Here is a 144,179-nt window from a genome sequence, read left to right on the forward strand (position 1 = left end):
TACTAATATCACAATATCAACCTTAACAGATTTGGGTAAGCTATTACTTTGAACACAAAAAAGAATTTCTCAAGATGGATTATTGTAATTTGATCAAATTCTTAATTACTGATCAGCCTTTAACTCATCCTATCTAATCTAGACAGAGGACGTTGCGGGACTTTGGAAATTCCTTCCTCTAGAAATTAACAACAAAGGGAAAAGACTTGTGCGTGGTCGTTTGAATCTAATGCCTTTATTTATACATTGTCTTTTACATTAGCGTTGAAAATGAAATTAACATGAGGGTATCATACTTCACGATAACGTCACCTTTTCGCATAACAAAGCACTTACAGTCACGTGATCGTTGACTAGAATCCATTTCAAAAAGTTTTAGATACACAAACACTGCCATTGTGTCCTGTGTCAGGACAATCAGGTATGGACTGCAATTCTTTAGGTACAGTGCTCCTAAGATCTTAAACTCTTTGCCAAATGAAGCTAGGGATCTTACCACCTTAAATCACTTTATAAGTTTTATTTCCACTTGGCATGGCCCCACACGTAACTGTAAATCACGCAAATCTTAGGTCCAGTGTACGTAGCTTTATATGTTACTTCTGCTCTTTTTATTTATGCATCTTTTATGTGGTGTTTTTGCATGGCTCAGAAAATCTTTCTTTTTCTAGTTTATTTTCTTAGTGAATTCTGCTTGCAGTAAAATTTTAAATATTTATATTATCAATTTACTACCATTATTGATTTTAATCATATTCAAATTATGTTCATTAAATTCTTATTACTATTCATCCGGGTTTTTTTTTTAATTTAAAACAGTTTGTGCTTTTTGCATTATTTGCAACAAAAATTGCGAATTTGTTTGAATTTTACTGCTGATTTTTATATACAGCCACTCTTGCTTGTAGTATTTATTTCATCCTCTAAATCTTATGCCTTTGTATCTGTATATTCTTGCATGAAATGTTTTTATTTTATTTGTATTCTTTTGTTAATCTGTGATATGTCTGTGTATATGTGTACATGCATGCTATGTGTCTAAGTTGTTAACATGTGATATGTCTGTGTTTATATGTACATGCATGCTATGTGTCTTTTGTCTTTGATATATGATTGTGATACATGTAGTCAGTTAAAAAGCTCTACAGAGCCTGTGTTGACTTGTAAATTATATACAAGATTTACTTACTTCTGACGTTGTGCAATACAACTTTAAAGATGTGATCATCATTCCAGTTTTTGTAATTATGGACTATAATTAGCTTCAGTTTTTGTAATTATGGACTATAATTAGCTTCAAGTTGACCAGTCGTGGTTACTCAGCGGTTAGAGCGTTGACTTCGGGACCGGGAGGTCGTGAGTTCGAGCCCCGCTCGTACCTTGGCCGTGTCAAACCTGTGACGTAAAACTAGGTTATGGCTACTCTTTCGTAAACGCTCAGCAATTAAAAGAGCCTTTACACGAAAAGGAACCCGCCTCTGCTACGGTCCTGGACGTTATGGTTATAGATTTGTTGGTAACGTCTCGTTACATGAGTTAAAAGTTTTCGAAGGGACGTAAAACAAACACGTGTATTAAAGCGCACAGATCTGTACAGAATACTCGCAGTGATTGCTGTGATGCGTCACTGCTAGGAACTTTATTTCACGATGCACACAGATCTGTACAGAATACACGCAGTGATGCGCCACTGCTAGGAACTTTATTTCACGATGCACACAGATCTGTACAGAATACACGCAGTGATTGCTGTGATGCGCCACTGCTAGAAACTTTCACGATGCACACAGATCTGTACAGAATACACACAGTGATTGCTGTGATGCGCCACTGCTTAGAACTTTATTTCACGATGCACACATATCTGTACAGAATACACGCAGTGATTGCTGTGATGCGCCACTGCTAGGAACTTTATTTCACGATGCACACAGATCTGTACAGAATACACGCAGTGATTGCTGTGATGCGCCACTGCTAGGAACTTTATTTCACGATGCACATAGATCTGTACAGAATACACACAGTGATTGCTGTGATGCGCCACTGCTAGGAACTTTATTTCACGATGTTATGAATTCATTACCATAAAGAATCCCATTATAACGTGCAGTATTTCGAAAAAATATTTTCTATACTGAGATCACCCTTTGTGGTTTCGAAGACACATTTAGGTATAGTTGTGCCTGGTTTCCCTTGTGTACAAATCATCAAGGACAGAACAATTGTCTTCACTCCTAGAGACGAATGGATACATTGAACGTAGCTGATGGATTTTCAATTACAAAGTAAGCACACTAGATTTTATCTAGTCTTTGAATTCGCAAAAGTAGAATAATGTGAATGTTACAATTATGATCAAATCCCACACGAAGTGGGTTTTTAAAAGTATTGTACAAAATACACTGTACACGATTATCATAAAGTATGCCGACTTAATGTAATATTGTCAGTATCATTTGCTTTCTACCACTCTTACTTTCAACAAAAGAGTAGAGGTATTCTGTGAGAGATAGATACTAAATATTGTAAACCTACTTTTCTTGGAAATGGAAAACGCTTTATTTGCGAACAATTTCATATGTAACGTGCAATATGATTGGCTGAGAAGTATACTTATTTTTTTTCAATAACATAATCATTATGACTATAATAACGTTTAACGTTCTTGCTTAAAATTAATCCTAAAAACGTAATTACAAACTGTATTTTTCAAGCGATAAATCCTATCATAGGAATGAATGTTATAGTAAAGCATGTTATTAGTATATATTACTTGGTGCATGTCACACTTTTTGCAAATTGTTTCCCACCTTATGAATTTATTTATAGAATAACTGCTTCGCGCCGCTTATTCGCGACAGCGGAGTATACGCAATTTCCGGGGCTATTTCGCACACGAACTGCAGCTGAATTACAGTATATGAATAGTATGATCACATCGTATGAATACATAAGTCAGCAACACACGAGGAAATACTCATGGAGTACAGTGATACAATTTACGTGAATGAGACAAGGAAGAACTGGGTAAAACAGTATATTTTTTTCATTAATGCCAGAGTATTGTGTTGTAGACAACTTTGCACAAGCAGGGCCGTAAGTAGGGTTCTAAATCAGGGGAGGCAGGGGATTGGGGGCCGCCGATTGACTTTACGACTGAAAATGACACTTTTTAAATCCCAATTTATCATGTTTGTGTTTCATTTGTACTATGTAAAGAATCGTAATATGGTGTCAAAGACAAAGGTGCTTGTCTTCATTTTAAACATATATCCTATAATATAACATTTATATAATTTTATTTTCTTTTTTGCCAAAAAATCAGACGAGGCAGTTGCCTCGTCTGCCTCATCGGCAGTTACGGCCCTGACAAGGCTGATACTACTGTACAACTCGCATCAGCTTTGTACTAAGATTAGTATAGTGTCCGTGATAAATATGCATTAGAACTAGTGTTAATAAAATGTTCAAGATAGACATTGAGTAGTGTTCATGCCTTTAAAGTAAAACCGCTTCTTTTTCTAATGGAAAAATCCGGTAAGGAATGCGATGATTACTAACAACAGAACAGCATTAACGTTGAGAAGAGCTTTGGATTTCTGGCCCTGGTGAAGAAATTGTCGGCGCTTCTCCACAAGAAATTCTTCAATTTGATGGACGTCGGTGTGTCCGAAGAGGACGGTCAGGACCTTCTGGCAAATAGTCCTGTCCTCTGCTCCGTCGACATTCGTATCTTAAAGAAATGGATAATTATGTGAAATAACTTCAGAGCGATTCAAAGTAGTTGTAATAGTGTCAAGTATTCTATACAGTAAGCGTTTGATTCCATGTTTTTCTTAAAAAAAAAAAAAACCCACACACACATTGATCTAGCTTGGTATAAAACGTTTTATCATGTTATCTGGGTGTGTTTGAAACATGTATTATTCTGTTATTTAGTAAAAAATGCCAATACTTGTACTGTACGTTTATTATAATTCTTCAAACTTCTGAATATTACTTTATCGAGAGGATTGTAATGAAAAAAGCTAAGCGCCAAGGAATGTTTTTCATATAGACCCCATTCGTTTTCAAATTTTAGAATTAAGACTGGTGCACTCTATTTGCTTGGGGATTTTGATATCCTTGGATTTACATTGAATTGAAACTAAGAGAGAGAGAGAGAGATATATATATATATAGAGAGAGAACTTTGCATACCTTGACTGGAATTCCTTTCATTTGCCTCGAATTGTGGCTCAGACTGAACATCCTCGTTTACCTCCCCTGGTTTTTCCCGCCCATATCGGGTCCACCATGTGACTCCTTTAAGCTGAGAAAGATATTGAAGTATTAAGTTTAACCTTTATTCCGTCTGATCATTTGATCAGTCTTCTTGAATACCGTAACATTTCCATTCACCATTCATTGTAGTATTTCAAGAAAGACAAACAGGATAGTCTACTAACAGTCATTTACTAATTAGAAGTCAATTATCCATTTTCCCATCCCGTGGGGACCCGGGTTAGAATAGGTCCTCAGTACCCCTTGCTTGTCGTAGAAGGCGACTAAATGGGGCCGTCCTTCGGATGAGACCGCAAAAACCGAGGCCCCGTGTCACAGCAGGTGTGGCACGATAAGGATCCCTCCCTGCTCAAAGGCCATAAGCGCCGAACATCGGCCGTTTTGCAGCCCTCCGCCGGCAGTAGTGACGTCTCCATATGAGTGAAATATTCTCGAGAGGGACGTTAAACAATATTCAATCAATCCATTTTTAGCTCACCTGAGCTGAAAGCTCAAATGAGCTTTTCTGATCGCTTTTTGTCCGTCGTCTGTCATGCTGTCCGTCTGTCTGTCTGTGTGTCCGTCTGTCTGTTAAACATTTACATTTTCAACTTCTTCTCCAAAACCACTGTGCCAATTTTAACCAATGTTGGCACAAATCATCCTTGGGTGAAGGGGATTCAAAATTGTTCAAATGAGGGCCAACCCCCCTTATCCAAGGGGAGATAATAGCAAATCAGTAAAAATTCACTGAAATTTTTTAAAAATCTTCTTCTCCAGAAACAGTAATCCAATTTCATTCAAACTTAATGCAAATCATCCTTAGTTGAAGGGAATTCAAAATTGCACAAATTAAGGGCCAGGTTCTCTTCAAAGGGGAGATAATCACAAAAGTGTAAAAATAGGGTGGGGTCATTTAAAAATCTTTTTCTCATGAACCACTGTACTAGTATAGTTGAAATTTACGTGGAAGTTTGCTGACATAATGGAGATTCAAGTTTGTTCATATCATGGCCCCCAGGGGTCGGATGGCGCCACAATAGGGGAAACCATATTTTATATTTATTTATATAGGAAAAATCTTTTAAAATCTTCTTCTCAAGAACCATTGAGTCAGAAGAGTTCAAATTTACATGGAAGCTTCCTGACATAATGCAGATTCAAGTTTGTTCATATCATGGCCCCCGGGGGTCGGGTGGAGCCACACTAGGGTAAACCATATTTTATACGTGTGTATATGGGAAAAATCTTTAAAAATCTTCATCTCAAGAACCATTGAGCCAGAAGAGTTCAAATTTACATGAAAGCTTTATGACATAGTGCAGATTCCGATTTGTTCATATCATAGCCCCCAGGGGTCGGGTGGGGCCACACTAGGGGAAACCATATTTTATATGTGTGTATATAGGAAAAATCTTTAAAAATCTTCTTCTCAAGAACCATTGAGCCAGAAGAGTTCAAATTTACATGAAAGCTTTATGACATAGTGCAGATTCCAATTTGTTCATATCATAGCCCCCAGGGGTCGGGTGGGGCCACACTAAGTGAAATCATATTTTATATGTATTTATATAGGAAAAAACTTTTAAAATCTTCTTCTCAAGAACCATTGAGCCAGATGAGTTCAAATTTACATGGAAGCTTCCTGACATAATGGAGATTCAAGTTGTTCATATCATAGCCCCCAGGGGTCAGGTGGGGCCACAATAGGGGAAACCATATTTTATATGTGTTTATATAGGAAAAATCTTTTACAATCTTCTTCTCAAGAACCATTGAGCCAGAAGAGTTCAACTTTACATGGAAGCTTCCTGACACAATGCAGATTCAAGTTTGTTCATATCATGGCCCCTGGGGGTCGGGTGGGGCCACACTAGGGGAAACCACATTTTATATGTATTTATATAGAAAAAATCTTCTTCTCAAAAACCATTGAGCCAGAAGAGTTCAAATTTGCATCGAAGTTTCCTGACATAGTTCAGATTCAAGTTTGAAGCTTTATGACATAGTTCAAATTCAAGTTTGTTGAAATCATGGCCCCCGGGGTGTCAGGTTTTGCCACAATAAGGGAAACCGTATTTCATATGTGTAAATATATGATAAATTTTTAAAAATCTTCTTCTCAAGAACTAGTGTGCCAAAAAAGTTGATATATACAAAATAAAGTTAGTTAAATCATGAAATGGGGATACAGAGCGGGGGGGGGGGGGGGGGAAACCCATTTAATTTACATGGAAGCTTTCTGATATAGAGCACAATAAAGTTTGTGAAAATGATGGCCATAAAAGTGTGGCCACAATAGGCAAACCATATTTACATGTCTTTGAATAGAAAATAATCTTTAAAATTTAATTTTTGTATCAAGAACCACTGGGCCACAAAGTTTGATCTTGATTTTGAGAAAAAATATCAGTTACGTACATGTATACATGGTACAAATGTAAGACGAACTTCTTTGGATATTTCGAAAGATATGGTTCTTTTGTGAAAAATGGACATTTTCTCGTGAAAATATCTAAGAGATTATATCTTTCAGGGTGTACTTTAATAAGTCCCTTTACTTGACTGACGCTAAAATGACACGAAAAAATCTAGAAGTGACAATAACGCCTAATAAAATTTTATTCTGATGTGTTAGCAAATAGCAATCAGCCTTCTCTACCACAAACATGTGATCTGACGCATGGATATGTTACAATAAGAAATATCCAAGATATATATCTTTTGTAAAGCGACGAATCTACTTTGAAATGTACAGAAACAAGAGACTCCGGACCCTAACGATTATCCGAGTATCTCAAAACGGAACTCTTAAATTACAAGTTTTGTACGTTGATGGTGCAACATTCATGTTACATATTTACAAATAATACATTTCCGATGTTTTTGCTTATGATATCTATACAAATAGTAACGATAGCCATTTCCTCGTAAATGCGTTGCAGATGTACACAAAGCGCGAATGAATCTTGGTAAATATAGTACGTCTATTTCAACAGCTGGGGATTAGTAGAACGTAAATATCAGAAATAAATTTCATTTTTGGAATTGTGCTTCGTGAAGCACGCCGGTGTGAATCGTCCCAGTCCATACCCTCAGACTATATATTTTCTTAAGATTATGCTTAGGTATATAAGTTGGGTCAGTCACATGGGAGGTCGCATCATTCTACCGCTCATTGGAACAATACCTAGTAGGTATCTGTAAATGTAGTTTGAAGGCGTGTATACTATGCAGTATTGTCTATTTATGTCGCTGATTATGAAAGGTGTGTTATACTATTGTGTTATATGTGGATGTGAATAAAATGATAATAAATGAATTTTCTAGCTAGCAGCATTTCTGTGTACGTTTCATGTTATCATTAAAAGTATAATTGTTTTATATTTGGACGAACGAAGCGGGGTATAATTAAAAAAAATAAAATTTATACATTTCCTTAGATAATTTGAAACATTTTACTACAGAGAATCATATTAATGAGTGATATACCTCGTCCAGGCTTCGCGGAGAAGTAAACATGCTAACTGCTACAATGATGCTGGCTGTTATGAAGAGAAGCATCACGCCGAAATACAGGTAATTCATCTTGGCCAGAATTGCCGGTCTTTGATCCAATTCTCCGCAAGATGGCGTTGGATAGACGAATTCTAGCACGAGACGTATACCTCCTATGATGTTTGCAATGATGAGTCCAAAAAATGCTGCCTATAATACAGTAGAATATTTTTAATTTGATGAGGCTATACATATGGATAAATAAGAAATTTAACCAATTCTGAGTCGCTCTGGAGATCAAACCCTCAAAGGCCGAAAAAAAGTTTAACTTGATTTAGAAAAATAAAAGTTCAAAGATTTAGATCCAACTCACTACAAATGCCAATTTATTTTGAGTCTAAAACTATATCTATATAAATCAACAAACATGCCACCAAAACAGTCACAGGTATCATTTCAAAAATGAGACTCACGGGTTCCGTTGTCTTGGTCCAGAAAATGGAGAATAGAAAAATAACTCCTAGGGGCGCAGCGATGTAACCCTCCACCGCCGTCATGTATGTGAAGAGCTTCCCTCCAGAGGAAGATTTAATGATAGGGACCCAGAGAATACTCACACCACACATGAACACCACAAACAGTCTAAAACCAAAATCACACGCTATCAAGCAACAATGCATACATGTACAGGCTGGTACCACACACAATCAACAGAAGTAGATACAAAGAAATTATATATCAATCATTATTAACGAACCTTTATTAATTAAAGATAGTGGATTCCCCATATATATCTATATTCATCTTTTTACCTATCTATTTTATTTTTTTCTTTTATTTCCAAGATGCGATGTATATTATAGAATTTTGTGTATTACGTTGAAAAGATTATGTACTAAAAATCCATTAATGGCACTCGGTATTCAAATTATGAAATATAATTGTGAATTAGGTTGTCCAGAATTCCTAAATCCATGAAGGACAGTGAATGCTAAAGATATAATTAGATCGTAAAGGTCATATAGTGATTATTGTTGTATTCCCTTATACCCACCCGCCTTCTTACATCCTTAGCTAATTAAAGCCGAGTTTTCATATCTATATTGAAAAGTCAATAAATTGGATCTTACGATTGCCTCCAATATTCATATGCAATTTACTGAAATTGATGTATTTTGTACCTCATGATGGATTTACATTGTGATAAAACCCCTTATCACCTTCATATGTAACGTAGTGACCCCTAAAACAATAAGGATCTTTCTCGGCTTTTAGTGTATGAAATATCAATAGTTAATTCAATATCAATGATGCCTATGTCCAGCACAGAAAACAAATGTATTAAAAGATTTTACAGTTGGTAAAGTGAAACCAGTAAAATCTCCGACTTCGTTGGCATGAGGATAATAAATCTTATTTGAAAATTGGTGAAATTTGGTATAGAAAATATGTTTACTAATTAAGGACATTTGGATGCGTGGATTTGGCTTAATTTGGTTGTAAAAAGTAAGAATATAAAATTCCTAAAAATAAGAGACTTGTAAAATGTCTATAATGTTAAAAAATTGAGTTATATTTCTTCTCCCTATATAACTGTATATTTCCCCCACTGTTTGGATTTAAATTTTAAAAAAATATGAGAATAACTTGCATTCTATACCGTAAATTGTATTCATTTAACTTATATAAACATAAATTTAGTTTTCATCATTTTATTTTATAAATAAGTTTGCAGCGGTGTCGTTAATTGCTGCACGTAGAAAATATACACATTGTATCAACACGGACAAAGTTTCACCTTCCCACAACGAGAAGCTCCCTCTGAGAGGCCTCTTTTCTAATCCTTCTCCAGATGTCCATGGTGAAAATTGTGCTGGAACTATTGAATATGGAGGTCAGAGAACTCATAACGGCGGAAAACATCACCACCATCAATAGTCCCCGTAATCCTAAAAAATATACCCAGAATGCATATGAGACTTCCGTGACTGAACATCTGCGCCATCTTTCGGATACTTTATGGTTTTCCTTTGCAACAGTACCACACAAGTGATGCTTGTCATAGTGAATTAACGAAACTATTGCATCACCTACCGTAAGGTAATAGTTCGAGCACCAGTTTAGGATAGGCAATGTTAGAGCATCCCACAGGATTATCACACACTTTCTGACAGATAGATGGCTCTGTGCACGCTACTTCATCTACCCATACAAAAAATGAAAAATATATACAAGAAGAAATTGCAAAGCGATCTTTTTTACGCTGTATTTTACAATAATTTATTCACATGTTGGTAGGATTTTAAGCATATGGACGGATATACAAGTATATATGAGAGTATGCATTTCTCTCTCTCTAGTCTCTCTCTCCCCCTCTCTCTCTGTGTGTACAACTTTTTAAAACCTGTAACAAGAATATGCCTCTTGATGCCTCAACACAAACAACTTACCCGGATACAGGACTCGGCTGATCATCCCTGGGAATATCAGTAAGAACAGCGGGAGGAGCTTTAAATATCCCGTCAGAATGGAGCCCCCCTTGGCGTGGGAAAGGTTTTTGGCAGCAAGGGACCTCTGTACTATCATCTGTTAGATGAATAAAAAAGATGCAACGAGTAATATTAAAACAAAGCAGTCATTAAATACCAAAATATCCATACATGTACAATTCAAGATTCTAAAATCAGGTATTATTTTGTTTGATTTTTATGTTTTAGCGAGCGTTTTACTATGTCCTTCGGAAAAGGTTGAATGATAACGAGAAAGATGCACACACCTGGTCGCAAGACCAATACCAGAAAGCACCGATAGTTGACATGATCACGATGGCGGGCCAGGGATAGTCGCTGTCCACGGGGTCCAGAAACAGATGGAAAGCGTCTGCCTTTGGTAAACCGCACGAGGTGTTTTCATTACGAACAGAAGGAACGGCATTCATATACATAGCCTGAAGGTTTGAATACCCACCAACCTCGTGAAAACCTGGAAGGTACCAAGCATTTTCCCGACTGATCATATTTTCAAGGTTGTCAATAAGGACGAGTCCTCTTTAGTTAAAATTTTCTAAAATAACAGTATGCCAATATGCAAGTTTTATGTACATGTTGTGGGATCCAAGTCTAATGTTTGAGATTGAATTCTTCAGGAAGCTTAAGATACATGTAGATACATTTCTAATGAATAAAGGAAAAATGATTTTTAATTCGTGATGATCGTGCCAACCGTACCGAAGCACGAACCTCCTTAAAGTGAAAATGTTGACGCTCCTTAAGGCGGAAATGTTGAAAAATTCACTTTTCTCATGATTTCTAAATTCAATGTTTGTGGATGTTTCTATGGAGGAGAGGTAAATACGGATTTATAGCCTGTAAAACATGTGAATTATCATAGACTCACTATACGCAGTGACAATGACTGCTCCGATCATCATAACGGAAGTCTGGAACGTGTCAGTGTACATCACAGCCGTTAATCCACCTGAAAATACACAGCAGGTAAAGTCATTATGATGGGTGTTCGGACATAGGGCACTTACGATTGTGGGGATGCGGGTGTTCGGATATCGATCTGGGGTAGAGAAAAACAAAACACACTTAATCAGTTCTCGATGCTGAACAGATGATACATGTACTAGGTGAATTTGATCATCAAATTTCGGCAAACGTGCCCTGTGGAGGGAGATTCACTGGACGCTAGTCTACTTTCAGAACCTTGTGGATTGTTGTATTGACTGCACTGTCATTCACTGGACGCTAGTCTACTTTCAGAACCTTGTGGATTGTTGTATTGACTGCACTGTCATTCACTGGACGCTAGTCTACTTTCAGAACCTTGTGGATTGTTGTATTGACTGCACTGTCATTCACTGGACGCTAGTCTACTTTCAGAACCTTGTGGATTGTTGTATTGACTGCACTGTCATGTTGTATATCATTTTGAATTTACCGTCTGGCAGTCAATACGGAATTTACGCGTCAAATTGTAAACTTTGTTTTACCGTCACCCAATTAAAATAAAATTAAAAATTTAAAAACAAGAAAGTACGATGGTTGTGGGATATGGAGCATAGGCTGCAATATCTTATACCGTGTAAGTAGAATTTTTAGCGAGGATTTAATTTTGGCATTATTAACGACAATGTTGAGGTCACTAAAAATTGAATATCGCTAATATTTATTCCATATCGGAGGTAATAGATAGCTTTCTTGGAATTATTAATTCGCTAAAATTAGCTCTCGCTAAATATATACACTCATAAATGAACAAATTGCAAAATTTGCGTCTCGGTAAAATACCAGTTATACGGTCATTCTCGCTCTAAAAGAAAAGTACAAGGTTGATTTTGTTACCTAACACTGTGAAGATGCAGGTAATGACGAGAAGAGCGATGATGGAGGCATACATGTCCCAGCCCAAAGCCATCTGTATGAACAAAGATCCGGAAAAGATGCTCACCTGTTAATTGAAATCAAAGCAATTAAGTATATAGGGAGATATGGTGATGTTTCTTCAAAGTTACACATTAAAGTCACTGGTTTAGACTAAATGCAACATTTTGAAACCATTAAAGGGAAAGACAACCCTAACCACATTGTTGCTTTTATGAATAAAGTATTACTTACTGATATCGTAAATGACAGTCTTTAACAATAAAAACCCTTGCTTAACGATTAAATCAATATCAATTTATCAAATATTTTAATTTACTCGCCGCTAAGACAACAGATTAGGCAGACGGTACACATTTTTTCGTACAAATGTATCAAACCTCAGCTTGTCATCATGCAAATGATGAATCCACAGTTTACATAGTCTTAAATTTCCTTTTCAGATGACTTGGTTGGGTCAGGAATTTCGAATAACCTATTTATTCGTAAAATTTACATATCACATGCATATCTTAGAATCTCATCAAACCGGATCAGACGGTGTGACGTATAAAATTATTGATTTTTGGGATCTTGAATACAAAAGAGTTCCACATCATGGCAGCCTCTATAGATGGCGGAAGTTTCAATTTTTAACCTTTTCAAATTTGTACTGAAGCTTATCTAGGCCGTATATCAACAGAATAGTATGGCAATTTTTTTATCATATAATTAATCCTATCATTTATCATGTCATTTTTTTTTTTTGGATTGCCTTCCCCTTTAAACATGCAATCAATAAACAATCTCCAATTTGTGACATTATAAAAACATACAAGGTATTACAATATCTAATGGATATCGTGTTAAACGTTTGATTCTGAAAACAACAGTTACAAAGCTTACTTAGTAATGTGTGCTACATTGTAAGTATGTACTGTGACAAAGATTACAGTAATGTGTGCTACATTGTAAGTATGTACTGTGACAAAGATTACAGTAATGTGTGCTACATTGTAAGTATGTACTGTGACAAAGATTACAGTAATGTGTGCTACATTGTAAGTATGTACTGTGACAAAGATTACAGTAATGTGTGCTACATTGTAAGTATGTACTGTGACAAAGATTACAGTAATGTGTGCTACATTGTAAGTATGTACTGTGACAAAGATTACAGTAATGTGTACTACATTGTAAGTATGTACTGTGACAATGTTTACAGTAATGTGTGCTACATTGTAAGTATGTACTGTGACAAAGATTACAGTAATGTGTGCTACATTGTAAGTATGTACTGTGACAAAGATTACAGTAATGTGTGCTACATTGTAAGTATGTACTGTGACAAAGATTACAGTAATGTGTGCTACATTGTAAGTATGTACTGTGACAATGTTTACAGTAATGTGTGCTACATTGTAAGTATGTACTGTGACAAAGATTACAGTAATGTGTGCTACATTGTAAGTATGTACTGTGACAAAGATTACAGTAATGTGTGCTACATTGTAAGTATGTACTGTGATAAAGATTACAGTAATGTGTGCTACATTGTCAGTATGTACTGTGACAAAGATAACAGTAATGTGTGCTACATTGTAAGTATGTACTGTGATAAAGATTACAGTAATGTGTGCTACATTGTAAGTATGTACTGTGACAAAGATAACAGTAATGTGTGCTACATTGTAAGTATGTACTGTGACAAAGATTACAGTAATGTGTGCTACATTGTAAGTATGTACTGTGACAAAGATTACAGTAATGTGTGCTACATTGTAAGTATGTACTGTGACAAAGATTACAGTAATGTGTGCTACATTGTAAGTATGTACTGTGACAAAGATTACAGTAATGTGTGCTACATTGTAAGTATGTACTGTGACAAAGATTACAGTAATGTGTGCTACATTGTAAGTATGTACTGTGACAAAGATTACAGTAATGTGTGCTACATTGTAAGTATGTACTGTGACAAAGATTACAGTAATGTGTGCTACATTGTAAGTATGTACTGTGACAAAGATTACAGTAATGTGTGCTACATTGTAAGTATGTACTGTGACAAAGATTACAGTAATGTGTACTACATTGTAAGTATGTACTGTGACAAAGATTACAATAATGTGTGCTACATTGTAAGTATGTACTGTGACAAAGATTACAGTAATTGACAGCTACAAATCACGTGACTGGTTTTCGCCTATTACGGAAGTAGTCAGCAATATGGTGTACTAACCACAAGTTTGGAGAGAATGTAGAGCACGAGAGCCAAACAGCTGAGGTAGACTCTGATCCGACCCCGCCCATGTCTCCGATGGAGGTACTCCGGTAACGTGAAAACCTGTTAAAACCGGATACAGACTCGATAAAATTCTGCTCCGTTTTATCATCAGTGTCATACATTGTATATATACATGATGGATTGGAGAACAATCTGCAAAACTGTAATCTGAATAAGTTCTTACCCCAGCTGAAATATACACCGGAAGGAACACCCAGGAACATGCCAAAATCTCGAAAATGACCTAGAACATCCGATAGCGAGGTTTTATTAAACATATGCTTTCTTGTCTCGTTTTGTATGGAGATGATTGTTCCTTATTCATATTCTGTTTAAAGTACTTACAAACCATTCGTAGAGTACCAACACTATTCCGGATGAAGCCCCAGCCCCGGCCAGACCCACGAAGTGTTCACTGCCAATGTTACTGGAGAATACGGACGCCCCAACCTGTGAAAAAAATCCTTCCTGATATAAAATACAACAAATTCTTTCTGTTTAGTTAGCTGTCGCAATGTTTACTTGATGTAAACATAAAATATGCCATGTCGCAGAAGCAATGAAGACAGAGCCGCGCATATCCCAATCTCTAATGAGAAATCAGTATATATCACATATTGTTTTGGAGGGGGTATTTTCAATTGCTTATCTTTAAAACTATTTCAAAGGATTTTTCGATGTACCCCTTAATCTCAAAATGCTTTATACCGACAAGCCATCACTTGATCAGCTGCATAGCCTTAAGGTTCAATCATTGCATGGTATGCTAATTAATTTAGTAGTGATCTATCATCACCGTGTGAAATCTAGATTTAGTGTGTCCTTGAACTTGAAACAGTTTTATGAAAAACATCAACTTACGGCAAACCACGGCATGGAGCGGCCTGCCAAGAAATAGTTGTTTACATTCCCTCGGTTTGGTCTGCACAAGGTCTACACGAAATATAGGAAGAACTCTTTATTACAGCAAGTTAATGTCATGAAAAAAGTGAACATATCATGATTTTAAAAATACTCATTTTTTTTTTTTGTAAAAATCTTAATACATGCATATACGTACACCTTGATGACAATCAAAATTTAGGTTCATTGCGTATAAGGTTCACTTACCCAGATTCCGATTCCAAGGATTAAACAGAAGTAAACGGCGACGACCAGAATATCCCCCCAATGATCCAAGCCTTTCGTCGACATATTGGGCGATAGCAGTTGTCCTGCTTACGCTTTCTGGCGCTGTAACCCCCGACTCCACGGTTTAATACCTTTATCATGGCGTCTGTGATAAGCCAGGGACACTGGAATATTATCAGCACAATTAGACTTGTTTTAATGCGTTGGGATTTTTTTTTTTGGGGGGGGGTAATGACCTTTTGATTTAGTTGTACATATGTTTAGATATAAATTCTTATGAAGTTTTAATTTTGGCCTAAACATTTTCATGCATTTCAATTACAAGCTGTTTTACAACAGCAATACAGACTATTGTAAATGGACTCCGATTCCATAGTGAGAAAGATTGTGTTAGTCAAATGCTTGACACGAGGTTTCAAACACAAGATATAAGAGCTAAAACGTGTGTAGATTAAGTTGTTTTGTTTTCCTCACCATTTGTATACTCCATTTTCATACATCTTATAGATGTTTCCCTTTTCCATCAGTAGCAAATCAGAACTATGGACCTAAATTGCATACATCCTTTTCAATCATTTTTAAAATTAATGAGAAATAGATATTGCTTTTTAAATTTTGATTTATATTTTGAAATGTTTTAAATGCTCACGACACTGAGATAAGAGGCCTGTAGAATGGGGGTAAGGGTTTGAGGGGTGATTTTTCCTACAGGTAACCAGGTGTAGATTGTTTTCTTCGATATTGTATACATTATTTCCCCCCCTGTTATCTTAGTTATTTCTGGCGCTTGTTGGAGGCATACATGTAAATGGCATGGGGATAATCATATCCAAACTGGCGTTATTTATTCGATTCCGCCCAAACAAATGTATACACACAAAAGAGAGAAGTAAGACAGGGGGCGGGGTAGATAGGAGTGGGGCGGGGTAGATAGAACGAGTGGGGCGGGGTAGATAGAAGTGGGACGGGGAGGGGTAGATAGAAGGAGTGGGCGGGGGAGAGGTAGATAGAAGTGGGGCGGGGGAGAAGTAGATAGAAGGAGTGGGGCGGGGGAGAGGTAGATAGAAGGAGTGGGACGGGGGAGAGGTAGATAGAAGGAGTGGGGCAGGGGAGGGGTAGATAGAAGGAGTGGGCGGGGGAGAGGTAGATAGAAGTGGGGCGGGGGAGAAGTAGATAGAAGGAGTGGGGCGAGGGAGGGGTAGATAGAAGGAGTGGGGCGGGGAGGGGTAGATAGAAGGAGTGGGGCGCGAGGGGTAGATAGAAGGAGTGGGGCCGGGAGGGGTAGATAGAAGGAGTGGGGCGGGGAGGGGTAGATAGAAGGAGTGGGGCGGGGAGAGGTAGATAGAAGGAGTGGGGTGGGGGAGGGGTAGATAGAAGGAGTGGGGCTGGGGAGGGGTAGATAGAAGAAGTGGGGCGGGGGAGGGGTAGATAGAAGGAGTGGGACGGGGAGAGATAGATAGAAGGAGGGGACGGGGTAGATAGAAGGGTGGGAGGGCAGACAGGAGTGTGGTTGGGAGAGGGACAGAGGAGGGGGTAGATGAACCCTTCTATCTACCCCCACTACCCGTTATTTATGTTAAATCTGTTTAGCTTAATTCAAAATCGTGTGATTCTAAAAGTGATGTAGATTAAAATTCTTGGGATGCATATTCAAAATTAAAAACTCTGAATTCATGCAAAGGTGATTTATATCTTAGAACTTGATAGTTACATCATATTCTGTAATCTTTGGAAATCTGAGATTTGAATACATCACAATTTTCGCACATTGCAAGTTTTGAAAACCATGGGATGGAGTTGAGTATCAAGATATGCTGCTGTTACACTTATAAGCATGTAAGGGAAATCTCCTGTAAAATAGAAACACCTAAGTTATGCATATGCATAAAGAATATTTAAGTTAGGAATATGTATAAGAAAATTTTTAAAGTTAGAAATATGCATAAGGAAATATTTAAGTTAGGAATATGCATACGAGTAATTTGTGTAAAAGCAAATATGAAAAGTTATGACGGGTGAGCTGATTGATAAAAAAAAACCCACACCAAAACTAAAAAACAAACCAACTTCAAGACTTTTCAAATTCATCGTTTATTGTTGCAGTTTGCCACACACAAACTGGCTGCTCTCCATTTATACCATAAGACTGTCGCTCTGCATGAACCACTTGTCATTGTGTGACATCTGGCATTCATTAAAGATGGACGGTGCTGGCAGATGTGTTCGTTTGTGATTTCAGGATTAAATCACCACTCCTTGTAATTGGAGAAATGGTAACGTAATAACTTGATGCAACTAATTTTGTTAAAAACGATTTCAGAAAATAATCACAGATGCATGTAGATATTATAGTACAATGTTCGTTAGCACTCAAGGTGTTGCCCTTATCACTAATTTAACACATTTACGTACTTTTGGAAACTGAATGATATGGCCGCAGTTAAATTGTCCTCGAAAACCCACTCTCATTTATATCACAGTTCCACACATTTCTTTTAATGCTAGATCATTTTAGGGGGGAAAACATTTGTGAGGACATTGGGCGCAACAACAGTTACACCCGTAAATATCATATTATCTCTACAAAATATTAATTGTCTCCACAAAATACTAAACCATTCATAAGAAATCATGATTACGTCTTTATTATTAGATCATGTCTACACGTTTGAGAAATATTGTCCGTTTTAAATCATTATCCCAGAATTCATGTTTCCTGTTTAGGTTTATTCAACTATGTCACGTGACCTGTCGTGTAGTAGAGATGTAAACAAGATAGTGCGTTAGGTTCCCAAATGTAAACAATGCCTGAAATTACGTAATAATTGGGAGGTACAGAAACAGTTTACGCCCACTACTTTAAAATATGAAAATGGTTGTAATGAGTTGAGTATAACATTTAAATAACTCCCAAAATTTACAATCCACAAACATTGTTCCTACAAGAGGGTGTAAAAAAAAACAACCTATGAACATACAAATTATCAAGCGCTCAATGTGGATTTAGGACAAGTAGATTGGAATAATGAATTATCTAATTCTGAAAATATCAATCAAATATATTCCAACTTCGTGAATACTGTAAATGATAATTGTATTGATAAGCATATTCCATAGAAAACTATTACCATCAGACCAAGAGATAAAATATTCATGAATGGTACTATGCACAAAGTAATGAGAAACGAAATAGGATTCACCAGAAAGCTAAACATACTCACAACCCTCAACATAGGCAGTGTCATAGGCAGCTTAGCGATAGGGTTATTGAAAGAAATTCCTGTGATAACTATGATAAAAATACCTTCATTGATAAATCCAGTCCTCCTGGGAAATGGTGGAGGATTGTGAAATCAATCTCAAAACTCAACAAAAACTTTGAACCACTACCACGATTAAAATCTAAAAGTACTCTAATTTCCCACCTAGCTGAGAAAGCATCAGTATTAGATAAATACTTTGCCCAAGTTTCCTCCATTACCAATGAACCATATACCCCTCTCATGGACCTGGTCCTCCTTTCTTTATTAATCAAAATCTAACTGATTTTCTCATCACAGAAAGTGAGGTATATGATCAATTAGAAATAACTAATAATAGTAAACCACCTGATCCTGATTGCATATCTCCTAGAGTACTGAAAGGGAATTGTCTATTTCTATGCATAAACCTCTAACAAAATAATTCAACACATCTCTAAGACCACGAAAGCTATCAGACCTATGGAAATTAGCACAGATCACACCGATTTTTAAAAATAAAAATAGTGCTCAAGAAGTATCTAACTATAGACAAATCTCCCTAACAAGTGTCCTGTGTAAAATAATGAATAAATACTATTTAAACATTAACATGATTTCATGAGTGATCATGATATAATTTGCAAATATCAGTCTGGTTTCCAACCTGGAGACTCAACTGTCAAACAACTTGTTGAAATATATAATGCTATTATATCCACTCTTTGCAAAGGCAAAGATGTACAATCCATTTTTGTGACATACATTGTATCTAAGGCGTTTGATAAAGTCTGGCATAAAGATGTTTTATCTAATTTACAAAATTATGTCATTAGTGGAACCGTCTTAGCTTGGTTTGAAAATGTTTGGACGGATAGACTACAAAAAGTTGTAATAGACGATTTTACATTTTTCCCCTGAAGTAATAGATGCAGGTGTTCCTCAGGGGTCGGTATTGGTAGTTTTCCTATTTTTATTGTACATTAATGATATCTGTGATGATTTATCTAATAACATAATAAGACTTTTTGCTGATGAAATTTCCTTATATGCTGCCATAGATAATGATGTAGCAAGTGGGAAACAATCACCTACGAATGCTTTAGAGCGTATTGATAAATGGTCTAAGAAATGGCTTGTGGAATTCAATCCCGACAAAACTGCCACTACGAATGCTTTAGAGCGTATTGATAAATGGTCTAAGAAATGGCTTGTGGAATTCAATCCCGACAAAACTGCCACTACGAATGCTTTAGAGCGTATTGATAAATGGTCTAAGAAATGGCTTGTGGAATTCAATCCCGACAAAACTGCCACTACGAATGCTTTAGAGCGTATTGATAAATGGTCTAAGAAATGGCTTGTGGAATTCAATCCCGACAAAACTGCCACTACGAATGCTTTAGAGCGTATTGATAAATGGTCTAAGAAATGGCTTGTGGAATTCAATCCCGACAAAACTGCCACTACGAATGCTTTAGAGCGTATTGATAAATGGTCTAAGAAATGGCTTGTGGAATTCAATCCCGACAAAACTGCCACTACGAATGCTTTAGAGCGTATTGATAAATGGTCTAAGAAATGGCTTGTGGAATTCAATCCCGACAAAACTGCCACTACGAATGCTTTAGAGCGTATTGATAAATGGTCTAAGAAATGGCTTGTGGAATTCAATCCCGACAAAACTGCCACTATTGATTTTTCTAGGAAAAAAAATTGTACCCTCATATAAAATTTGGAGAAAATGGGTCACCATTTCAACAGGTCAAATTTCATACTCTCTTAGGTCTGGAATTTGCACTATATGGACATTACATATACATTCAATTCATGATAAAGTTACTGAAAGATTAAACATTCTTCGTACGCTTAAGTATAAGATAAATCGTAAAACACTTATCAAAATATATTTTTAACTCATTAGACCTATTCTTGAATATTCTGATATTGTCTGGGACAACTGCTCTTAAAGAAACTGTTTAAAAAGATATTCAAGTTGAAGCAGCAAGAATAATCACTGGATCAAGTTATAATTCCCTACGTTCAAATTTGGAATACATTGTATTTTGTTGGAAAATAGTTATCTGTGTTCACAAACAATAAATTGATTACAGTCGTATGATAAAACAAAATTTTCCCGATAAAAGCAATATCTAAAGTTAGAATTAATGTTTGGATTATTGCCAGTTAAAACAGATGGTAATGAAAAACGGTCTAGAATTTACTATGGAGTCAGTATAATTCACGGGGTTGTCTAGAATTTACTATGAGTCAGTATAATTCACGGGAGATGTTTAGAATTTACTATGGAGTCAGTATAATTCACGGGGTTGTCTAGAATTTACTATGGAGTCAGTATAACTCACGGGGTTGTCTAGAATTTACTATGGAGTCAGTATAACTCGTGGGGGTTGTCTAGAATTTACTATGGAGTCAGTATAATTCACGGGGTTGTCTAGAATTTACTATGGAGTCAGTATAACTCGTGGGGGTTGTCTAGAATTTACTATGAGTCAGTATAACTCACGGGGTTGTCTAGAATTTACTATGAGTCAGTATAATTCATGGGGTTGTCTAGAATTTACTATGGAGTCAGTATAACTCACGGGGTTGTCTAGAATTTACTATGGAGTCAGTATAACTCGTGGGGGTTGTCTAGAATTTACTATGAGTCAGTATAATTCACGGGGTTGTCTAGAATTTACTATGGAGTCAGTATAATTCACGGGGTTGTCTAGAATTTACTATGGAGTCAGTATAACTCACGGGGTTGTCTAGAATTTACTATGGAGTCAGTATAACTCACGGGGTTGTCTAGAATTTACTATGAGTCAGTATAATTCACGGGGTTGTCTAGAATTTACTATCGAGTCAGTATAACTCACGGGGTTGTCTAGAATTTACTATGGAGTCAGTATAATTCACGGGGTTGTCTAGAATTTACTATGGAGTCAGTATAACTCGTGGGGGTTGTCTAGAATTTACTATGAGTCAGTATAACTCACGGGGTTGTCTAGAATTTACTATGAGTCAGTATAATTCATGGGGTTGTCTAGAATTTACTATGGAGTCAGTATAACTCACGGGGTTGTCTAGAATTTACTATGGAGTCAGTATAACTCGTGGGGGTTGTCTAGAATTTACTATGAGTCAGTATAATTCACGGGGTTGTCTAGAATTTACTATGGAGTCAGTATAACTCGTGGGGGTTGTCTAGAATTTACTATGAGTCAGTATAACTCACGGGGTTGTCTAGAATTTACTATGAGTCAGTATAATTCATGGGGTTGTCTAGAATTTACTATGGAGTCAGTATAACTCACGGGGTTGTCTAGAATTTACTATGGAGTCAGTATAACTCGTGGGGGTTGTCTAGAATTTACTATGAGTCAGTATAATTCACGGGGTTGTCTAGAATTTACTATGGAGTCAGTATAATTCACGGGGTTGTCTAGAATTTACTATGGAGTCAGTATAACTCACGGGGTTGTCTAGAATTTACTATGGAGTTAGTATAACTCACGGGGTTGTCTAGAATTTACTATGAGTCAGTATAATTCACGGGGTTGTCTAGAATTTACTATCGAGTCAGTATAACTCACGGGGTTGTCTAGAATTTACTATGGAGTCAGTATAATTCACGGGGTTGTCTAGAATTTACTATGGAGTCAGTATAACTCACGGGGTTGTCTAGAATTTCCTATGGAGTCAGTATAACTCACGGGGTTGTCTAGAATTTACCATGAGTCAGTATAATTCACGGGGTTGTCTAGAATTTACTATGGAGTCAGTATAACTCACGGGGTTGTCTAGAATTTACTATGAGTCAGTATAATTCACGGGGTTGTCTAGAATTTACTATGAGTCAGTATAATTCACGGGGTTGTCTAGAATTTACTATGGAGTCAGTATAATTCACGGGGTTGTCTAGAATTTACTATGGAGTCAGTAGAACTCACGGAAGATGTCTAGAATTTACTATGGAGTCAGTATAACTCGTGGGGGTTGTCTAGAATTTACTATGGAGTCAGTATAATTCACGGGGTTGTCTAGAATTTACTATGGAGTTAGTATAATTCACGGGGTTGTCTAGAATTTACTATGGAGTCAGTATAATTCACGGGGTTGTCTAGAATTTACTATGGAGTCAGTATAACTCACGGGGTTGTCTAGAATTTACTATGGAGTCAGTATAACTCACGGGGTTGTCTAGAATTTCCTATGGAGTCAGTATAATTCACGGGGTTGTCTAGAATTTACTATGGAGTCAGTATAACTCGTGGGGGTTGTCTAGAATTTACTATGAGTCAGTATAACTCACGGGGTTGTCTAGAATTTACTATGGAGTCAGTATAACTCGTGGGGGTTGTCTAGAATTTACTATGAGTCAGTAGAACTTACGGGGGATGTCTAGCATTTACCGTTGAGGCAGTATTAATCTTGGAGGATCCCTGGGCTTTATTATACATGTAGAATCAGTATTATCTATAAGAGTTAAATTCAACTTTCACGTGTAGTGTGCCGTGAAATATGCATTACTTTGATTAATGAATTGTCATCGAGGATAACAGCAGTCAGTTATGAATATGTACATGAATAGGTTTTGTTCGCGGCTATAATTTTAGTTTTACTTCCACCTGCGCTTTAAATAGCAGAACTTGCGTGTACCCGATAGTATAAAAATCCTCGAAAAATATACTACAAAGAATGGGAGTGAGTTCACTGAACTCTGCCTAATCAGATCACTGGACTTCATCCAACCACTGCACTGAACTCCGACCAATCAGATCATTGAAATCCCCCCAACCAATGCACTGAAATCCGACCAATCAGATCATTGAAATCCCCCCAACCAATGCACCGAAATCAGATCAATCAGATCATTTAAATCCACCCAACCAGTGCACTGAACTCCGACCAATCAGTTCACTTGGAAATGAAAATGGTAGCAACAGCTTAACAACCAATCCCGAAAATGAATAATTTCGCGATATTCTAATACATTCTTTATTGTGTTGGCCAGGGTTCCGTAGTGATCGAGGTAGAGGAGCCTAAGAAGGACCGTGCCGCCTTGCCTTATTGCCTCGCCTGTCTAGCCGCTTGGATCGGGTGCCTTTGCCTTTGTCCCGAGTCTCTGTTGCCATGTTGCTGTGCATGCCTGGTGAGTAAGAATGCTTTGGTACTTACGTTCAGTCAGGATTAGAGTTGAAATATGATTAATCAAAATATGATAGGAGGTCAATACAGAGATGATAAGAGTTCAATACATAGTCGATGATATTTTCCAGAGCCTCTGTACCTACAATATAAGATTGAAGCCATCTCCAACTTGATTATAAAATATTACATGAGTAATGTATTTTTATAGTACTATGCATTTCGCCATGAAAATTAATCAGGGATATTAGTGTTGGGCTACAGAATTTATCTGTCATCAGATGAAATAATAAACATGTTGTCCCCGGTAGCGTTTATTTAAAATATATGGTTTTTTTTTTAATTTACAGGCGGACCGAGCCGAACGCATTGGTGATGGTCGTTACAAGATATGTACGATGCTGTCCATAGTTTTCAGTGTGATAATCATCATCGCTGGAGTGCTGGCCTGGATTTTATTTTTCATCCATATCTTCCCATTATTCTACAGAGCGTTTTGGTGGCATTGACACCCGCCTGTTCTATAGTTAGACGTAACACCTCGCCACCACCAAATCCCAGTAGCAAATTGCCGCCTACCATCTCTTTTTCCCATTTACTGACCAGGAAAATCAAATAGATGATCACCCAAGGACTTCAGAATAATCCCTGTCACACGTGACTCAGATGATCACCTTACAGGGGAGATAATAGGTTTCCTATCCGATTTAACCATATAATTATATGAATTTCAAAATTCCTATCGGGATTTTTCTAATTCCTTCAGGAAATTAACTTCTTATGTGAAATTAAGTTTCCTACGTCGGAGAAATAAACTTTATGAATGTAGAATTTCAAAATTTTAAAATATGAATTGGTTTCCTCCCATATTTACCCGAAAGAGAAATTCATATATTTTTTTAATCTAATAAACTTTATGGGCTGGTGGTCTTCCGTTTAGCATAATAGCGATGTCATGGTGGGGTCGATTTTGCCAGTAATATTTTGACAGAATAAATTACATGTTCATCTTGACTATATTTAATGAATGCGTGTAGTTATTAATTTGTTTTAAAAGTAGGTGTGCAAAGTGTGACTTTCATACTTAAAAAAAACCCCAAAAACCCCAAAACAACCGCCAGTTTTTGCAACTAACTTGTGCAAGATGTTTTTAAGGACTCACTCCTTTCCGGCTCTGTCCCTCTCATTGTAACTGTTGAAGAATGTTTCTTGCAGAATATTTTGGTACTGGTACAGATGTATGTGTAATATTACAAGTTCATGAAAAACTATAGATTGTTGCTCTGTTTGCTTCTTGGTAAACTAGGGGTAATGAAGAATACTGGGGGGGGGGGGGGGGTTGCTTCATTTGATGTTTCTGTTAACAATAAGGTAAAAATTTTGTGTCGAAATCATCCATGATTTTTTCCACTGATGACCACCTTATTTGACTAAATAGTTTCTTCCAAGCTAAGTTCACTTATTCTGAATCTGACGATCATCTGTTTTGGGATGGAAATAAAGTAGACATTCAAATTATGGGTGTTTAATGTTTTGTTCAAGAGTTTATGTGACAATCCTTTAAATAAACATAACTCCCCTAAGTGAGGAAATATTTGATATGAAGCACAGGAAAATGCCCATTTCGATTCCCAGTGACCATGTAGCGTGTGAGAGCGCGGCGAGAATTCCACGGTTATCGAAAAAAAAGGTTTAGACTTGCTTAGATGGTTGAACGGTTTTAGCATGGTTATACGCTGCTAGGAGATTTGGTTCCACGTGTCGTGAGTACAACGCCGGGTAGGAGCAGAAATGGGTATCCAGATATAGGGAATTTTTCTGTGCTCTATAGAAATATTTCTTCACTTAGGGCAGTTATGTTCATTAAAGAGTTCATCGCAATAATAAAAAAAATATTTCAAATGCAGTGTATTGCGTGTAAAACGTTGCTATATTCGATAATCTTGTGATGTATGTTCAATAGCTTGTGATGTATGTTCAATATATTGTGATGTATGTTCAATATCTTGTGATGTATGTTCAATATCTTGTGATGTATGTTCGATAATCTTGTGATGTATGTTCTATATCTTGTGATGTTTTGTGATGTATGTTCAATATCTTGTGATGTAAGTTCAATATCTTGTGATGTATGTTCAATATCTTGTGATGTATGTTCTATATCTTGTGATGTTTTGTGATGTATGTTCAATATCTTGTGATGTATGTTCAATATCTTGTGATGTATGTTCAATATCTTGTGATGTATGTTCTATATCTTGTGATGTATGTTCAATATCTTGTGATGTTTTGTGATGTATGTTCAATATCTTGTGATGTATGTTCAATAATCTTGTGATGTATGTTCAATATATTGTGATGTATGTTCAATATCTTGTGATGTATGTTCAATATCTTGTGATGTATGTTCAATATCTTGTGATGTATGTTCGATATCTTGTGATGCTTTGTGATGTATGTTCAATATCTTGTGATGTATGTTCAATATCTTGTGATGTATGTTCAATAATCTTGTGATGTATGTTGAATTATGGGCTGTGTGTATCTTGTATCCTCCTCCTCATGGGCCTGTATACACTGCACTTCCGCCAAAGTTCGTTTGTACATGCAGGCACTGTGGAATAGAGCATTCCCACCAACTATACTTATAATAAAGATTGCGATGGGGTCATCAGAAAGAATTGGTTGAAAATGAAACTTTTTCCATAGCCAGTTGGTAGTAAGGCACATAATGTTTCTTGTCTCTACGAAGGCAGGAAGAGCTGCGACTTTTCCCCGACTTTAATTCATCTCTGTTTTCCACGTGTTGTCTGAATATCCATGTTTATGTAATACCTGTTTAATCAACAGAAACGTGTTGCTCTGACCCCAACAGTAAGACAGACAACATTTAATATGTCTCTGGTAAGACAGACAACATTACTTGTGTGAATTGTCATTTATTGTGATGACAATGTAAAAAGGGGAGATCACCCAGAATGACATACGTTGGTACTAATTAAAATTGTGTAGTGATCTCCCCTGATATAAAGCAAATTAATGTAAAAAATAAAAATGACACTGTAAAGAGAGGAGATCTCCCAGAAATATAACATACATTGTTACTAATTAAAGCTGCCTAATGGTCTCCCCTGATATAAAACAAAATACTGTAAAAATTAAAAACAGAGAACAAAGTGTAAAACATATATACAATACAACCCAAGAGTTGGCGTTCAAAAACAAAATACTCACAAAAAGCAAGCAAAAAAAAAAAAACAAAAACAAAAAACCAACAAACAAACGAAAAAACAAAACCGCCAACCAAAGTGGACAAGCCAAGCATGGGTAGTCGACCAAAAAGGGGGCCGAGTATAATACAGATCCCGAGATGACTAGTTATCAATATAAAACTCAAAAATAAAAATAACAACATATATAATACATCTGCATTGTGTTAATGCATGTCAACCAGGAGCCAGTACGTGTTGTCTGAATCCAGTTTTTTTTCTTGAAGTGAAAATAGAAAAGTTACATATCTAAGATATTTACTTCAATGTATTATTGAACTTTTCTTTCCTTTTATCCATATACTACAAATTTCGTACCTTGCAATTCAATTCATTTATGAAACTCTATGCTTCTTTATTAAATGAAACCTCTGATGATAAGCGCGCACTTCTTGCACTTTGTATTACGACAGTTCCGAGTTCCCCAACAGTTATTTCCCTTTATCGAACTCTTCCGTAAATTATGACGTAAAATATGATAACAGTGGGTACATTTGCTAATTACTATCGTTGTATTATTTTTAAAGATAATATCCAGAGTTTCTGAGACCATCCTATCTCAGGGCAACTTTAGTGAGTTTATGAATATTGGATAACAAAATGGCTCAAACAAATATTGTTAATTGCCATCTTTCTTTAATAAAAGGGTCACTCATGTAGAAGAGGAAACGAATAATGATTTAATAGCCAATTTGATGATCTTATTCAAACAAATTATGCTTGATATGGCCAGAATATGCATACCAGTGATTGATATAAACAAAAGTTACGCTTTCATTACATTAATCGTACGTAATCGTTATGTACAATGCCAGTCTAAGATATAATGTATACATTGTGTACCCACCATACGTCATAAAATGCGAAAGAGTTCGACAAAGGGAAATAACTTTTGGGTAACTCGGAACTTGCGTTGTAATCGCGGTCGTACATTATCCGTTATGCGGTATTTGGTAGTGCCTCTGTGTGTGGAGACGCAGAGTACTATGGGTAGTATAAAGAGTTGAATTTCTGCAATTAGAGTCCATTGGGTTATAATATAATAAAATGAAATTTACAGTGTTATACATATTTTGTAATCAATTAAAAGTAATTCACAGCATGCAGAGGAGAAAATACGTTTAAATATGGAAACCGATTGGTTGAATGACTTACATCATGTTCCAAAACTCTGAACTTACACCATTTTGAAATCATGCTACAGCGTAGAAAAATACGTAACATTGAATATTCCAAAACCAATAAGATCAACTATGGCCATGTTAAGATGTGGAATCCTGCCCTTACGGATCGAAACGGGTCGACAGTCGAAGATAAAATATGTTCTATGTGTGACCTAAATCAAATTGAGTCTGAAAAACACTTTCTACTAGTGTGTCCCTTTTATAAAGAACAAAGAAAAACTCTATATAATGAAATTGGACTTAATGTAAATTTAAATCAAATGGATGACTCTGCGTTTACTAAAATTTTTTGCAATTTCCCAAGACAAACTGCAAAATTTATCTATAATTCTTATAACATCAGACAAAAATACTTAAGGAAAGTTACATAACTCAATTATCTATGATAGAAATATACATCCAAATGACTATATGCGCAGCCATCACTGAATATGTTAAATAGTTTAAAGTGACATATAGGTCCACTAGAGGTGGGATCAGCCCAGGAGAAGTGAGAATCTACTGTTGACCACTCACACCCGCTGTGAGGCCGATAAGACTGGGTTGCATACTTTAAGCTGAATACACATAACACGGTTTCTTCATTAATCGGTACAGTTTGCAGGGCCGTAAATTACATGGAGGCGGAGGAGGCAGCTGCCTCCTCCAACTTTTGAGCCAAAAAAAAATTCAATTTAAAGTTCATTAGAATTTATGTTGTTTCCAATAACTAAGAACATGATACCTCCCTTAAAAAGCATTCCAAATCTTTCTTTTAGAATGAGTTAGTCAAGTAACATCTTAGAAGGCCCTAGAATCAAGGATTTTGCACGAAACGTGTTCAGTGTGCACAAAATGTGCTCAGCGTCTGGGGGCCTGGGCCCCAGACCCCCGCCTAATTTCCTGCCTCCTCCAAATTGAAGGTTAATTTACGGCCCTGGTTTGGTAGTTTACAGCAAATACTACAATTATTAAATAGAACTCTTAATGATAAAGATAGAGCTGAGAAAAATTCACTTATTGTTGATTAACGATCTCAACATTATGCTATTCTATTCCTGTTTAATTAATTAATTTAACTCAATGTTTATTTCTATTTATGAGATCAAAACTTTTTGTCTGTTTATTATAAGGAAAATAATCATAAATTGACTTTATTAAACTGTTATACTGTAGAGGGATATAACTCTCGTCTATTCCACCCCAGCTCTGAAAAGCGCTGTACATTGTCTCTGATGTTCTTCGGATGAGTTGGATATATTATAACTTTCTTTCATAACATTTCGTTTTCACAATAACTATACATTTCATTTATGGTTGGTTGATTTCTTCAAGGTGACATTGAATCAAGGGTACAACGTTTATTTTTAGATTCGTTGCCACACTTCAGGTGATATAGAAATGTCGATTTAACTGACACTGTCGGTAAGTGAGTTTATGAAGTCTTTTACAGTTGGTGACAAGATATGTGTATTTCATAATATGTTTGTACTCTGATGGAATTTTTCTACTCGCATAACATCGATAGTTTTCATATAGAAAAAAATATTTTTGATATTTCTTTTTTTACTCTTTAGGATTTCTGAAATGTTGATAAACTTTGTAAACATCCTGAGAAAGGTGTACATATAATATGGAGATCTAGTCATTTGTGAATTTTTTGATAACTACCTGAACTCTTTGTCACATAATCTATAGTTTATCATATACTGTTTATATATAATATATTTCAATGCCAAGTTGATCAATAAAATGTTTCAGACACCAAGTAGTTCTTAATTCTAAATTATGAAATATCGGGAAGAAATTGTCAGATACATACATGTACAATGAGAAATTACACCAGTACTATTTGCATTTCGAATCTTTCAAGTTTTTCTCTAGTGTTTCAGTGAAATCGGAAACCCATAGTAGGACCAAAACAATTATGATCCTTTAAACATTTTCTCAAATTCTTTCCAAGTCGTTAAACATAATATAATATACAATTATGGACTGTTTAGCAGGGAGACATCACAAATTATCAGGTTTTAGTAGGTTTATCACCTGAGGGTGCCTGTGCGCCCGAGGGTGATAACCCTACTCAGACCTGATAATTTGTGATGTCTCCCTGCTAAGCAGTCCATAATAGTTTTATTATCCTGAAGAATCTGAACGTTAAAAAAAACTATCACACAATTATTGACTTGTACCATGTATCTTTTTTTATTATTTAAAACGTTAACAGATTCGTAATAACTTTCTCTGCAGAAAATTCTGATAACTTTTCAATAGTTTTCGAGGGGTGAAATCAATGTTACCCTAAACTACATATATTATTTTGTTTACACTCAATGTCATACATTTATTAGATATAATATAATATATGTTAACGAAAGCCAAACATTGAGGTTTGAGAACGTTAAGGTAATTCCCCATACCACGTCAAATAACGTTAGAAACGTTATTCACGAACGTTATTATATACTTTCAATTTCATCTCTTCTTTTTTCTTTAAAAGTTTGCGGGCATATATCACACGATATATGCCCGGAAACATTCCGGCCCGCAAACATTACGTCACAATCAAATTTCTACGCCGTTAATTTTCAAATTTTTCGTGTTTTTCATCTTTTACTCAGTTAAACCGATAAAGTTATTGTTAAAAATAAAATTATTGTTAGTTTCTAAATGAAATTGAAAGTATATAATAAAAAGGTTATAGACTTTGTATGGGAAATATGACGACCTCGTTTTTTGTCGCGAACGGACCTCGCAAGCTCGGTCCGTCTACGCGACAAAAAACTCGGTCGTCATATTTTCCCATACAAAGTCTATAACCTATAATTATAACACATTCAACGAACCCGATGGCATTTTGGTGAATTTTGTAGACCGTATTAGGACTGATTGTTTGAAAGCAAATAGCAAAAATTTAGAATTAAAAAACAACATACATTGTACGAATTGCAATAATACAAACAAGCCGGTTTTATACAAGATAACGCTCGGGAGAGAAAATGCTTATAGTTATATACATCGCGAAGTCGTAAACTCTCCATACACATTGCGTTGTGACACACAGTCGTTTAGTAATTCCCGTGAGATTTCTGCATATATTACAGATTATGATGTTAAATCGTGTTGCCAATTTTCATTGTATCTATTGTAGGCCATTTCTTTTGTGTGATTTCTGATAGTTAATGACGGGTAGAAATATCGAATCTCCTATTCAACAAAATGCAAATTTTTGTGTGCTGCATGTACTGATAGTCATATATTTTTGTTATGTTTTCCTTATAATTTATTTAAACCTGAAAGAATACGATCGATGTCGTCAAGATCTAAATAGAATATATGCATAATCTAAAGCTATACTTATAGGTTATAGACTTTGTATGGGAAAATATGACGACCGAGTTTTTTGGCGCGTAGACGGACCGAGCTTGCGAGGTCCGTTCGTGACAAAAAACGAGGTCGTCATATTTCCCATACAAAGTCTATAACCTGTTTATTATATACTTTCAATTTCATTTAGAAACTAACAATAATTTTATTTTTAACAATAACTTTATCGGTTTAACTGAGTAAAAGATGAAAAACACGAAAAATTTGAAAATTAACGGCGTAGAAATTTGATTGTGACGTAATGTTTGCGGGCCGGAATGTTTCCGGGCATATATCGTATGATATATGCCCGCAAACTTTTAAAGAAAAAAGAAGAGATGAAATTGAAAGTATATAATAATGACATTGTATCCCCCTCCCTCCCCTCGCAATTCTTTAAATATTTATTTACACGACAAAAATCGCTTTTGGGGCCCTCCGAATCCATAATAAATGTGCATATACATGAACATGTATGTGCATATCTCCGTTGTGTCTAATGATTTCAGGGTGTTCAATTTAGATCAGACGCTGACAGATTTATCACATATGTGTAGGACCTATCTCTATGTCTAGGTGTCGTACGTTTGTGCTCTTGTTCATACAGTATAGATCATGGGTGTTGTAATGTAATTTTCTTTTTCTGGCTGAACATGATCTTTACTGATGTTTTGATTAAAACGTCTCGGAATGTACGCGATAGTTTCATGTCGTTAAGACTCGCATCGCATGGCTGTGTCGTATTGTTAAAAACTACCAGAAAATAAAAATTATTAAAATATTCGAATTTCCCAAAATTTGTAACTTGAGCATAGGTTAGCATTCTCTGAATGAGCGTTAAAATGTACAACTCATTCTGATCTACATAATTTTGTTCCAACTAGATCTGGCGACATAATTTTATTTTTTCATCTATTGTGACGTCATGTCAGTGTTCATGTGACGTAGACTATGGATTTAGTAAGCTCCATAGTAGCCTTAGTACGTAAGTCCTCGAGCTCGCGCTTCATACTTCACCGCATATCGTAACGCAAACTCCCCGTCGAGGCCTCATTACGTCACCTACGAATATACCTCTCCTATGTGACGCAACACAATATACAGATTTGTATATTGTGAGTCCGCGATTATCACGCAGGCAAATGACACTAAAGAAGTAGTTCGCAGTTAAAAGTTTGAAGATATTGATATTAAGAGCATTAATATAAAAGTATGGATTTTATTTTAAACATAAAATGATCAAAAGATCATTAAAAAGTAGGGAGACTCTGTTCAAATTATTGTGTAAAGTAATGAACTTGATGTTTACGTTCTTGTTTTGAAAGTTGTTTACGTTTGACGTTATGTTTTTTCGTCATTCTACAGTGACGTCACAGTATACGCGGCCTAAGAAGTCAATATTAAGATGTGGTATGGGGAATTACCTTGAGAAAGCTTTCAATTGTGAAGTCACAGTAGAATGCCGCAAAAACGTAACGTCAAGCGTAAACATTTCGCAACGTATTTCTAGACAAAAACGTAAACATGAAGTGAAATGCAAAATTGCATTAGAATGGAAATATATTTCTTCTCGATTGTTATTTGCGACCGTTAATGTTGACGCTGAAGTTTATGATTAACGATCCCGCATATTTTCAATTATATTTAATAGGGCTTTCTGCTTGTGCCATTAGAAGTTATCTTCTAAAGGGAAACAACACAGTTGTCACCCTGCACGTGAGGGAGACATCACGAATTGTCTCCCTCCACGTGACCAGTCCTCGACCAATGAAATTGACTGTATTACTCTGAAGGATAATAATAAAGATTTGGAGGGAAGTGGATAATAATCAATATGTTAAGTGCATGTTAGGTACACTGAATAGTTGCAGATCTGTAGCTCTCCGAGAAAATATTGGGACAGGCCCAGAGAGCTACAGATCTGCAGCTACACTTTAAATCACTTCACTTTTCAAGTAAAATTTTCATATCATAAGATCCAAGTTTAAATCAAAATATGGTGGTTATAGATATTTAGACAAGAAGCCATCAGTTGCAGGTACGTAGAATCGGGCCTTCCTCTCCCTCCCCACATTTTTGAAAACGTTCATATTACGTTATTGTTGCAAGTAAAGTTAGCTATTTTTACATGCAAAGTAAGACACATTGGGTGACTGTTTCCTTTCTTTGTATACGAACCCCCTCCCCAACCCACAATATAAGATTTGGAAGTTTGAGCAAAATAGTAAATAGATATGTTCCTTTATTCATTTTATCGAATTTTAATTTGTGTTTTATTTGTTTGTCAAGAATTAGAGCAACACGCATGAAAATAACTTCTCCTCTTGCCCCCTCCCACCCTAAACACATAAAAACGATGATACGTGCTTGATTGTTACAAAAGCAATACTACATGCCTGATTGTTGCAAAACCGATGCTACTTGCCTCAATTGTACTTTAGTTTGATGGGGTCCAGTGGCAAGAAAATAGTTGAATGCAATCGAACTACATCTACTGCAACAAATTGATATCAGATTGAACATAAGTGGTGAAATATATGGTAAATACCTATGAATTTAATGTACAAACGTGCATGCATTTTTAGGAATAAAGATGAAGCATTATGCTTAAGCATATAGAGTGCGCTCTATCAATGTCCGATCATATACACATGACAGCTAGTGTTTAATTCAGAAAATAAGAGTCATCGGCATTTCATTATATCTATCATTTATATATTTCCTGTTTATTGATAAACTTCCATCCTTCATCTAACCAAACAGAGGATATGCAAGTTCAGGAGATACTTTCATTTTGTGAAAATTTCAAGTTTGTTATTTACACCCTGTGATTAATGTAATCAATGAATGAATCAACCTATTTCGCTACTGAGAATATTAATATTTCCCCTGTTTTTTCATTTTCTCTGATTTCATGTTCCTTGTTAGATTATGGATATAATGTGTCAATAAAGCAGACGATGCACTACAATGTACGTTCATTTTGGCCGTCACATTTCAGATCGTGTATTATTTCGTATTGGCTGATCTTGCGGATAATAAGTGGTAAATCATATGGAAATGGCTCCCAATGTTTATAACCATGACAAAATAGAAAAAAGATTATATCGCATTTTTATTAAGAACAAGCACTTGTTAGCCGTTTGCATTTACATGTATTCCAACTACCATGCTTCACTGACTGCGACATGTGGGGAGAGGGAGGCAATACACTGTACAATAAGACCAACAATCTAATTATCAGTTATTCTTCCTATTGTATATTTTTTTTAATTGGATCATTTCCTAAGTCCAGGCAACGAACTGAGAAAAATGAGAGTTTGTTTATAACTTGGCTTGTTAGAAATTGATTGACTAATAAATTTCAATATAATATGCATTGGTTCAATTTGTTGGAAGTCTGTTCTCAGTTGATGGTCATGGAGCCTGTTGCTTAACGCTAGAATATTTATAGTAATTGAGCATTCCATTCAGAGCTTATGTTCAGAGAAAAGATATACATTTATAGGCATAGTACAATGATGCTTTAAAATTCTCTTTTTGAGGCACAAACGAAGCAAAGAAGAGGAAGGCATGCTGCTGGGTTCAAAAGATCGAGAGGTACAGAGTATAGTAGTGGTGTAGTTGTAACCTTGTAAGATACGGATGACTGATTAGAAACAATTATAACATTGTAAGATACGGATGACTGATTAGAAACAATTATAACATTGTAAGATATGGAGGACTTAATAGGAACAATTTTAAAATTGTAGGATATGGATGACTGATTAGGAACAATTTTAACATTGTAGGATATGGAGGACTTAATAGGAACAATTTTAACATTGTAGGATATGGATGACTGATTAGAAACAATTATAATATTGTAAGATATGGAGGACTTAATAGGAACAATTTTAACATTGTAGGATATGGATGACTGATTAGGAACAATTTTAACATTGTACGATATGGAGGACTTAATAGGAACAATTTTAACATTGTAGGATATGGATGACTGATTAGAAACAATTATAACATTGTAAGATATGGAGGACCTAATAGGAACAATTGTAACATTGTAGGATATGGATGACTGATTAGGAACAATTGCAACATAGTAAGATATGGATGACAGATTAGAAACAATTGTAACATTGTAAGATATGGAGGACTTAATAGGAACAATTGTAACATTGTAGGATATGGATGACTGATTAGAAACAATTATAACATTGTAAGATATGGAGGACTTAATAGGAACAATTGTAACATTGTAGGATATGGATGACTGTTTAGGAACAATTTTAACATTGTAGGATATGGATGACTTAATAGGAACAATTTTAACATTGTAGTATATGGATGCCTGATTAGAAACAATTATAACATTGTAAGATATGGAGGACTTAATAGGAACAATTTTAACATTGTAGGATATGGATGACTGATTAGGAACAATTTTAACATTGTAGGATATGGATGACTGATTAGGAACAATTGTAACATAGTAAGATATGGATTACAGATTAGAAACAATTGTAACATTGTAAGATATGGATGCCTGATTAGGAAAAATTATAAAATTGTAAAGTATGGATGATTGATTAGAAACAAGTGTAACATTGTAAGATATGGATAACAGATTAGAAACAAGTGTAACATTGTAAGATATGGATGACAGATTAGAAACAAGTGTAACATTGTAAGATATGGATGACAGATTAAGAACAAGTGTAACATTGTAAGATATGGATGACAGATTAGGAACAAGTGTAACATTGTAAGATATGGATGACAGATTAGGAACAAGTGTAACATTGTAAGATATGGATGACAGATTAAGAACAAGTGTAACATTGTAAGATATAGATGACAGATTAAGAACAAGTGTAACATTGTGAGATATAGATGACAGATTAAGAACAAGTGTAACATTGTAAGATATAGATGACAGATTAAGAACAAGTGTAACATTGTAAGATATAGATGACAGATTAGGAACAAGTGTAACATTGTAAGATATGGATGACAGATTAGGAACAAGTGTAACATTGTAAGATATGGATGACAGATTAGGAACAAGTGTAACATTGTAAGATATGGATGACAGATTAAGAACAAGTGTAACATTGTAAGATATAGATGACAGATTAGGGACAAGTGTAACATTGTAAGATATAGATGACTGATTAGGAACAAGTGCAACATTGTAAGATATGGATGAATGATTAGGAACAAGTGTAACATTGTAAGATATGGATGACAGATTAGGAACAAGTGTAACATTGTTGGATATGGATTACTGATTAGGGACAAGTGTAACATTGTAAGATATGGATGACTGATTAGGAAAAAGTTTAACATTGTAAGATATGGATGACAGATTAGGAATAATTATAACATTTTAAGATATGGGTGACAGATTAGGAACAAGTGTAACATTGTTGGATATGGATTACTGATTAGGGACAAGTGTAACATTGTAAGATGTGGATGACTAATTAGGAACAAGTGTAACATTGTAAGATATGGATGACAGATTAGGAATAATTATAACATTTTAAGATATGGATGACAGATTAGGAACAAGTGCATCATTGTTGGATATGGATTACTGATTAGGGAGAAGTGTAACATTGTTGGATATGGATGACAGATTAGGAACAAGTGTAACATTGTAAAATATGGGTGACAGATTAAGAACAAGTGTAACATTGTAAGATATGGATGACAGATTAGGAACAAGTGTAACATTGTAAGATATGGATGACAGATTAGGAACAAGTGTAACATTGTAAGATATGGATGACAGATTAGGAACAAGTGTAACATTGTAAGATATGGATGACAGATTAGAAACAAGTGTAACATTGTAAGATATGGATGACAGAATAAGAACAAGTGTAACATTGTAAGATATAGATGACAGATTAGGGACAAGTGTAACATTGTAAGATATGGATGACAGATTAGGAACAAGTGTAACATTGTAAGATATGGATGACAGATTAGGAACAAGTGTAACATTGTAAGATATGGATGACAGATTAGGAACAAGTGTAACATTGTAAGATATGGATGACAGATTAGGAACAAGTGTAACATTGTAAGATATGGATGACAGATTAGGAACAAGTGTAACATTGTAAGATATGGATGACAGATTAGAAACAAGTGTAACATTGTAAGATATGGATGACAGAATAAGAACAAGTGTAACATTGTAAGATATAGATGACAGATTAGGAACAAGTGTAGCATTGTTGGATATGGATTACTGATTAGGAACAAGTGTAACATTGTAAGATATGGATGACAGATTAGGAACAAGTGTAACATTGTTGGATATGGATTACTGATTAGGGACAAGTGTAACATTGTAAGATATGGATGACTGATTAGGAAAAAGTTTAACATTGTAAGATATGGATGATAGATTAGGAATAATTATAACATTTTAAGATATGGGTGACAGATTAGGAACAAGTGTAACATTGTTAGATATGGATTACTGATTAGGGACAAGTGTAACATTGTAAGATGTGGATGACTAATTAGGAACAAGTGTAACATTGTAAGATATGGATGACAGATTAGGAATAATTATAACATTTTAAGATATGGATGACAGATTAGGAACAAGTGCATCATTGTTGGATATGGATTACTGATTAGGGAGAAGTGTAACATTGTTGGATATGGATGACAGATTAGGAACAAGTGTAACATTGTAAAATATGGGTGACAGATTAAGAACAAGTGTAACATTGTAAGATATGGATGACAGATTAGGGACAAGTGTAACATTGTAAGATATGGATGACAGATTAGGGACAAGTGTAACATTGTAAGATATGGGTGACAGATTAGGAACAAGTGTAACATTGTTGGATATGGATTACTGATTAGGGACAAGTGTAACATTGTAAGATATGGATGACAGATTAGGAATAATTATAACGTTTTAAGATATGGGTGACAGATTAGGAACAAGTGTAACATTGTAAGATATAGATGACAGATTAGGGACAAGTGTAACATTGTAAGATATAGATGACAGATTAGGAACAAGTGTATCATTGTTGCATATGGATTACTGATTAGGGACAAGTGTAACATTGTTGGATATGGATGACAGATTAGGAACAAGTGTAACATTGTAAGATATTTATACAAATCGTATTGTAGGCGATATCTCTGCATTATACAATTAATACATGTATCGTTGCCGATATCAATGTAATAAAATAACATTTACACTTTTCATATGATATATATGTATTACGATCTTTCGGATTGGCTGAGATCCAATAAACTAGAATAGAATGTTATATTCACATCCACAGGCCTCTGAGGTGAATATAACATTTGATTCTTTTCAACATTGACCCAAAAATAAATTGGAAATTCTCAAATTCATACGATTGGTTATTATTTTGGTAGTCCGATGAAAACTCGCGTCTCTAATAACTTTAAACTGGGTCTTGCACTCTAGTTTTTAACAAAGATGGCCGACCAGGTATCGCTTTGTAAGCACTAACAGTTTGAATGTTTTAATTTTTCAATCAAATAGTAAAACAATTTTTCTCTGTCAATACGATGCTTTAGCTACCCTTAAACATACTGACCTAAAACTGTCTATAACTGTATAGTGTAGTGGAAAAATGTATATATTATGAATATTTGTTAAGTCGTATTGCATATATCTAATTGGTAAGTCGTATTGTAGGCGATATCTATACAGGTCGTTTGTAGGCGATATGTATACAGGTCATATTGCAGGCGATATCTATACAGGTCGTATTGCAGGCGACATCTATACAGGTCGTTTGTAGGCGATATCTATACAGGTCGTTTGTAGGCGATATCTATACAGGTCGTTTGTAGGCGATATGTATACAGGTCGTATTGCAGGCGACATCTATACAGGTCGTATTGCAGGCGATATTTATACAAGTTGTATTGTAGGCGATATTTATACAAGTTGTATTGTAGGCGATATTTATACAAGTTGTATTGTAGGCGATATTTATACAGGTCGTATTGTATGCGATATTTTACAGGTCGTATTGTAGGCGATATTTATACAGGTCGTATTGTAGGCGATATTTATACAAGTCGTATTGTAGGCGATATATATACAAGTCATACTGTAGGCGATATTTATACAAGTCATACTGTAGGCGATATTTATACATTGTAGTGTAGGCGATATTTTTGCTATAATAAAGGTCGTATTGTAGGCGATATTTATACAGGTCGTATTGTATGCGATATTTATACAAGTCGTATTGTAGGCGATATATATACAAGTCATACTGTAGGCGATATTTATACAAGTCATACTGTAGGCGATATTTATACATTGTAGTGTAGGCGATATTTTTGCTATAATAAAGGTTGTATTGTAGGCGATGTTGCCGATCGTTATGGAGAGAGAGAAGGAGAGTCAGTCTAACCTCCTCTACTGTCTATCCTGTCTGTCCTTCTGGGTCTCCGGCTGGATCCCCGGCCTCGTCGCGTACGTCATGGCTTATCAGGTACTCAATTATATTTAGAAACAGTTTGCCTCTCTGTACATCAGATCAGGAAAAGTAGTAATCATGGTCGAATTACAGGAAAAGGAAATGTAGACGTAGATCCATTATGTGAAGTCCTTTTATAGATTTTGCCAGGGTATATTTCAACAATATATCAATAATATGAGAATATGCGCATCTAAAACAAAAACTTGTGCATCTGTACATGTCATATTGTTCAAACAAGCACAACAACCTCATCTTTTAAAGTGATCGAAAAACTAGCGTTGCTGTCTTTCTGTAACAGAAAAGGCAATCAAATGTAAAACGGTGTTGCTTCAATCTTAAAATCAGATCCTATGATCCGCTCACATAGATAGTTACACTAGTGTGGGTGGTGCTTACAGGTTTGATAGGAAAAAAAACAACTCCTGTTGCGGGTCGTAGACAAGGGGTTTATTCGGCAGAATATATATTCAAATAATTGTTAAACCCTGTAACAATTGTATAACAACAATCAATCAAATGTATAAGTCATAAAATACAATATTTACTATTACTTACTAATTGATATGTAATTAATGTTAGCAATATTTACATACTTCAAGGGAGATAACTGTTTACAAAATGTGCTATATATGCAATATCAAATACACAAATGCATCTCCCAATATTTACTCCTATCTTATTACTTTGATATGAGATATACTGAAACTTAAAAAAACCTCAAACATTAATAGGTATAGGCCAATATATACAATGGTGAACTGTTCACGTGACAGACAAAAGTCCACAGTTCAAACCATGGCTAATATTTAGAACACATCATAGTGAGACACATAATGAAAATACTTGATCTATTTACAATTTATAGTTAGAATAAGTAACCCCCCCTCTCTCTCACTATACTTTTATTCAAGCTGAAATGCACAGGAAATTAATCTTGATGCAAAATTAAAAGAGTTTCCATTTTTAGATATATATTAGAAATATATCAACATTGGTATAAACGTAGTAACTTACCGATTGAGAGGAAAAATCAGTCTCAGGTAGGACTATCAGGTCTATGTAATGTCAAACTACTTCAAATCTCAAACAAAGAACTCTTGTAGGGAAAAATCCCAAAACCAATAAAAACACAAGACACAAAACTAAAACACCAATGAAATTAAAAGACTTGACCAAGACATAATTAGGAATCTTTCATATTCGCTCAATGGAAATGGTACCTCAGGAGAGAACTAAGTTTTAGGCTCCATCAGATACTGAATTGCAGATTAATTGATGGATTATATCATTCAATACACTATATAGCAAATTGATATTTGATTAAAAATATGAAATAATAATAATGCAGGCGTGCATATGTGAATGCACTATATGCATATTATATAATGAATGACTGTCACACAAACATAAAGTTGTTCTTTTTTTCTAAATGTTCATACATGTATAATGGAAATGGAAAATCAATGCAAAAAATAATTTCCCGCAAATATCTGGATTCTGCGCACTCAATTGTTCCCATCTCACCGAACCCGATCTATTTCTTATAAGCGTTTCTCACTCACACGTGTGACTATAAGTTCCGGTATATACATACTAACTCGTTTTCCTTTATTATGCTTTAAACAGTAGAAAGAAAAATGTTCGTAACATACTAAATTAACGTGCACTCTGTAAACATTACCTGGTTTTTTAAATTCTATATTTCAATTCTAGGCAGACAGGGCTAAGAAGCACGGCGACTCCGTTCGATATAAGTTGTACACCACTGTCGGCATGGTGGCAGGGACAATCGGTATCATTAGTGGTCTGGCGTGTATCGTACTATTCTTCATGTTCATCTTTCCCGTCTGGTACCGTCATCTCTATATGGATGTGGAGCCAGACTTCCCCTGGGAGTGACGTATGGCGAACTTTGATTATCATAATAAAGACAAGCTTTATTGTACATGTATGCGATTCATTAAAAAATAAATATGATTCAATATGTAGAATGGATTGGTGAATTATTTTTGCTCTGAAAGAAATATATTATCTTGTTTAACATCATAGGAAAAGAAACATTGATTTATTGCTTTAAGTTCCTCTATCGGTCTATATGTCGTGTAAATTGTACATGTGCAAGATGAAAATTAACATACTAGTATCATTACCAGTCATGTTACATCAAGTTATCTTACTCATGAATGTGTTCGACTGTATAATCTTGAGAAACTGACTCCACAACATCTACTCGTTAGTAACCAGTGTTCTCTAGTTCATGTTACTAGTGTTCTCTAGTTCATGTTACCAGTGTTCTCTAGTTCATGTTACCAGTGTTCTCTAGTTCATGTTACCAGTGTTCTCTCATGTTACCAGTGTTCTCTAGTTCATGTTACCAGTGTTCTCTAGTTCATGTTACCAGTGTGCTCTCATGTTACCAGTGTGCTCTAGTTCATGTTACCAGTGTGCTCTCATGTTACCAGTGTGCTCTAGTTCATGTTACCAGTGTGCTCTCATGTTACCAGTGTGCTCTAGTTCATGTTACCAGTGTTCTCTAGTTCATGTTACCAGTGTTCTCTAGTTCATGTTACCAGTGTGCTCTCATGTTACCAGTGTGCTCTAGTTCATGTTACCAGTGTTCTCTCATGTTATCAGTGTGCTCTAGTTCATGTTACCAGTGTGCTCTCATGTTACCAGTATTCTCTAGTTCATGTTACCAGTGTTCTCTAGTTCATGTTACCAGTGTTCTCTAGTTCATGTTACCAGTGTTCTCTAGTTCATGTTACCAGTATTCTCTCATGTTACCAGTGTTCTCTCATGTTACCAGTGTTCTCTAGTTCATGTTACCAGTGTTCTCTAGTTCATGTTACCAGTGTTCTCTAGTTCATGTTACCAGTGTGATCTCATGTTACCAGTATTTTCTAGTTCATGTTACCAGTGTTCTCTCATGTTACTAGTGTTCTCTAGTTTATGTTACCAATGTTCTCTAGTTTATGTTACCAGTATTCTCTAGTTCATGTTACCAGTGTGCTCTCATGTTACCAGTGTTCTCTAGTTCATGTTCGTTGTTTTTAAAATTCACTATAAAGTCAAGTGAGCTTCGTAATCAAAGTTTGTTTTTGGTGTGTCATTATTTGGCACGATGTATCATTTGAAAGAATTGATCGTGAAGAGCCATGAATGTAGAACTGTGTATGGCTCTCATGGCACGGAACCTCGGAATGTAGAACTGTGTATGGTTCTCATGGCACGGAACCTCGGAATATAGAACTGTGCGTGGCTCTCATGGCACGGAACCTCGGAATATAGAACTGTGCGTGGCTCTCATGGCACGGAACCTCGGTATGTAGAACTTTGTGGCTCTAAGAACACGGAACCTCAGAATATAGGGACGTTTGATACAAACAACAAGAGGCCCATGGCCCACATTGCTCACCTGAGTCACCTTGACCCATATCTAAAGATTTTCCCAATATATTCGCATGTTAAACTTTGATCTCTATTGTGGCCGAAACCTTCCCCCGGATGCTATCATTTTTACAAACTTGAATGTGCACTATGACATGAAGCTGTCAAGTAAATGTAAACTTCTCTGGCCCAATGGTTCTTGAGAAATTATTTTTTTTTTTAATTTTCTCTTTATATTGTATGTAAAACTTTGATCCCCTATTGTGGCTCCACCCTACCCCCGGAGGCAATGATTTTAACTAATTTAAATTTGCACTATGTCAGGAAGCTTTCATGTAAATTTGTACTTTCCTGGCCCAGTGGTTCTGGAGAAGAAGATTTTTAATGATTTCTCCCAATATATTTGTATGTAAAACTTTGATCCCTTATTTTGGCCCCATCCTATCCCCGGGGATCATGATTTTAACAAACTTGAATCTACACTATATCAGAAAGCTGTCATGTAAATTTGTACTTTCTGTACCAAGTGGTTCTTGAGAAGATTTTTAAAGATTTTCCTATATATTTGTATGTAAAACTTTGATCCCCTATTGTGGCCCCATCCTACCCCCGGGGGCCATGTTGTTGTTTTTTTTACAAACTTGAATCTGCACTATGTCAGAAAACTTTCGTGTAAATTGTACTTTCCTGGCTTAATCACCGTGTACAACCCCACATTTGGGGGTGCGGAATAGTGACCTTAGGGGGTACGGAATTCGAAGCGTGTTTTACTAGATAAGTTGACATATTTAGCTTGGTTACAGCTATAGAGATAAAACTAGTCTCATATTAACATACGACGGAACACAGTGATGTCCCCGCTTACTTTTACTCGTTTCAAACCTTGCAGTTCGTGTTAGAAATAGGTGAACACTTCAACAATATTCGGCAACCACACGTAAGGGTGCAAATTTGATCGATATTTTGGTGAAATTTTCAATTATGCTGCCACTCCACATAACATCACTAATACACTTGGTTTCTACGCATAACTCTGTAGAAAATACTTCCATGATTTCCGAAATTTCACGTCAAATAAACGGTAAAATCCTCAATGTCAGTGTGTGCCACTAGGGGGTACAACTTTCAGTGGACGTAGGGGGCAGTGAATAAATCTCTAAGTTATTTGTTATTAAGGAAATATAAATTGAATTTTATCTATTGAACATTAGGTCTTTGGTTGGACGAGTACGGGGGGGGGGTGTGTGTAACTTACGACCTCCAAAAGGAACAATCTAACAACGGAGCCACAGCGACCGGTTCGTACCAGTTGTTGTTTAACTTTTCTCATCTTCTTCTCCAGAAGCACGTGATTATTTTCAACCTAACTTAGCACAAAGTATTCTCGGTTAAAGGGATTCAGTTTTATCTAAATTAAGAGTCATGCCTTTTCCAAGGGAAAATAAATGAGGAAAATGATTGGTGGTTTCAATTTTCATAAGTACTACGTGATCAGAAAGTCCCAATTTGTATAGTTTCCGTATATAATGAAGATTCATACCATGGCCTTTTGATGATACAGTGGTACCTTAATCGGAGGTTCTAATTAATTTTTTTAAGTTTAAAGATTTAGATAGGGATATATTAAGGAAAATCTTCTCAAGAACCACAGGACTGCAATCCACCGAATTACATATTGTAGCATCATTAGATGGTTTCTTTTGAATCATAAGCCCGCACTTGGGTGGGTCGTTTTAAGGTTTATTTTTACCTAGGAATATACATATGGGAAAATATTTTAAACTCATCTTCTCCAAAAGAACACAAACCCCCCCCCCCCCCAAAAAAAAAACAACCCAGATATGCAAACATCCTTGTAAGGATTCTTTGTTCAAACGACTACCATTTTGACCAGGGCGGGGGGAGGGGGAGGTCACATGACCCTAGTGGTCAGGATGGGTCACTTTGGAGGTTCAATCGGACACATGAATACCTTAGAAAAATACTTAAAAATTTTCATTTCAATTTGAAATAAACATGCAAGCATTCTCATAAGTTGAAGATTTAAATTTCTTAGAGCCATGACTACCGGGACTATATTTGGGTTTATTAAGTTACACGAAGGACTATACAATAGGGGAAAAAACTTTCAAAAATCTTCAAAGTCAACGTAAACTTTTTAGGATGTTATTGAAAATACTATGTGACATTAAATCACTGTTCGTCTAGCATATTTCGAAACATGACTGTAATCTTGGGAAACACTGTAAATCGTGTTTTACATTGTAAATAGTGTCAAAGCTGGCATTTTAGGTGATTCATCCTCAAAATTAAAGATAAGAATACGATAGAAGAGACACCTTCATACAGGAACAAACTGATAAGGTAAGGGGAAATCAATAAAAATATTTCTACAGGAAGTTGTAACCTCTCTCTGAAATACTTACGTCTATCTTCACTGTCTCCCTAAATGCTGAAGTCACTTCACAGATCTGTGCTGGTATTGTATTGAAGTCACTTCACAGATCTCTGCTGGTATTGTATTGAAGTCACTTCACAGATCTCTGCTGGTATTGTATTGAAGTCACTTCACAGATCTCTGCTGGTATTGTATTGAAGTCACTTCACGGATCTCTGCTGGTATTGTATTGAAGTCACTTCACGGATCTCTGCTGGTATTGTATTGAAGTCACTTCACAGATCTCTGCTGGTATTGTATTGAGGTCACTTCACGGATCTCTGCTGGTATTGTATTGAAGTCACTTCACAGATCTCTGCTGGTATTGTATTGAAGTCACTTCACGGATCTCTGCTGGTATTGTATTGAAGTCACTTCAAAGATCTCTGCTGGTATTGTATTGAAGTCACTTCACGGATCTCTGCTGGTATCGTATTGAAGTCACTTCACGGATCTCTGCTGGTATTGTATTGAAGTCACTTCACAGATCTCTGCTGGTATTGTATTGAAGTCACTTCACGGATCTCTGCTGGTATTGTATTGAAGTCACTTCACAGATCTCTGCTGGTATTGTATTGAAGTCACTTCACAGATCTCTGCTGGTATTGTATTGAAGTCACTTCACAGATCTCTGCTGGTATTATAATATAACTTTTTGTACCGTGCTCCGTAGACTGTTCGGTACATGTAATATCATGAGATGGGTAAGCGTTTACCAGGTTAAACAGTACATACAACCCACACCTCATTAAGCTGCAACTCTCAGTTTGATCTTAATTACTTCATATTTCTAGTAAAATTGTTAAAGCTGGTAGATTTCATTTTCATTGCAGAATTTTACCACAGTCTATTTTTAGATATGTTAAAGGTGATCTTGGTACTGCTTGCCGGGCTTTTTTCTGATAGAGGTATAGTATTTGACAATTTGAGAATAGTATATCAAAAGAGGCATATTAACTAGACAAATGTTTATAAGGACAATGATGATATACATTTACACAGACACAAATATACAGTGTATGTTCGTGCCCGTACTGCGTGTCAATCAACTCTCGACCTGTCAACAAAAGCAGAATATATGTCAACATCGCTCATTACACTAAAATTTTATTTATTGGCTCGTTAAAACACCTCTTATGAAGTATGATTTCACCACTGAAAGAGTGATACAAACTAATTAGTTTATATGATTTTCCCGCAATGATGTAAAAAGGGTGTTTTGTTAACAAATGAGAGATTCTAGAGTCCAAATTTTGCTGTGATTTGGTGCATGATATGAATATCTAATAAAGACACTCCTAAAAGAGTAAGATAAAAACGTTCTATTTTTTAGAAAAAAATATTTATGATAATTGGAAACGTTATTTGTTAATATTTTTTAAATCTACGGATAAAATCTTCAAAAAGCATGTCAATTAGAAAAGAGATATAAGGAAGAAACATATTATAGAAAGAAATTGAAATATATGTCAATATATCAGCATAGGTACAGTATGTCAACAATAGTATAATATATATGTTAACATAGGTATAATGTAAAATATATAACAGCATAGGCACAGGTAAACCATCTCGACATATGTACAATGTACAGTATGCCATCAAATGTACACTTGTATAGTTGACATTTAAATAGATACATGTACAGTTGAAGTCGTAGCCAGTTCTAATAATACAGATTTAAATTATCAATTTAACTGTTGTACATTGTTGAGAACTGTTCGTTATTACTAATATTTCCCTCAATCATTGTAACTGTAGTTGAGGGCTTCATTCGTTGCTACTCCTGCAATGGACAGCCAGCTTCTATCTGTGTACAGAGAACAGTCACGTGTCCGTCCGACCATGTAAGTGATTAAGGGAAAATGCATTATAGCTTAATGATATGACTTACATACAGACTGGACGAGGACATCAATGAATTGTAGGATGATCTTTTTTTAATTTCCTTTTGTCTGCTGAATACAGATTACATCCATACATTTCAGATGTGTTTCATGGAGTCGATATCTTCAAGTAACAACGAGACTTTGTTTGTGGCAGGATGTAGAACGAAAAAGGTCGGAATTTTTATGTTTCGGGTAAATTTGCGAGGAGTATTTAGAATTTTGCCCATTCGTCTACCCCAGTAAAAATTTAAAACAAGCTTACAATTCAATGTCTTGGACAATAAAGAATTGTAATTTTTGCGTCTAGGAATTGTGATTGACGTCACTTAACAATTTACTAGGTGGATCCTATAGAATGGGAAAGAATGACAAGAAAGACTGTGATACAGAAAACATTCTAGTGCATCACTGTCTACTGGCATGCAAACATCGCTGTTCAAGAATAATTATACAAGGACATTTGTGATGATAATAATTATATTTGTAGATGAATAGATGATGGTTCATCACTGATCACGGCTATCTTACTCACTGTATGTGAAAATGGATAAAACAAAATTTGCAACAATTACTCGTCGAACTGTCTGTGGATGTTTTTATAACACACCCTTTGATATTATAAAGTGGTGGAACCACTCATGGTCGGTCATTTATCACCTAAGTTAGCCTTGATTTAACAGTTATGTTCCTGGATGGTGTCCCCTGTCGGAAGACGATCGATCGTGGACCAGTGCGCCGAATGTTGTGATGCTGCGTCGTCGCCTCTCTGTAATGGCCGCCTCTGTAATTTTACAAGTACGTTGAATGCAAAGATAGTCACTCCTGTTTTAATAGATTACATTTTCTAACACGTAAAGCGAAAAACATTATTTTACTTGATATTACAACTGCATTCAATTACCATAACCTTGCCATTCAAAAAATTTAATACCATTATTGAAATTTTTTGTTAACCATTAGGTGGGGGGTTGGGGGTTCGGGGGGGGGGGGGGGTGATATTTAATGATATTTAAGACAAACCCCAAAATTGGCATTAATTTCCTATGAAATTACATTTATTTACTAATTAAGAAATAATAATCGCGTTTTCGTGTATGTCGCAGGATAGCCTTCGAGGTCGAGAAATGTTGTTTTGAAACATAAAACTCGAGGCGTTAGCCGAGGCTTAGATATATTTTCAAAAACAACATTTCGAGACCAAGGAGGTTATCCTGCAATATATACGAAAACAAGAACTTTATTTCTATTCTACTACTGCTCAGAAAAGCTACACATGTACGGATTAGGTCACTGTGACGTCATGGTAGTTTCCGAAACGGCCTACACTGTTTTTTTGTTGACGAAAAATGTGAGGTGGTAGGGTTATTCTAAATATATTTGAAAAAAATTTCAAGTATTTATTTTGATGTTGACGGATTGTATCAATTGCTTTGAATACAGTTCAAGGAAAACTTGTCACTGCATCGCCATGTTTACAAGTGTATCGCTCTCGGAATGCAAACGATTGGTTTATACTGAATGGAAAATGTTCTTTAGTCATTTAAGAATTTTTTTTACAACATATATTTATTGATTTTTATGATTATAACCTTGAATTATCGGGCATCGACTTTATTGTTGCATTAGCGAAACTCGAAGCGCAAGAGAGATGTGTATCAATTTTCTCATAATCAGTATGAAGGTATATCGTAGAATAATGACCGCGGCATTTCTTTGATCTTTGCAATAAAAGTAGTAGATTAAAAATAAAAAGTGATTTGTTACATAAATCTTACGGGAAAAACCCTCAAACAAATTGTACTCTCTCTATTTCAGATAATATTACTAGTACTATTACTAGCAATAGGTGTCGTGTGTGTTCGGGGCTTCATGTAGATGCGTCCACGTGCCAGATTTCACAGTGTGGAGATAACGAGGTACAAGTAATTTAAAATCATATAGTTATTTTATGAATGTTAAAATCGTTTCCTCTAAACGCTATTGGAGCCGTTAACCGTAGCACAATAGGCATACCCTCCAGTCAATACTGAATTATCCAGTCACAGTCTGCCGTCTCAACAAAGACAATATAAAACGGGGACTACCGATGATTGGAGGGGCACCCAGAGGGTACCATTGTTTGGGCCCTTTTATGAGTTCCCCTTATCGTAACCAATTATATCTCCAAACTTTTTATCGTCTTATTTGGTCCGCTTTTGTATTGATATATACTGCGTACTGTGCATATAAACTGTGCACGTGTGGATATCCAGTGAACAAGTAAAGAGTCGCTTCAGCTGACCCACTTTCACAACAGTTATGGCATTTAATGCTTATCTTTTGTCACGGTCGACCCCCTTTTACAAAGGTTATAGGACTTTTGCAGAAAATTTCGTTTTCAGCAATTGGTGGGGGTGGACGAAAGAAGGCCTGTATGCTTTTGTGGTGTAAATCAAATGTGGATTCTAAAAATAAATCTATAGAAATTTGAGAAAACTTGAAATCGCAAAACTTTTCTCAAATCAACATCAAAACGTATGACCTTTCAACACTTTACACGACCATTCCTCACGATAAATTAAAGACTAGACTTTTTGACATCATAGACATCTGCTTCTTCAACAAAAATGGAAAACGCAAATATTCCTATCTAGTGATCAGTCATCCCCCCCCCCCCCCCCAAAAAAAATGCTTTGTTAAACGCCACTATGATTCGATTCCACGCACAAGTACTCTGAAGTTGAAATAAAAATATGCTGGAGTTACTCATTGACAATATCTTTGTGGTTATTGATCAGATCTTTCAACAGTCTGTTGGAACTCCCAAGGGCACGAATTGTGCTCCTTTGTTAGCTGACCTGTTTTTATATTCCAATGAAGCAGAATTTATTCAAAAACTTCTACGTGAGAAGAAAAAATCTCTTGCTGTGGCCTTCAATTCGACATTTAGATATATCGACGACGTATTATATTAACAATAACGATTTTCATTCATATGTCGATTCGATATATCCCAGTGAACTCGAAATAAAATATACCACAGAGTCGTCCACTTCTGCTTCATACTTAGATATTTTATTGAAAGTAGATATTAACGGCAAACTAACAAATCAACTTTATAACAAATGGGATGATTTCAGCTTTTCCATCGTCAACTTCCCATATTTATGAAGTAATATTCCATTATCACCTGTATATGGTGTTTATATCTCTCAACTGATTCGATACGCAAGAGCTTGTTCTGCTTATGGTCAGTTTTTTAATCGAAGCAGGCTACTGACAAACAAGTTGATGGTACAGGGGTTCCAACTGTCTCGTTTAAAGTCAGCATTTTGTAAATTCTTTGGTCGTTATAACGATCTAGTTTGCCAATACAACCTATCATTGGGTCAAATGATGTCTGACGTGTTTCATACCGATTGTTAGGCCGTTCCTGGCACATTTATTTGACTACGGATTACTCCGTTTACCTGATCAAGATATAAGGCTCACGGCGGGTGTGACCGGTCGACAGGGGATGCTTACTCTTCCTAGGCACCTGATCCCACCGTGTTTGCCCAACTCTCTATTTTGCATTGCTTATAGGAGTTATGAGATTAATCACTGTTTGTTATCTTCACCTTTCATCCAAACATTCTTTTATTTGAAGTGAGCAATGTTTTGTAGATGTGTTTCACTGGCACTCGGTATATAGGTGGATTACGAAGGATGGTCTATGGCTGCGAAAATGCACACGTAAGCTAATCTCTTATATTCTTAAATATTCCAGAAACATACTTGCACTTCAAACATATTTTCCGTGACTGCTAAGAACAAGGGGAAGAAATGCCACTGTTTTAATCGGTATCATTTGACAGATGTGTCTAGTTTTGGCAAAGGCGTATGCTGACTCACATGGCAGTCCCCGCTATAAGAAAAGCATTGTTGGGGACACCGGTTTACATGTCTGTGACGCATGCTGTTCGACCAATGATTGCAATGCACGCCCGTGTAATCTGGTCGCCAAAGGTATGCAAAATCGAAAATATGTTTCCTTGCCGGAGTTCAAACTCTAGTACTAATAGTTGTCAATATAACGGAATTTGTTTCTTTTCAGAAATGCCCCTTCTGGTCAACATGTCACTCCCAGTGAGATAGACTCTTCTGTTCCGTGGGCTGGAAAATTTGAATGTTGATGTTTTAAGGAATAAAATTCCTAGTATTTTGTCACCACGATATTGATATCAACCCTTGTCAAAAATTTCTAACGTGTCTATCCTTCCGTAGGAATACTGTGCATGTAACGAGTGATTCGGTTGAAGCTGGATTTCCTGGGTAGATGTTTTTAGATTTATGATATGAAAAATACATCAAATGATTACCAAGAACTTATAATTTTAATGCTTTATACAAGAATTAAAAATAAAATTCTCAGAAAAATACAGAAGTGCGCTTCTGTAACTGATAGGGTTTGTTTCTGAAAAATATAATCTTTATTGATGTTTTGACCATATTTAAATTCTGATTCCTTCATATCAATAATATTGTACTTTAATTTTCATGTCAATCTTTGATTGTCAATATAGATATTGATTTCGGATTAAATGCAAAGCATGCACGTAATTTTTCATAGATAGTTAAAACTTCTTGTCTCTGGGGGAAAAAAATTGAAAATCAAAGTTTTAAGATTTAATAAAACGTCCTCGTGAAAATATAGTGTCTGACAATCATTTCAATTGTTGTGGAGCTGCCCTCATGGACAACTATATACCTATATGGTAGGTTCCTCTTTTTAATAAAATAAGTGTATGTGGACTCGTAGATTTTCATATTTATTTATAGGTAGTTGAACTATATATGATAACAGCCTTATATCTGTAAAACTCAAATTTTCAAACTTTTAAAGAAAGAGTGGGTCTTCTTTTATTCAACAATAGTTAAGTCTGCTATATTGTTTTCTTGAAAACTAAAAAAAAAATTCAGTCAAACAGCCCAAATGGTAGTGCAAACGTTATCTTCATAATGTCATCATTCCGTCACTTTGATCAGAAAATAATGATGGGATGCTGACAAAAAGTAGTAGGAGGCATTAATTTTAAAACAAAAGTCGCGACTTTATAAATTTTGGATGGCAAATAGAGCCCTTACCATGAAAAATGAAGATAACGAACAATGATCAATCTCATTAATCCCATAAAGAATACAAAATTAAGAGTAGGGCAAACAAGAAGCCATTGAAACACCAGAGGTTGGATCAGGTGTCTTGGAGGAGTAAGCATTCCCTGTTGATCGGTCGCACCCACCGTCATTCTGACTAGAGTAAATAACTACAGAGTTATTTCTATTGTTAGTTGCTTTGGGAACCTATTCACTAGTGTCAATTTTGGAGTGGGATAACGAGCACAATATATTGCTTGATGCACAATTTGGTTAACAACCAGGATTATCTACAGTAGATGCAATATCTGCTTTGCAATCATTAATTAACAAAACTCTGAATTACAAAAAGCAAACAAAAAAACCCAACCACAAAAAAAAAAAAAAAAAAAAAGAAGTTTATATTGTTGTTTTGTAGATTTTCAAAAGGCGTTTGACTCTATCAATAGATACAAGATATGGTTCAAATTGTTTAATGTTGGTATTCGGGGGAAACTGCTTCCAGTTACCCAGTCTCTGTACAGACGTATAAAATCATGTGTTAAATTCGATGGGGTTTTAAACGAATATCTTAGCAATGAAATGGGTCTTACGCAGGGCGAAGTGTTATCGCCATTAATCTTTGCTCGATTTGGAAATAAATTTTGTTAGTAACAATTCTCCATCTATTAAATTACAATTGATTAATATTTTCTTACTAATGTATGCTGACGACCAAAGGTTGTTATTTTTAGAAATAGTGGAAAAATTATGGAAACTGAGAAATGGATGTATAATAATCAATGGCTTGAAGTTGTATATACATTTAAGTATTTAGGAATGTTATTTAATTACAACCATTATTTTAATGTTGAAACACAATTTTTGATACTTATGTACACAGTCTTCTTTCATATACATGTGAAATTTGGGGATTTTCATAAAACACCGAACATTGAAAAGGTGCATCTTTATGTAACAAAACATGTTAGGGGTAAACAAAAGAACTAACAATAGTATGGTGAATTGTGAATTTGGTAGATTCCCACTTAACATTAGAAGGAAATTGAGAATTTTTTTTATTCTGGTTAAAATTTAAAACCACGAATAACTGTATTTTGAAAGAATGTTATGAAAATATAATTGCAAACAATGACAACTGGATTGTTAATGTAAAACATGACCTGTCAAGCATTGGTTTAGAATATGTGTTTGAGAAGTCGTGTGTGAATCAACATAAATATTATAAAATAATGTAATTCAGAATATTGGATATTTACAAACAAAACCTAATGTCGTCTCTTTCAAGTTCACCAAAAAGTGTTCTTTATCAACATTTAATAGATAACTTTTGTTTACAATCTTATCTCAAAAGACCAATCAACTTAGAGGGACAATGTTTGAAGGGCTGCAAGGCTTTGTAAATTATGTGATTATAATGATATAGAAGATGAGTTTCATTTTATCCTGAAATGGCCATTTTACATCAATTTGAGGAAGAAATATATTAAGGATTTCTATTACACAAAACCAAGTGTCTTTAAATCAGTTAAGCTCTTTAGTGTAGACAATACTCAATAACTTGGAAAAATTCTTAATACAAGCTGGAAAATACGAAGTTTAGTGTTGTAAGTCAATAATGTAATTATATTATTTTTCTAATAACGTGCATCTCATACTGTGATTATGTTATATTTGTAATTTCTCCTCCTATCTCCTCCTGTCTACTCAGCCGTTGTTACATGTACCGTATACAATTAGATATACTGTGAATATACATGTACATGTTCTGGATGTATTCCGATGAGTTGTATAACTCAAGAACAATAAAGAATTGAATTGAAACTGAAGTCTATAACCACAGCTTATTGTGATGGTATTTCAGGTTGTTTGTAATATTGTCTTGTGGACGTCTACATACTTTCTGGGCTCGCCCTATTGATGAATTATCAAGTCACGGTATGAGATAATCCAATAATCTTTCTGATTTAAGGCCGTAACCTCTTCTTTGAACTTTAAAATTAGTTGAACTGGAATTTGCCAGGTTTTTATTTAAATATTGTTTGTAATATAGCACAATCCAAGAAGTTTGTACTAAAAATTATTAGCAAATGATTATTTTAGGAGCCTCAATTCACAAACTCATCCGACAACAGGAAGTACCCGATGTAATTTATAAAAACAATGAAGCAAGTCCTCCAAAATTGACACCAGAGGTCGACCGTATTGACACTGACGTAGAAGATGGAATTCTGGGACCGTTCGAGATGGAGGGAGGAGGTGGATATTCGCCATCGATTTCATTTTCAATTCAGATGACATCAGCAATACATACGACACCACTTACTTTCCATACGACGCCACTTCCTTTCCGTAATATGTCACTTCCTGTCACTAAGATGACCGACTCCAGAAAGTTTCAAGAAATTACTATCAGTGACTCTGGGTTAGATACGAGACTTCTTGGTCTTCCTGCATGGGAATACTTTCTGGTCACTTTGTTTGTGATGGTTGGTACTGGAATTGGAATCGGCGTAACGATCGTTTGCAAAAAATGCTGCGGTTTAGCGAGCAGACGAAAAAAGAAGGACAAAACGAATGTGGTTAATGTTGAAAGACGCATGCATCTTTGGTTTATTTAAGGAATGAGAGTAATTTTTCGTCATTTTATACGATATAAAGTAAGTTGGGGCATTTACGCATTATAAACCGAGGAGCAATTGTGTAGAGCGTTAATCGTCCCAACTTATATCATATCCTATAAAATGGGTAGAGATTACACTTTCATTCCTTATAATTAAATGTAGTGAAAAGCATTTGATGAATAATTCTAAGGAAAATATAAATTCTATATGACATAGAGCAATGTATTGTCATAGCAACAAAATGAAAAATAAAAATTGGCTCAATTGAATAAGGGGGATAAATTGTTTCGAAACTTTCGTAATTCTAGCTGAAATTTAGAAAGTGGTTTACAGATCAAATTTAAGTTTTGTCATAGTTAAATGATTTTTACAAGATATATGAGACTTTCTGCCGAATTTATATATTTTCGGACTGTTTTCCACTTAGTTTTAACTTAGGAATCTGAAATTTGACGTATGCATGGTTACCTAATGAGTAGAAACTGATTTGTTATGACTGACCTATTCTAACAAAAATTGCAAAACTTAATTTCATGGTTGTCGGAATTTCTTCAGTTTTGTTTTCTGGACTTTTTTTCTCTAGGCTCTGATTTTGGAAGCTGAGATTTGGTATATGATTTAATAATATATATTCACAGACATTGGACGTTTACGAGATTTATGAAACTTTGTATAGAATGTTGTTTTCTACAATGCCTTAACTTAGGAATTTGACATGTGATTATCAAATGAGTAGATACATGTACATATCAAGTTTCACTTTTGCTACAGCTGAATTATTCTAATAAAAATTGTAAAACTTTGTCTCATGGTTAACTGAATTAAATTTTTTGTACTCTGTCTAGATCTCTGGGTTTTTTTTAATTGTGTGAAATCTATATGATTTAAGGCATACCAATTTGTAATTAGAGTTCGTCTAATTCACTGCATCTACATATGTATTTACAAAAGATCGAAATTATGATATTTCGTGAGATTGAAAAATAATATCTGCCCGCTCCTCCAAATATAAATGGTCTGCAATGGCATCCCTAAAGAAAATAGGGGACACCGGTAGGTGACATGTATTGCTTTTGCTAGGATCTCAGAATGCATGTTGTAACCCCCCTTCGGTTAAGACATTAAATTATCTTTGAAAAATACTTCATAAAAAATGATTTTGCAACCAATAAACACAGGTTTTATCTTTTATAACTATGATCTGAAAGCTTTCTGAATTGATTTTTTACTGTTTCAAAATATTTCAATAAATTTCTTTAATAACAGCCTGTGTTTAATAATGAACGTTTTCTTTCTTGTGAATTATTGATTATCAATATGCATATAAATTTCGGATTTTATGCACAGGATGGAAATAAACGTTTTCATGTTTATATATTGTCAGTGTAGATCCTATAGATAAAACTGGGAATAAAATGCTATACGTAAGATCGATGTTTGATAATGATATCTCTATAAAACGAAATATGTCTTTCGTGTTATGTTAAGATTTATCGAAATTACATTCAGAAAAAATTGCTTGATTCAATCATTGTATATTGTTTAACGTCCCTCTTTTGAATCTTTCACTCACGTGAAGACGTCACCATTGCCGGTGAAGGGCTGCAAAATTTAGGCCTATGCTCGGCACTTACGGCCTTTGAGCAGGGAGGGATCGTTATCGTGCCACACCTGCTGTGACACGTGACCTCGGTTTTTGCGGTCTCATCCGAAGGATCGCCCCATTTAGTCGCCTCTTACGACAAGCAAGGGGTACTGAGGACCTATTTGAACCCGGAACCTCACGGGACGTGGTTTTAAGACTGGATATTTAGGGTAAAATCGCTACCTCAGAACTCTTTAATTTATACATATACACTGACGCTATTTCTAAATCACCAAATCTTATCTACATTAATTCATAATTCAATCTTAACGTATTTTTTCAAAAGCCAAATAATTTCATCCTTCTGGACTTGCTCGTTCTCTATTTTACGCATTTTAAGTTCGTTATTTCCACACGATATTGCATATATCCGGTCTTGAACATATTTTGGGACCAATTGCTTATATATATATTTTTTGCAACAATGAAACATGTCACTGATACAGGATGTTAAAATTGTGACAATGGAAATCCGAGGGAGTGTAACTAATGTTTCTCAAAGAAGTTCTTGATTGGCAAATACAGCATTTTTTCTTGGCGTGCTTTATTCGTGGTACATATACCTGAGTCGAGTAACACAGAATTATTATTGTCTCGAAACAAAGTTTGCTATCTTGAGATATAAGCAGGTATGGCACAATAAAGATCCCTCTCTGGATAACTCCATTTACCTGACCAAAATACATGTATAAGGCTCACGGCGGGTGTGACCGGTCGACAGGGGATGATTACTCCTCCTAGACACCTGATCCCACCTCTGGTGTGTCCAGGGGTCCGTGTTCGCCCAACTCTCTATTTTGTATTGCTTATAGGAGTTATGAGATTGATCACTGTTCGTTATCTTCACCTTTATAGGAGTTATGAGATTGATCACTGTTCGTTATCTTTAGCTTTCAGTATGACCCCACCTTAACCCAGCAGGGTCCTGACTTTATCTTCATCTGTAGTGTGGGACTCCTCTGGGACAGAAACTACAGCTATACGCAAAACATTTGTAAGTGTAAGGTACCTCTTGGACAATGCATCCTGCAGGCAAATACACATCGCTTCAATGTTCACTATGTAGTAAGGAACCAGAAGATCGAGCATACTTCGTGCTTGTGTGTCCTACCCAAGGTTGAGCGGTTAAAACCGCCCCGTGGTTTTAACCGTCCCGGTCAATACTCCCCAAGTGGTCAATACTGGTCAATTGTGATTTAAACTGTCCATTTTCCTATTTTTGTACATTTCTTGCAAAGATAAAGATAAATTAAGTCTGTTCATTATATGGATCAATTGTTGATTAATATTTTACATTAGGTAATCAAATGTAATTTCATAAATTTGATAGATTTGGTTTGCTGAAACTGACCGAAATATCTTCAGTACCTACCAGAGGGTCACAGTTCTATAACATAGCTTGACAATTGGAGACAGGCCTGTTAATACATGTGACAGATTAAGAATAAAAGGTAGCTGGACATTACCTGAGCACAGGAAGCAGAGTTGACAGATGTTAATAAGCATAGACTGGGACCAGAGATCACCAACCCACCCCCTCAAATGTTTATTTGACAGTTAAAATGAAGATTGATGAAACAATACTTATATAGATAGTTCTTGTTAAACTAAGGAATTTGAACAGAAACGTTTACATCTTCCCCAATTCAACAGAGTCATTTGTACATTATTTATTTAATATCATTACTTATAAGTATATTATATAAACTGATAGTGCATGTTATTAATTACAGTATTTTCCATAATGGTTACTTCAACATTTAAAATAAATAACACAGACTATAATGATCAAATAATTTTCAATCGACCAGTATTACCCAGTATTGATCGGTTTTAACCAGTATTGACCACCGGCCCGGTGAATACTCATATTGACCACTTTTTTGCCAACCCTGGTTGAGACAGTCAGGGAGCCCTTTGTATGCAAATTCATAGACCTAATGAATAGTGCAACACATCCACACCATAGAAAGGGATATTTACATGGAACATTAATGTTAGATGTGCTTCTGGACAGTTCCAACGCCACAAATATTCCAACTCAGGTGAAGCAGGAAATCGATCAAGGTCTTGCTTTATTTTCTTCTTCCTTTGAAGTGCAGGGCCTTGTGGGCATCATCGCACATGTTAATTTTAAAGGGGACACTAGGTGGTAATGAGTTCCACAGGCGGATCCCCGATGGTAAAAAGATCCTTTGAATGTGTCTGTTCTGGCATAAAGGATCTGCAGTCGATGTTGATGGCCTCTAATACACGCGGCAGCACAATAAGGTGGAGGAAAGATGAAGATTTATGCACTTCACTCAAGCTTGTTACAAAAATTGATAACTGAGATATCTAGAAATTGTGGAAATTGATCAATATAAACAATTGACACAATATTCATTTCCCAATGGTAGGTATCCCCCATATAATGCAGTCTAGACCTACATGTATTGTGCAGTTCTCCAAGGAGAGGAGGGATATTCTACTATTACGACAACAACACCGATGGTAGCTTTAAAGAGTACGAACGCTTACTAAGATGAAATTGACATAAACAGTGTTAAACAGATATGCTTCGTCGCCCTCGCACTTTCTGCTTGAGTGGCCTAATCGGATTTTTCTTCCTGATAACCGGAGTGTCGGGATCGGGATTCAACCTTGTACTTTCAGTTTGTAAGTAACGTTCGGATTATGTGCTCGAAAGACGAGGTTGTGTTACTCAGACTGAACGATAACACGGAGGTGTCTGTTCACCTGCATGGTATTGTGCGATTATGGACCTATGTAAATCTCGAATATGCTGTTTTATGTATCTTAAAGTAATGAAATTTTCGTGTATCAAGATCATGCCGCATGTCCATGCTGCAATCATCTGATGCTCATGGACCAGTTTCGCCGGTTTATGTAGACTACTACGTTTTGCCATGCTAGATGTACAGTTTACACAACATGTGTGTACATTTGTCCTGAAAAATCTATGTGTAGGCCCATGTTGAGTGTGTATTGTAATTTGTGTTGTGTATTACTCATCATATACGACCAAACAGGAACAAAACCACTGGCTTTGTAACGTCACACGATATATGATTAACGTTGATTTTTAGTACCCATTCGCAACTTGAACTAAATGACTTTTTCTGATAAAAGTTTTCTGTCATTTGAAAGTCTCATTTATTGGACAAACTGGTGCATCTAACTAGGGAGAAAAAATTACCTTTATTCATTGACGAAGAAAATCCAAACATTAAAGATTTCTTGGTCATTTCACTCATTTGAGCAAAAATCTTCTCATTCAGTTATACTAATTCTTTAATAGCATTCATTATCAGTAATAGTATACAGTGTCTTTGGTGAACAATGTGGCCCATAGGGTTCTTTTTTGTTTAGGTGCCACCATCATATCTTGGAAATGCAAAGGTCAAGAAATATTATTTGTCAGGTATGTATGATCTTTTCTTTAAAAAGATATATTGAAGTTTCCTGTCTATTCAAGAATAAGTTACACAATATATTTCAAAAACAGTAAAAATGCAGTGTTTGACAACAAAAAAGCCATCCGAGGAGGAATCCCTTTAGTTTTCCGTAAGTTCTTTTTTCTAATTTCTTATTGTACAAATTTCATGGTTTTTGTAAAAATATCAAGAGGCAAGAATTTTCTGAAATGATCATATGATGGATTAATTAAGGTAGCTCACTACACTAATGCTTATACTCTTTATGACACTATGTCACAAGATGGCGATTTAGATGTTTTGTGAAATTATTTCTATCGATCGATTTGTTTGTATATCATCGTAGCTCAGTGGTTAAAGCATTGGGCTGGCGAACCACAGATCTCGGGTTCAAATCCGCCAGAGTCTTTTGTTCATTTGTGTTTGAAATAATTTGTTGTTTTGTTTTTGTTGAAAATCATGTTTTTATCCAGATTTTCATATTTTGTGCCTTTTTTCGCACATATACTTATTATATAATCATCATATCTTTCATGATTAAATCAATTCATACCGATTTGAGAAACTACATGTGTATTTCTGGGTGTAGTGAGCCACCTTTTAAATGCTATAGACTGCATTATTTATTTGCATTTTATCATTTATCATTTTTAATTACACTATACATGTATGGGGATTTTTCATTGCAGTATTGTACAGTAGTTGATATAAACTTCAATCAAATTTGTCCTATTTTGAAGTACAATTAAGAAACAAATATTTTCTCTGTTAAGCTTGCTTTGGTCCGTGGGAAAATGGACCTCAACATGGATTTGCTCGAATAAAAAGATGGAAAAAAGAAAATGAACCAAAACAGGTGACTGTTCTTATCATTAGGAATCAAAGGAATCAAATTTGGTTTAGTTTTACTATTTAAAAAAAGAGAGACCAAAACAAATATATATATATAACTGTCTGAGCAGTGAATGTGGCAATCCAATGTGTACAGATTTTTGCTGATTTAATTAATAATGAGTTGATCATCACATGATTTAATTAATAATGAGTTGATCATCACAGGATTTAATTAATAATGAGTTGATCGTCACAGGATTTAATTAATAATGAGTTGATCATCACAGGATTTAATTAATAATGAGTTGATCGTCACAGGATTTAATTAATAATGAGTTGGTGATCACAGGATTTAATTAATAATGACTTGATGATCACAGGGTGGTGAGAGAGCCTCTGTTTGCTGATTTAATTATGTTCCCCAAACAAAGTTTGGGAACATATTGGTTTTACTCGGTTTCTTATTATGTTCCCCAAACAAAGTTTGGGAACATATTGGTTTTACTCTGTTTCTTATTATGTTCCCCAAACGAAGTTTGGGAACATATTGGTTTTACTCTGTTTCTTATTATTATGTTCCCCAAACAAAGTTTGGGAACATATTGGTTTTACTCTGTTTCTTATTATTATTATTATTATTATTATTCTTTCTTTATTCTTGTCACCCTTTTTTGTCCACGAGTGTTCTCAGAAACTACTCAAGGGATCAATATGAAACCTTTTTAGAATGATAGAATACTCTATGTAGATGTGCGGAACGAACGTCATTTTGTCTGAAAATGCATGCATGTGCATGCACGTGCATTGGATTTTTTGTTTACAAATTTTTGAATTCGTCTAACTTTTTTATTTTTCAATGAAATCGTTTGATATTTATATTGCAGGTATAACTTAAGTCCCTTAACCGTTTGGCATCGTCAAAATTTCAATTCTGCACGCGCATGCACGTGTGCTTCAATTTGATTGGATAAGACAAAACCGTTTATAACTTTCATGTAAATTAAGACAATTTAATGATATTTACAGGATATGTAAAGATTATAAATATCTACAAATCTATGTTATAAAATTTGAAAACGCTCATGCGCACGCACGTGCATTGACATTTGAATATTCAATTCTTTCAATGACCATAACGTTTTTGTTTTTTGTCAAAATCTTTTCAAACTTGTATTGTATATGTATCTTGATATTCTTAACAAAGGAAAACAGTCATAATAACTATCCGGCGCGTGCATGCACGTGTGCTTAATTCTGATTGGACGATTTTCAAATCGCCATAACCTTCTTATAAATGATGGAAACAATATGAAATTCATACTGTAAGTATATCTATCAAATGTCTATTGAATGACATCAACATTGATGCTGAATCATACTCACGTGCCCGTGTATGCACGTGCATATCTTTTCTTTCATTTTTCGGGTACTAAAATGGTCATAACTATTGAATTAAAAACGGAAATGAATTCAAATTTACCCTGAGGATCTATGATATGAATGTCTATGAAATGATGTCAAAAAATTTTCCATTATCAAAATCGCGTGTGCGTGAATGCGCGTGCATTGTAATTTTTGATGTCTAAATTTAAGTATTGGTCTATAACATTTTGGGATTCCAATGAATAGGTTTGAAAATTAGGTTGTAGGTATGTTTTGGGCCTCTCAATTTACTAATAGTCTCAAAATCACTTCCCTGCACGTGCATGCACGTGCGCTTAATTCTGATTGGACGATTTTGAAATCCCAATAACTCTCTTATGAGTGAAGCAATCGATACCAAATTCATATAGTAAGTATATTGTTCAAATGTCTATTGAATAGTATCAACAAAATTGCTGTGTGGTACTCACACGCACGTGTATGCACGTGCATTGATTTCGGTCTTTGTAGTTTTGAGTTGCCGTTATTTTCTCGTTTTTCATTGAACAGTTGTAAAACTTCTCTTGTACTCATATAGTAAGACTTCTAATGTATCGAGATGGTCGAATTATTCATATGCACGTGCATGCACATACGTGCACGTGCACAAAACTCTCAGATCTTTATACCTCATTTGAACTAGTATGAAATGGACTGAACGTTATAAGATAGTTATATATTCACATCCTATACAGTTTGCAATGGTCAAAACCACTTGTACTGAAATAAGTGACACCACTTGCTAAATGGGGGAGTGTTTGGGGAACATGTGTAACGGTTCCCGTTACAATAAGTACTAGTTATTATTATTAAGGTCTTCCGTCTCCTGCGGAAGACCTTACTATTATTGTTCGCGTTCTTCTTCTTCATTATTATTATTATTTTTATTATTATTATTATTATTATTATTATTATTTTCCTTGGTAGTACACGCGTTTTTCTCAGCCATTTCTCGATCGATTTTCACGAAATTTTCAGGAAAGATGTCTTTTGGTGACGAGACTTTGCTTGCAAAATTTCGTGCTTGACGTCACTTCCGGTCAGGAGTTATCTCTCTTTTAGTGACTTTTTGAAGGGCCTTGTTGTCCACACATCTCCTCCGTTAGTTTTGAAGCTAGAGTCTTGAAATTTCTACACAAGATAGAGTAAACATTTTAGAAGATTTGTGGGGGATTCGATTTTACCGGAGGCGATTTGCCTAAACGCTCGCCTGGACCTGAAAAAATGGATGCCAAAATTGTTCGCCGATTTCGGCGATTTTTGACCTTTGATCTCCATATCTTTTTTCTTGCAAATATTTTGTTAAGACATGTAGAACAAAAGTTGTGCACATTTACAAGATCTTTTTGAAAATATCAAGATTTAGGGGCTAGCCCCTTAAATTAGGGATCTAGAAGGGCTCAAAGTCTAGATCAAATATCTCAAAAATCGTTAATATTTTGGTATAAGTCAAAGAACAAAAAATGTTCATCTCAACTATCCAAATCTATTCAGATAAAAATTGAGGTCATATGTTACGTAATAAGGGATTTTAAGGGCCAAAACCATAAATTTTTTACCCCTTGTATCTCGAAAACGACAAATATTTTGAAAAGCAATAAAGAACAAAAGTTGTTCAGAATGATGATCTGAACAATATGCATATTTCGTTTTTACCCTATGTGGCCCCGTTAGGGAGCTACAGTTTGGCCCCTAAAAATTACTTCTAGAAATAACTCGAGAACGGTAAAGAATTTCTAAATACTTGTTGAACAAAAAATGTTTGAAATGTCATGACCTTTCTTACGATATCAAGCAAAAGGGGCTGGCCCTTTAAATTAGGGGCCCAGAACGGTCCAAAGGTTTATGAGAATATCTCAGAAACTATTAATATTTTGTAATAAGTCATTGAAGCGGAAATGTTCATCTAAACGAGCTTGTTCTTATCAAATCAAAAAGTAGGTCATATGTCACGTAATAAGGGATTTTAAGGGCCAAAATCATAAATAATTGACGCCTCATATCTTGAAAACGACAAATATTTTGAAAACCTTTATTGAACAAAAGTTGTTCAGAATGATAATCTAAACAATATGTACATTTCGTTTTTTCCCTATGTGGCCCCGTTAGGGAGCTACAGTTTGGCCCCTAAATATTTCTTGTAGAGATAACTGGAGAACGGTAAAGAATTTCTAAATACTTGTTGAGCAAAAAATGTTTAAAATGACAAGGCCTTTCTTACGATATCAAGCAAAACGGGCTGGCCCTTTAAATTAGGGGTTCAGAAGGGTCCAAATGTTTTTGAGAATATCTCAGAAACTATTAATATTTTATAATAAGTTGTAGAAGCGGAAATGTTCATCTCAACGAGCTTGATCTTATCCAATCAAAAAGTAGGTCATATGTTACGTAATTAGAGATTTTAAGGGCCAAAATCGTAAATATTTGACGCCTCATATCTTTAAAACGACATATTTTTTGAAAAGCATTATTGAACAAAAGTTGTTCAATGTGTCATAACCTATCGATCAATATCAAAAAATGGGTCTGTGGGCCTCATGGCTCGCCTGTAGAGTCGATTTTTGTCGATATCAGTCGATTTCAAAAACTTGTAACTGGTAAATATTTTGTAAGGACATATTGAACAAAAGTTGTTCAGTTTATCGAGATCTATCGATTGATATCAAGAAATAGGCCTATGGTCCTAATGGCTCGCCTGTAGAGTCGATTTTTTGTCGATATCGGTCGATCTCAATAACTTTTTACAGGGAAATATTTTGTAAAGACATATAGAACTAAAGTTGTTGAGTCTATAGAGGGCTAACAAATGATATCAAGAAATAGGCCCGCGGGCCTTATGGCTCGCCTGGAGAGTCGAATTTCAAACGAATTTCACCGCAACTTTGCTTCAGAAGCTTATGATATGAAAAATTGATTATATCTAAAGTGTCTTAAAGTCGGAAACTAAATTGGGACTCATTTGTCTTTTTTTTTTTTTTTTTTTAACTCCGAGTGCATCAACAAATCGGACGGAAGACCTACTCGTTGCTCGCAACGAGATCGTGTCTAGTTATTATTATTATTATTCTTTCTTTCTTCTTGGGACTTTTTTGTCCACGAGTGTTCTCAGAAACTACTCAAGGGATCAATATGAAACCTTTTTAGGATGATAGTATAGCATATGTAGATGTGCGGAACGAATGTCATTTTGTCTGAAAATGCATGCATGTGCATGCACGTGCATTGGATTTTTTGTTTACAAACTTTGGAATCAGTCTAACTTTTTTATTTTTTAATGAAATCGTTTGTTATTTGTATCGTAGGTATAACTTGGGACCCTTAACTGTTTGGCATCGTCAAAATTTCAATTCTGCACGCGCATGTACGTGTGCTTCAATTTGATTGGATAATACAAAACCGTTTATAACATTCATACCAATTAAGGAAATTTAACGATATTTACAGGATAGGTAGACATGCCAAATATCTACAGCTCTATGTAATAAAAATTGCAAACGCGCATGCGCACGCACATACATTGTCTTTTGAAGGTTCAATTCTTTCAATGACCATAACTTTTTTGTTTTTTGTCAAAATCTTTTCAAACTTGTATATGTATCTTGATATTCTTAACAAAAGTGTACAGTCATAATTACCATCCGGCACGTGCATGGACGTGTGCTAAATTGTGATTGGACGATTTTCAAATGGCCATAACTTTCTTATAAATGATGGAAACAATATGAAATTTATACTGTAAGTATATCTATCAAATGTCTATTGAATGACATCAACATTGATGCTGAGTCATACTCACGTGCGCGTGTATGCACGTGCATAGCTTTTCTTTCATTTTTCGGGTACTAAAATGGTCATAACTATTGAATTAAAAACTGAAATGAATTCAAATTTACCCTGAGGATCTATGATATGAATGTCTATGAAATGGTGTCAACAAATTTTCCATTATCAAAATCGCGTGTGCGTGAATGCGCGTGCATTGTAATTTTTGACGTCTAAATTTAAGTATTGGTCTATAACATTTTGAGATTGCAATGAATAGGTTTGAAAATTAGGTTGCAGGTATGTTGTGAGCTTAATTCTGATTGGACGATTTTGAAATCCCAATAACTTTCTTATGAGTGAAGCAATCGATACCAAATTCATATAGTAAGTATATTGTTCAAATGTCTACTGAATAGCATCAACAAAATTGCTGTGTCGTACTCCTGCGCACGTGTATGCACGTGCATTGATTTGGGTCTTTGTAGTTTTGAGTTGCCGTTAATTTGTCGTTTTTCATTGAACAGTTGTGAAACTTCTCTTGTACTCATATAGTAAGACTTTTAATGTATCGAGATGGTCGAATTATTTATCTGCACGTGCATGCACGTACGTGCACGTGCACAAAACTCTCAGATCTTTATAACTGATTTGAACTAGTATGAAATGGACTGAACGTTATCAGATAGTTATATATTCACATGCTACACAGTTTGCAATGGTCAAAACAACTTGTACTGAAATAAATGTCACCACTTACTAAATGGGGGAATGTTTGGGGAACATCTGTAACGGTCCCCGTTACAATAAGTACTAGTTATGTTCCCCAAACAAAGTTTGGGAACATATTGGTTTTACTCTGTTTCTTATTATGTTCCCCAAACGAAGTTTGGGAACATATTGGTTTTACTCTGTTTCTTATTATTATTATTATTCTTTCTTTCTTCTTGGGACTTTTTTGTCCACGAGTGTTCTCAGAAACTACTCAAGGGATCAATATGAAACCTTTTTAGGATGATAGTATAGCATATGTAGATGTGCGGAACGAATGTCATTTTGTCTGAAAATGCATGCATGTGCATGCACGTGCATTTATTTTTTTGTTTACCAACTTTGGAATGCGTCTAACTTTTTTATTTTTCAATGAAATCGTTTGCTATTTATATCGTAGGTATAACAAGGGACCCTTAACTGTTTGGCATCGTCAAAATTTCAATTCTGCACGTGCATGCACGTGTGCTTCAATTTGATTGGATAATACAAAACCGTTTATATCATTCATGCCAATCAAGGAAATTTAATGATATTTACAGGATAGGTAGACATGTCAAATATCTACAGATCGATGTAATAAAAGTTGCAAACACGCATGCGCACGCACGTGCATTGTCTTTTGAAGGTTCAATTCTTTCAATGACCTTAACTTTTTTGTTTTTTGTCAAAATCTTTTCAAACTTGTATTGTATATGTATCTTGATATTCTTAACAAAAGTGTATAGTCATAATTACCATCCGGCACGTGCATGCACGTGTGCTAAATTGTGATCGGACGATTTTCAAATGGCCATGACTTTCTTATAAATGATGGAAACAATATGAAATTTATACTGTAAGTATATCTATCAAATGTCTATTGAATGACATCAACATTGATGCTGAGTCATACTCACGTGCCCGTGTATGCACGTGCATAGCTTTTCTTTCATTTTTCGGGTACTAAAATGGTCATAACTATTGAATTAAAAACTGAAATGAATTCAAATTTACCCTGAGGATCTATGATATGAATGTCTATGAAATGGTGGCAACAAATTTTCCATTATCAAAATTGCGTGCGCGTGAATGCGCGTGCATTGTAATTTTTGACGTCTAAATTCAAGTTTTGGTCTATAACATTTTGAGATTGCAATGAATAGGTTTGAAAATTAGGTTGCAGGTATGTTTGGGGCCTCTCAATTTATTAATAGTCTCAAAATCACTTCCCTGCACGCGCATGCACGTGTGCTTAATTCTGATTGGACGATTTTGAAATCCCAATAACTTTCTTATGAGTGAAGCAATCGATACCAAATTCATATAGTAGGTATATTGTTCAAATGTCTATTGAATAGCATCAACAAAATTGCTGTGTGGTACTCACGCGCACGTGTATGCACGTGCATTGATTTGGGTCTTTGTAGTTTAGATTTGCCGTTAATTTCTCGTTTTTCATTGAACAGTTGTGAAACTTCTCTTGTACTCATATAGTAAGACTTGTAATGTATGGAGATGGTCGAATTATTCATAAGCACCTGCATGCACGTACGTGCACGTGCACAAAACTCTCAGATCTTTATAACTGATTTGAACTAGTATGAAATGGACTGAACGTTATAAGATAGTTATATATTCACATGCTACACAGTTTGCAATGGTCAAAACCACTTGTACTGAAATAAATGACACCGCTTACTAAATGGGGGAATGTTTGGGGAACATCTGTAACGGTCCCCGCTACAATAAGTACTAGTTATTATTATTATTATTAAGGTCTTCCGTCTCCTGCGGAAGACCTTACTATTATTGTTCGCGTTCTTCTTCTTCATTAAGGTCTTCCGTCTCCTGCGGAAGACCTTACTATTATTGTTCGCGTTCTTCTTCTTCATTATTATTATTATTATTTTCCTTGGTAGTACACGCGTTTTTCTCAGCCATTTCTCGATCGATTTTCACGAAATTTTCAGGAAAGATGTCTTTTGGTGACGAGACTTTGCTTGCAAAATTTCGTGCTTGACGTCACTTCCGGTCAGGAGTTATCTCTCTTTTAGTGACTTTTTGAAGGGCCTTGTTGTCCACACATCTCCTCCGTTAGTTTTGAAGCTAGAGTCTTGAAATTTCTACACAAGATAGAGTAAACATTTTAGAAGATTTGTGGGGGATTCGATTTTACCGGAGGCGATTTGCCTAAACGCTCGCCTGGACCTGAAAAAATGGATGCCAAAATTTTTCACCGATTTCGGCGATTTTTGACCTTTGATCTCCAATATCTTTTTTCTTGCAAATATTTTGTTAAGACATGTAGAACAAAAGTTGTGCACATTTACGAGATCTTTTCGAAAATATCAAGATTTAGGGGCTAGCCCCTTCAATTAGGGATCTAGAAGGGCTCAAAGTCTAGATCAAATATCTCAAAAATCTTTAATATTTTGGTATAAGTCAAAGAAAAAAAAATGTTCATCTCAACAATCCAAATCTATTCATATAAAAATTTAGGTCATATGTTACGTAATAAGGGATTTTAAGGGCCAAAACCATAAAATTTTTACCCCTTGTATCTCGAAAACGACAAATATTTTGAAAAGCAATAAAGAACAAAAGTTGTTCAGAATGATGATCTGAACAATATGCATATTTCGTTTTTACCGTATGTGGCCCCGTTAGGGAGCTACAGTTTGGCCCCTAAAAATTACTTCTAGAAATAACTCGAGAACGGTAAAGAATTTCTAAATACTTGTTGAACAAAAAATGTTTGAAATGTCATGACCTTTCTTACAATATCAAGCAAAAGGGGCTGACCCTTTAAATTAGGGGCCCAGAAGGGTCCAAAGGTTTATGAGAATATCTCAGAAACTATTAATATTTTGTAATAAGTCATTGAAGCGGAAATGTTCATCTAAACGAGCTTGTTCTTATCAAATCAAAAAGTAGGTCATATGTTACGTAATAAGGGATTTTAAGGGCCAAAATCATAAATATTTGACGCCTCATATCTTGAAAACGACAAATATTTTGAAAAGCATTATTGAACAAAAGTTGTTCAGAATGATAATGTAAACAATATGTACATTTCGTTTTTTCCCTATGTGGCCCCGTTAGGGAGCTACAGTTTGGCCCCTAAATATTTCTTGTAGAGATAACTCGAGAACGGTAAAGCATTTCTAAATACTTGTTGAGCAAAAAATGTTTAAAATGACAAGGCCTTTCTTACAATATCAAGCAAAAGGGGCTGGCCCTTTAAATTAGGGGTTCAGAAGGGTCCAAATGTTTTTGAGAATATCTCAGAAACTATTAATATTTTATAATAAGTTGTAGAAGCGGAAATGTTCATCTCAACGAGCTTGATCTTATCAAATCAAAAAGTAGGTCATATGTTACGTAATTAGAGATTTTAAGGGCCAAAATCGTAAATATTTGACGCCTCATATCTTTAAAACGACATATTTTTTGAAAAGCATTATTGAACAAAAGTTGTTCAATGTGTCATAACCTATCGATCAATATCAAAAAATGGGTCTGTGGGCCTCATGGCTCGCCTGTAGAGTCGATTTTTGTCGATATCAGTCGATTTCAAAAACTTGTAACTGGTAAATATTTTGTAAGGACATATTGAACAAAAGTTGTTCAGTTTATCGAGATCTATCGATTGATATCAAGAAATAGGCCTATGGTCCTAATGGCTCGCCTGTAGAGTCGATTTTTTGTCAATATCGGTCGATCTCAATAACTTTTTACAGGTAAATATTTTGTAAAGACATATAGAACCAAAGTTGTTGAGTCTATAGAGGGCTAACAAATGACATCAAGAAATAGGCCCGCGGGCCTTATGGCTCGCCTGGAGAGTCGAATTTCAAACGAATTTCACCGCAACTTTGCTTCAGAAGCTTCTGATATGAAAAATTGATTCTATCTAAAGTGTCTTAAAGTCGGAAACTAAATTGGGACTCATTTGTCTTTTTTTTTTTTTTTAACTCCGAGTGCATCAACAAATCGGACGGAAGACCTACTTGTTGCTCGCAACGAGATCGTGTCTAGTTATTATTATTATTATTTTCCTTGGTAGTACACGCGTTTTTCTCAGCCATTTCTCGATCGATTTTCACGAAATTTTCAGGAAAGATGTCTTTTGGTGACGAGACTTTGCTTGCAAAATTTCGTGCTTGACGTCACTTCCGGTCAGGAGTTATCTCTCTTTTAGTGACTTTTTGAAGGGCCTTGTTGTCCACACATCTCCTCCGTTAGTTTTGAAGCTAGAGTCTTGAAATTTCTACACAAGATAGAGTAAACATTTTAGAAGATTTGTGGGGGATTCGATTTTACCGGAGGCGATTTGCCTAAAAGCTCGCCTGGACCTGAAAAAATGGATGCCAAAATTGTTCGCCGATTTCGGCGATTTTTGACCTTTGATCTCCAATATCTTTTTTCTTGCAAATATTTTGTTAAGACATGTAGAACAAAAGTTGTACACATTTACGAGATCTTTTCGAAAATATCAAGATTTAGGGGCTAGCCCCTTAAATTAGGGATCTAGAAGGGCTCAAAGTCTAGATCAAATATCTCAAAAATCGTTAATATTTTGGTATAAGTCAAAGAACAAAAAATGTTCATCTCAACAATCCAAATCTATTCATATAAAAATTGAGGTCATATGTTACGTAATAAGGGATTTTAAGGGCCAAAACCATAAATTTTTTACCCCTTGTATCTCGAAAACGACAAATATTTTGAAAAGCAATAAAGAACAAAAGTTGTTCAGAATGATGATCTGAACAATATGCATATTTCGTTTTTACCCTATGTGGCCCCGTTAGGGAGCTACAGTTTGGCCCCTAAAAATTACTTCTAGAAATAACTCGAGAACGGTAAAGAATTTCTAAATACTTGTTGAACAAAAAATGTTTGAAATGTCATGACCTTTCTTACGATATCAAGCAAAAGGGGCTGGCCCTTTAAATTAGGGGCCCAGAACGGTCCAAAGGTTTATGAGAATATCTCAGAAACTATTAATATTTTGTAATAAGTCATTGAAGCGGAAATGTTCATCTAAACGAGCTTGTTCTTATCAAATCAAAAAGTAGGTCATATGTCACGTAATAAGGGATTTTAAGGGCCAAAATCATAAATAATTGACGCCTCATATCTTGAAAACGACAAATATTTTGAAAACCTTTATTGAACAAAAGTTGTTCAGAATGATAATCTAAACAATATGTACATTTCGTTTTTTCCCTATGTGGCCCCGTTAGGGAGCTACAGTTTGGCCCCTAAATATTTCTTGTAGAGATAACTGGAGAACGGTAAAGAATTTCTAAATACTTGTTGAGCAAAAAATGTTTAAAATGACAAGGCCTTTCTTACGATATCAAGCAAAACGGGCTGGCCCTTTAAATTAGGGGTTCAGAAGGGTCCAAATGTTTTTGAGAATATCTCAGAAACTATTAATATTTTATAATAAGTTGTAGAAGCGGAAATGTTCATCTCAACGAGCTTGATCTTATCCAATCAAAAAGTAGGTCATATGTTACGTAATTAGAGATTTTAAGGGCCAAAATCGTAAATATTTGACGCCTCATATCTTTAAAACGACATATTTTTTGAAAAGCATTATTGAACAAAAGTTGTTCAATGTGTCATAACCTATCGATCAATATCAAAAAATGGGTCTGTGGGCCTCATGGCTCGCCTGTAGAGTCGATTTTTGTCGATATCAGTCGATTTCAAAAACTTGTAACTGGTAAATATTTTGTAAGGACATATTGAACAAAAGTTGTTCAGTTTATCGAGATCTATCGATTGATATCAAGAAATAGGCCTATGGTCCTAATGGCTCGCCTGTAGAGTCGATTTTTTGTCAATATCGGTCGATCTCAATAACTTTTTACAAGTAAATATTTTGTAAAAACATATAGAACTAAAGTTGTTGAGTCTATAGAGGGCTAACAAATGACATCAAGAAATAGGCCTGCGGGCCTTATGGCTCGCCTGGAGAGTCGAATTTCAAACGAATTTCACCGCAACTTTGCTTCAGAAGCTTATGATATGAAAAATTGATTATATCTAAAGTGTCTTAAAGTCGGAAACTAAATTGGGACTCATTTGTCTTTTCTTTTTCTTTTTTAACTCCGAGTGCATCAACAAATCGGACGGAAGACCTACTCGTTCCTCGCAATGAGATCGTGTCTAGTTATTATTATTCTTTCTTTCTTCTTGGGACTTTTTTGTCCACGAGTGTTCTCAGAAACTACTCAAGGGATCAATCTGAAACCTTTTTAGGATGATAGTATAGCATATGTAGATGTGCGGAACGAATGTCATTTTGTCTGAAAATGCATGCATGTGCATGCACGTGCATTGGATTTTTTGTTTACCAACTTTGGAATCAGTCTAACTTTTTTATTTTTCAATGAAATCGTTTGCTATTTATATCGTAGGTATAACAAGGGACCCTTAACTGTTTGGCATCGTCAAAATTTCAATTCTGCACGTGCATGCACGTGTGCTTCAATTTGATTGGATAATACAAAACCGTTTATATCATTCATGCCAATCAAGGAAATTTAATGATATTTACAGGATAGGTAGACAAATCAAATATCTACAGATCGATGTAATAAAAATTGCAAACGCGCATGCGCACGCACGTGCATTGTCTTTTGAAGGTTCAATTCTTTCAATGACCCTAACTTTTTTGTTTTTTGTCAAAATCTTTTCAAACTTGTATTGTATATGTATCTTGATATTCTTAACAAAAGTGTATAGTCATAATTACCATCCGGCACGTGCATGCACGTGTGCTAAATTGTGATCGGACGATTTTCAAATGGCCATAACTTTCTTATAAATGATGGAAACAATATGAAATTTATACTGTAAGTATATCTATCAAATGTCTATTGAATGACATCCACATTGATGCTGAGTCGTACTCACGTGCCCGTGTATGCACGTGCATAGCTTTTCTTTCATTTTTCGGGTACTAAAATGGTCATAACTATTGAATTAAAAACTGAAATGAATTCAAATTTACCCTGAGGATCTATGATATGAATGTCTGTGAAATGGTGTCAACAAATTTTCCATTATCAAAATCGCGTGCACGTGAATGCGCGTGCATTGTAATTTTTGACGTCTAAATTTGAGTATTGGTCTATAACATTTTGAGATTGCAATGAATAGGTTTGAAAATTAGGTTGCAGGTATGTTTTGGGCCTGTCAATTTATTAATAGTCTCAAAATCACTTCCCTGCACGCGCATGCACGTGCGCTTAATTCTGATTGGACAATTTTGAAATCCCAATAACTTTCTTAAGAGTGAAGCGATCGATACCAAATTCATATAGTAAGTATATTGTTCAAATGTCTGTTGAATAGCATCAACAAAATTGTTGTGTGGTACTCACGCGCACGTGTATGCACGTGCAATGATTTCGGTCTTTGTAGTTTTGAGTTGCCGTTAATATCTCGTTTTTCATTGAACAGTTGTGAAACTTCTCTTGTACTCATATAGTAAGACTTCTAATGTATCGAGATGGTCGAATGATTTATATGCACGTACGTGCACGTGCACAAAACTCTCAGATCTTTATAACTGATTTGAACTAGTATGAAATGGACTGAACGTTATAAGATAGTTATATATTCATATGCTACACAGTTTGGAATGGTCAAAACAACTTGTACTGAAATCAATGTCACCACTTACTAAATGAGGGAATGTTTGGGGAACATGTGTAACGGTCCCCGTTACAATAAGTACTAGTTATTATTATTATTATTCTTTCTTTCTTCTTGGGACTTTTTTGTCCACGAGTGTTCTCAGAAACTACTCAAGGGATCAATATGAAACCTTTTTAGGATGATAATATAGCATATGTAGATGTGCGGAACGAATGTCATTTTGTCTGAAAATCCATGCATGTGCATGCACGTGCATTGGATTTTTTGTTTACAAACTTTGGAATCAGTCTAACTTTTTTATTTTTCAATGAAATCGTTTGATATTTATATCGTAGGTATAACATGGGACCCTTAACTGTTTGGCATCGTCAAAATTGCAATTCTGCATGCGCATGCACGTGTGCTTCAATTTGATTGGATAATACAAAATCGTTTATAACATTCATGCCAATTAAGGAAATTTAATGATATTTACAGGATAGGTAGACATGTCAAATATCTACAGATCGATGTAATAAAAATTGCAAACGCGCATGCGCACGCACGTGCATTGTCTTTTGAAGGTTCAATTCTTTCAATGACCTTAACTTTTTTGTTTTTTGTCAAAATCTTTTCAAACTTGTATTGTATATGTATCTTGATATTCTTAACAAAAATGTATAGTCATAATTACCATCCGGCATGTGCATGCACGTGTGCTAAATTCTGATTGGACAATTTTCAAATCGCTATAACTTTCTTATAAATGATGGAAACAATATGAAATTTATACTGTAAGTATATCTATCAAATGTCTATTGAATGACATCAACATTGATGCTGAGTCATGCTCACGTGCCCGTGTATGCACGTGTATAGCTTTTCTTTCATTTTTCGGGTACTAAAATGGTTATAACTATTGAATTAAAAACTGAAATGAATTCAAATTTACCCTGAGGATCTATGATATGAATGTCTATGAAATGGTGTCAACAAATTTTCCATTATCAAAATCGCGTGCGCGTGAATGCGCGTGCATTCTAATTTTTGACGTCTAAATTCAAGTATTGGTCTATAACATTTTTAAATTGCAATGAATAGGATTGAAATTTAGGTTGCAGGTATGTTTTGGTACCTTTCAATTTATTGTTAGGGTCAAAATCACTTTCCTGCACGCGCATGCACGTGCGCTTAATTCTGATTGAACGATTTTGAAATCTCAATAACTTTCTTATGAGTGAAGCAATCAATACCAAATTTATATAGTAAGTATATTGTTCAAATGTCTATTGAATAGCATCAACAAAATTGCTGTGTCGTACTCACGCGCACGTGTATGCACGTGCATTGATTTCGGTCTTTGTAGTTTTGAGTTGCCGTTAATTTCTCGTTATTCATTGAACTGTTGTGAAACTTCTCTTGTACTCATATGGTAAGACTTCTAATGTATCGAGATGGTCGAATTATTTATATGCACGTACGTGCATGTGCACAAAACTCTCATATCTTTATAACTGATTTGAACTAGTATGAAATGGACTGAACGTTATAATATACTTATATATTCACATACTACACAGTTTGCAATGGTCTAAACCTCTTGTACTGAAATAAATGACACCACTTGCTAAATGGGGGAATGTTTGGGGAACATCTGTAACGGTCCCCGTTACAATAAGTACTAGTTATTATTAAGGTCTTCCGTCTCCTGCGGAAGACCTTACTATTATTGTTCGCGTTCTTCTTCTTCATTATTAAGGTCTTCCGTCTCCTGCGGAAGACCTTACTATTATTGTTCGCGTTCTTCTTCTTCATTATTATTATTATTTTTATTAAGGTCTTCCGTCTCCTGCGGAAGACCTTACTATTATTGTTCGCGTTCTTCTTCTTCATTATTATTATTATTATTTTCCTTGGTAGTACACGCGTTTTTCTCAGCCATTTCTCAATCGATTTTCACGAAATTTTCAGGAAAGATGTCTTTTGGTGACGAGACTTTGCTTGCAAAATTTCGTGCTTGACGTCACTTCCGGTCAGGAGTTATCTCTCTTTTAGTGACTTTTTGAAGGGCCTTGTTGTCCACACATCTCCTCCGTTAGTTTTGAAGCTAGAGTCTTGAAATTTCTACGCAAGATAGAGTAAACATTTTAGAAGATTTGTGGGGGATTCGATTTTACCGGAGGCGATTTGCCTAAACGCTCGCCTGGACCTGAAAAAATGGATGCCAAAATTTTTCGCCGATTTCGGCCATTTTTGACCTTTGATCTCCAATATCTTTTTTCTTGCAAATATTTTGTTAAGACATGTAGAACAAAAGTTGTGCACATTTACGAGATCTTTTCGAAAATATCAAGATTTAGGGGCTAGCCCCTTAAATTAGGGATCTAGAAGGGCTCAAAGTCTAGATCAAATATCTCAAAAATCGTTAATATTTTGGTATAAGTCAAAGAACAAAAAATGTTCATCTCAACAATCCAAATCTATTCATATAAAAATTGAGGTCATATGTTACGTAATAAGGGATTTTAAGGGCCAAAACCATAAAAATGTTACCCCTTGTATCTCGAAAACGACAAATATTTTGAAAAGCAATAAAGAACAAAAGTTGTTCAGAATGATGATCTGAACAATATGCATATTTCGTTTTTACCCTATGTGGCCCCGTTAGGGAGCTACAGTTTGGCCCCTAAAAATTACTTCTAGAAATAACTCGAGAACGGTAAAGAATTTCTAAATACTTGTTGAACAAAAAATGTTTGAAATGTCATGACCTTTCTTACGATATCAAGCAAAAGGGGCTGACCCTTTAAATTAGGGGCCCAGAAGGGTCCAAAGGTTTATGAGAATATCTCAGAAACTATTAATATTTTGTAATAAGTCATTGAAGCGGAAATGTTCATCTAAACGATCTTGTTCTTATCAAATCCAAAAGTAGGTGATATGTTACGTAATAAGGGATTTTAAGGGCCAAAATCATAAATAATTGACGCCTCATATCTTGAAGACGACAAATATTTTGAAAAGCAGTATTGAACAAAAGTTGTTCAGAATGATAATCTAAACAATATGTACATTTCGTTTTTTCCCTATGTGGCCCCGTTAGGGAGCTACAGTTTGGCCCCTAAATATTTCTTGTAGAGATAACTGGAGAACGGTAAAGAATTTCTAAATACTTGTTGAGCAAAAAATGTTTAAAATGACAAGGCCTTTCTTACGATATCAAGCAAAACGGGCTGGCCCTTTAAATTAGGGGTTCAGAAGGGTCCAAATGTTTTTGAGAATATCTCGGAAACTATTAATATTTTATAATAAGTTGTAGAAGCGGAAATGTTCATCTCAACGAGCTTGATCTTATCCAATCAAAAAGTAGGTCATATGTTACGTAATTAGAGATTTTAAGGGCCAAAATCGTAAATATTTGACGCCTCATATCTTTAAAACGACATATTTTTTGAAAAGCATTATTGAACAAAAGTTGTTCAATGTGTCATAACCTATCGATCAATATCAAAAAATGGGTCTGTGGGCCTCATGGCTCGCCTGTAGAGTCGATTTTTGTCGATATCAGTCGATTTCAAAAACTTGTAACTGGTAAATATTTTGTAAGGACATATTGAACAAAAGTTGTTCAGTTTATTATCGAGATCTATCGATTGATATCAAGAAATAGGCCTATGGTCCTAATGGCTCGCCTGTAGAGTCGATTTTTTGTCGATATCGGTCGATCTCAATAACTTTTTACAGGGAAATATTTTGTAAAGACATATAGAACTAAAGTTGTTGAGTCTATAGAGGGCTAACAAATGACATCAAGAAATAGGCCCGCGGGCCTTATGGCTCGCCTGGAGAGTCGAATTTCAAACGAATTTCACCGCAACTTTGCTTCAGAAGCTTATGATATGAAAAATTGATTATATCTAAAGTGTCTTAAAGTCGGAAACTAAATTGGGACTCATTTGTCTCTTCTTTTTTTTTTAACTCCGAGTGCATCAACAAATCGGATGGAAGACCTACTCGTTGCTCGCAACGAGATCGTGTCTAGTTATTATTATTCTTTCTTTCTTCTTGGGACTTTTTTGTCCACGAGTGTTCTCAGAAACTACTCAAGGGATCAATATGAAACCTTTTTAGGATGATAGTATAGCATATGTAGATGTGCGGAACGAATGTCATTTTGTCTGAAAATGCATGCATGTGCATGCACGTGCATTGGATTTTTTGTTTACAAACTTTGGAATCAGTCTAACTTTTTTATTTTTTAATGAAATCGTTTGTTATTTGTATCGTAGGTATAACTTGGGACCCTTAACTGTTTGGCATCGTCAAAATTTCAATTCTGCACGCGCATGCACGTGTGCTTCAATTTGATTGGATAATACAAAACCGTTTATAACATTCATGCCAATTAAGGAAATTTGATGATATTTACAGGATAGGTAGACATGCCGAATATCTACAGATCGATGTAATAAAAATTGCAAACGCGCATGCGCACGCACGTGCACGCACGTGCATTGTCTTTTGAAGGTTCAATTCTTTCAATGACCCTAACTTTTTTGTTTTTTGTCAAAATCTTTTCAAACTTGTATTGTATATGTATCTTGATTTTCTTAACAAAAGTGTACAGTCATAATTACCATCCGGCACGTGCATGCACGTGTGCTAAATTCTGATTGGACGATTTTCAAATCGCCATAACTTTCTTATAAATGATGGAAACAATATGAAATTTATACTGTAAGTATATCTATCAAATGTCTATTGAATGACATCAACATTGATGCTGAGTCATGCTCACGTGCCCGTGTATGCACGTGCATAGCTTTTCTTTCATTTTTCGGGTACTAAAATGGTTATAACTATTGAATTAAAAACTGAAATGAATTCAAATTTACCCTGAGGATCTATGATATGAATGTCTATGAAATGATGTCAACAAATTTTCCATTATCAAAATTGCGTGCGCGTGAATGCGCGTGCATTGTAATTTTTGACATCTAAATTCAAGTATTGGTCTATAACATTTTTAAATTGCAATGAATAGGATTGAAATTTAGTTTGCAGGTACGTTTTGGGCCTCTCAATTTATTAATAGTGTCAAAATCATTTCCCTGCACGCGCATGCACGTGTGTTTAATTCTGATTGGACGATTTTGAAATCTCAATAACTTTCTTATGAGTGAAGCAATCAATACCAAATTTATATAATAAGTATATTGTTCAAATGTCTATTGATTAGCATCAACAAAATTTCTGTGTCGTACTCACGCGCACGTGTATGCACGTGCATTGATTTCGGTCTTTGTAGTTTTGGGTTGCCGTTAATTTCTCGTTATTCATTGAATTGTTGTGAAATTTCTCTTGTACTCATATAGTAAGACTTCTAATGTATCCAGATGGTCAAATTACTTATCAGCACGTGCATGCACGTACGTGCACGTGCACAAAACTCTCAGATCTTTATAACTGATTTGTATTAGCATGAAATGGACTGAACGTTATAAGATAGTTATATATTCACATGCTACACAGTTTGCAATGGTCAAAACCACTTGTACTGAAATAAATGGCACCACTTCCTAAATGGGGGAATGTTTGGGGAACATCTGTAACGGTCCCCGTTACAATAAGTACTAGTTAATAATGAGTTGATCATCACAGGATTTAATTAATAATGAGTTGATCATCACAGGGTGGTGAGAGAGCCTCTGTTTCTTTCTCATTGGAGGAGGATGAGGAGACCAGAAAAATGTGGGATTTCAGGCAAGTAAGATTATGCATACTGTGGCAATGGAAACTCTAATGTGGAGTTTTAGGCAAGTTGAACATGCATTGTGTGACAATGAAAATTAAAATGTGGGATTTTAGGCAACTTGAACAATCATGGTGTGACAGTTATGTAGGAAATTACAATGTGCACTTCTCCATTTCATAAATTTCCTAATTCTCTTTTACAGATTTAAACTTGTATACAATGTTGATGTTGGAGAAAATGATCTGAAGCTTACTCTGACAGTGAACAACAGTGGTAATTTAATTATTGATGTGTATATTTCTCAAGTTTGGACACATATATTAATTTTTATGAAGAAGAAATCTACAATATATCATACCAATCTTTTCAGATTCTAAGACATTCGATTTCACCACTCTAATGCACACATACTTGAGATGTTCTGACATAGCCGATATAAAAATCCAAGGCTTAGAAGGACTTCAATATAATGACAAGGTAGATGCTGCGAAACTACTGGTACAGTGAAACCTGTCTAATCCGACATGCATTGTGGGGGTGGGGGGGGGGACAAAATCAGAATACACAGTGTGACAGATTAATAAGTAAAAAGCAATGAAAATTTAAAACCAAGAATGACAATAAGGATTGGGATGCCCGGTGAAATGGATGGCATGGGTGTCAGATTAGGCAGTTTCTACTGTCTATATGAATATAACCCCAGTAAAAAGAGTTATTTTTCCTGCGATAGTAGTACGAGTATTTATAAATTCTGATAATCGATGTTTTATTTGTGGCTCTTATCACTGTGGATCAGAGCAAGGTTATTCTGGGAATACTGTATATTTGTATATACTTTAAGTATAGGGACATTTGACTGAAATGATTGCATGGTGCAATTATGGATTAGCTGTAGTAACATTGTGCACAATGATGTATTAATATTATAGATTAAGTACTTGTAATTTTGCATTGATCCTGCATATATGACCAGATTGGGTCAGAAAGGAGGAGGAAAAAGGGAGAGGAATTTAGCCTGTCCACCCCCTTCCCCTCAACAATATCATACTTACAACCTTATTCAAAACAGTAAGATATAACAAACATGTATATTATACTAATATTGATAACTCCGTTTACCTGATCAAGATATAGGGCTCACGGCAGGTGTGACCGGTCAACAGGGGATGCTTACTCCTCCTAGGCACCTGATCCCACCTCTGGTATATCCAGGGTTCTGTGTTTGCCCAGCTGTTTATTTTGTATTGCTTATAGGAGTTATGAGATTGATCACTGTTTGTTATCTTCACCTTTCATATGTACGCTTACACTAAAATTAATGCCAGTTGTTGTATTTTAATTGCCTTGAGCAGGTTGCAGGAGGAATTGTATCAACAGAAGAGAGGAAAACTGTGTCTGTGGACAAAAATTATGACAGGTATGTCGTGCACTACCTTCCAACTCTGTGTGACCTGAAGTACATTTAATCGTAAAATATGGCTATTCTATAGATAATAGGATGAAATAAAACTGGTATTCCATAATTCTGGAATTTTTTGTGTAGATTTATATTAGCAAAATAAGGTCAAAGTACTATAGATTAACCCTTGTTTATTTAATTTTTCTGAATAAGTTTCGGACAGCATAGGAGATTTTATTTTCATGAAAAATAATTTTGAGAAATATCTTCATAAACTCGCAATTTTTTCAAAAATCTATCTGCAGCAAAATTTACCAGGTATATTTAATTGCTCTGACAGACACAAAGTTTCTTTGGCATGTAGATTATTTGTAATATTGTACCTAATTGCATTTCATGTATATGCTTGTTTTTAAAGAGTGTATATGAAATGTGGAAATGACAAAGTGAAAGTAGAAAGTGTTGGTGATGGGAAGACATCAGTCAGCTTGCTGCTCTCCAGCCTTCCGGATGTAGGTAAGGTAGACAAAATAAATCTTTAGTTTGTAGTGGCAAAGTGATCTGCTTACATATTTTGATTTGGTGTCTTTTTTTCAATTCATAGTCTCGAGTTTGATACCATTAGGAAAAAGAAACATTAAGATAACAATTAACAACAATAAAAAATAATAATTTAGTTTTATGTAAAAAGAAATTTTATACCTTAAAAACAACAGTTCATGTGAAATAATTATGCCAATTTTCATCTGGATATGCAGTAGAATTGGAATTGGCCACCATAAGCTTATACTTCAATCAAAGCAAAAGAACTGAGAAAGTATTACCAATCAATATCCCATGGTGATGCAATCATTTTGTATATATGGTGTTGATTTAATGGGATTTTCCTTATTTTTGAGAAACATTTTGCTCCCAAAGAATGGTAAGCACATGCATAGAATGACCCGAAATGAATTATTCTTTATAATGTTCAACTATTTAGATATCAATTTCCTTGGCACTTGTGTTTTACATTTTCTTATCATGCAGTGACGTGTGTTTCATAAAGATTATGGTCAAAGTACAGTATAACTGTTATGTTTGTGACATCATGTTTAAATGATAAAGGCATATTTTTGTGTGGGTGGTGAGGGTGATGTTTTGACTATTTTTATTCTTTGTATCTAAAATGTCAGTTACCACATTTCTATCATCTCTTTGATAATTTTGAAATTAAACTAAATGGTAACTCACTTATAACTTATATTTCTAAAATTAATGGTACCTAGAACTCTTTTATAACATTTTATAAACATAGTGGTAACTATCCCTAGAAATCTTTTTATAACTTAAATATTTCTGAAGTAAGAACTAGCCATGTCTAAAACTCTTTTTATGTCTTTGTTTCTTAACTTGGTTACAACCATACCTACTACACTTTTATGACTTGGTTACAACCACACCTACTACACTTTTATAACTTGGTTACAACCACACCTACTACACTTTTATAACTTGGTTACAACCACACCTACTACACTTTTATAACTTGGTTACAACCACACCTACTACACTTTTATGACTTGGTTACAACCACACCTACTACACTTTTATAACTTGCATTTCTAGTTGTATGGAATCCATGGGAAGAGAAAGCCAAATCCATGTCAGACTTTGGTGATGAGGAGTACAAGACAATGGTATGTGTAGAAGCAGGAGCTGTGTCACAGTCAGTCTCCGCCCCGGCGGGGGGATCAGTTCAGTTCTCCCAGACATTGAGGATATAGACTAAAATGGAGAAAAACATTTCTTGTGTCAGTACAGATCAATATGTTTGACAGAGCTAGAACATATGCACCAATTTTATATTCAGTTAAATTTTGAATGTATTTATTTTTTCTGCTTTATATAAATATCCTACATATTATCTATCTAATTCATATATGCTTTAAATCATTATTTGAATTATACATTCCATGCATATTGACATTTCTTACTGTAAATTAATCATTTTAAACGATGTATATGATTTTGAAATAATACTGTATGGAAATAGTACTGTGCTGTCATATAAAGCCATTAGATTTGGAAGATATACTAGACATATGTTATTATATATACACATTGTATATGTACACCATGTATTTCATAACTTACAAATATACTTTAATAAAATACTTCAAATAACCCAATGGGACTGGATTGGTGTCAAAATTTATCATGCTTAAAGACAGTAAAAATCTTTTTAAAAATCATCTGAACAGCAGGGCCAAAATGACTAAGGTGAGCATGGTAGCCCACGGGCCTGTTTTTCAAGCAGTAGTATGTTGCGTTTGCGGTATTCAGTGTTGATTGAACAGTAGTGTGTTGTGCCTGCCATACTCAGTTTTGTTTTTCAAACTAGCTTTATCATCATCTGCAATATTGACTGGTTCCAAATCAGTTTGTCACCTAAAAATTTGTCTTTACATTAAAAACAAGAGACCCATATCCCTCACCTTATTCACCTTGACCCTGCCTTGTCCAAGATCAGCACTAAAGTACAGAAGGTCTTGTCATAAAGCCCTACCTTTAATATGATATAAAAAAAAGTCAATCTAAGGTCAAAAGATCAAACACCTTTGTGTCACAATGTTTTGCCATTAAGAATCTATATTCAATATATGAATTGCTCATGATATACTTTTAGGTTATGCTTTCTTAAAAGTAGGTTAAACTCGGAGTACAAGGTCAAAGGACATGAAATTAATGGCCTTGCTCTAAGAAATTTATACACGTCAAGATATTTAAAGATCTAAGATCTACCTTAGATAGTTCAGGACATAATTGAATAGGTAAGATTGTTTTGAAAGTAGGTCAAGGTCACACACCATTAGGTCACATGAAAAGTCTTTTCATAGAGAATGTATATACAAAATTAGCTGCAACAACTCCTTAGGATAACCATAATGGTGCAAATGCAGGAGTGATTCACTCCCGCAACATTTTCGATCATTCTAAACATTTGCTGACTTTCTTTACGTAAATAAAATGATATTCTATGTTTCTTAGTCAATATATTAATTTACAACCTGCAACGTCTATTCTACCGTTTTCAACAATGTCGATATTTTCCAATTTCTCGATTCATATTTGTGCGCCATGTTTGATGTACTGAAGTTTATTTGCATATGCCATATAAGGTAGTACATGTATTTACATCAATGGACAAGTACGGAGGAGATAGCAATTTCTTCTGTATTTAAAAGATTTAGATTTAATATCAAGTTCAAAAACGAACAGAGTTTAAATTCTTTCTTCAACCATATGATTTTCCTTTCTTTGTCGGAGTGGCTCGAGTAACTACATTTTCGCACAGATTGTCGACGTTTTGGTTTTTTCAGTAGATCCACCTACAAAGTACGAGATCTCGCGATAACAAGCATGGCGGAGTAGAAGAAGAATTTTGCATGCTGTACATGAGGTTTAATGAAAAACACCTTTATTAGACATGCCCAAGCACAAAGTTGGTACTCCTTTTGGTTTAAACAACAGTTGAGGCTTATACACGGAGCTTATCATCGGTTATTCATAAAATTATTTTGCACCATTACGGAGATCCTATGGAATTGTAGCCCTATCCTGAAAACGTCAGAATAAAAAAATCGGATAGGGCTACATTATTGCAGCTAATACAAAATATGAAAGCTCTAGCTTCAATAGTTCAATATATATTTTTAAAGATATTTCCTATATTATATGTATATCAGCATATAAAACTTTGATCCCCTGTTGTGACCCCACTCTACCTCTTCTATGGCACGCCAAATTCACAAAAATGAGCTAAACATAGTTTCACAGTTGATAAACTACGTTTATCGACTGTAAACTATAGTTTACGGACCGTAAACTATAGTTAACGATTCGTTAACTATAGTTTTCATCCGTAAAACTATATTTAACGGTTGTAAACTATAGTTTACAAATGCTAATCCAAGTTGATCTGTCTTTAAATAAACGTTAACAATAGATTTTGCTGATAAATACAGATTCACATTTGTAAACTATAATTTACATTCGTTAACTATAATTCACAATTGTTAATCCTAGTTTCACAAATTGTGATACTATATTTATCAGATAAACTATGTTTAACATTCGTTAATTATAGTTTTTGATCGTAAACTATAGCTAACTGCCATTTTTACTCATAAACTATATTAAACAAAACTGTGTTTATCACTTTTTTGTGAATTCGGCGCATTAAATGACTAAACTATATCTTCCAAAACTGTGTTTATCACTTTTTGTGAATTCGGCGCATTAAATGACTATAAACTATATCTTACAAACCGTAAACTATCATTTACATTCGTTAATAATAATTTAGACTTGTAAACCGTAGTTTACAATCGTGAAACCGTATTTATCAGATAAACTATGTTTTGCAATCGCTAATGATTGTTTTCATTGTTAATTATAGTTTACGCTTGTGAAACATAGATTATCTGTTAACTATGGTTTACAGATGTGAAATATAGAAATATAGATTAACGTCGTTGTGAATTTGGCGTGCCATACTTCTCTGATCTGAACAAATTTGAATATACTTTATACATGTATCAGAAAGCTTTCACTTAAATCTCCACTCTTATGGCCTGGTGGTTCTAGAGAAGATTTTCCCGATATATTTGCATGTGAGACTTTGATCCCCTATTGTGGTTCCACTTTAACCCAGGGGGCTATGATTTTAATAAAATTTGCACTATGTTTATAAGATGCTTTCATGTAAATATTCTCCAATGACCCCACCCTAGTTTTGCATTTTCGTGATTATTTTCCCTTTAAAGGCAGCATGGCCCCTCATTTGAACAAACTTGAATCCCTTTCACCTAGGGATGTTCGATCAAGGTAAGTAATGAATGTGATTGGTTGGATTATTATACAGGGAAGTAATGAATGTGATTGGTTGGATTATTATACAGGGAAGTAAGAAAGAACATTGAAATATTTACCCTACTAACTCGGGTATGAAGCGAAGTCGCCCAAGCACACCTTACATATTATATCGTTCATCATTGACTTGTGATGTATAGGAAAATGCCATGAATATACAAGATGGTATTGATCATGCGAGCATAAACACGGAAAATGATCTCGGAATTTGAATATGCAGAAAAAAGTCAGACTGGAAAAACACACGATGAGATGAAGTCTCTTCTCGCCAACCTAAATAATACAAGTTTTAAACCAGGGTTTTCTGTAACTTGAAGTGGACTTCATAGCAAAATCATGAGACACCATGAAAACACAATACAATACAAATCTAAAAATAGATGTAATACAATACATAGAACGCGAGTGAACGTGCCTCGGTTCTCGTCCGTCACCACGCGATAGTCCTGATTGAATGATTATCAGAATATCGAAATCGTTGTCATTTGCATCTATTGCTTTCTCGTCACGAGGTCGATACTAGGGAGTGAGTGTGTATGTAATATGAGGAGAAAAGTTTGCGTAGCTAGTGTCTGTAATGGTTTATTTTTAGTGATAATGATTTGGTACGTAAATGACAGATTCCTGGAGAAAGATGTTCTAGTTAGGACGACAAAACAGAATCGTAAACATTGTGTTGATGTAATTGTCTATTCATGCTCTGGATTTCAGATGCAGAAGAAAAATGTGTGCGTTGCGTCCAAAATCGATAATCAGATCAACATGCACACACTTCATTGGAAAGCGGTCAAAAATGTTCCGCAAAATTTATCGTATTTTAAAGAAAAGAAATTAAAGAATTTAAACGTTTTACTCAATTCGTTTGTGAAAATATGCAAAAGGGAAAAGATACCATTTCTGTTGTATGGAGGTTCATTGTTGGGAACATATCGCCATCACGGAAAAATACCGTGGGACGATGACGTCGATGTAATCATCAGCGCAAACGCAAAAAGAAGACTGCGACACAGTTTGGATACTGACACGATTCATTCCCTCAATGTTCGAGGCGATACGTCAACACAATGGAAAGTGTTCAGAAAGGGCGATAACCAATGGCCGTTTATTGATGTTTTCTTTTACGACGAAAACAAAACTCACATTTGGGACACGGTTCCCCAATACCGAGGTCGTTTTGTATTTTACAAAAGTGACATATTTCCGGTTGTGTATCGTTTATTTAATGGCCTGTGTCTTCCAGTTCCAAGAAACATTAGAGTAGTTTTAGAACAGAATTACGACATCGACCGATGCCAAAGTCCGAAGTTTGATCACTTCACCAATTCAAAACTTCCGGTCAGGAGGAGATTAAACATCCGTTGTGTTAAGCTGTATCCATGGTTCCCGTTTGTCTTCCATGACGTCGGTTCTCTGTATCTAGAAACACTTAAGATAAATAATAGTATCATTTCGTATCATCAAGTTAATGTCTAAAGAACAGGTCAAATATGTAGGCTAACCATTGTAACTATTAAACTTATGCAATTTTCGAGTTGTCCTTTAGTTCTTTCCCTTTGTGGAAGTCTTACACACAGTGAGACGCAAAACATACTTTCGTCCACACGCGGTGGGTACAAATGCTTATATAGCTTAAAGGATAATTATCAGACATCAATCAATCACCCAAACTGCTGGGACATACAATTTTAGTAAGTTTATGAGTATTTAACAATAAAATAGCTCACACAAAAATTGATAATCACCATCTTTCTTTGATTAAAATATCACTTATTTATGCAGAAGAGGAAATAAAAAATAGTTTCATATTTAATTTAATGCCCTAATTAAACAAACATTCTTCATGTGGTCAGTTTAATGTATACCAACGGCTGATATAAACAAAATTTACGCTGTCATAACTTTTATCCTTATTAGTCAGCCCTCGGGCTTACTAGTTATCATACGAAGAACTTCAAATGCGCTTGCGCTCTTTGGAATTGAGGTGATCTTGAAGTAGGTCATTCTTGATCACTTCGTAAGGAATGAGAGTACCAAACCCCCGTATGCGTAACCCGGACGTAGTTTACCCAGATTGAGCAGAGGTATAAATGTCTAGGTGTTGTGTGATTGGCTAATATCAAGAGTGAAATGATTTGGAATTGAAAGAAATATTATAGAGGTTCAAATTAATTGTCAGGATGAAAAATTATCGCACAAAATCGAGAAATGACTGAGGAAATTACCATGGTTGGGGTGTGCTTAAAATGAAGTGTGTAATTTACTGCAGATTGCTATGTGTTGTAAAAAAGTACAAATATGGCCTATAAAAGGCACGGGACCCTATATATTTTTTGTCATTTTTTATCAACACTTGGAATGAACTTTGAAATGTTTGCGGTCATTTGTTTAAAATCGATATAGTTAATTAGTGAGAGGGCCAAAGGTTAACATTGAGGTCTATGGGAAATGAATTGGTACTCTTTTCCCGTAACAGTAAGGCGATCTTGAAGTAGGTCATTTTTGATCACTTCGTAACAGTAAAAAAGAATTCTGTGATCTGTGTGCATTGATTTGCAAATATAAAATATGTTGCCTACAACAGATATATGTATTTTCAGTTAAAATAAGGAAGTCTTACAAAACAGACACATTATTTTCCTCGCTTAAAGAGACACTACAGCTCATTTTGCGCAAAAATCATGAAATGACAATTTTCCTAGCGCTTTCTCAATTTTTGTTGCATTGTTGAATGTATGAACTTTGCGAAAATAACACTTATCTAAAGTTTAAAATTATCGTTTTAACGTAAAAATTAATACTTTTTGATGGCCTATACAAAAAATATCGAGTCTCCTCCTTTCAGTCTTCAGACGCATGCGCATATACAGTAAACAGTGCAGCATGTCGTCCAGTGAGAGAAAGTGTAGTTGATAGACCTAGAATTTTGACAGATTCTGTGAGAAAAGAGGTAAAAATAGAATGAGATAAAACTCATACGTGAAATAAAATTTACCATGGTATCAGTTTGACCGTTGGAAAACAAAGAGTTCGGAGAAACCCATGTAACTCAGTGGCGGATCTAGGATTTCCGAAGGGGGTGTGAAAGTCAAAGATTAGCCACAGTAATCGGCCATTCTGGTGCAAAATTTGGATTTTCATTCAAAATCTGTGGCGTAAAAAGGGAGGGGGGGATCCTGCCCCCCCCCCCCCCCCCCCCTAAATCTGCCATTGAGATTAGCTGCGAAGACACTACTTTTAAAAGTAAGTGCTATTTTTATCTGTTAGTTGTAAAATCATCGGTCAATGGAAACATGGAAGAGTTTCTGTTGAAATAATGATTGATATAATTACTTATTTTAAGGAGCAGGGAATACTCTTATACTTGAAAGGTGAGTGTGGACCTCCTTGAAGGGGAATTTAAATAATTTCCTACACAACACCTTTGCTGTCATTCAAAACCACGTGATGTAAATAAGCATTCAAAAGTCCGAGTCAGAATGAAGAAACCTTTGAATTCCGAACGATCTTCAAAGCGCAGTTGAGAGTAAATTGATGCATCCCAATTGTTCAAAATTGTCAGTATCGATATGAATTTTATCATTTTGTCAATACATGTTTTAAAAAACACTTTATTAAAATGTGGAAAATGAGCTGTAGTGTCTCTTTAATAAAAAACAAAACTGGTTTAAATTAAACTGGTTCCCACTTTGAAGGTAATCTTTAAGTACGTCATTCCTAAGAACTTCGTTACGAATTAAAGAATTCCGTTTTATTGATTTTACGATTAAAATTTATTCTTTACACCATAATCATATCTGTTATATCAGAAGAAATAAGAACATTTTACTAAATGGAAAAGTAATTGCATAGAAACCTTCAACGTAAACTTAAGACGGGACGTATTATGGTATGGCGTTCATGTCTGTCCGTCCGTCTGTTAGCTTTTTCGTGTCCGACCCGTAACTTAAATACTACAAGGCCTAGAATCATCAAACTTTGTCTGTAGATACATCTTGGGTAGAAGGTGTGTCGCACATTAAAACCAGGTCACTGTGACTTTTCATTAAGAAGATATTACCATATATGGCAAAAACTTGTCCGGCTCATAATTTGAAAAGTATTAGACCTAGAATCACCAAAATTGGTCAACTAATGCATCTTAGGTAGAAGGTGTGTCGCATCCTACTTTAAGGTCACTGTGACATTTAATTAAGTTGATATTAAAAAAATGTTTTAATGGGTACAATCTATACTGTTAACAATATGTGACGGGCGTATCATGTGCCGTGGCGGTGCACTTTATTAAGTAAACTGGTCAATTTTAACTGGTTCGCAGTTCTTACCTGTGTTTTACGCAGTGAAGCATATACATGTAAATAAGATCCCTGTATATGATGCTTGGCCCCTGAAACTATTTCGTTGAGTAATATTAGTTTTATCTTTACGTTCATATGTACATTTGCAGCGAAACATTGGTGTATTCTAGATTTAAAAGCATAAAAAAAAAATAATGTTTGCTAATGCTGAAATACATTCCAACAGGGATAAAAGTCCAGTGGCTGACTCTCTAAGCTTTTTTCAAAAGCTAAATTTGTTTGCATAGCTAGTCTATAATACATTTATACATCTTGTATCCACCATGGTGTTCAACAGAATACTGAATGTACCTCAATCACAGAAGAGCTAATATCTAGGAAGTTGTGTAATACAATAAAGATAATGACAATAACAACTACTCCCCCAAAAAATGACAATACGTCATCTTTTTTGTGTCCAGTACGTCACCACTGGCGCAAAGGTGGTTTTTTTTTCTCTCTCTCTCTCACTTGGCCATGTAGGTATTTTTATTTAGATATATATCGCTATTTGCATATTTTAGATTTTGAAAATACCTTTATTTCTGCTTTCAACCTGGTCGTTGCTCTGTATGCTCTGTGCGTTTCCCTCCATCATGTTCATGATGTCTCTAGCTGTTAGAGGGATCGTTCATTATTTTCCATAACATAAAACGAATTGAACCTAGGTATAATTGAATTGTACCTATATCTTCAAATCCTTTATGGATATGTTTTAATTGTACCTATCCTCAAATCAATTGTATCAAATCAATTGTAGCTATCTTTAAATCAATTATACCTATCTTCAAATGAATTAAAGATAGGTTTACTAGTAATTCAATTGAACCTATCTTTAATTGAATTAAACATAGGTGTGATTCATTTCAACCTAGGTTCAATTATTTAGAGATAGGTATAATTATTTACACCTATCTCTAATTCATTTAGACCCATCTTTAATTCAATTGTACCTATCTTCAATTCATTTGACGATAGGTTCAATTATTTGAGGATAGGTACAATTATTTGAAGATAGGTTCAAATATTTGTTAACTTGGTGTTCCATAGATCGGGGAGTTGTTTGGTTTTGTTCGCTGTTCTATTTTCCATTGGTAGAATGTTTACTCATTACATATGGAGACGTTACACCTAAGGTGAAGTGCCACAAAATTTGACCCATGCATGGTGCTCACCGTAGTAGCAGTGAGGGTTCTTTAACGTGTCCACGCCTGTCACGACACGGGATCTCCGTTTTTAAGGTGATACCCGAAATACCAGTGACTTTCACTTCTAATGCTGGGCGCTTGGCAAATGAACAGTCACTAATACCACGGTAGCGAATCACGTGACTTTGGCATGGCCTACATGTAATACCCGAGAAAATGACGACGAAAGTCAACACAATGGAAAATCAAACGAGTAAGTAATACCTTCATCAATAACGAATTGTCACATAATTTCTATCAATATCTCAGGAACAAATCTATACTAAAAAGGTAGTTCTACTGCGATAGAAGCTTGCCGAGTGAATAAATACACCATATCAACGAGTTGGATAAACCAAAATATCAAAACACGCAATATAGATGTTCTATTTAGCTCATACGTCTTCTTTTCGATTAATTTTGAGATGATCCCCAGTATGGTTGAAATAGCTGATTGAATTTGTTTTGAATCTGTGGCTCAGGCGTCGTACTTATTAATCTTCCTTACGCGGGAAAAAACAGTACGCTTATTATTAATTCATGTATATTACAAAGGGCATTTTTATAAATGAAACCATGGATGAAAATTGTTTTAGAAGGGATATACTTTATGATTAATAATGATTTTGCCATTCCAACAAATAACAACTATTGACAGAGTATTTATTTTTTGACGTAGGCCCAACCTTCTGATAAAAGTTTGATGTCGCCGTCTTTTTTAAATAAACATGTGTAATTAACGATCAATGAAAATAATATTTTAATGCAGCGTTATTAGAAAGTTCAAAAGTTTACAATGAAAAGTAGAAGTGTTTGTGTATTTGGATTTTATTCACGTGGTTTCTCTGAATCTGAGGGCGAGAGGAAATCCTGCGGCACTTTAGTAAGTTAAGCTGTTGAGATTTATTACATTCAATATGTTTCCAAAGAAAAGAGACTGTGCTTTTGAATGCTTGGTACCGCAGCATGTCGAGATACCTTTGATTAGGCCTGTCCAGTAGGCGGTCGATTCCTTGTTGATGATAATAGTGTGGACATCTCTTTGTTTTCTTATCGTAATTTTTGAGTAGTTATATTGATCGAGTTGACATCTTTATGGCCGGTAACTTGCATTATATGTCAGTGAGGGCAATATCATTTTAATTTTGCTATAAAAGAAATTCTAAAATAAATAAATACAAAATAACAATTTATACGCTTTATTTCATGCATCGATATGCATAAACACAGAAAATGTCATCCAAGCAGGCACAGTGTCAAAAGTAGTTCGGACCGGAAGTGCTTTATCAAACGGGCGTGTGATAAAGCTAATGCTTTATCTCACTTGCAATATACACCACATGTATGAGATAAAAGCAGATACCATTGACAGTTTTTCTTTGTTTTCTATCGAAAACTTTCCGACCGCCAAAAAACTGTGTCAGTGTTCTTTGCTTCTGAACTGTCTCACGTAGAAGTACCATTTCAGTATAGATTTGTTCTCGAGATGTGACAATTCGTTATAGAAGAAGGCGTTACTTACTCGTTTGAATTGACTTTCGTCGCCATTTTCCCGGTCAACAGGTCATGCCAAAGTCATGTGAATCGCCACCTCACTACTGAAAACGGGTTAGGGTGGACGCGGTATCGGAATTGAATCCACGCCTCCCGGTTGCAAACCTAACGCTTATAACCATTACGCTAGGTAGTACCGTGGGGGCTGTTCAAGGAATATCTTTAATCGTTCCCGTTGCAAATTGTGTTATTCCTGAATTTTAGAATATAAGAGAATGTCGCCACTTATCCAGTACCATTGTTCAATGTAATATTTGGCTGATTATGTGTTTGTTAATTAACATTCCTTACCGACCTGAATCATTGCATCATTATACGGTACTTCTCCTAAGATAAAGCTGTATTTACATCAGTTTAACAACTCCCATTATTTAAGTTCTCCAGATTTACTCATTCAGCATATCATATGATGTATGTATAATAGGAAAATATGTTAGATTTTTTTTTTATATTAAATCTATGAGACGTCAATACAAAAATATAGCGATATAAGGTATTTACATGAGGTGGATCTGTAGCTCTCTGATCCGTCCCAATATTTTTTTCTCAGAGGGCTTCAGTTCTGCAGCTAAAAAGAGTATGTAATATAATGACTGTTACACTAGCTGGAGATGAGTCTTAACTACTGCAAAACAAATAGACAGTAATAGATGTGTATCACTGAGCGTAATGCCGATCTTCTTTTTCTTTTTTTAGACAACAGACTGGGAAATTATCTTAATGCCTGGTTTTGCTTGTTGTCGCTATTCAACATACATATATCGATTAATATTAATAACAAGACATTCTCGAAACCGTCCGTTTAAGATACTTATACGATCGGATTCCGCAATCGAATATTACGTTCTCTGTTCGTTGGTAGATTGTAAAATCGTATTAAACTCCAAAATGGCCTTAGATGGTCTAAAACACTAATGAGAGTTAGAGAGGTTCGCATCTGAGATTGGCAATAATGTCAATGTTTTAGGAAGTGTAATTCTTATTTCTACATTGAAGGAGAATTAGGAAATTAAAAAGAAAAACTGGGGTTTGCATAGCTTGTTATTGAGCTACAGTGTTCTAAACATGACCTTTTTGCACGAAAGATTTATTCAATTAAACTTGATTTGACTGTTGGTGTCAACACAACATAAGCAACAGATAAAAGAAAAGGTTTAATACTAGTAATGGAAATAAATGATGATTTTTTTTGCACTTGATATTCGAAACAAGAGTACCGCAAATGGTACAATATACATCCATCGGAACGTGAAATTCAACCTGGAAGCATGATAAAAACTCCACGAAACCATTTGATCTACTTTTAGTCGTGAAGTAGGTCAAAGTGTATACCAATTAAGTTGAAATGTGAACTGATTATGTATTTCTCCGAGAGGGAGGTTGTGGTTAAATATCGGAGCAATACCTGTGACCAAACAAACAAAAAATCTGGAAAACTTTTTGACCTACTTCTACCCCTAAAGGACTGTAGGTCATAGTGCGAATTGAACTTGTATTCCTCCAAGAGGAAGCCTGTGACTACACTAGGACTAAAAGTAGGTCAAACAGTATCTCGGGCATCTTTTCATTATGGATACAGATATTGCGCTGAAATTTAGTCACAGGTTTCCTCTCGGAGGAATGCAAGTTCAATTTGTATTTCAGCTGGATTGGTCTATCCTTGACCTTTTTGCGCTAAAAATAGGTCAAACAGTTTTCTGGGCTTTTTTCATCATGAATACAGATATTGCGCTGAAATTTAGGTCACGGACGGACCAATTCATCTGAAATGCAAACTGAACTTGTATTCATCTGAAAGGAAGCTTATGTGTAAATTTCAGGGCAATATCTGTATTCGTAACGGAAAAAAAAAAGTCCGGAAAACTGTTTGAGCTACTTATAGTCCTAAAGTAGGTCAATGATAGACCAATCCAGCTGAAATGCAAACTCACTCTAACAATTTTTGAAGGAGAAATTGTCACCCAATTTCAAAGTTGTACATGCATCCGTTACCAAAAAATATCCGGAAAACGTGATCCCGGACGGACAGACAGACAAACAGACGCACGGACAGGACCATAACATAACGGGACGTCTAATAATGGGCGTATAAAAATCATAATATCAAATTTGAGAGTTTAAAAGGACATACATGTATTAGGAGTAATGTCGATTTCTAAAATTTCCCATAATTTTCAAGGTCTCTAAATTTAAAATGGAAAGTAAAGGTGGGTATTAGAGTTTTAAATTATTCTCGAAAATGAAATTTTTTTGCAAAATTTCAATTAAATTAATTCAAACTTCTTTAAGAATCGGTGTTCTCTTTGGAAAAATATATCAAACAAATTAATAAATTACAATATTTGAACTAGTTCCAAGTCTCAACTACTTGTATCATAAATTATAAAACTGAAATACATGTATAGGAGTATGAAAATAGAAGATATATTGGATGAAACAGAAACTGTAATAGCATGCAGATTTAGAACTTTTTGAATAATCAATCATTCCGCCACAAAATATAGTCCCTGCCAAACCCTTTCAAAATTTGAATAGCTATTGGGAAAAAATCAACTAGATAGCGTTCAATAGTAGATCTGTAACATGTTTGCAACATTGGAATCAGTATTGAACCAGTAAATACTTAGTTGTGTCATCCTGCACATTTGTGCTCAAAGGCTCAGGAGCTAACTTTCTTAACCCTTTCTCTACCAGAATATTTTAGAGGTTTTTAAAGACTAAATGACAATATTTTTAAATCGAGTTACATCTGCATGTATCACGATTTTAGGTAGGCATGTGACATAATTTTGTTACGAATTGGACAGGGAACATTTTTTTTTATTAAAGTTTGTCATGTTATCCCATGACCCCAAAGAGTTCTACGGGGTCAAAGGCATTTAAGTGCACATTTTTGCAATCTTTTTTCTCTGGAATATATATATATATATATTACGACCCCTCTCACTAGATTCGAGTCAAAAATAGGAAATTCTAAATGTATGAGCTGATGTATGTTTTAAAATACTACAAAAACATCACAATTAAATTAATATATATCAAAATTCATACTTGAAGCAGTGGTTACTTATGACCTAACGGTGTAATGAACCTTACGTACCCAAGGCCATTCCCACTATGTCAAGGTCATTGACAGGCAAATTATTACTAAGATGACCACCCCTACAAAATAATACTCTGCAGGTATTGTCCATTGAACTTGAAAGTTTGAATGAAATTGCAATTGGAAAAAGAATATATGTTCATCGTCCTTAATTCTAATTTTTTCCCCATCTTGTCTGTCCAAAAGAATATTTGGAAGACCTGTCTATTCATTTGCTGAAATTTACAATTATGATATAGGGTTCTGGGTTATCGAATTTAGCGTATAGTTCCGATTCTTTGAGGAATTGAACTGGCCATTAGAAATGGTTTGATACAAGGAAATAGCTATTGTTACCCGAGGGAACCTAAACTTATAAATCTGAGACATCGAAACCCTTTACCACTGGATTCTCAATCAATGCACGCGGAACGTCATTTGGAGGACTACAGAGTTATGACGACTACAGAAACTGATCACGGACAGAAAAATGACAATCAATGTCTTCACAGTTTGCACAACGTCATCAGTGCCCCGGTTCTCCGAATGGAATGATGCATTATATCACAGCGGCAGAATTATGCAAGACAATCTGAAACAACGCTGATAACCTTTTCGTAAAGCTGCGCCATATTTCAATTCAGTTTATTTCCTTGAGAAATTCAAACGGATATGAGGACTTCCACCAGTGTTAACATAACTATTTACTTGGACGGGAGCCCACATGACAGAGAAATGGATGAAAGATTACGTCTTGGAGAAATTAAGGTAGTTCCAAATTTGATACGCTACAATATAGCTCACCTGAGCCAAGCCTGACCACTTTATGTCCGTCTCGAGCACACGAGTAAGTAGTTTTTCTGAAGCATATTCCTAGGAAGTACACGTACTGGCACGACTTCTTATGACTGGCAACAAAGAAGTAAGTGAAGTAATCTACCTCGCCAGAATTACTAGTACAAGCAATTCACGATGTCACCAGAAGCTCATTTTACAAACGGCCTTACGACTTTCAAATGTATGTCAAAAAAATAATGAAGAAATGGTACACCATATTACATGTATATAAACAGTCGATGAACGGTTTAGGTGGGCGTTATTTTTGTATAATGCATCGGTTGTTTAAGGGCGAGATTGAAATTTACAAATTCCTATCTTTCGTTCTCAGTCTAACGGTAATACAGGTGTAAACATCACTTTGGGTTTCGTGGATTTTTGATTGGTTTGTTGATTTCAATCTCCTACGGCTCGGTGGAGGGTAAACGTTGACCGAGACTATGCAATGCGAGAATGCATCACGATATTATCATCATTATCCGACTAATTACTTCCTTGGAATCAACTGAAAGATTCCTTAAACAGTATAAATTATACGATTTTACTGATGAAGTTTTCAGCGAAATTTGGATTTCTTTTCCTTCATTTATCCATAACCATCACCTTTCTCTAACATCGTTGAGTGTAACCAAGTACATAGTTACTTTTCATGTTAAAGGACACATCTCGTGTTTTCAAAGTATACAGAATTAAAAGCATTTTGTCTTCCTTATGCTTATATAAATTAATTGTAATAGTTCGTTCACTGAAGTATTGAGATAATTAGCCACAATACGGACTTAAATCTAAGCCCCGATTTCAAAAAGCCTAGTTAATTAGATAGGTAATCACGTGGTACAGTGACGTCATATGCGACCTTCGTCGATCAACTTGTTGTAATAGTAGTGTTAGATATTTTTAAAAACTCGGGTTTTAGGGGCCTAATTTATTTACCATGGATAACATTTATTTCAATGTTGACAAATTTCCCGAGTCTTATATCTTTTAGCCACCAGTGCATGCAAATAGCGACCCAAATGTAGCGAGGAAAGCGAGTATGAAATCTGCATAAATTTGCGAGTAAATAATGTTTACATGGGATCACTGTCTAAACACTATTTGGTAATGTCATATCTGTAAACAACTGTAATTAGCGTTGTTGCTTTTCTAAAATAAACAGTACAATTATTATTAAATTTATTTTTGGAGAAGTTAGATAGGCCTAAATTATAATACGATTACGTAGCATTGACAACTAGGCCTACTGTCACAGGTGCATTTCGGAAAAATGATGAAACTTATTGTGAAAATCACAATACTTTTAAATTATTTTATTCAAGCAATTTTATTAATCATTATTTTTTGTTATCTACACATTGTTACTTAGGAAGTGGGAGCGCGGCGTGCTGTTGTTGTAAACACGTACGCGTTCCTTAAAAAAAAATTAAAGCATTATAATTCAATTCAAAGTTGGAAAATATCATATTTTATTATTTATAATTGAAAGTTCTATTATTTTTTATCTTTAAATTTCTTTTTTAAAACTACCAGTTCGTAGAAACTGCTAGCAAAGTTCTGCCTATATATATATATCAAGCACTAAAATCCATCAACACTCAACATCGAAAGTGTCGGATCTAATAGTAGATACGAGGTGAAAGGTGAAGATAACGAACAGTGATCAATCCCATAACTCCTAGAAGCAATACAAAATAGAGAGTTGGGCAAACACGGACCCTTGGATATACCAGAGGTGGGATCAGGTGCCTAAGAGGAGTAAGCATCCCCTGTCGACCGGTCACACCCGCTATGAGCGCTATATCTTGATCAGGTAAACGGAGTTATCCGTAGTCAAAATAGATAAGGATATAAAAAGCACTCAAAATGACCAACGACTCGAACAACAGTAAATTGTCAAATTTTCGGGACGACCTGTCCCTTTGGACGATAGAATATTTACATAGAAAAGAAAACTAAATAGAAAATGAAACTAACACTACAACTACACTACAGAAGCTGGTAACAAACAAAATGTCTACATATTAAAAATTATCGAGTGTAATTTGTGGCAATAGAAAAGTATGTTCTAATTGAGCGTCAAGACTGAACTCAAGAGTATATAATATAATTCTTTCTTATAGAGTGAAAAGGGTGTGTCCCCTATCAACTCCAGCGACAGCAATCCCTCCTACACCCCCGTCATCGTCGCAATCGTCTGTGTCATCATCTTTATTGGAGTGGTGATCTTTCTATTTCATGACTACATACTGTGAAATCGTTACCTGGATTTCATGAATTAGTTGTTAGGTTATGAGAGGGGTACGATCAGCATGGATTGTCACCCCATGGTGTATAAAACTGTCGCCGAAGCAAGGCTGAAATATCGCCAAATCAGCGTGAAAATCAAGTCGGACACAGAACTTTCCTCTACCTGCAATATTGCAAGACGTTTCCAGCAACGGACCTCTATTTCATTTGATCAACATGTCTGCAAGTCATATGTAATAATGGGTGCCTGGTCGGCGAGAATGAAATACCCCCCATGAATTCGACAGAACGGCAATGTTTTATTTTCGCACACCAATCTTGGACTCCGGTTACCCTTCGCCCATCCCTAGATCAGTCCTACTGATTGACATACGTAGTGAATACAAACTACAAAGGCAATCAAGTTAGGTTTTTATAGATCTGTAAATTTTAAAGGCATGTTGTTTATATTTTCAACCTACACGCCAACTTATATTGTAAAAAGCATGTTTAGTTTGTAAATCTCAATTATCTAACTATTTAAGAAACCGTCCGTGACAAAAGTTATGTACAAGTATATATGCTTGACATTTTTTTTTTTTTTTTTTTTTTGGTTAGCCTTATTACGTTAATTCTGGAAGCAGCTCATTGCATCTATGACATCATTCATGAATGGAACGACGATTTTAACTAGGTTGAAAGGCGTACTACCCATAGTTCTCTGCGTCTCCGCACACAGAGTGAACTCTGGCGGAAGTTTGGGTTGAAAGGTAGAGGAAAAGAGATCGTCGATTGGCTAATTGTACCAAGTGGTTTTCTTTGCCTTCGTAGAGATGACAGAAAGGATTGGTGGGGGGTAAAAGTAGACCGAGAATATGTATTGACAGACACGTTTTATTTAAAGTTTTTTTTAAAAATATAATTTATCTATTGCTTGAATTTGAAAATTTTGGTATGATTAGTAGTAGAAAATCTATCAACGTAACATACTTATGGGCATGGAATTGTACTGCTTTTAATTTCGTATTCTCTATATAATTAATCATTGTTCATTATCTTCATCTTTTTCGTTGTACAAATAATGAAAATTCAACCTATTTCTTTTAAAGTGGTTAAAACCTAGGTAAAACTGTGTATAGCGACCATTATTTCTGTGTGGAAATATTTTGATCTTTATATCAAATATTAGAATGTGGTTTGAAGATGTCAAATAAAAGACACTGTCCTGTGTTAATGTTTCATTATGTCTCCTGTTCCCAGAAGGGGACATATTGTTTTTAGTTTGAATTCTTCTTCTTCTATGCCCCCAGGGATAGGGTGGGGCCACAATAGGGGATCCAAGTTTTACATACAAATATATAGGGAACTTCTTTGAAAATCTTCTTCTGAAAAATCACTGGGCCAGAAAAGTTTACATTTACATGAAAGCTTCCTGACATCAATCTGATTAAAAGTGTAGCGATCTACGTGAGCGGATCATAGGATCTGATTTTAATCAGATTGCCTGACATAATGCAGATTTAAGTTTGTTAAAATTATAAACACACACACACACACACACACACACACACAGGGGAAGGATGGGACCACAATAAGGAATCAAAGCTTTAGATATAAATATATATGGAAAATCTTTAAAAATATTCCTCTCAAGAAACATTGGGCCAAAGAATTTTACATTTACATGAAAGCTTCCTGACATAGAGCAGGTTCAAGTTAGTAAAAATCATGATCCTAGGGGTAGGTTGGGGCCACAATTGGGATCAAAGTTTTACATGTGAATATATAAGGAAAGTCTTTAAATATGGGCCTAGGTAACTTAGGTGAACGATGTGGTCAATGGGCCTCTTGTTTGTCTTTTGACAGTGTGTCGCGTACCATTTCTGATGACCTTTTTACCCGAATTTTACACGCGCCCTCAGATTTGGTTAGCCCTAGGCATTTCCGGTTTTAAAACGTCAAGTCCATGATGTTTCGAAAGGTCGTAATATATTTGTTTCATCAACTTTAATCACGCTTTTCGCATCTTTTGTCTGTGCCAGAAAGGGGTAGAATGTAATGTTTTTCGTATAACCATACTTTCCCATCTTCCACGAGTCCTCACCCTGAGCAGTAGTATCTTGCTTTTGATCCCTTCTTTTCTTCCCAACAGATGCTATTTTACCGGAAGTATCGAAGGCTAACCAAATCTTGAAATCACGTGATTACGTTATAATATGTTTTACGGCGTGACCGTGTTTGAGGGTGAAAATAACCCGAAGTTATCACGAGGACAGAGCTGTATCAAAGCATTATAATTTTTGGACATTTGATCCGCCTATATATTGAACGCGGGAAATATAACGCAATTGATGTAAACAGTACATTGTGACGTCATATTCAGCGTCGTTATTTAGCAAATTTACAAACATAGTGTTTGAACCACAACAAAAAACATGGCGTTAATCGTGGAGTGATTATATAATATGTTTTACGGCGTGACCGTGTTTGAGGGCGAAGCCAAAAAAAAATTTGGCATTAGTATCTATATCCAAAACAGAACAAAAACAACCCGAAGTTAGCAGGATTTGATCCGCCTATATATTGAACGCGGGAAATATAACGCAACTGATGTAAACAGTACATTGTGACGTCATATTCAGCGTCGTATTTTAGCAAATTTACAAACATAGCGTCTGAACCACAACAACAAACATGGTGTTAATGGTGGAGTGATTATATATGATTAAGAAAATAAGATTTACAGGTTTTTACGGATTTTATGTAACATCTCAGAACGACGTGAACTAGGGTAGACGAGATTCAAAATGGAGGAATACATGTCCACGCGCTAATATTCTAATCGACGCCATTGGTACCAAACTTTTCAAGTTCCATAGGTATGGTTTAATTTTTCATTATTTTCCTATATTTTCCTTTTAAACATGTATATACGTGTTACCTATAGGGAGAGCTCCGTTCTCACGGCCCTTCGGACCGTGAGAGGGCTTCGCCCTCTATAAAATCTAGAATAAACACGCGTTCCGGCACTAACTCGAAAATGTGCTATTCTCCCAAGTTTTGTTTTTTTTAGGTAAAGATAATTTTTGACATTAAAAAAAATGAATTGTTCTGACAAAGCTAAAAAAAAAAAAAAATGATGTATAAGGAAATTGTCCATTGTTTTATGTCCCATTCCAAAAATTCTCACTCGTATAGCGACAGCTGCTGCTTCAGGTGAAGGTTTGACCTTTACGTGACACTCAAGGTCATGGCAGTTAGGGTTCCGTGTTCCTCCGTTTTTAAGATTATATCCGAAAGACCTACTTTGAATGAAGACGTCGGGCGCTTGGAACGAACAATCACTACCAATGTTAAACCGAAGTTTGACGCAGCGCTGGGCATTGGGAATCGAATACGTGACCATTCAGTTGCAAAGGGAGCGTAATCACTTGGCCACCGCGACCGCAAATAAGTTAATAAAAAGCATTAAACATGCAGTTAACAGCACACTACTGCCAATAGGGTATTAACGACAACAGTGATAATGTGATCCTTATTGCAAAAGCCTTTATCAGAAATGTAAATGATGGAACAATTGGTGCTATTGATTCGAAAACCAATATGTCAAACGTACAACAAAGGCCTTATGGGTAGATGATCTCTTTCAAAACAAGTTGTTAATTCGTGTTCAAAGTTGGAGAGATTTCATTCAAGTTAAACCATCATTATTTGCGGTTGTAGATTGTTGCGCAAGTTCGATAGAAAATACATGTATCATTTTCCAGGAAACCCTTGTATTTTATACAATATGCAGGGAAGAAATTTAAACATCTATACACAAGATTCCGTAAAGCGGAGCATTCCTTCGCAATGTCGGCAATCAGTTAAGGTAGTAATGAAGTCTCGAAGTGACTTTGACATTTTGACCACAAAATGGATAGGAATATTTTTCTTTCAATAACAAAGCTACATATGAAGTATCAAATCAATCGAACAAAAAACTGTGGCATGTAGAGTGTCTACAATTAAGCTTTATCTATGAAGTCCCGTGGTGACCTTGATTTGGGGGTTGGGGGGGGGGTTGGGGTGTGTTTTTTGTTGTTGTTTATTTTGTTTGGTTTTTTTTTTTACCTAATATCAATAAGGTTCTTTCTCTCAGGATAACAAAGTTACATGTGAAATATCTAATCAATCGAGTAGAAAATGTGATCTATAGGATGTCTACAAACTCAAACTCTCTCTCTCTCTCTCTCTCTCTCTCTCACACACACACACACACACACACTCACACACACGCACGCACACACACACACACACACACACACACACACACACACATGTACACAAACGCCCACACACTGCCCCGTTACTAAATCCCCTCTCACAATGAATTGCGATGATATAATGACTTCATATTATCGTAGATATTTATTTGAACTTGCAAGCTGTGTCTACTTTACCATGCAAAGACCTCGGGCGGGCGTATTTTCCAATAATCAGTCAATAGTGTTTTTAAAAGTTAAAAGCACCATCTAAATATCTTGATGATATGAATATGATAATGAAATAGCCAACCCACGAACAATCCGTGTGTGGTCATGGGTACGAACTAAAACAGTTCACCCTTATACTGTATTATCAACCCACTTACTAGAATTATTTTCTTTATTCTTCAAAGTGCTGTCATATCTGCTGTCAAAATATTACACCAATATAACGAAATACATATTTCCCTATACGTGTACATGGGACAACTACCAAATTCAAATTAAACCATGACATTAATGGTTGAATTACACAATTACGATGTTTTTATAAAAATCAAAATAGCCTTTTCAATATTCGGGATCGTATGAAATCGTCAGAACTAATATGTATATAACAATGATAAAATTGTTTCCAAGTTGTTTTTTATTCACAGTGATGAATCAAACAGACAACGTTGACCCTGTATTTGGTGGTCGGAAAATTTTTGACTGAAAACAAAAACTGTCAGTGTTCTCTGCTTCTATCGCACGTAGAACTATGCATTTTAGTATAGCTTTGTTTCCTGAGAAAATCCTTCAAATGTTGATATAGGTTAAGTCACAATTCCTTATTGATAAAGGTGTTACTTACTCGTTTGAATTTTCCCTTGTGTTGACTTTCGTCTTCGTCCCATTTTCCCAGGTAGCAGGTTATGTCAAAGTCACGTGATTCGCCACCGTGTTTTTGCTTGCTTGTTTGTTTGTGTGTGTATGATTTTTATTATTATTTTTTTTGTTTTTTTGTTGTTTTTTTTTTTTTTTTTTTTTTTGTTGTTGTTTTTTTGTTCTGTTTTTTTTTTTTTTTTTTTTTTTTTTTGTCTATTTACTTATTATGCCAGTTTCGAGATACGAACTCTTCTGTAAAGGAGTTGCATTTAGTGGAACTTTGAATGCCTAAGTGGGACAGAGTGGATCTACAGGCAACGAGGAAGTAGATTTAAGTCGAAAAGACCAGTATTAAAAGCGGCTTTCTTTTTAAATATGTAAATGTGGGAAATACAAAATACTATCGAAAGAAATGTTTTACCGAAGTGAAAACATACAAACAATGTTATATTTGCAAGAAATATCTTAGATATGGTACATGTACTTATGACCAACGAAATAACGTGATAGGATAAGAATTCTATGTATTTAATTACCCCCTAAATACTTACCACTTACTTAGTTTGTGTATGAAAAGTGAAGACAACGAACAGTGATCAATCTCATACCCGGTAACTCCCACAAGCAATACAAAATAGATAGTTGGGCAAACACGGACCCCTGAACACACCGGAGGTGGGGTCAGGTGCCTAGGAGGAGTAGGAATCCCCTGTGGACCGGTCACACCCGCCGTGAGCCCTATATCTTGATCAGGTAAACGGAGTTATCCGCAGTCAAAATCAGTGTGCCAAGAACGGCTTACCAATCGGTATGAAACACGTCAGACAGCATTTGACCCAATGATAGGTTGTATTGACGAACTAGATCGTTATAACGACCACAGAGAATCCGTCGAATTTGGGTGATCAAACAGCGTATGAAAAACTTACGCAGTTATGAATATTTGTCCCACTCCCGCAATTCTCTCACCAGAGGGCGCGTTACGCAAGCGTCATCAACGCTTGGAATCACGTGACAATGGAGTTCTTCATGGTAACTGTGGAGCTGCTGTCAACGCATGCGCATAAATGCTTCCGCAGGGCAAATTTCATTTTATGGAAAACGCTGCTTTCGTTTTGATCAACTCATAGATCTTGCAATAGTACGTTGTTGCAGTGTGTACAGGTGTTCTAATCGAGACGATGCGAGAGGACAAGAGAAGGGAAGAAGTTTTTTAAGGTGAATTGAAGGACATTTGCTTCATTTTCATTCGAAATTCATATCAGAAATGTAGCTACATGAAGGAGGGCTGCATGGTTAAATGATCGCTAAATCGATTTTACTTTGTAAAATCAATTTCAGACGAAATTTTTATAGTTGCCACACAAGTACAGATCTTTACATATGATAAATTCTACGCAGGGGAGGTTTGCTTCATATTTTTTATCCTATAAACAGTGGCTAAGATACACTGTGAAAGTCTGTTTACATGAGTTGAGCGAATGTCTGTATGTATAAATGTATAGCAGATTTTAACTTTGCATACATATTTAATTTTAACATTTCCTAAAGATGCACATAAACGTTGAAATCGGTTGGGGTACTGAATCTGGATGGATTTGTACCCATGCTGAATGAACATTCCTATACAGCTATGTGTGTTCTGGGCACTTTGTGGTTTGGCACAGTGATGTCAGATCCCTAGAATGAGAATTATTTTCCCCACCATATTCTCATAAGGATATTTCTGTTGATGCAGAAATGCAGAACCAAGCAACCTGAAGGAATATTCAAAAAGGTAAAAAGTATATCATAAAAGAAACTAGTCAATTTATAAAAATATTTCATTTGATGGATAATACATGTACATATGCATGTATTTCAAGAATGTCATGATTCAAATTAGCATCTGATTATAATTTAATGATTCTGTACGTTTGTTTATCATAAGACAGTGATTCAAGTAAGTGATTAATTTAGAATTTAAGCTGAAGAAATTCAAATTATTAACTTATTACTTGATTTTTCATTAAGCAACACACGTATTTTATCCAAACACACACACACACACATATATATATATTCACCAATCAAGGGCCCTTGAGAGACATGTACAGTGACAGTTTAAGTAGCAATTAGTTTTAGCAACACAAATAAATAACAATCATTCAGAAGTACTAATTCTGTCAGTAATAACAATCATTCAGAAGTACTAATTCTGTCAGTAATAACAATCATTCAGAAGTACTGATTCTGTCAGATTTCACAAACAATCATTCAGAAGTACTAATTCTGTCAGATTTCACAAACAATCATTCAGAAGTACTAATTCTGTCAGATTTCACAAACAATCATTCAGAAGTACTAATTCTGTCAGATTTCACATTTCTGCAGTGCACATATCATAATTATACATGTATATGAAATACTGATCGAGACAAGATTTGAATTAACAAAATGAAATATACAATAATAAATAACCGAATTGCTTCACACATCTACATATGTAAGGGCAGTGCCAGTTTCAGAGACAGTGGATAATGATAATGGTATGTGAATACATATGAAATGGTAATCAATATCAGTATAAGAGGGTTTTTTAAATACAATATGCAAATAGAATACACATGTACATACAGGATCCAGTTGTTCTGAATGTTTTATGCCTACAACTTTTACTATGTATAAACTACCCCAAAATCAGGTGAAATTGTATATTGTTTTAGTCAATTAGCTACATTCTTTGATGAAATATATTTAGAAATTACACGACAGCGTGTACACCGGATGTGTATACATACCCGTACGACACCCAGACTTGTGTTGTAACCTATGTTATATGGGCCTATGCTGTTCATGAAGTTACTGTAAAGGTTTTATCTGATACAGTCAGTTTGCACGTTTACACCCCTCATGGTATGTGGGATCTGATTGATACCTCAGTAACATCAAATGTGGACGTAGGACGAGGACTGACGTCAATTGACATCACATTAGTGATGAAAAGAATCTCCACATTCCACCTCATCAACATGATTTTTCCCATCGTTTTTGTCGGGTTACTTAATATCCTCTTGTTTCTTCTACCTGCTCAGTCCGGTGAAAGACTCGGTTATTCCATCACGGTTTTACTCTCCATTACTGTGTTTCAAACAATCACCTCCGACAATCTTCCAAGCACTTCTAAGCCCCAGCTTTCGTTGCTTTGCATCAAACTTTTAGTAGATCTAATTTTAAGTGCTCTAGTGACGATGTTAACGATTGTGACGTTGCATTTTTATCACATGCCGGAAACTCGGAGAGTACCTGTGTGTGTTTCAGCTGTAACGAGGTTTTTACTATGCAAGAAGAATGATGGGAATCAGTTATATATTATCCAACATGGAATCGGTATGACAGAATCCATGTCAGCAAATAAATGTTCCAGCTTTCAAACGGAGATAACGTGGACAGATGTTGGTAAAAGTAGTGACATCGTGTTTGCTACGATTTGCCTGTTGGCATTTTTAGCTTCAAATGTTGTATTTATGGTGTTTGTTGTTTTGGGATCACCTTAAAAACTTTTTATAATTATGTCTAGGGGTCCGTGTTTGCCCAACTATCTATTTTGTATTGCTTATAGGAGTTATGAGATTGATCACTGTTCGTTATCTTCATCTTTCATCTATCAATTTTCAAAACTAAACTCAGAAGGGCTTTTAATTTGGTTGTATTAAAGATTGATATGTCTGAACATAAATGCATCTCTTTATTCACTAAATGATGAACCGTTGCGATGGCCTAGAGATAGAGCATTCGTCCCGCATGCGGAAGGTCGGGGTTCGAATTCCCGTCGCGACAGACCTAAGTCGTTAAAACACAACTGTCACGGGTCCTCGGAGATGACCTTAAAACGGATGTCCTGTGTTAACAGTAGGTGTGGCACGCTAAATAACCCTCACTGCTCAATGGCCGTAAACGACGAGGATAGGCCTAAATTTGAAGCCATTCACCGGTCTTGGTGACGTCTCCATATGAGTGAAAAATTCTTGAGGAGGACAATAAACAAGATACAATCAATTATACAATCACTAAATGAAATATCTATGTTTGAATTGTTTCCATAAGTAACTCATCTTGTTTCTTGTCCTATTAGGCCACATTTTTTTTTATTATTTCTTAGTTTACGGATCCTAATTTCTGGAAAATAAAAATAAAAATCCCAATTTCTACTTTTTAAAAAAAAAAAATTCCGTTGATTCTATATACAACATGCCAAACCGAAAATAAAACTAAAACGTTTTAAATTTTACGAATAGAAAATCGTAAAACGCAAACTTGGCAATCACTTTCGTTTTGCAAAATTGTTATTCCGTATTTTAAAAAAAAAACCCCAATGTAAACAGATATGGCCACCGATGACAGCAACGAAACCTATATCGTTCTTGTAGACGAAACAGATGGTATTTCATCGTCAAAAAAAAAAGGAATTGGTAAAAATAAATCTTTCTCAAACAATTGGCGATATTCTTGCTGGTAATGTAGACGAAAAATGCAGTGCTGTTTGCATGTCCAAGGATGATACCAAAAACAAAGATGGAGGTTTATTGTTTATTGACCAAAGGAGCCCTGTGGCTCATAGGTACACTGTATACAATACTGGCAAGGGATTCAGAATTATTACAATATGTAAAGAATGCGGCGTTGGTGGCCTAGTGGTTAGGCCGTCAGACTCTCGACTGAAAGGTCGTGGGTTCGAGTCCAGGCCGCGGCAGGACCGAAGTTGTGTCCTTGGGAAAGGCACTTGAATTTCCTCACTCCACCCAAGTGTTAAAGGGGTACCTGGCTATAGACAGTGAAAGATATTGTTAGAATGTTTGTGCTCTGGCGCTTGTAACGGCAGCTTGCACTGTATGCTTCCTAGGAGGCTGAGAAAGTTCTAGATTGATATAAGGTCTGCCGGGGTATTAATGCATTGTAAAGCGCTTTGAGCAGCACACGCTGGAAAAAGCGCTATATAAAACCAATCATTATTATTATTATAAATAGATATTATCAGAGAAATAAGTTTAGAAACTAATAAATCTAAGCAAGGAAAAAAGAAACATCATTAATGACAGTTAACAGATAGTGCTTCTCTTTGTTTTGTAGCTTTCACTAAATACTGACAAAGCTTATGAATAGTTTTATAGCGTTCACTAAATACTGACAAAGCTTATGAATAGTTTTATAGCTTTCACTAAATACTGACAAAGCTTATGAATAGTTTTAAAGTTATATACTCTAAAAAGTTCTAGGAGTTTGAAAAAGGAAGGGTTTTTTTTTTTTTGTAGTAATAAGGTGTGATATATTTTTCACATAAACTAAACCGTGCTCGGGATATCAAAACGAAATGAAATATTCGTCCTCTATTTCCTTCAAATTACAAAATGGGCATTTGCATTCAATTCTAGGTAAATTTTTGTACCTTCCATTTTCAACAAAGAATGTGGAAATTCGATATTTGCATAGTAATGACTTTTCCTTGTGTGATAATTGCTTTACAAGATATCTCTGTAAACCAAATGTATCATTATTTCTGTGAGCTGTGACCGGTCAACAAGGGATGCTTACTCCTCCTAGACACCTGATCCCACCTCTGGTGTGTCCAGGGGTCCGTGTTTGCCCAACTATCTATTTTGTATTGCTTATAGGAGTTATGAGATTGATCACTTGTTCGTTATCGTCACCTTGCATAAAATACATTTCACTGAAATTTCTCAAGCACTAAAACAACTTTGTATAAATGCATCGGTGAGACGATGTTCCACAAGAAAAGAAAAATGATTAACATTACCAATATTTTGCTGTTCCCAAAAATTTCCAAGACCCAAGCAATGAAGTTCTTTTCTAACTGCATTCAACTAGTTTGTGCAGTTTTCCTTTTGAAAATCTTATTATACCCCCTGCAACAAGTTGTTGGGGGTATACTGGAATCGGGTTGTCCGTCCGTCTGTCTGTCCGTCCGTCTGTAGACGAAATGGTTTCCGGGCTCTAAAGCATTATCCTTTCCACCTACCGTCACCATATCATGTATATGGACTACCCATAGGATGAAGATGTTCCCTATCGATTTTGGGGTCAAAAGGTCAAAGGTCACGCGCACTGGACATCGAAGTAGCAATATGGTTCGGTTTGTCATGCCATTTGTTTTTTACACTCAGAAATGAGGTAGTTTATACCTATTACCAACACCCTTTGGGAGATTGGGGTAAGCGGGGAGTATTCTTAGTGAGGATTGCTCACAGTACCTCTTGTTCAAATAGCAATTGTTCATAACATGTCTTTAATATACAATTATTTGTATCAAGCAAGTTACACAAACAGTTTTCGGGTCGTATGGGGCTTTAATGAATATTTGATTGTATGTTTGGACACAAGTACAGTAGGAAAAAGTTAATAAGGGTATATAACCCTACACGAAATCTTAGGTCTATAAAACAATCGGCCACTCTAGTTGTTCCACAAAGTCGAACCGTTACGTAGGGGGATCGGTGTTTCAGAACAATAGCTCCAAAACTGTGGAATGCCCTTCCAGAACATATAAGGGACTGTAGAACACTGTATGCGTTCAAGAAGTCACTGAAAACATATTTTTTCCATCACGTTTTCCAGGACTAGTTTCTATCAATTCAGTCATTCGTGTTTGCAGGATTATCTTGTCTGTTTTGACTGTGTGTTTTAGTTTTTCGAGTACCATTTTGTGATGTTTTATATTTTTAAAAAATCTATGTTTTAATGTATTATAACCGATACCGGTACATTATATGCTGTGTGTGCGTATGTGTATTTCATTATTATTATTATTTTAATACGCCCTGAAACTGATGTTTATTCTTATCTAGCATATTTATGGTATCTTGTGGTTTCATGTTTTATATGTACAATCAGAATAAGTACAGCTACGGACTGTTTACATGTGATAACACCTTTTATTATGCTTTCATGTAAAATACTCGAATCTGATTGGTCGAGAAGCATTTGAAAAAACATATTGTTACCCTCTGAGAACAGAACGCACGCGGTCCAGGGTGATAGTAGCTAGCAACGAGTAACAGTACTTGACAACGGGTGATATTATAAAATATTATCACATGCGTCAAATTCATGCGCGTACGGTTCGCCGTAGATTGTTAGACGACGTCGTTTGAGCGTTTGTAATAAACACGAATACCCGCATACGGCTCGGTTGACAATGGTTTTCTCGGGGTGAAAATTTTTCAATGTTACCCTCAACTACATGCAATGTTTATATATCATTGCTTTTTAAGCTTTTTAATGTTTTATTTATTTTCTATGTCTTATGTGTATAACATTCTGTAGTAAGGTATATAATATGCATTATAAAGCACCTTTGAGCGTACATAGTGTATGGAAAGGGTGCTATATAAATATGGTATTATTATTATTATTAAGAATTTTTTGATATTGAATTTATGAGACAGCAGCAACACAAGAATACAACGATATCAGGCCTCAACCGTGCGCAGCTTTTTGTGCGCTGTAAATCAAAGGTTTTTATAAGGGGTGGATCTGTAGCTCCCTGTTCCGTCACAATATTTTTGCAGAGAGCTACAGTTCTGCAGCTACATTGCATGGTGCACTGTATTTTAGAGCTAGAAGATCACAAGATCAAGATTGGGATGATAATCCACGTAAGTTCACAATCTTAATCCGAGGTGTGACCTTCCGAGATATTTGTAACACATGTGGTATTTTATCAAATCATTACGCTCTCTCAGTCGCGTATTTTAAACTACAGTGTAGTTCACAATCCGTTCATAGTCAATGAAGAAGATCTGGGAATCAGAAGAAACACCATCCTTCTGGAAAACTGGCCTTATACATGTAGTTAAATTACCAAAGAAAGGAGACCTCTCAAATTGTAATAACTATAGAGGAATAATGTTGCTTTCCGTTACCATGAAGGTTCTATGCAGAGTAATACTGGACAGAATTGTAGAAGTAACATATCCCTTACTGCGTCAAGAACAAGCAGGCTTTAGGAAAGGGAAGACGTGCGCTGATCAGATATTCGCTCTCAGACAAATTCTAGAACAAAACAATGAATGGAACTCCCCATTATACATCAATTTCATTGGCTTCACCAAAGCTTTTGATAGTGTTAATCGCCTAGCCCTAGAAAGAATCCTTCGTCATTATGGAATCCCAGATAAAATCCTCTCCATCATCAAGATGCAATACACTGAACTTAATGCCAGAGTCATCTGTGGATCAAGCCTATCAGAGGAGTTTAAATTGACGACAGGAGTGAAACAGAGATGTCTGCTCTCTCCTCTTCTCTTTACCTTCTGCATCGACTGGATTATGCGAAAAACAACTAGAAGCAAACGAACAGGAATTGCTTGGGGTATGACAGAAGTACTTGAAGACCTTGATTTTGCGGACGATATTGCACTGTTATCTCACCGTCATCGAGACATGCAAGAAAAAACCACCCAGCTCGCAAAAACAGCTGAAACAATTGGCCTTCATATAAACACCTCCAAAACTAAGATCATGAAGGTCAATACCATATCAGAGGAACCTATGTCTTTAAATGGTACAAACAAGAAGATGTCACCAACTTCCCATACCTAGGAAGTAAGATCACCACTGATGGGGATGTACAGATGTACAAGCTCGCATTTCTAAAGCCACGGGAGTGTATGCTGCTCTGCGGAATATCTGGAGGTCAACAAAGTTTAGCATCAACACCAAAATTAAGATCTTCAAGAGCAACGTGCTTGGGGTCCTACTATATGGTGCTGAATCTTGGAAAGTAACCAAGTCTATTTCCAACAAGTTGAATGTATTTCAGACCCGATGTCTCCACAGAATATTGCGCATCTTCTGGCCTAACACCATCTCAAATGACGAACTGTACAAAAGGACAAACACCACTCCTCTATCCCAGACGATCAGAAAGAGAAAATGGCTGTGGATAGGACATGTATGCAGAATGTACCCAAATTCCATCCCAAGGGTTGCTTTGAAATGGTCACCAACTGGCAAGAGAAAGAGAAGAAGACCAAGAGAGACCTGGAGAAGATCGGTGGAGAAAGAAATGAAAGATAACAACTGGAGTTGGGGACAGGTCCAGAAATGGGCGAAAGACAGACCAACATGGAAGTCTCTGGTGACGGCCTTATGTGCTGACAGACCAACATGGAAGTCTCTGGTGACGGCCTTATGTGCTGACAGACCAACATGGAAGTCTCTGGTGACGGCCTTATGTGCTGACCAGCACGAAGAGGACTAAGTCTAAATTAATTATTGTGAGCAATATTTTCACTAAATTGATGCTCTCATCAAATGAATTGAAAAGAGCAATAATTGAATTAATGCGCGCATCAAATCTATTATTGCTCTCATTAATTCAATTGATGCGCGCATTAATTGAATTGAAGAGAGCAATAATTGAATTAATGCGGGCATTAAATCAATTATAGCTCTCATTAATTCAATTGATGCGCGCATTAATTCAATTGATGAGAGCAATAATTGAATTGAAGTGCGCATGAATTCATTTGATGAGAGCAATAATTGATTTAATGTGTGCATTAATTCAATTACAGAGAGCAATAATTGAATTGATGATATCTTCAAATGATTAAAGATATCTTCAATTATTTGAGTTTATGTTAATTTGGCGCTCCATACGACTGAGAGAGCCTTCTGTTACAAAGACCTCGGATTAAGATTGTAAACTTGGGTGGATTATCATCCCAATCTTGCGGTCTCCTACCTCCAAAATACAGTGCACCTTTCAATACTGATAAAAGGCAGGGTGAGACGAAATGTGACGTCATGTCTATGTGTTGACGTACGTCACAATATATACTGTGACAGAGGCTAGGAGTTCGTTTAATGCAACAAAATAAAAGCAATGTAAACAAACGGTGTTTTAGTAAATGAATATAAATATAAGAACATCACTTTTGAGCTGTTCATGGTCAGTATGAACGGATTTGGATTCACCGAGAATTTGAATTAAATCCAAATCCGTTCATACTGACCATGAACAGCTCAAAAGTGATGTTCATTTCTTAAACATTTGTTAATGCACTTCCTTATATGACAGTACTAATGAACTCGATGTTCAATTTCGTGTGACATGAATTTGGTCACGTGATCAGTTTGTTCTTGCGTATGGATACAATCACCACTTCAAAAGTAAGTTCCTGTACTTTCACCGGACTTCTTGCTTATGCAATGCAGTGGGAGATTTAGACCCCCCCCCCCCCTCTCGCCACAAATTTAAATAATAGAAATAGTGTGAGTAAAATTCCAGATTGGCACCCAAAATAGCCGAGTATTTTGGCTAATACTTGACTTTCACACACCCCTTTCTTACAATGACATCATAACAGAAACAAACGCAGCAGAATATTTATACAGAGTTTATTTTGTAAACAAACAAGAATTTCATCAATTTATAAAAGAGAAACATTAAACATACCGTTCTGTTGTTTCATTTTATACAGTTTTAAATACCGTCTGCAACTTCTGCATGGCGAATTTATAAAATAAAGTTCTATGAAATTGGAAGCGAAAAAATGTAAGCAGAGTTATAAGCCTATTTACTTTATGATGATAAGTTAACCTGTTGTTTCCTGGCAACTTCCATTACGGCTATGACTCGGCATGATCATAAGCGAGGCTGGTTTCGAGGCTCGAAAAATTTATATGTTCATGTCAGGGTACCGGCGCGAGTCTTCATTAAAATCCTACAACAGAAATCTTTCAAGTGAACAAACACTCACGTCAGTTCGTTTTGATTTTCTTTTACACACACTGAAGATAAATAAAAGACGCAACCTACCTGCACTTTGTCTAAATCTGCCCTACTGTCTCGACTCGTCTCCTGCATAGCTACAACCGCGATTACTAACGATGCACATGCCGTTGTTTCTTTTCAAAAACCTGACTAAGAGCTTAACGTTAACTTGACCCATCATATCCACCATCAATTCTCTCAGATCCTTTGAATTTCTGTCGAAATCTGTGTTCAACAATTGCGTTTTCAACTTAGTAAGCTAGACCGACGCCAATTTCTCCATCGCTGATCGCGACCAAATCACATCACGGATATAGTTTACTCCGCTCTTCTTGTCGTCATTTCAGTTAACTTTACGCTCTAAATTACCTTTATTTTTCACGTTTCGTCTTTTTTTTTAACATTTTCAATTAAATATCTATATCTTATATATTCTCTTTCATATTGTTCCTAATGTTTTATTCGATAAAACTCTAACGAACTATATTTTGTGGTCTATTATCTTTAGTTTGGTCATCTGCTACATAATCATGGAAGCTTGGTAAGAACACAAATCAAAATAGAAAACATAAATATAAGAAATAAAAAATATCATTTTTGAGTGTTATTGGGATATGACATGAAGTTGGTACTGATCAAATCTACTATAACGCCTTTCGGGCGTTATAGGATTTGATCACGTGACCAAATTCATGTCATATCTCAACAACATTCAAAAATGATATTTTATTTCTTAAATAAATCTTTGTAAAGAAGGCAATATTGCATACAAATCACGAACATATTTTTGTGATGAAACAATTACAGTGACGTCACAAAGTACGGAAAATTTCCGTGACTGATAGATTATATCAACATATTCCCTACCTACATGCACACAAAAAATTCAAAGTATGTTTAATGTCACATATCAATAGTATATTTTATATTAAAAAATGCACGGAAATTTTTTATCATCCATGCAAAATGAATCCGTGATTTGTACTATTTTTTTCTATTTCTGTGCATCCGTCTGTCTGTGCTTTGTCAACCTCCATTCTCTCTGTTCTAATCCTATACATGTCAAATTAAGACGAATGCTGTCTTTCTATATCTCTTTAGTGCTTGATATGAATTAAGATAAAAAAGTAAAGAAAACAATGATCAATTTCATAATCCTGCAACTAATACAAAATCGAGAACAGGGCAAACACAGTCCAAGTGGGATCAAGTGCCTTGGAAAAGACCGGTCAAACCCGCTGTGTCTCTCTATCAAGATAATTGCTATGTTATCAATACCCCATTCACATTACAAATTAACAGGAAGGTTGACTCTGTGACAGTTTGGTTATGATATACTACATGCCAACATCGAAATGGAAAAATAAATTTGTAAACATGTTCGCCCATCTCACGCCCACTGTAAAAACCAAATTTAAATAATTCTAGATGCTTCCCTTTAATCGCTTCCCAAACCAAGTGTTAGTAATCATCATAATTCATTATCGACATTTCTGTCCTAGTATTTCGAAATGTTCAAACTGTCAATATAAAAAAAAAAACTCCATGTACCACTGATTGCCCTGCCGACTCAGATTGAATTAATCTAACTCGTTTTACCTTTCTATGCAGTTTTCATCCGAAGAATAAGTCAACTAACATTTAGGGGAAATGTGAAGTGAAACGAGAAAAGACTGTCAGAGACGTTGTCGAGCGTAAAGCCCGTTCACGGATATCTATTCATATTTCCTACCTAGTGCAGATTTAAGAAAAATTAAAGTGTATTCGGGGTCAGCGAGTCAATTCACTTCGGATTGTAAACAACTCGGCTTAGACGAAATGAAGAAACCTACAGGACTTGAGAATTTGACGTGGAAGATTTTATGTTTATTATTCATAATTTATCCGAACTCGGCACAACCAAATGAAGCCTCGAGACGCTTATCTACGGATCTCATGAAAAATTACAACAAAATGATTCGAGGAGTAAAAGATATGGGAGAAATAACTACATTGAGAATCCATTTTAGTCTTATTCGAATAGCAGAATTTGACGAAGTGAATGGAAAGCTATCATTGGTTGGATTCTTTGGTATCTTTTGGAATGACTACAGAATGGCGTGGGACCCAGAACAATATTATGATACATACACTATACTGTTTGAAGAAAAGGAAGTATGGAGACCGTTGATTGTTTTAGCTTCACCCCAAGAAGAGTTTAAAAGACTTGGACATGACGATAATTTCTTTGTAAGATTCAATCCGGAAGGCTACGCAGAATGGTATCCCGGGGACATTTGGGCGACAGCGTGTACACCGGATGTGTATACATACCCGTACGACACCCAGACTTGTGTTGTAACCTATGTTATATGGGCCTATGCTGTTCATGAAGTTACTGTAAAGGTTTTATCTGATACAGTCAGTTTGCACGTTTACACTCCTCATGGTATGTGGGATCTGATTGATACCTCAGTAACATCAAATGTGGACGTAGGACGAGGACTGACGTTGATTGACATCACATTAGTGATGAAAAGAATCTCCACATTCCACCTCATCAACATGATTCTTCCCATCGTTTTTGTCGGGTTACTTAATATCCTCGTGTTTCTTCTCCCTGCTCAGTCCGGTGAAAGAGTCGGTTATTCCATCACGGTTTTACTCGCCATAGCCGTGTTTCAAACAATAGCATCCGACAATCTTCCAAGCGTTTCTAAGCCCCAGCTTTCGTTGCTTTGTATCAAACTTTTAGTAGATCTGATTTTGAGTGCTTTAGTGACGATGTTAACGATTGTGACGTTGTATTTTTATCACATGCCGGAATCTCGGAGAGTGCCGTCGTGCGTTGCATCTGTAACAAGTTTTGTGCTGTGCAAAAATTGTTGTAAGGACAAACCTAACGTCACTCTAGAAAAGCATGGTTTCAAGAATGGAATAGACGCGATAGAATCTGTTTCAGTGAATGACAACCATTCAGGTGACGTCACGTGGACAGATGTTGGTAAAAGTAGTGACATTGTGTTTGCCGTTTTTTCTCTGTTGACGTTTTTAGCGTCAAATCTTGTATTTGTGCTGTATGTCGCATAATAAATTGTTAACATATCTTAATTTTGAAATTGAATCAATGAATAATGATAATGATGGAGCATTTATAGAAGTGCATATACTGTAATTACGAAATAATGGTAGATATTTTTTCTTGACTTGTGGACTTTTATCGGTATTTGATGGACAATGTTTAGCTGAAAGTTGTGCATTGCCTTTGAGGAAATAGGAAACGATCACTCTGCAATCTGTCACGTGTAAAACTGAAAAGGGCAGAAGTACATGTAGTTCACTAGCTCTTTAGAATATTTTCAATCCTAGACATCGTATATATATATATATATATATATATATATATATATATCTAAAACTTCATAGTTATTTCGGATTTCAAATATTTCGGTTGAGCATCACTGAAGAGACATTATTTGTCGAAATGCGCATCTGGTGCATCAAAATTGGTACCGTATAAGTTTTACATATATACAAAGCACTAAAATGACCAACGACACGAACAACGAGATTGTCAAATTTTCGGGACGACCCGTCCCTTCTTCAGGACAAACGAAAAGAATTACATAATTGTGTAACTCTTTTCGTTTGTCCTGAAGAAGGGACGGGTCGTCCCGAAACTTTGACCCCGAAACTTTGACAATCTCGTTGTTCGTGTCGTTGGTCATTTTAGTGCTTTGTATAATTTTTTGTATTTGACCTTGTATCCATAATTTGGATCCGACACTCTGAGGTATCGGGTGTTGTTGGAACTTTAGTGCTTATATATATATATAAGATTTTGACCTTGAACTTGGAAGGCACCAGGGACAAATTGACTCGCTGTCACGGTCTGTTGATACGCTTATAGAAAGAATACAAAAGGTTGAAAATCTAAAACGTCCTGACTAGGAGTCGGAACCAGCTGATAACACAAGTAAGAAAAACAATTCGAACAAACTCAGTGACCCAGAACGCACGATAATAACCAATAACATTATACAAAACCAAGACTAGGATATTCTTGAGATAGCTGAGGATCTTGTAAGACACCTAAGTAAATGTAGTTGTGGCGACACGATTAAAGAGCAGGGGTTCAGGGAAACCAGGTCTGGTTAAAATCAGTTTTTCATCAGTTGAGGAGAAAATTGATGTACTTCGAAAGAAACGTGATTTACTTGATATCCCAGCGTACAAATCCGTTTTCCTGAGATCCTCAAAATCACACACAGAAAGGTTAATAGAGCTTAACGCGAAAACTATCTTGAACCAGATCCCAAACGGCAACCAATTTCGTATTATCTCCAATGGACGCATCGTGAAAAAAACGCATGGTCTACAACAAAATGACCCATCTCACTTCACTGATCAGAATGGCAAGAACCATCTATAGGAACTTTCCCGGCCTATTGGTCATTTAAACGTCTGCGGTTGGACGAACGAAAATGGGAATTCAGAAATCAAATTATCAGTGCACTCAATTGTGATATTATATCAATCAGTGAAACACATTTACAAGTATGGAATGTAATTGACATTTCAGGTTACAAATGGTTTGGTTTTAATAGAAGAGATATCCACGTGAAAGCACCGAAATCTTCGGGTGGCGTTGGAGTGGTAATAAGAGAATGGTTAATAGAATATTTTGAAATCACAGTAATTGACAAAGTATTTGACGGTATCCTTGGAATAAAATTGAGAAACTGTAGTTCTGATTTTGAATTCATTGTGTTTGTACGTTACTTACCACCCGGATATTCTAACAGAGGAAGAGATGCTCAAGTTTTCTTTACGCATCTTTTATCTCAGATTTATCTGAATTGTGAAAGTGACGTCATTGTCGTGATGGGCGACCTGAACTCTAGAATAGGCAACGTGAATGACATACTTCAAGACATTGACCACATTCCTAACCGAAACTCTATAAATAGTACTGTTAATCAACACGAACATGAATTAATCGACTTCCTTAATGAAGCAAGTTTTTGTGTACTGAATGGTAGATTCCCAGAGGATAACTTTACATGTACATTATGTATCTCAAGGAAGGGTAAATTTGTAGTATATTATATGTGTGTACCTTTTGACGAGTTTAGACAAATTAAGAACCTAAAGGTATTAACTGTGCAGAACATTGCAGAGAAATTTGAACTACTTAAATTTATTGGGGAGAAATAAAAACTTCCGGATCATTCAGTCATCAGTTGTGAGTTAAATGTCTCTGATTGTTGTTTAGTCACTGGCAACAAAAGAACAGAACATCGTCAAAACCGCTTTAATTTCAATAGGATCCCGACTGATTTTATGACATGTGAACTAAGAAGGTCTGCTTTGATAGCAACAATAGATCTGATTGAAAATAGTCGAAAAACACAGGAGAGTATTGATGAGATCTGTGATCATTTATGTGAAGTAATTTCTAACGAAATGGAAGCCATCATTCCCAAAGTTACACCTAAAAGCAAGAATAAACGTTTAAAAACTAACAAACCATACTGGATGGAACAATTGACACACCTATGGGGTGCCACGCGGGAAACGGAAAATAACTTCATACGATATAAAGGGGAATGGAAAGTCAAATCGGCCCTTAAACGGGAACATATCAAAGCATGATATATCTTAGACGAGCTGAACGTGCATACAAGAAATCAATTGCTAATGATATTGAAGATATGAGCTCTACAAATCCAAACGATTTCTGGAATAAAATTCGAACTCTTGATCCTAGAAATAAACAAAATATACCAACGGAGGTTTTGAATGATGAAGGGAATGTTTCATCCAACGACAAAATGTCCTGGAAAGCTGGAGAGCTGATTTTGAAAATTTATACAATGGAAGTGGAAGTAGCGAATTTGATAACAACCACTATAATCATTCGAAATCTGATAAATATATTAGAGAAAACTATATGGAAGAACAGTTTTACCAGTGTAACGAAGAAATAAATCATGACATATCTCTTCAGGAAATATCCGATACAGTAATGCGTGCAAATCTAAGTCTGCATGTGGGTTCGACGAAATTCCTTACAGTGTTTTGAAATATCGAATAGTCATCGACACGTTACATCATCTTTTGCAACACACTTTTGACACAAACACTATTCCCTCGGTTTGGTGTAAAGCAATAATGTGTCCTATTCTTAAGGATTCTTCATAAGACAAACGTCTTCCAATGAATTACCGTGGTGTGAGTCTGCTGTCATGTATCAGCAAACTTTACAGTTCCCTTTTCAACAAAAGAATTGTGAGTTATTTAGAGAATAACGATATTTTAGCAGATGAACAAAACGGTTTTAGAAAGGAAAGACCATGTCAAAATCACTTATTCACTTTGAGTAGTTTAGTTCAAAACAATCACAATCTTTATGTTGCATTTATTGATCTTATAAAGTGTTTCGATTTTGTCGATAGAGAAATGATGCTATATAAACTTTAGTTACATAACATTGATGGTAAACTGTATAACTCGATAAAAAATATTTATCAAAGCTCAGAATCATGTGTACGAGTTAACGGAAAACTTACAAATTGGTTTAGATGTAAAAGTGGTGTTAAACAGGTAGATAATTTATCCCCTACCTTATTTTCAATTTTTATTAACGATTTGGTACAGGATATTAACGATCTTGATTTGGGACTAGTAAGCTGTCTATCTTATTATATGCAGATGACATTGCTTTAATAGCCAAGTCTCCAGAAGATTTACAAAGCATGTTAAACAAACTACATAACTGGTGTAGACGTTGGAGAGATCTTATGCAAGGTGAAGATAACGAACAATGATCAATCTCATAACTCCTATAAGCAATACAAAATAGACAGTTGGGCAAACACGGACCCCTGGACACACCAGAGGTGGGATCAGGTGCCTAGAAGGAGTAAGCATCCCCTGTTGAATAAAATATACCAACAAATCTAAATGTATATATTTTCGCAAAAATAGTCGGTCCAGAGCAACCGATTTTGAATTCACTATAGGATTGAATAAGTTAGAAACAGTTGATAATTATAAATATCTGGGAGTAATGTTTACTTATACAGGTAATTTTGTGAAAAATGCAGAGAATCTTGCTAAAGCAGGGGGCGTGCTCTTGGGAAAATTATATCCACAATTCATACTAATAAAGACTTTAGGTTTAGGGCTTATGATAAACTATTTTACTCCTGTGTAATACCTATCTTGGACTATGCATCTAGTGTCTGGGGTTTCAAAAAATTTCAATCAATAGATAATATTCAAAACAGGGCTATTCGGTATTTTATTGGGGTACATCGTTTTGCACCTACATTGGCTGTTTGCGGAGACACTGTATGGATACCAAGTCAAGATAGACGTTGGATAAATGTTATCCGATATTGGAATAGAGTATTGTCCTTTGACAATGAGCGTGGTATAAGAAATATATTTGAATTTGATTACAAAAGATGTAGAAACAATTGGTCTAGTGATTTGAAAGAAATATTTCATAATTTAGAGTTAGCTAGACTATTATTTTAAGTCAAAACTAATGGTAGATATAAATGCAAGGTGAAGATCAATCTCATAACTCCTATAAACAATACAAAATAGATAGTTGGGCAAATACAGACCCCTGGACACACCAAAGGTGGGATCAGGTGCCTAGGAGGAGTAAGCATCCCCTGTTGACCGGTCACACCTGCCGTGAGCCCTATATCTTGATCAGGTAAACGGAGTTATCAATATTAGTATAATATACATGTTTGTTATATCTTAACGAAGTTATCCGTGGTCAAAATCAGTGTGCCAAGAACGGCCTAACTATCCGTATGAAACATGTCAGACAGCATTTGACTCAATGGTGGTATTGACGAACTAGATCGTTATAACGATCATAAAATTTGCGAAATGCTGACTTCAATCGAGACTGTTGAAACCCCTGTACTATCAACTTGTTTGTAAGTAGCTTGCCTCGATTTAAAAACTGACTATACGCAGAACGAGCTTATGCGAATCGAAGTGAAGTGCCACACATAGACCTATGCATGCTCAAGGTTGTAGCAGTGAGGGTTCTTTAACGTGCCAATATACCATACCTCCGTTCTTAAGTTCTCATGAGAAAAACCGAGCAATTGCCAAAGGAGCAGTCACTAACTATTTCAAAACTTCTGTTTGACAAGACCAAGACATGAGAGGAGCCTCCTATGTAAAAAAAAAAAACAAAACAAAAAAAAAAAAAAAACATTGTTCTAACCAATGAATCACCGCGACATATGTTAATACAAAACCATTTGCTCCTTTATAAAACCCAATTTGAATATGAGTTTTTGTACTACTGTCAATACTTTTGAAAATATACTCCCAGTATTTCAGTCAATTAAGATATAATAGGGACGTGTGAGTCATGTGAAGCCCAGTGTGGTAGCATATAATTGGATATCACTTTCAAAAATCTCGAATGGGACGTATTTAACAACCCACATTTTAACAACCATATCATAGTAAAACCTTAGGGCAGATTATTCACGTACCAAAAAATGAATAGTTTCATGCGACAGACAGTGTCCGACATCTGACTGTCCAGAGCGCTTTCATTGTTATGTTTTAGCAGTTGAAAGATTTTAATGGATGAGTGGCTGTATTAAGAAATTCTTTAAAAGGCACGATAAATAACTCGATAAAGCCGAACGAGAGAACGTCCGATAGGAATGCCTTCTCTGAACTATTCAACATTATGTCGTTATTTTTCATTACTGAAAAGATTAATGCAGTAAATTACAAGCAGTGATTCTTTTAACTTCCGTGTGTAGTGTATAAAGATTCCTTAAGTGTATATGTCTAGCTAAAATCTGTAACTTTTTCATGTAAAGCGGCATCGATGGAAACCCATCGTGGATTCACTGGTAAACTCGAATAGAGGCCGTGGTTGTTGGATAAAAATGACTAAGTACATTCTGATAATACGTACACTTCATCTCTTCAATATACATGTATTCCAAAACGAGAGCGATGCTTACGCTGTGAAACACGACCGCCTAGTAGTATAGTATATTAAGTTATGCAGTAGCAATAAAAGAAAAATTCAAATAAACCATTCTCTGGTCAAAAAATAGTTCTGATAAATGTTCTTTCAACACTTATGATTTTTCCAAATATACTTGGTGTCAACACTATGGAGAACATGTTCACCAAGTTTAACGATCCTAGTCTAATATCAAAATTATATTTTCCCTCCATAAATACTCATGAAAGTATGACCTCGAAGTATAACTTTTCTTACCAATGGTAAGATATGTACATGTATACAAAGTTGGATTAATCTGCTAGCCTTTGTAGAAGACTTTTTATCCTTCCCACAAGATGTTGATGGATGCTAGGACAGAAGACGTGCAGATACAAAACACGTCGCTCTATATACTCATTCAACTCCTCTTAAATAATTGTTGAGTATATGTAAATCAGATTGATACATCTTGTTTTGTGTCCAAAAAATAACCCAGATAATTTTGACCTTTGTTAAAAAAAGTAGACTTTTTTCCTATCATCATTGGTAACACGTACGTGTACTAAGTTTCCACATAACCATGTAAAATTGACCTTGACTTTGACCTTAGAAAAATATGCATGCTTTTGTAAAATCCTGGAAATCAAGAAAACTAGGACTACTCTAATAAATCCAAGAACTAACGGTTTGGTCGAACGTTTCAAAATGACTTCGATCAGTATGATTAAATCATACATTAAAGGCAAACAGAATGGAATAAAAATTAGGATGCCATATAGAAGTACTCTTCAAAAATCTACAAAATTTACTCCAAACATGATTATGCTTGAAAAAGAGGTCAAACTTCCATTACAAGTAATATATTCAAATCCCGAAAATTTAGAAGAATGTTCTTCTTATGGATATTACCTGTATAAACTCAGAGAGAACCTGTATCTCTCTTACCAGATAGTCAGAAAGAATCTGAGATGTGCGACGAAAATACAGAAAGATAAATACATGTATGATAAGAAATCTTATTTGAGCCATTATCTGACTGGCGATTTAGTTTCCGTCCAGATGGGGAATCCTGATACTGATCTTCAGAGCTACAAGTTACAGCCAAAATACATTGGTTCCTGTCTGATTCTACAAAAGATCAACAATTTGTTATACAAAGTCAAACTCAATGAACAAACCAATGTCAAGCTCATACATCATAATAAAATGAAACGATCTAGTTCGTCAATGCAACCTATCATTGGGTCAAATGCTGTCTGACGTGTTTCATACCGATTGTTAAGCCGTTCTTGGCACACTGATTTTGACTGCGGATAACTCTGTTTACCTGATCAGGATATAAGGCTCACGGCGGATGTGACCAGTCGACAGGGGATGCTTACTCCTCCTGGGCACCTGATCCCACCTCTGGTGTGTCCAGGGATCCGTGTTTGCCCAACTATCTATTTTGTATTGCTTGTAGGAGTTATGACATTGATCATTGTTCGTTATATTCACCTTTCATGTAGGCGAAATGGTACCGTAGATGAAGAAGTTTATGAAGAAGAATTAATACATATTATTGATTGATTGATTGATGTTTTCCGCCAAACCCAACAATTTTTCAATTATCTGGTGGCGCCCAGTCTTTATTGATGGAAGAGAGAACCCAGATACAATTTAACTGGGAAGAGACCACCGACCTTCCGAAAGTTAATACATATTATGAACCAAACCATATTGGTCAACAGGGGATGCTTACTCCTCCTAGGCACCTGATCCCACCTCTGGTGTGTCCAGGGGTCCGTGTTTGCCCAACTATCTATTTTGTATTGCTTGTAGGAATTATGAGGTTGATCACTGTTCATTATCTTCACCTTGCATATACATATACAGTCTACTCCGGATATAATGAAATCCAGGGGACCGAACTGAATTGTTCATTATATCCAAAGTTCAATATAACCAATGCTGAACTACACAAATATTGCTACTGGGGGATTTATTTTAACGTCAATATAACAGATATTTCAATTTAACCGACTTCAATATAAGTGGAGTGGACTGTATATGGTTTATCGTTACAAAGAAGATTTCTAAGAAGATGATGTAGTTCATATCATTAAACATAACAAGTCAAATACATATCTAAATGTATCACAGAACTTGGTCCTGGTCAGGGATTGGAAATTTAAGGAAATTTTTAAATAAGTAAAATTATACTTACCCTTACTTCTTCCTGTTGTAGAGAACTAGTCATCATGGATCCTTCCATTATGAAGATGGTGAAGAAAAAGGAGCCTGTGTTTCAATGTACGGTCGACGGATGTACAAAACATGGAGACAAATTGACCATGGAGAGACACATGTTACTGAAACACATCGAGAAGAGTAAATTCCCATTCAGCTGTTGTTTGTGACTTTGTGTCCACAAAAGAGAAAGAGGTTTTAAACCACCACAAGTGGTACCTACCCCACAAGTTCCAACAGTAAGAAAAATTTGAAGCTGTGAAAGTAGAAGAACCAGTGGAGATCAACCTGAAGAAATGGGAGAATGTGGCCTCAAACACCTATTGGTTACAGAAATTACAGAATAATAATAATGATTGGTTTTATATAGCGCTTTTTCCAGCTGCCCAAAGCGCTTTACAATACATTATTACCCCGGCAGACCTTAAATCAATCTAGAACTTCCTCAGCTTCCTGGGAAGCATACAATGCAAGCTGCCGTTAAGGCGCTAGAGCACTAACATTCACTTCGATGGAGTGAGGAAATTTATGTAAAGTGCCTTTCCCAAGAACATAACGTCGGCCCTGTCGCGGCCAGGACTCGAGCCCAAGACCTTTCGGTCGAGAGTCTGACAGCTTAACCACTAGGCCACCGACACCACAGAAACAGTCACAAACTGTAGGTAGTGGGGATAGCATGCAGGTACAAATCTATAGAAGATATTCGAGGACAACTGCTACCCGATATAGAGAATGATGAGGGTTAATTTGATGCACAAGTGGACAAGGAGAATGAGGGATCAGAAAGAGAGAGTGCCACAGAAAATACCAAAGCATTGGATGAGAAATTAAAGAAAATTGATGAAGTGTTTAGAATGGTGTCCGAGATATACCGGAATGGCCCGACTCGGGGATTGACGCCAATTCCCATAAGAGAGCAAACGCTCCCACTCAAAGTCAAGTCTCGAAGTTTGTCACGAAGTCCCCTTAGAAAGACACCGGTAACAAAACACGTGTAGCAGAGTTCACATCAGGAGAAAACCGCACAACGACAGGACAAACAACTGGCAAGACAATAAGTGGAGGAGAGCAAGATTTTTGTCTCAAGATCATCACCATAGGCCTGTACCAAAAAATGAAGTATGTAGTTAGAGTTATTCATAAATAGATTTAGTGGGTTAATTAGAGTGGTGGTTTGGGGGAGGACTTTTTAAAAATGTTGTAGATATTAAGCATACATTATAGGAATATGTAAAAGTTATACGAGTTCTTACTATATTGTTTGAGCTGTTGTCACTATATATCATAGCACAGTCACTCTCATGTTTATGTACAGAGATAGATATAGATATAGATCTGTTGAAATGAAACTAGTCATTGTTCTGTAGAACTTTCTTATGAATGGTAACCATACATTTTACTGATAGCACATAGGATCGATAATTATCATTGATTACCATTGATTTCTGTTTAGGTGTGTCCAATGATGGTAAATAGCCTATATTTGTATAGGTAGCAGGATTTACAGGAATCTTGATTAATTTCTTTTTAAATCTGTGTCAAAAGTTTTTCCTAGTTTTCCTTGTGTAATAAAATCAGTAGAAAGTCGGGTTTATCAGTGACGACTGACCCCGCAATACAGTGTAGGTGTAATTAAGGACGGTTATTCACCGAAGGTTCTGGTTGTAAGATATATCCTATTAATATATCTACATTCTAACCCTTGTATAGAACCTCATTATTGAATTAAATGTTTTTGTTAACAGAGTTGCACGTGTATATTCTATTCTCTCGGGTGAGACTTTTGTTGTGTCAGTTAATGTTAGAGATTTTATTTGACAGAATGTCCAGTTATTTGTATTGTCTGTGTTTTATTTTGAGTATCTGGTAGCATGTTTGATATCATAGTATTGAATCATTATTCCTTATTTATAAAAATTACTCTCAGTTGTAATGACGCATATAAGTGATGTATGGATGTGATTAATTATTTTAAGCATTTTGTGTGAATGATGTGATGTCTATTGTTAATGTCTTAGTCATGAGTTAATGTGTTGTAGTGTTTCTTATGTTTTGTTAATATAATATTCGTAGTTAAATCGTAACGTTATACTCTTGAATGGTGTAAAGTTCATGAGGACATGGACATTTTTAAAAGGAGGGCAGTGTAATGAATGCACCCCCTCTTTCTTTTTTAGTTCATGACAGTAATGTTATATGACGCAGTGTAACTTATTGTTTCATCCATAACAGTGATAGTTAAACCATACTGTTGTAGTTTTCTTAGTAATACATGTATTAAATAAAGGCACTACAGAGCCGTTACGGTTTTACGAATGCTTTATTTACACTATGTACATGTTAATAGTAAGACAAGCAAACTCAGAATGAATATTAGAGTGCTAAGGCATGGCATTATCAAATTACAAGTATAAATGAAATATCAGCATTTTCCCAGGCTAAAACTGCAAGGCCAGCAAACACGCGCGGTCCCCAACGGAAACACCTGTCAGATTCAATAAACAGTTTATATCATTACACATACTGAGTCAATGACTGTAATATTTCACTATTTTTTAATTTACTTGGAGCGGGTTGATTTTTCTATCGAATAGAGTCAATGTTGCAGTTTTAATACATCCAGTGCTTATGATTAAATAGATTAGATGTTAAGAATTTGTTTTGAGTTACGATATGATGTAGAAGTCTAGAAAGCTAGTAGTAGAGTACAAGTATGTATGTAAACAATGTCGAGGAAATTCGGACTGTGCACGAATACATGTTCACCTTTTATTACGTCTTGATTAATGATATTTTTTAGTTGTAGTCGTTGTATAACCATTTTTAATCCAAGTATTAACGTGTTACCTGAGTGATACAGCCGGTGAAATTGTATGTTGATGTCTGTATGCAACCACATTTTTCCTGTCTGCTCGGTTCCGGTTTAGCACGCGACTGATGTGTAGTCGATAAGTTTACTGTTAAATATTGGTGATTTGGTGTCGGTAATAGTTGAATTAACATTGTGTATTGTTGAAATAATTGAGTGAAAGTTGTTTATTGTTTAGCGCATTGAATGTTTTGACTGTAAACTTATTTTATTTCATGTTACGTATTATGAATTGAAAAGTGATATAGATGATAAATTTATCGGTTATTGATAGTATTTCTTTATATCACCCGATAGATGAGTTCAAGCAAAAGCGATTTTTAAATAATGATCCTATCACGTGTCGTGATTTAGTCACATGATCGATATTTCCCGCTGATCTTTTGATCGTTTGGTTATTGGTATAAATACCGAAGATTTTACGTCAGATACTTATTTTTGCCTTTGGTCTTATTGAGAGTAGTTTCTACGTTTGGTTGTTCCAAATTATTTTTTTTTTAAATTTATTTATTTTATCTTCAGAACTAGATTTTATTTACTTAAATGATCGGTATTACGACTGATGCGGTGATTTAATTGCAAGTTGTTATTTCCGTGAGTATTTATGAAGTTAGTAAATTTTTATTAATTTATTTTTATTATTAGTTTATTAATTTTGAAATTGATTGAAATTTTCAGTATTTTTGATTGAGAAGTATTTTTGGATAAGTTAATTGTTAATTAATATATTTTTAGTAAATTTTTTGTTATATTTTAATGATAATTTTCTTTTTGAAATTTATTCATAAATAAACTTAGGAATCAACCATATGTATGTATATCAAAATTACTTAGCTTAGTCCTCTTCGTGCTGGTCAGCACATACAAATGTAAGGCCGTCACCAGAGACTTCCATGTTGGTCTGTCTTTTGCCCATTTCTGGACCTGTCCCCAACTCCAGTTGTTATCTTTCTTTTCAAAGCAGTAAATAAACTGTGATATGCATGAGTGGTTTAGTCTTTATTTACATGTAGTACTTGAACTGTACGTTGACATGTTGGTGATTTAATCTTAATAAATATTTAATTATGTGTGTGAAAGGTTAACCATAGTGAACAAGTGAGTAATTTAACTCAGTTCACAACATGGTCTTTAATCCTATTCACATTCAATAAAATGTTATTAGAACGGGATTATCAATTTAATCAGAGTTACTCCCCTTTACTCATCCCTCTTACTTTTGGGTCGTTTTAGGTTTAAGTTCTGGTGATACTTTAATCATATTTTTAATTAATTAATTAGATGTATAGCCCAGTAGCCAAGTACTTAGTTACTAGCTTGAAAATATGGATGTATATTTAATTGCTGTCATAAAATTTAGAAATTCATTTCAAAATTAAGGATTATCTCCCTCATGCATACATATGTAGGTATTACTGGTATCCTTAGATGAATTTGACTCCACTTTTTGGCACTCTGTTTTTCCCAAAAATAGCTCTAGCAAGTTTATCGTTATTTCGGATTTCAAACATTTCGGTTGAGCATCATTGAAGAGACATTATTTGTCGAAATGCGCATCTGGTGCATCAAAATTGGTACCGTATAAATTTTACATTATGACCCCTGGGTCGAGGCCTCTGCTGGTGAACTGTTACTCCCTGAGGGTCTCTACAGCCCAGTAGCTAAATGTTTCGTTACTAGCTTGAAAATACGGATGTATATTTAATTGCTGCGATAAAATTTAGAAATTCATTTCAAAATTAAGAATTATCTCCCTCATGCATAGGTCTTATCCTTAGACGAATTTGACTCCACGTTTTTGGCACTCTGTTTTCCCCAAAAATTATCGTTATTTCGGATTTCAGACATTTCGGTTGAGCATCACTGAAGAGACATTATTTGTCGAAATGCGCATCTGGTGCATCAAAATTGGTACCGTATAACTTTTACATAGTTAATGTATGAATGAGTTGTGTGAGTGAAGATATAATTATAAATGTTCTGTATTTGAATAAACTTATTATAATCTTTGATTAATCTTGATTATTCATTGAAAAGAAATTGTGAATTTTAGAGTTCTGCAGAGGTCTGTCTTGTATTGGTGTTGTTAAATTTATATTGCGCATCATTTGAATATCTTACAATTACTGTAGCGCTACTGAGAGCTTATTAGGTTAGCAATGAATTATAGCTACCCGTTAGCATTACACTTATCTTCACATTTACTATAAAATGCAAACATCTCCAGGTAGTGTAAAAATAATGACTGCCGGGGGTAGGTTGGGGGGGTCACAATAGAGGTCAAAGGTTTACATAATAATTTATAGGGAAACATCTTTAAAAATCTCCATCTACAGAACAGCATGTATATGGTATATCTGAATTATATTATTGGAGACACACTTAACACTACGAGGATGACCAACGCTTACGTTATCCCACAGGAAAACATTCCACCACCACGTAAAATGTCTGTTTGGCGTCCCATCAAGAATTTTTCACTCATATATTGAAACACCTCCAGCTGTAGGTGAAGTACCGTGAATCAAAAGCTATGCTCAGCTCTCAGGACCGGAGCATTGGGGATTCTTCAACATGCTATTTGCTGGCACGACACGGGACCTCTATCTTTAACTGTTTAAGACAACAGCCGAAAGATCGGTGACTTTAAAAAGCCGAGTGTTTGGCGAAAGAGCAATCACTACTTTTGTCTTAGTAATAGGTTTGAAGCGACCATGGCACGAGCGGGGATTGAACTCACGACCTCCCAGTTACAAAACGTACGCTCTTACACTGTTTCAAAGAGTCAACTTCTGCGCTTTATTGCCACATGGTATTCGATGTGCATTCACTTATGATATAGTCCAAAGTTTAAGGAATCCTGGGCGAAATCAAAATATGTAGAGGTCCCCATCAATCGAATATTTCATTCTGATGCAAAAAAGCGGCGGGATTCACAGAATTAATTCTGAAATGTGTTTTATGGGTATCTTCTACATGTATAAGTGAAGTTTGTGTTATGACGGTCGGTGGAAATTTTTACTCGACCTTGAAAATTCATTGTATCGACTAGGGACTTTCCTGTCCTAATCCTGTACATGTAAAATTAAGAAGAGTACTGTCTTTCTATTATCTTTTTAGTGCTCGATATAAATTAAGATTAAAAAAGTAACGAAAACGAACATATCATCAAATTCATAATCCTATAAATAACACAAAATCGACAACAGGATAAACACCGACCAAGTGGAATAAAGTGGACCAGTCAAACCCGCTGTGACCCTCTATCAAGACAAGTGGAATAAAGTGGACCAGTCACACCCACTGTGACCCTCTATCAAGACAAGTGGAATAAAGTGAACCAGCCAAACCCGCTGTGACCCTCTATCAAGACAAGTGGAATAAAGTGGACCAGTCAAACCCGCTGTGACCCTCTATCAAGACAAGTAGAATAAAGTGGACCAATCAAACCCGCTGTGACCCTCTATCAAGACAAGTGGAATAAAATGGACCAGTCAAACCCGCTGTGACCCTCTATCAAGACAAGTAGAATAAAGTGGACCAATCAAACCCGCTGTGACCCTCTATCAAGACAAGTGGAATAAAATGGACCAGTCAAACCCGTTGTGACCCTCTATCAAGACAAATGCTATGATATATAAATACCCCATTCATACTATAAATTAACACGAAGGTTGACTCTCTGTGCCAGTTTGGTTATGATATATTACATGCCAACATCGAATTAGAAAAATACCTTTGAAAACATGTCCGCCCATATCATGTCCACTATAAAAACCAAATTGAAATAATTCTAGATGCTTCCCTTTAATCGCTTCCCAAACCAAATATTAGTAATCATCATAATTCATTATCGATATTTATGTCCTAGTATTTCAAAATGTTCAAACTGTCAACATAAAAAAAAAAACTCCATGTACCACTGATTGCCCTGCCGACTCAGATTGAATTAATCTAACTCGTTTTACCTTTCTATGCAGTTTTCATCCGAAGAATAAGTCAACTAACATTTAGGGGAAATGTGAATTGAAACGAGAAAAGACTGTCAGAGACGTTATCAAGCGTAAAGTCCATTCACGGATATCTATTCATAGTTCCTACCTAGTGCAGATTTAAGAAAAATTAAAGTGTATTCGGGGTCAGTGAATCAATTCACTTCGGATTGTAAACAACTCGGCTTAGACGAAATGAAGAAACCTACAGGACTTGAGAATTTGATGTGGAAGATTTTATGTTTATTCTTCATAATTTATCCGAACTCGGCACAACCAAATGAAGCCTCGAGACGCTTATCTACGAATCTCATGAAAAATTATAACAAAATGATTCGAGGAGTAAAAGATATGGGAGAAATAACTACACTGAGAATCCATTTTAGTCTTATTCGAATAGCAGAATTTGACGAAGTGAATGGAAAGCTATCATTGGTTGGATTCTTTGGTATCTTTTGGAATGACTTCAGAATGGCGTGGGACCCAGAACAATATAATGATACATACACTATACTGTTTGAAGAAAAGGAAGTATGGAGACCGTTGATTGTTTTAGCTTCAACCCAAGAAGAGTTTAAAAGACTTGGACATGACGATAATTTCTTTGTAAGATTCAATCCGGAAGGCTACGCAGAATGGTATCCCGGGGACATTTGGGCGACAGCGTGTACACCGGATGTGTATGCATACCCGTACGACACCCAGACTTGTGTTGTAACCTATGCTATATGGGCCTATGCTGTTCATGAAGTTACTATAAAGGTTTTATCTGATACAGTAAGTTTGTACGTTTACACCCCTCATGGTATGTGGGATCTGATTGATACCTCAGTAACATCAAATGTGGACGTAGGACGAGGACTGACGTCAATTGACATCACATTAGTGGTGAAAAGAATCTCCACATTCCACCTCATCAACATGATTCTTCCCATCGTTTTTGTCGGGTTACTTAATATCCTCGTGTTTCTTCTCCCTGCTCAGTCCGGTGAAAGAGTCGGTTATTCCATCACGGTTTTACTCGCCATTGCCGTGTTTCAAACAATAGCCTCCGATAATCTTCCAAGCGTTTCTAAGCCCCAGCTTTCGTTGCTTTGTATCAAACTTTTAGTAGATCTGATTTTGAGTGCTTTAGTGACGATGTTAACGATTGTGACGTTGTATTTTTATCACATGCCGGAATCTCGGAGAGTGCCGTCGTGCGTTGCATCTGTAACAAGTTTTGTGCTGTGCAAAAATTGTTGTAAGGACAAACCTAACGTCACTCTAGAAAAGCATGGTTTCAAGAATGGAATAGACGCGATAGAATCTGTTTCAGTGAATGACAACCATTCAGGTGACGTCACGTGGACAGATGTTGGTAAAAGTAGTGACATTGTGTTTGCTGTTTTTTCTCTGTTGACGTTTTTAGCTTCAAATCTTGTATTTGTATTGTATGTTGCATAATAAATTGTTAACATATCTTAATTTTGAAATTGAATCAATGAATAATTACAATTATGGAGCATTTATAGAAGTGCATATATTGTAATTACAAAATGATGGTGCATGTAGATATTTTTTCTTGACTTTTGGACTTTTATCGGTATTTGATGGACCATGTTTTTAACTGAAAGTTGTGCATTGCATTTTGGGAAAATAGGAAACAATCACTATGCAGTGTGTCACGTATAAAACTGAAAAAGGCAGAAGTATATGTAGTTCACTAGCTCTTTAGAATATCTTCAATCCTAGACATCGTATATATCTATATATACTACTCAAAATTTGATAAGGATCACTAGGTTAGATGTGTGTAATTTACCACTAACATAACAAAAGACATAAATTCGACTCAGAAACGTGTTTACTCAGGTTATGAATAAAAATTCATGAACGACATGAACTTTTATCAATACAGAATGCTTGAAATCTGATAACAACACCAAAAAGGCATTTCATTACAAAAAGTTAACAGCAAACCAGAGAAAGAATTGCACAGTTTTTGGGAATAGTCCATCATTACACTTAGTCGATGAAGTGTCAATACCGGGTATGGCCTCCCCTTGCATCAATGACGGCTTGACAACGTCGAGCCATGCTCTCAATAAGCACCCGGATGTTTCCAATGAGAAGGTTGTTCCACTCTTCCACGAGGGCGTTTCCGAGCTCTGCCAAAGTCGTGGGTTGTGCTCTACGGCGTGAAAGGGCAACCTGCAGCATGTTCTATACATGCTCAATCGGGTTCAAGTCCGGCGAGCGCACTGGCCAGTCCATACGGACAATTGTCTCCTGCTGAATGTACTGCTCCACCACCATGGCGCGATGAAGACGGGCGTTATCATCCATCAGAATGAACTCAGGGCCAACAGCACCAGCGTAGGGTCTGACGTAAACATCGAGGATCTCATCCCGGTACCGCACCCCCGTCATTGTTCCTCTCTCCAGGACATGAAGATCTGTTCTTCCATCCCTGCTGATTCCACCCCAGACCATGATGGAACCACCACCATAACGGTCATGTTCACTGATGTTGGCATCATGGAAACGTTCACGTTGTCGTCGCCACACTCGGTGCCTCCTGTCTGTAAAGTCCAAACAATACCTGGACTCATCGGTGAACAGAACTTGAACCCAATCGTTCTGTGTCCAAGTGACATGATATTCAGCCCGGTACAATCGCTCCCGACGGTGTCGAACAGTCAGAGGGACTCGAACACATGCCCTTCTCGAGTTGAGACCTGCATTGTGAAGCCGATTCCGTATCGTCTGAGTGGACACATTCACCCCCGAGGCGTTCAGGAGGTCGTTACGTGGGCTGGTTGCTGTCCAGAAGGGATGGCGTCGTGCCTGAAGAGCCACCAAATGGTCTTGGCGTTGGGTTGTCGACCTCTGACGACCACCCCCATGTCGGTGTGCTGCTGTACCAAAAGTTTGCTGTCGGTTCCAGGCCCTGTTTACAATGCTCTGGCTGACGTTTAGTGCATTTGCAACGTCACGTTGTGAATAGCCAGCGTCAAGCATTCCAATACATCTGCCCAGTTGTTCTGTCGTCAGGCGACGCCTAACACGTTGAGGGGGGCATTGTGTTGATAAACGTAGTGTAAACACTCAAGTGAGTTTGAAATTTTAGAAAGAATCAGACACCGATGCCTGAGTGAAAATCGTGCAATGGAAGAAAAAGCATAAACTGTCATGAGAAACGCATTTCCCATGGCATGAAATGCACGTGCAAGTTTGTTGAAGACGTTTTTGATTTCACTTGGACACAATATTGCCAGTTATGCAGTTATTATTTTTTAAACATAAAAGTATCTATGATCCTTATCAAATTTTGATTAGTATATACACAGTATGTACTTTTTCCCCCGTAGGTAGAGCGTCATAAACTTATTTTGAACATGTTTGTAAACTACTTGACAAGTTTTCACCAATATTGGTGTGTAACGTTTAGAGATAGAATAGAACCATTTTGAAGTGTATGCTCAACCCCCTCTTCAGGTCGTAGAAGTGTGACCAAACTTAACGGCGTCAGAGGACGTGTTCATATCGTTCATCAGGAGCGTGAAGCGATTTGTGACACTTCTCCACATAAGTGAAACATTTTCAGATAAATTGAAGGAGAACATGGTTATGATGAGAATGGAAACTCCTTACCACCGAGTTAGGTGTTAGACCTTAGGAAGAGGGTATAGGGCATGTAGATTTTTTAAAAATCGTATATTAAAGATTATTTGCCCCTGAATGCGTTATATGCATACTAAGTGAGCAGTCACTATGTCTCCCGCCTTCTGGTGGCCGATAATCAAAACTAAGCTCACTGATTTTGACAACGGATTACTCCGTTTACCTAATCTAGATATCGGGCTCACAGCGGGCATGACCAGTCGACAGGGGATGTTTATTCCTCCTAGGCACCTGATCCCACCTCTGGTATGTCCAGGGGCCCGTGTTTGCCCAACTCTTAATGTTGTATTAGGGACCGAGTGGTTAGAGCATCGCGTTCAAAATCACGCGGCCTCTCACCTCTGTCGGCGTGGGTTCAAATCCCGCTCGCGCCGGTAAGTGAGAAAGTTTCTCAGTTTACTTTCGGAAGGTCAGTGGTCTCTTCCCATGTACATTGTATCTGGGTTCTCTCTTCCACCAATAAAAACTGGGCGCCACCAGATAACTGAAAAATTGTTGAGTGTGTCGGAAAACATCAATCAATCAATAATGTTGTATTCCTCATAGGAGTTATGAGACTACGTTATCTTCACCTTTACATAATGTTCTATACCTAATTATTGGATATGTAAGTATGACGGTGCTAAACCAAGTTTGAAGGTGGGTTTTACAAGAATAAAATAAACCTGACAGTGGTATAGAAGTTGAAATGAAGGAGATGGGAGAACTAAGATCACACAGTGCGTAATATTGATGATTTGGAAACTTCGTCCAGCGATACGTCCGCAATAATCTCTCCATTGTGAAATGAAAATGTTTAATTCAGCTATCAAACATTTCAAAAACCAATGCCATCAACACTTGTAAAGCAGTTTAATTCAACTAGAATAATAATTTGAGCTGGTAAAGATTATGTCTTAAGTTTTGAAAATGCCTCTGGTAGACTAAATGTTCGATATAAATTACCCATAGCATAAATCCTTCATGTACTTTTCATTGGTTTGTTCTAAATGTTATTTTCGAGAATATTTCATATTAAGACGTCACCATATGTAAGTGAAAGGTGAAAATAACGAACAGTGATCAATCTCATAACTCCTAACCGCCGCGGTGGCCGAGAGGTTAGAGCGTTCGGAAGCGGAAGGCCGGGGTTCGAATCCCGGCCGCGACAGACCTAAGTCGTAAAAAACAGGTAGTGACAGTTCCATCGCCAAACGCTCGGCATCAGGTGTGAATGTCACGGGTCCTCAGAGATGACCTTAAAAACGGATGACCCGTGTCACAGTAGGTGTGGCACGTTAAAGAACCCTCACCGCTCAATGGCTCGTAAGCGCCGAGCATAGGCCTAAATTTGAAATCCTCCACCGGTCTTGGTGACGTCTCCATATGAGTGAAAAAATCTCGATCGGGACGTTAAGCAATCAATCAATCATAATTCCTATAGTCCTGTAGGGATTCGGGTTAGAATAGGTCCTCAGTACCCCTTGCTTGTCGTAAAGGGTGATTAAATGGGACGGTCCTTCGGATGAGACCGCAAAAACCGAGATCCCGTTTCACAGCAGATGTGGCAAGATAAATATCCCTCCCTGTTCGAAAGCTATAAGCGCCGAGCATAGGCCTAAATTTTGCAGTGGTGTGGTCTCCATAGGAGTGAAATATTCTCGAGAGGGACGTTAAACAATATTTAATCAATCAGTGTGTAGTGTATAAATATTTCTTAGTGTATACGTCTAGCCAAAATCTATAACTTTTCACGTAAAGCAGCATCGATGGAAACCCATCGTTGATTCGCTGGTAAACTCGAATAGAAACCGTGGTTGTTGGATAAAAATGACTAAGCACTTTCTGATGATACGTACACTTCATCTCTTCAATATATTCCAAAACGAGAGCGATGCTTACGCTGTGAAACACGACCGCCTAGTAGTATAGTATATTAAGTTATGCAGTAGCAATAAAAAGAAAAATTCAAATAAACCATTCTCTGGTCAAAAAATAATTCTGATAAATGTTCTTTCAACACTTTTTATTTTTCCAAATATACTTGGCGACAACACTATGGAAAACATGTTCACCAAGTTTAACGATCCTAGTCCAATATCAAAATTATATTTGCCCTTCATAATTACCCATGAAAGTATAGCCTTGAGCTTTGTCCTTGAAATATAAGTTCTCTTACCAAGGGGAACATATGTATACAAAGTTGGATTAATCTGCTAGCCTCTGTAGGAAACTTTTTATCCTTCCCACAAGATGCTAATGAATGTCAGGAGAGAAGACGTGCAGATACAAAACACGTCGCACTATACCAGTGGCGGATTTAGAGGGGGCGCAGCCGCCCCCCCCCCCCCCCTAAAATTTTCAAATTTAAGGTAAATCGCGGTGTCTTGTTTCGGAAAATGTACTAAACGATAAAAGAAGCAATAATTTTTTCCACTCCCGGAGAAATAAATGACAAAATCTTTTGATTTCTTGAATTACTTTATTTGGGAGAACTTAATTTTTTTCCAAAAAAACCTTAAAATTTGGGTCATTTTATTAATTTCACCTTATTAAAATTATAGAAAATAGTACGAATAACTAAATAGGAGCAATATTTCAAGCCCCATAAAATCTGTAAAAGCCAGGAGCTTCCAGGGGCTTCTGCCCCTGGACCCCCACCAGGGCTTCGCCCTGGACCCACTGCCTCATAAAGTGGCGCACCCCGTTTTTTACGTAACCGCAATTCCTGGATCCGCCCCTGTATACCGTCATTCAACTCCTCTTCAATAATTGTTATAATAAGTATATGTATATCAAATTAATACATCTTGTTTTGTGTCAAGAAAGTAACCCAGATAATTTTGACCTTTGTAAACAAGTAGACTTTTTTCCCCATCATCATTGGAGACACGTACGTGTACCAAGTTTCCGCATAACCACGTAAAATTGACCTTGACTTTGACCTTAGAAAACTATAGATTTCTGCGTTAGGCTAATCATTGGGAACATGTATACCAAATTCAATTTATTTAGCTTAGTATCTTACCTACAATGGTGGAAAGACAGACAGAAGCCCTGCGCCATACCATAATTCATGACCAGCGTATAAACTCAGTGATGCCTTTCGAAAACAAGACCAAGACACAATTTCACAAACTTACTGACGTCACATAATTCTCCACGAACAGCAAACTTGCTTACATAGTTCATTAAAAGCATCTTGGTGATAGACTACCTACTCGCAATGTTGATATAACTATACCAGCACATGCATATAGGCCTACACAGAAGGTATCGGAATGATATTAATCAAATGATCGATACATACGGATAATTCAAGAGAGGTTTTATTGTGAGAGTTTACCGATGAATAAAAAGACAACATCAACTGATTTTGATGACGTCATGATAGAAAAACTCTAAACAATCAAGCAATCTTAATCCATGTAATAAGTAGGATAAAATGTCCCGAGCGCTACGGCAGGCTAGTGATTACTCAACAGGAAGGTCTGGGGTTCGATTCTCGATCCCAGCGCCAGGTTGAACCTCGGTATAGTTTAACATCGGTAAAAAATGTTTCTTCATCAAGCGTTCGGGATTAGGGAAAAAAACGTGACGCGTTTCTACGACAAGCGTTCGGCATAATTAGAAGAAAAAGTGACGCTTTCTTCGACAAGCTTTCGGCATTGGAAGAGAAAGTGACGCATTTCTAAGACAAGCTTTCGGCATTGGAAGAGAAAGTGACGCATTTCTACGACAAGCGTTCAGCATTAGAAGAAAAAGTGACGCGTTTCTACGACAACCTCTCGGCATTGGAAGAGAAAGTGACGCGTTTCTACGACAAGCATTCGGCATTGTAAGAGAAAGTGACGCGTTTCATTGACAAGCGATCAGCATTGTAAGAGAAAGTGATGCCTTCTTTCGAATATGACCTTAATCTCGGAAGGGAGGTTGTACGTTAAAGAACCCTCACTGTTCCGATCCTGAACTACATGCATGACTCAGTGGTACTCCACCATACTACCCATAGTTCTCTGTACCGTGAGGGCCTCCGTGGCCGAGTGGTCAAAATCACACGGCCTCTCACCTCTGTCGGCGCCAGTTCGAATCTCGCTCGCGCCGGTAAGTGAGAGTTTCTCAGTTAACTTTCGGAAGGTCGGTGCTCTCTTCCCATGTACATTGTATCTGGGTTCTCTCTTCCACCAATAAAAACTGGGCGCCACCAGATAACTGAAAAATTGTTGAGTGTGACGGAAAACATCAATCAATCAATCTCTGCACCGTGCGTGCGAACGAACTCTGGCGGAAGTTTGGTACTTCACCTACAGCTAGTGACGTCTGTACATGAGCGAAAGACTATCGAACGGGACGAAAAACAACATACAAACAAAACAGATTGGATCTCTTGAATATGGAGAATAAATTTTGAATTTGATTTCATTATTAATTATTATTGTACATTAATTAATAGTAAATTTACGATTGATTAAATGTTGTTTAACGTCCCTCTCAAGAATCTTTCACTCATATGGAGACGTGTGAAGGGCTGCAAAATATAGACCTATGCTCGGCGCTTACGGCCTTTGAGTCGGAAGGAATCTTCATCGTGCCACACCTGCTTTGACAAAGGACCTAGGTATTTGCAGTCTCATCCGAAAGACCACTCCAATTAGTCGCCTCTTATAACATGCTAGGGGTACTGCAGTGGCGGATTTAACGGGGTCGCAGCCGGCGTCCCCCCCCCCCTAAAATTGTCAAATTTAAGGTAACTCGTGGTATCTTGTCTAGAAAAATGTACTAAACGATAAAAGAAGCAATAATTTCTTCCACTCCCGGGGAAATAAATTAAATTACAAAATCTTTTGATTTCTTGAATTACTTTATTGGGAGGACTTATTTTTTTCCAAAAACCCTTAAAAGTTATTCTATTAATTTCACCTTACTAAAAGTGAATATAGTACAAATTACTTGAATAGGAGACATATTCCAAGCCCAATAAAATTTGTAAAATCCAGGAACTTCTGGAGGCTTCGTCCCATAGGCCCCCACCAGTGCTTTGCTCTGGACCCCCAGCCTCATAAAGTGATGTCCCTATAACCGCAATTCCTGGATCTGCCCCCTGTACTGAGGACCTATATTCTAACCCGGATCCCCACAATTCTGGCAGAACAACTATCAGTATTTCATTTAACATGCATCAATTTTAGTTTTCTTTTTCTAAATCTTTCCACTTTCAGTTAACGATTTACATTTGAAACAGATATAGATTTACGCATGGAATTCTATATCGATAGAATTTATCTATAGAATTTATCATTATGGAAGCATACACTGCCACGCTGTTGACATAGAATGATTCATTTACACGTTAATAGACCTGCTGCCGATAAAATAATTGACTTTAAATTAGCTGAAATGGACACCAAATATTTATTTTAACAGTTAGAGGAGAAACAAACATAATCAAAGCAACGAACCTTTTTGAGCGTAAATCTTTGTGGGACGAAGGTCAGTAAATGTCTCGTAAGCTGAGATCGATTAAATTTTCAAAAATACGGGGATTCATTGTGCTATACACGTGTAAAGATAAACATTCAAATAGGATCTAGTCTGGAGAAATGAAGGAACATCGAGGATTTCCATGGATAATTCTATGCTTATCCTTCATAATTTATCCGAACTCGGCACAACCAAATGAAGCATCGAGACGCTTATCTACGGATCTCATGAAAAATTATAACAAAATGATTCGAGGAGTAAAAGATTTGGGAGAAATAACCACCTTGTTTATCCATTTTAGTCTTATTCGAATAGCAGAATTTGACGAAGTGAATGGAAAGCTATCATTGGTTGGATACTTTGGTATCTATTGGAATGACTACAGAATGGCGTGGGACCCAGAACAATATTATGATACATACACTATACTGTTTGAAGAAAAAGAAGTATGGAGACCGTTGATTGTTTTAGCTTCACCCCAAGAAGAGTTTAAAAGACTTGGACACGACGATAATTTCTTTGTAAGATTCAGTCCCAATGGCAATGCAGAATGGTTTCCCGGGGACATTTGGGCG

At 35.8% G+C, this 144,179-nt stretch overlaps 9 protein-coding genes across 11 annotated transcripts in view; 8 read left to right on the forward strand and 1 right to left on the reverse strand.

Annotated features, from left to right (window-relative positions):
• Positions 1-2,512: 2,512 nt before the first annotated feature.
• On the reverse strand, positions 2,513-15,706 carry LOC125649800 (sodium/glucose cotransporter 4-like). Its single transcript, XM_048877595.2, has 15 exons — positions 15,529-15,706; positions 15,280-15,351; positions 14,764-14,868; positions 14,603-14,662; positions 14,374-14,478; positions 12,114-12,219; positions 11,161-11,241; positions 10,541-10,746; positions 10,215-10,350; positions 9,859-9,966; positions 9,563-9,713; positions 8,238-8,406; positions 7,759-7,974; positions 4,204-4,315; positions 2,513-3,736 (listed from the first exon to the last, which is right to left on the reverse strand). Exons 1-15 carry the CDS (start codon positions 15,610-15,612, stop codon positions 3,525-3,527), a joined length of 1,923 nt encoding a protein of 640 aa, XP_048733552.1. The 5' UTR covers positions 15,613-15,706; the 3' UTR covers positions 2,513-3,524.
• Positions 15,707-29,539: 13,833 nt separating this feature from the next.
• LOC125649833 (uncharacterized) lies at positions 29,540-42,247 on the forward strand. Its single transcript, XM_048877655.2, has 4 exons — positions 29,540-29,802; positions 35,289-35,343; positions 40,140-40,268; positions 41,970-42,247. Exons 2-4 carry the CDS (start codon positions 35,317-35,319, stop codon positions 42,153-42,155), a joined length of 342 nt encoding a protein of 113 aa, XP_048733612.1. The 5' UTR covers positions 29,540-29,802; positions 35,289-35,316; the 3' UTR covers positions 42,156-42,247.
• A 3,793-nt stretch (positions 42,248-46,040) lies between these two features.
• Positions 46,041-52,157, forward strand: LOC125649830 (uncharacterized). Its single transcript, XM_056165197.1, has 8 exons — positions 46,041-46,988; positions 47,842-47,927; positions 48,069-48,140; positions 48,650-48,764; positions 49,785-49,885; positions 51,615-51,683; positions 51,806-51,956; positions 52,045-52,157. The coding sequence occupies exons 1-8, from the start codon at positions 46,940-46,942 to the stop codon at positions 52,083-52,085; spliced, it is 684 nt and encodes a 227-aa protein (XP_056021172.1). The 5' UTR covers positions 46,041-46,939; the 3' UTR covers positions 52,086-52,157.
• A 6,859-nt stretch (positions 52,158-59,016) lies between these two features.
• Positions 59,017-84,545, forward strand: LOC125649822 (uncharacterized). Of its 3 annotated transcripts, none has more exons than XM_048877631.2 (10): positions 59,017-60,011; positions 60,726-60,777; positions 60,862-60,920; positions 61,564-61,646; positions 80,913-80,983; positions 81,178-81,248; positions 81,346-81,452; positions 82,328-82,392; positions 82,793-82,890; positions 83,983-84,545. In XM_048877631.2, the coding sequence occupies exons 1-10, from the start codon at positions 59,909-59,911 to the stop codon at positions 84,138-84,140; spliced, it is 867 nt and encodes a 288-aa protein (XP_048733588.2). In that variant the 5' UTR covers positions 59,017-59,908; the 3' UTR covers positions 84,141-84,545. The 3 variants fall into 3 exon arrangements, with proteins under 3 accessions (XP_048733588.2, XP_048733589.2, XP_048733590.2); XM_048877632.2 differs by having other exon boundaries at positions 59,981-60,099; XM_048877633.2 differs by lacking the exon at positions 59,017-60,011 and adding an exon at positions 60,018-60,122.
• A 2,405-nt stretch (positions 84,546-86,950) lies between these two features.
• LOC125649821 (uncharacterized) lies at positions 86,951-88,816 on the forward strand. Its single transcript, XM_056165190.1, has 2 exons — positions 86,951-87,243; positions 87,281-88,816. The coding sequence occupies exon 2, from the start codon at positions 87,832-87,834 to the stop codon at positions 88,759-88,761; it is 930 nt and encodes a 309-aa protein (XP_056021165.1). The 5' UTR covers positions 86,951-87,243; positions 87,281-87,831; the 3' UTR covers positions 88,762-88,816.
• A 12,525-nt stretch (positions 88,817-101,341) lies between these two features.
• On the forward strand, positions 101,342-109,274 carry LOC125651064 (acetylcholine receptor subunit beta-like 1). The gene is made up of 2 exons (XM_048879659.2): positions 101,342-101,364; positions 108,363-109,274. Exons 1-2 carry the CDS (start codon positions 101,342-101,344, stop codon positions 109,156-109,158), a joined length of 819 nt encoding a protein of 272 aa, XP_048735616.2. The 3' UTR covers positions 109,159-109,274.
• A 7,521-nt stretch (positions 109,275-116,795) lies between these two features.
• Positions 116,796-119,489, forward strand: LOC125649811 (acetylcholine receptor subunit beta-like 1). The gene has a single exon (XM_048877613.2). The coding sequence runs from the start codon at positions 118,218-118,220 to the stop codon at positions 119,466-119,468; it is 1,251 nt and encodes a 416-aa protein (XP_048733570.2). The 5' UTR covers positions 116,796-118,217; the 3' UTR covers positions 119,469-119,489.
• Positions 119,490-134,496: 15,007 nt separating this feature from the next.
• LOC125649812 (acetylcholine receptor subunit beta-like 1) lies at positions 134,497-135,945 on the forward strand. Its single transcript, XM_048877614.2, has one exon. The coding sequence runs from the start codon at positions 134,674-134,676 to the stop codon at positions 135,922-135,924; it is 1,251 nt and encodes a 416-aa protein (XP_048733571.2). The 5' UTR covers positions 134,497-134,673; the 3' UTR covers positions 135,925-135,945.
• Positions 135,946-143,723: 7,778 nt separating this feature from the next.
• The window catches only part of LOC125651063 (neuronal acetylcholine receptor subunit alpha-7-like), a 1,279-nt gene continuing 823 nt past the window's right edge, over positions 143,724-144,179 (forward strand). The window contains exon 1 of the mRNA XM_048879657.2: positions 143,724-144,179. This exon is cut by the window's right edge and continues 823 nt beyond it. Within this exon, the coding sequence (XP_048735614.2) occupies positions 143,724-144,179 (456 nt within the window).

This window comes from Ostrea edulis, chromosome 5, assembly GCF_947568905.1.
Source record: "Ostrea edulis chromosome 5, xbOstEdul1.1, whole genome shotgun sequence".
NCBI lineage: Eukaryota > Metazoa > Mollusca > Bivalvia > Ostreida > Ostreidae > Ostrea > Ostrea edulis.

Excerpts from the sequence above, each read along its gene's own strand:
- LOC125649800 (XM_048877595.2), bottom strand. The coding sequence starts at position 15,612 with ATGTCGACGAAAGGCTTGGATCATTGGGGGGATATTCTGGTCGTCGCC. Across the intron at positions 14,479-14,602 it reads CGGTGTATATTTCAGCTGGG|GTTTTCACGTTACCGGAGTA; the intron begins GTAAGAACTTAT and ends CGGTTTTAACAG. Across the intron at positions 10,747-11,160 it reads AGTCATTGTCACTGCGTATA|GTTTTCACGAGGTTGGTGGG; the intron begins GTGAGTCTATGA and ends GGTACCTTCCAG.
- LOC125649833 (XM_048877655.2), top strand. The coding sequence starts at position 35,317 with ATGCTGCTGGGTTCAAAAGATCGAGAG. Across the intron at positions 35,344-40,139 it reads TGGGTTCAAAAGATCGAGAG|GCGATGTTGCCGATCGTTAT; the intron begins GTACAGAGTATA and ends GTTGTATTGTAG. Across the intron at positions 40,269-41,969 it reads CGTACGTCATGGCTTATCAG|GCAGACAGGGCTAAGAAGCA; the intron begins GTACTCAATTAT and ends TTTCAATTCTAG.
- LOC125649830 (XM_056165197.1), top strand. The coding sequence starts at position 46,940 with ATGTTAAAGGTGATCTTGGTACTGCTTGCCGGGCTTTTTTCTGATAGA. Across the intron at positions 46,989-47,841 it reads CGGGCTTTTTTCTGATAGAG|TTGAGGGCTTCATTCGTTGC; the intron begins GTATAGTATTTG and ends TTGTAACTGTAG. Across the intron at positions 51,684-51,805 it reads ATGGCTGCGAAAATGCACAC|ATGTGTCTAGTTTTGGCAAA; the intron begins GTAAGCTAATCT and ends ATCATTTGACAG.
- LOC125649822 (XM_048877631.2), top strand. The coding sequence starts at position 59,909 with ATGCTTCGTCGCCCTCGCACTTTCTGCTTGAGTGGCCTAATCGGATTT. Across the intron at positions 80,984-81,177 it reads AGAAAAATGTGGGATTTCAG|ATTTAAACTTGTATACAATG; the intron begins GCAAGTAAGATT and ends TCTCTTTTACAG. Across the intron at positions 81,249-81,345 it reads TCTGACAGTGAACAACAGTG|ATTCTAAGACATTCGATTTC; the intron begins GTAATTTAATTA and ends CAATCTTTTCAG.
- LOC125649821 (XM_056165190.1), top strand. The coding sequence starts at position 87,832 with ATGAGGAGAAAAGTTTGCGTAGCTAGTGTCTGTAATGGTTTATTTTTA.
- LOC125651064 (XM_048879659.2), top strand. The coding sequence starts at position 101,342 with ATGACAGAAAGGATTGGTGGGGG. Across the intron at positions 101,365-108,362 it reads ACAGAAAGGATTGGTGGGGG|AAATTACACGACAGCGTGTA; the intron begins GTAAAAGTAGAC and ends AAATATATTTAG.
- LOC125649811 (XM_048877613.2), top strand. The coding sequence starts at position 118,218 with ATGAAGAAACCTACAGGACTTGAGAATTTGACGTGGAAGATTTTATGT.
- LOC125649812 (XM_048877614.2), top strand. The coding sequence starts at position 134,674 with ATGAAGAAACCTACAGGACTTGAGAATTTGATGTGGAAGATTTTATGT.